The sequence below is a fragment of the Pseudophryne corroboree genome, chromosome 1, assembly GCF_028390025.1.
Source record: "Pseudophryne corroboree isolate aPseCor3 chromosome 1, aPseCor3.hap2, whole genome shotgun sequence".
NCBI classification, from domain to species: domain Eukaryota; kingdom Metazoa; phylum Chordata; class Amphibia; order Anura; family Myobatrachidae; genus Pseudophryne; species Pseudophryne corroboree.
Genome location: NC_086444.1, coordinates 1,163,337,237 through 1,163,481,415, shown reverse-complemented (window position 1 = coordinate 1,163,481,415; position 144,179 = coordinate 1,163,337,237).

The following is a 144,179-nucleotide window of genomic DNA, read 5'->3' as shown; positions in this document are numbered from 1 at the left end:
GGTTCCTACCAGAGCTCCTGTCCCTGCATGTGTTCAATGGTACATTTCTAGGACCCGATAATTAGTAAATATGCCCCTATGAATGACTATAAAGCTTTCAAAAATTGCTTTTATGTTTCCAAATCCTATTTTGTATTTCCGCAGTATAGCCGGCGCCTGATTTAGATGACTCTTGTTTACTTGTTACAGCGCTTTCTGCGCACTGAACGCTAAACTTGTCATTCCACAGACTCCGGCGTCGCCGTCAGGCCGACACAGCTGGTTATTCAGGTTCCCGTAGCACTAGGTATGTGGTAATGTAAAATATGAGGAGCATCTCGATGTTATGGTCTGTGTGGTGACAGCGTTCCAGAGCTAATATTTGCTTAGTCAAACAAGCATATTTCCTATGAAAATAGCGCTTATGGGTGGTCAGAATAAAATGGTTCTTGTCTCCTGTCAGGCATCACCAGAGGTAATAATAGAACTCTGTGGTGTTTATTTTACATTTAGTATGGCAATGTTACAGGAGGGAGAAACACTGGACGGTACCTGAGTCTCAGTATATTAACATCTCTTCTGAGTTTCAAAAAAATGACAGAACAAAATAAAAACAGGATTGTGCAAGGAACTATTTATTTACAGGATTTTTAAAAAGAATTCCATGAAAAATGCTACTTAGGTAATGGATCGTCATCCGCTCCTCCTCATCTACGGGCCCCAGCAGTCTGTGAGAATCTCACTGCCAGTGCCTTATATCCCATGTTGATGCAGGTGATGGGACAACTGGAGGATTATGGGAATACGGGGAGGATACAGGGGGGGCACCACAGTTTTGCTAGTTGACAAAAGGAAGTCCGTTTACTAAAACGTTTTTCTCTTTGTCCATCAATACTTTCGATCAATGGCAGGAAATCATTGATGGAAAATCATCGATGGACGCCCCTGGCAGGGACACGTGACAGTGGTGAGCCAATCACAGAAGAAGGGAAGATGATTAGCCTTTTAGTGTGCTGTGGAGAGCTTTGCTTGTGTCACCACCAGACCTCCCCATCGATGATGGAGAAAGATTGGGCCCGCACAATTGATGCTAAAACCATCTATCAATGGCGGCAAACCATTAATAGTTGCCAACCATCAATGGTCAATAGCCACTCTAATAGTGGGGCCAGTTTAATCTTACAGATCCAGGGAGTAGACCAGGGACTTTGGACCAGTGACAGATACTGTGGGGGAGATGTACTAAGCCTGAAAAGTGATAAATATCACTGTGATAAAGCATCAGCCAATCGGCTTCTAACTGCCATGTTACAGGCTGTGTTTGAAAAATGACAGTTAGGAGTAGAGATGAGCGGGTTCGGTTTCTCTGAATCCGAACCCGCCCGAACTTCATGTTTTTTTACACGGGTCCGAGCGACTCGGATCTTCCCGCCTTGCTCGGTTAACCCGAGCGCGCCCGAACGTCATCATCACGCTGTCGGATTCTCGCGAGGCTCGGATTCTATCGCGAGACTCGGATTCTATATAAGGAGCCGCGCGTCGCGGCCATTTTCACACATGCATTGAGATTGATAGGGAGAGGACGTGGCTGGCGTCCTCTCCGTTTAGAAATTAAAATAGATAGGAGAGTGAGAGTGAGACACTTCATTTACTTACTGGAGCTTAGGAGGAGTTATACTAGTGACTGATGACCAGTGACCTGACCCACCAGTGCAGTTTTATAATTTATTATTATTTAATAATCCGTTCTGTTCTTGTTCTCTGCCTGAAAAAAGCGATACACAGTGACTCAGTCACACTCACATACCATATCTGTGCTCAGCCCAGTGTGCTGCATCATCTATGTATAATATCTGACTGTGCTCACACAGCTTAATTGTGGGGGAGACTGGGGAGCAGTTATAGGTTATAGCAGGAGCCAGGAGTACATATTAAACAGTGCACACTTTTGCTGCCAGAGTGCCACTGCCAGTGTGACTGACCACTGACCACTGTGACCAGTGACCTGACCACACTGACCACCAGTATAGTATATTGTGATTTTCTGCCTGAAAAAGTACAGTCGTCGTGTGACTTGTGTGGTGTTTTTTTATTCTATAAAAATTAAAAAACTCATTCTGCTGACAGACAGTGTCCAGCAGGTCCCTCATTATATAATATATACCTGTCCGGCTGCAGTAGTGATATATATATATTTTTTATATCATTATTTATCATCCAGTCTATACTAGCAGCAGACACAGTACGGTAGTTCACGGCTGTAGCTACCTCTGTGTCGGCACTCGGCAGTCCATCCATAATTGTATACCACCTACCCGTGGTTTTTTTTTTCTTTCTTCTTTATACATACTACATCTCATTATCATCCAGTCTATATTAGCAGCAGACACAGTACAGTACGGTAGTCCACGGCTGTAGCTACCTCTGTGTCGGCACTCGGCAGTCCATCCATAATTGTATACCACCTACCCGTGGTTTTTTTTTCTTTCTTCTTTATACATACTACATCTCATTATCATCCAGTCTATATTAGCAGCAGACACAGTACAGTACGGTAGTCCACGGCTGTAGCTACCTCTGTGTCGGCACTCGGCAGTCCATCCATAATTGTATACCACCTACCCGTGGTTTTTTTTTCTTTCTTCTTTATACATACTACATCTCATTATCATCCAGTCTATATTAGCAGCAGACACAGTACAGTACGGTAGTCCACGGCTGTAGCTATCTCTGTGTCGGCACTCGGCAGTCCATCCATAATTGTATACCACCTACCCGTGGTTTTTTTTTCTTTCTTCTTTATACATACTACATCTCATTATCAACCAGTCTATATTAGCAGCAGACACAGTACGGTAGTTCATGGCTGTAGCTACCTCTGTGTCGGCACTCGGCAGTCCATCCATAATTGTATACCACCTACCCGTGGTTTTTTTTTCTTTCTTCTTTATACATACTACATCTCATTATCATCCAGTCTATATTAGCAGCAGACACAGTACAGTACGGTAGTCCACGGCTGTAGCTACCTCTGTGTCGGCACTCGGCAGTCCATCCATAATTGTATACCACCTACCCGTGGATTTTTTTTTCTTTCTTCTTTATACATACTACATCTCATTATCATCCAGTCTATATTAGCAGCAGACACAGTACAGTACGGTAGTCCACGGCTGTAGCTACCTCTGTGTCGGCACTCGGCAGTCCATCCATAATTGTATACCACCTACCCGTGGTTTTTTTTTCTTTCTTCTTTATACATACTACATCTCATTATCAACCAGTCTATATTAGCAGCAGACACAGTACGGTAGTTCACGGCTGTAGCTACCTCTGTGTCGGCACTCGGCAGTCCATCCATAATTGTATACCACCTACCCGTGGTTTTTTTTTTCTTTCTTCTTTATACATACTACATCTCATTATCAACCAGTCTATATTAGCAGCAGACACAGTACGGTAGTTCACGGCTGTAGCTACCTCTGTGTCGGCACTCGGCAGTCCATCCATAATTGTATACTAGTATCCATCCATCTCCATTGTTTACCTGAGGTGCCTTTTAGTTGTGCCTATTAAAATATGGAGAACAAAAATGTTGAGGTTCCAAAATTAGGGAAAGATCAAGATCCACTTCCACCTCGTGCTGAAGCTGCTGCCACTAGTCATGGCCGAGACGATGAAATGCCAGCAACGTCGTCTGCCAAGGCCGATGCCCAATGTCATAGTACAGAGCATGTCAAATCCAAAACACCAAATATCAGTAAAAAAAGGACTCCAAAACCTAAAATAAAATTGTCGGAGGAGAAGCGTAAACTTGCCAATATGCCATTTACCACACGGAGTGGCAAGGAACGGCTGAGGCCCTGGCCTATGTTCATGGCTAGTGGTTCAGCTTCACATGAGGATGGAAGCACTCAGCCTCTCGCTAGAAAACTGAAAAGACTCAAGCTGGCAAAAGCACCGCAAAGAACTGTGCGTTCTTCGAAATCCCAAATCCACAAGGAGAGTCCAATTGTGTCGGTTGCGATGCCTGACCTTCCCAACACTGGACGTGAAGAGCATGCGCCTTCCACCATTTGCACGCCCCCTGCAAGTGCTGGAAGGAGCACCCGCAGTCCAGTTCCTGATAGTCAGATTGAAGATGTCAGTGTTGAAGTACACCAGGATGAGGAGGATATGGGTGTTGCTGGCGCTGGGGAGGAAATTGACCAGGAGGATTCTGATGGTGAGGTGGTTTGTTTAAGTCAGGCACCCGGGGAGACACCTGTTGTCCGTGGGAGGAATATGGCCGTTGACATGCCTGGTGAAAATACCCAAAAAATCAGCTCTTCAGTGTGGAGGTATTTCAACAGAAAAGCGGACAACAGGTGTCAAGCCGTGTGTTGCCTTTGTCAAGCTGTAATAAGTAGGGGTAAGGACGTTAACCACCTCGGAACATCCTCCCTTATACGTCACCTGCAGCGCATTCATAATAAGTCAGTGACAAGTTCAAAAACTTTGGGCGACAGCGGAAGCAGTCCACTGACCAGTAAATCCCTTCCTCTTGTAACCAAGCTCACGCAAACCACCCCACCAACTCCCTCAGTGTCAATTTCCTCCTTCCCCAGGAATGCCAATAGTCCTGCAGGCCATGTCACTGGCAATTCTGACGAGTCCTCTCCTGCCTGGGATTCCTCCGATGCATCCTTGCGTGTAACGCCTACTGCTGCTGGCGCTGCTGTTGTTGCTGCTGGGAGTCGATGGTCATCCCAGAGGGGAAGTTGTAAGCCCACTTGTACTACTTCCAGTAAGCAATTGACTGTCCAACAGTCCTTTGCGAGGAAGATGAAATATCACAGCAGTCATCCTGCTGCAAAGCGGATAACTGAGGCCTTGACAACTATGTTGGTGTTAGACGTGCGTCCGGTATCCGCCGTTAGTTCACAGGGAACTAGACAATTTATTGAGGCAGTGTGCCCCCGTTACCAAATACCATCTAGGTTCCACTTCTCTAGGCAGGCGATACCGAGAATGTACACGGACGTCAGAAAAAGACTCACCAGTGTCCTAAAAAATGCAGTTGTACCCAATGTCCACTTAACCACGGACATGTGGACAAGTGGAGCAGGGCAGGGTCAGGACTATATGACTGTGACAGCCCACTGGGTAGATGTATGGACTCCCGCCGCAAGAACAGCAGCGGCGGCACCAGTAGCAGCATCTCGCAAACGCCAACTCTTTCCTAGGCAGGCTACGCTTTGTATCACCGCTTTCCAGAATACGCACACAGCTGAAAACCTCTTACGGCAACTGAGGAAGATCATCGCGGAATGGCTTACCCCAATTGGACTCTCCTGTGGATTTGTGGCATCGGACAACGCCAGCAATATTGTGTGTGCATTAAATATGGGCAAATTCCAGCACGTCCCATGTTTTGCACATACCTTGAATTTGGTGGTGCAGAATTTTTAAAAAAACGACAGGGGCGTGCAAGAGATGCTGTCGGTGGCCAGAAGAATTGCGGGACACTTTCGGCGTACAGGCACCACGTACAGAAGACTGGAGCACCACCAAAAACTACTGAACCTGCCCTGCCATCATCTGAAGCAAGAAGTGGTAACGAGGTGGAATTCAACCCTCTATATGCTTCAGAGGTTGGAGGAGCAGCAAAAGGCCATTCAAGCCTATACAATTGAGCACGATATAGGAGGTGGAATGCACCTGTCTCAAGTGCAGTGGAGAATGATTTCAACGTTGTGCAAGGTTCTGATGCCCTTTGAACTTGCCACACGTGAAGTCAGTTCAGACACTGCCAGCCTGAGTCAGGTCATTCCCCTCATCAGGCTTTTGCAGAAGAAGCTGGAGACATTGAAGGAGGAGCTAACACGGAGCGATTCCGCTAGGCATGTGGGACTTGTGGATGGAGCCCTTAATTCGCTTAACAAGGATTCACGGGTGGTCAATCTGTTGAAATCAGAGCACTACATTTTGGCCACCGTGCTCGATCCTAGATTTAAAGCCTACCTTGGATCTCTCTTTCCGGCAGACACAAGTCTGCTGGGGTTGAAAGACCTGCTGGTGAGAAAATTGTCAAGTCAAGCGGAACGCGACCTGTCAACATCTCCTCCTTCACATTCTCCCGCAACTGGGGGTGCGAGGAAAAGGCTCAGAATTCCGAGCCCACCCGCTGGCGGTGATGCAGGGCAGTCTGGAGCGACTGCTGATGCTGACATCTGGTCTGGACTGAAGGACCTGACAACAATTACGGACATGTCGTCTACTGTCACTGCATATGATTCTCTCACCATTGAAAGAATGGTGGAGGATTATATGAGTGACCGCATCCAAGTAGGCACGTCACACAGTCCGTACTTATACTGGCAGGAAAAAGAGGCAATTTGGAGGCCCTTGCACAAACTGGCTTTATTCTACCTAAGTTGCCCTCCCACAAGTGTGTACTCCGAAAGAGTGTTTAGTGCCGCCGCTCACCTTGTCAGCAATCGGCGTACGAGGTTACATCCAGAAAATGTGGAGAAGATGATGTTCATTAAAATGAATTATAATCAATTCCTCCGTGGAGACATTGACCAGCAGCAATTGCCTCCACAAAGTACACAGGGAGCTGAGATGGTGGATTCCAGTGGGGACAAATTGATAATCTGTGAGGAGGGGGATGTACACGGTGATATATCGGAGGATGATGATGAGGTGGACATCTTGCCTCTGTAGAGCCAGTTTGTGCAAGGAGAGATTAATTGCTTCTTTTTTGGTGGGGGTCCAAACCAACCCGTCATTTCAGTCACAGTCGTGTGGCAGACCCTGTCACTGAAATGATGGGTTGGTTAAAGTGTGCATGTCCTGTTTATACAACATAAGGGTGGGTGGGAGGGCCCAAGGACAATTCCATCTTGCACCTCTTTTTTCTTTAATTTTTCTTTGCGTCATGTGCTGTTTGGGGAGGGTTTTTTGGAAGGGACATCCTGCGTGACACTGCAGTGCCACTCCTAGATGGGCCCGGTGTTTGTGTCGGCCACTAGGGTCGCTTATCTTACTCACACAGCTACCTCATTGCGCCTCTTTTTTTCTTTGCGTCATGTGCTGTTTGGGGAGGGTTTTTTGGAAGGGACATCCTGCGTGACACTGCAGTGCCACTCCTAGATGGGCCCGGTGTTTGTGTCGGCCACTAGGGTCGCTTATCTTACTCACACAGCTACCTCATTGCGCCTCTTTTTTTCTTTGCGTCATGTGCTGTTTGGGGAGGGTTTTTTGGAAGGGACATCCTGCGTGACACTGCAGTGCCACTCCTAGATGGGCCCGGTGTTTGTGTCGGCCACTAGGGTCGCTTATCTTACTCACACAGCTACCTCATTGCGCCTCTTTTTTTCTTTGCGTCATGTGCTGTTTGGGGAGGGTTTTTTGGAAGGGACATCCTGCGTGACACTGCAGTGACACTCCTAGATGGGCCCGGTGTTTGTGTCGGCCACTAGGGTCGCTTAGCTTAGTCATCCAGCGACCTAGGTGCAAATTTTAGGACTAAAAATAATATTGTGAGGTGTGAGGTATTCAGAATAGACTGAAAATGAGTGTAAATTATGGTTTTTGAGGGTTATAATACTTTGGGATCAAAATGACCCCCAAATTCTATGATTTAAGCTGTTTTTTAGTGTTTTTTGAAAAAAACACCCGAATCCAAAACACACCCGAATCCGACAAAAAAAATTCGGTTAGGTTTTGCCAAAACGCGGTCGAACCCAAAACACGGCCGCGGAACCGAACCCAAAACCAAAACACAAAACCCGAAAAATTTCCGGCGCTCATCTCTAGTTAGGAGCCGATTGGCTGGTGCTTTATCACAGTGATATTTATCACTTTTCAGGCTTAGTACATCTGGCCCTCAGTGAGAAAACCCCACCACAACGCACCTGCCTAATACTGTGCTATGGAGCCTGGTTATGCACATACAACTCTAGTGAACGTGACATTAGAGATACAAAATATATATATAAAAAAATAATAATTCCCAGATCATTATGAAAATTGGCTGTACAAACACTTTCTCTGACATTTAATTCCAGAATTCCAGGGAATCTGACACTGCGGCTCACATTAATGTTTGTTATTGCTAACTTTATGCAAACATTTAGTTAACGTAATGCCTTGGGCTCAGAGTTACTTCTGTGGTTAATCCAAAAAGAAGTTGAGTCTAGAGCAGCCATTTGGTACCTCATAATTCTGCCTTCACTATTTAGCCTGGCTGAGTGCCCCACTATGATAAGTGTCAGGATACGTCTCCACGTCTCCTATCTCCAGAGGTTTCTTGTCATCGGCTTTGTTACAAACTGGCAATGGTTGCCTAGATAGGATAGTTAAAAGCAGCTCTCATTAGACAGCAACCTTTACATAAAGAGGCAGTGGCGTAAGTTCGTCCCAGTTGCCCGGAGGCAAGATAAATATTGGTGCCCCCCTATTTCCTAGTGTGTGTGTGTGTGTGTGTGTGTGTGTGTGTGTGTGTGTGTGCGTGTGCGTGTGCGTGTGCGTGTGTGTGTGTGTGTGTGTGGTGTTCTGAAAAAAAATTATATACTGTATTTATACATTTAATTGTCTTTTATTTTAAATCACACATTTCTTAGCAGTCATACCCAGGATTAGAACCAATGACCTGTTACACTAACAGCAGACACTTTACTGATGGAGCTATTTGCTCCTGTAGAGGAAGCATGAGAATTATAACTATATGAAGTTACGTGTAATTGTCAGAGAAGTATCTTCATATAGTTAAAATTCTCATATTTCCTATACAGGAGCAAATAGCTTAATCAGTAAGGTGTCTGCTTCCAGTGTAATAGGTGGTGGTTTCTAATCCTGGGTGTGACACTTGTAAAATGTGTATATTCAGTATAATAAAGAGGGTGTGATTTGTAAGGTGCAGGGTAGAGAATCCGCTCATCTCTAGTGCAGGGACCAGTGAGGAAGTCGGCCACTGAAAAAACAGCGGCAGCTATCAGTTAACTTAATTCAATGGTGTCACAGAATGGGAGGAGAGGTGCCCCCCTCAGAGCAGGAGCCTGGCGGCAGATGACTCCGTTGCCTCCCAGAGTTCTGCCTCTGTAAAGAGGGGAGATTTATCAAAGCTTGGTGAGAGATAACGTGTAGAGAGATAAAGTACCAGCCAATCAAGCCCTAACTGTCATGTTACAGGCTGTGTTTGACAAAATGATAAGAACTGATTGGTTGGAATGTTACCTCTCTCCAAGCTTTGATACATCTCCCTCTTAGCTTTGATAAATCTCCCCCGTAGGTACTGAGTTATTTCCTTTTGGTATATGTGCCAGCCTCGCTTCCTAGCATCATACATTCTTGTCCTATCTCATCTTTGACCTTCTTTTTGCCTCCTTTGTATTCTCTTCATACTATGAACTCCCCTCCTTCCCTGTATCATTCTGTATTGTATGCTAAATGTGTGGTCACTCCTTTCTGTGTCAGTCACTATGTTTGCTCTCCCTCCCTAACCTATTCTCTGCAGCATACAAAGATGGATGACCGCCTTGTTTGCTTGCATTGAAGCCTCTCAAACATGTCAGTGAGAGTTATTTTCTAATACACTACAGGTCTCCCTGACAAGGCAAACTAATTCCCATTATGGGATAGAATTACGCTTGCTTGTTATATATGGCATAAGGTATATACTGCTGTGAATGATAAGATATTGTAAGTCTACAAGGAGAGATACAACATTGCATAGTTTCAATATAATATAAAACTTTATCATGTTTATGATGTTCACATTAATTGTTAAATATATATCGAATGAACAGTCATAAAACTGTTCTTTCAATGCACACCTAGACACACCTGTGATACAGACAAGGGTAAGTGTGTGACACATTTACTATTGGGAATTGCAGGCATTTGTCTGCAGAGGTGTACACAGGTGATTACTGTGCACTGCCTCTATGGAGGTACTCTGGCTGTACACCTAGGACACACATTTCTTGTGGATTGTAATATCCCCATGAGAAACGCAAAGCACTTACACTTATCCAGGTAACACAGGTAGAATGTTACATGGTGGAACAAAGAGTGAAATAAATATTCAAATATATCTGCATTCAGCACAGATCCCAGCATGGCTTACACTGCAGGTTTCTGTAGGGGTAGATCCAGTATTCTTGTTTAGTTGTGAAGGTTACCATGTACAGAGGTGCCGAGAGGGGGAAGGTGTGTGTATGTGGGCGGGTGATGGGGGGGAGGATTTTATGTGGGGAGGGGGTGGGGTAAGGTACTGATTACTGGGCCTGGCATGCGGGGCGACTAGCCCTGTGCTGGGCGCCCCCCCCCACATGTCAGATATTTTGATCGTAGATGTGCGTTTCCTTCGCACATCTACGATCATGTCTGAAGAAGGCCCATAGTCGGAGACGGACGTCCACCGCTTACCTGCACCGGTGCCACATCCAAGAGACAATCACCGGCTGATGATCTGTCTGAACCTCGTTGTGCTTCAAGCTCCATTTCATGCTCTTCAACCAGTGTAACAGTGAGTAACGATGTAATATCACTTACTCAATAAACCACACTACTGGCTAAGCTAAAGTGGGCTGGTTCTTGGGTCAATTACATTCCGCTGCTGTGTACAGTACCTCTGCTAAACTACAAGCTGTACACACATTTCCACACAAGTAGAGGTAAGAGCGGACCCGATAACAAGCACAACCTGTTCCTAAGTGCATGGAGAAGCACTCGGGGTAGAAAATTAATGGCATTAAACCCCTCACATACACCCTCATCTTTGCCCTACCACCGCTCACCAACCTATTGAGCTCCACCTATGAGTATTTAATCACCACTACACCCAATTAAACCAAGAAGTCTCAGGGCCAGATGCATCATCACTAGGAAAGTGATAAAATGGAGAGTGTAAAAGTACCAGCCAATCAGCTCCTAACTGCCATTTTTCAAACACAGCATGTGACATGGTAGTTAGGACCTGATTGGCTGGTACTTTTTCACTCTCCTTTTTATCACTTTCCAAGCGATGATGCATCTAGCCCACAGTAATGTACAATTGACTGAAGGATGTGACCCAATTAGGGTTTCATCCAGAAAATAACCTCCATTACCTTGGTATTAGAAAATATCCCCTAAAACTCTGTATGTTTGGGCAGGAGAGCAGTAAGATAGCATGTGGGCGATCTGGACCCCTATACCACATTCGTTTGCCACTGAATATAAAAATTAGTTAGGGTCATTTGTGCCCCTCAGTGCTAATAATCATATAATAAAAGAAAACGGTCATATGAGGGTAAGAGAGACAGGCGAGACATGAGGGTAGAGGTGCCCTGCTCCAGAGAGCTATTGTCTATTGAAGAGTATTTCACTATCACGTTTTGTTTTCTTTGACTGAGAAGTCTTTCTGGAGCAATGTCTAACCAAACACTAACGCTTAATTCACAAAGCATGTCTTTCTGTCACTCTTATACCTTTTGCATCTGGAGCAATAATGAACGTGTGGTCTGTAAAAGAAAACCTTATAAAAATACCCTGAAAGAGACGTTTGGCCCCAAGTTTACTTGTTTTTTTGCCCAAATAAACCGACATTTAAGAAGTAACTCAGACTTATTGGGAGTCTGTCCATTTTAACGGAGTTAAAAAAGCACTTCTCATAGACTGGGTCAGGTATATACGAAACAAAGCTCTTGTAAATGTTATTTCTCAGGGCCCGTAATAAAATATGCTGTAAAAAAAAGTGTCAGAATAAACATATGACATTAAAAGGGACACATTCTTTCCCCTATTAGGAGATGCACTGTAATTACCATGATATTATTGCCGGGCTGTGTATTGTAACATGGAATTATTCTATATATATTTCTCTTACGTCCTAGAGGATGCTGGGGACTCCGTAAGGACCATGGGGTATAGACGGGCTCCGCAGGAGACATGGGCACTATAAAGAACTTTTAGTATGGGTGTGCACTGGCTCCTCCCTCTATGCCCCTCATCCAGACCTCAGTTTGATTTTGTGCCCAGAGGAGATAGGGTGCATTACAGGGGAGCTCTCCAGAGTTTCTCTGAAAAAGAATTTTGTTAGGTTTTTTATTTTCAGGGAGCACTGCTGGCAACAGGCTCCCTGCTTCGTGGGACTGAGGAGAGAGAAGCAGACCTACTAAAATGATAGGCTCTGCTTCTTAGGCTACTGGACACCATTAGCTCCAGAGGGAGTCCGAACGCAGGTCTCACCCCGCCGTATGTCCCAGAGCCGCGCTGCCGACCTCCTCGCAGAGCCGGAAGATAGAAGCTGGGTGAGTATAAGAAGAAAGAAGACTTCAAGGCAGCAGAAGACTTCCGATCTTCACTGAGGTAAGCGTGCAGCGGTAACGCTTTGCGCCATTGCTCCCACACGCTACACACACAGAACAGGCACTGATGGGTGCAGGGCGCAGGGGGGGGCGCCCTGGGCAGCAATAAACCTCCGGACTGGCATTTCAGGGCACATTAGGCTGCTGGGCAGTAAATGTAGAAATCCTCCGCCATTTTTTTTAAAATTACAGTGGGACCGAAGCCCGCCGCTGGAGGGGGCGGAGCTTGATCCCTCAACACTAACAGCGCCATTTTCTCCACAGAAGCTGCAGAGAAGCTGGCTACCCGGACTCTCCCCTGCTGAACTCGGTGACAGAGGGCTGGAAAAGAGGGGGGGGGGGCACAATTATTGGCGCAGTGAGTGTATAACATTGAGATACATATATAAAAGCGCTGTCTGGGTTTATTCCAGTGTCAGTTGGCGCTCGGTGTGTGCTGGCATACTCTCTCTCTGTCTCTCCAAAGGGCCTTGTTGTGGAATTGTCCCCCTATAGATATATCCCTGTGTGTGTAGGGGTGTCGGTACGTGTGTGTCGGCATGTCTGAAGCGGAAGGCTCATCCAAGGGAGGAGGTGGAGCAGATGAGTGGTGTGTCTCCGTCGGCAACGCCGACGCATGATTGGATGGACCTGTGGCATATGTTTAATGCTAGTGTGGCCTCATTACATAAGAGACTGGAAAAATCAGAGTCCATGGAGAAATCAGGGAGTCAATCCTCAGATTGGACTGGGTCACAGGGCCCTTCTGGGTCTCAAAAACGTCCCCTGTCCCCAATAGTAGACAACATTAAAGACGCAGTCTTATATATGAGGGACGCTCAAAGAGACATTGGGCTGCTGGGTTCCAGAGCCAATGTCATGGCGATTTCTGCGAGACGAGCTCTATGGACCCGCCAATGGACGGGTGATGCAGACTCAAAGAAGCATATGGAGGTTTTACCTTAAAAGGGTGAAGTGTTGTTTGGGGAGGGGCTCGCGGACCTGGTTGCCACAGCTACCGCGGGTAAATCTACCTTTTTAACTTTTGTCCCCCAACAGCAAAAGAAAACTCCACAGTATCAGATGCAGTCCTTTCGGTCACAAAAGTCCAGAAGAGGTCGGAGCTCCTCCTTCCTTGCCAGAGGTAAGAGTAGAGGAAAGAGAACACCTGCTTCGGCTAGTTCCCAGGAGCAGAAGTCCTCCCCGGCTTCTACAAAATGACGCTGGAGCTCCCCTAAGGGAGTCCGCACCAGTGGGGGCACGCCTACGACTTTTCAGCCAGATCTGGATGCTTTCAGACGTGGATCCTTGGGCGATGGAAATTGTCTCCCAAGGCTACAGGCTGGAATTCGAAGAGGTGCCCCCTCAACGATTTTTCAAGTCGGCGTTGCCAGCTTCACCCCCGGAGAGGGAAGTGGTGTTAGCTGCAATTCAAAAGCTGTGTCAACAGCAAGTGGTGGTCAAGGTTTCCCTGGTCCAACAGGGAAAAGGGTATTATTCCACCCTGTTTATGGTCCCGAAGCCGGATGGTTCGGTCAGACCCATTTTAAATCTAAAATCCCTAAACCTGTACTTGAAAAAGTTCAAATTCAAGATGGAATCGCTCCGTGCTGTAATATCCAGCCTGGAAGGGGGGGATTTGATGGTGTCACTAGACATAAAGGATGCATACCTTCATGTCCCCATTTACCCCCCTCATCAGGAGTACCTGAGATTCGCTGTACAGGACTGTCATTACCAGTTTCAGACGTTGCCGTTTGGGCTTTCCACGGGCCGAGGATTTTCACCAAGGTATTGGCGGAGATGATGGTGCTCCTGCGCAAGCAGGGGGTCACAATTATCCCATACTTGGACGATCTCCTGATAAATGCGAGATCGAGAGACCAATTGCTGAAGAGCGTGTCGCTCTCCCTGAAAGTGCTGCAACTGCACGGGTGGATTCTCAATCTGCCAAAGTCACAATTGGTTCCAACGACTTGGCTGTCATTCCTAGGCATGATTCTGGACACGGAACAAAAAAGGGTTTTTCTCCCATTGGAAAAAGCCCAGGATCTCCAGAACATGGTCAGAGACCTGCTAAAACCAAAAAGAGTGTCTGTTCTTCAATGCACTCGTGTGCTGGGAAAAATAGTGGCAGCCTACGAGGCCATCCCCTTCGGCAGGTTTCATGCGAGGACTATTCAGTGGGACCTTCTGGACAAGTGGTCCGGGTCCCATCTACAAATGCATCAGAAAATATCCCTGTCTCCCAGGGCCAGGGTGTCTCTCCTGTGGTGGCTGCAGAGTGCTCACCTTCTAGAGGGTCGCAGGTTCGGCATTCAGGACTGGGTTCTGGTGACCACGGACGCGAGCCTCCGAGGGTGGGGAGCAGTCACACAAGGAACAAATTTCAGGGATTATGGTCAAGCCTGGAGGCTTGTCTGCACATCAACATACTGGAATTAAGGGCCATATACAACGGCCTACGACAAGCGGAGAATCTTCTTCGCGACCTACCGGTTCTGATTCAATCAGACAACGTCACAGCCGTGGCTCATGTAAACCGCCAAGGCGGGACAAGGAGCAGAGTGGCAATGGCGGAAGCCACCAGGATTCTTCGCTGAGCGGAAAATCACGTAAGCGCTCTGTCAGCTGTCTTCATTCCGGGAGTGGACAATTGGGAAGCAGACTTCCTCAGCAGACACGATCTCCATCAGGGAGAGTGGGGACTTCATCAGGAAGTTTTTGCAGAGATAACATGTCGTTGGGGAATTCCTCACATAGACATGATGGCGTCACGCCTCAACAAGAAGCTTCGGAGGTATTGTGCCAGGTCATGGGACCCTCAGGCAGTAGCAGTAGACGCCCTAGTGACACCGTGGGTGTTTCAGTCGGTCTATGTGTTTCCTCCTCTTCCTCTTATCTCAAAAATATTGAGAATCATAAGACAAAGAAGAGTGCAGACAATACTCATTGTTCCAGATTGGCCTCGAAGGGCCTGGTACTCAGATCTTCAAGAAATGCTCACAGAAGATCCGTGGCCTCTTCCTCTCAGGGAGAACCTGTTACAGCAGGGGCCATGTGTGTTCCAAGACTTACCGCGGTTACGTTTGACGGCATGGCGGTTGAACACCGAATCCTAGCTGGGAAGGGTATTCCGGAGGAAGTCATCCCTACTCTGATGAAGGCTAGGAAGGTGACAGCAAAGCACTATCACCGTATTTGGAGGAAGTATGTATCTTGGTGTGAAGCCAAGAATGCTCCTACGGAAGAATTCCATCTGGGTCGGTTTCTCCACTTTCTACAGACAGGAGTGGATATGGGCCTTGGCATCTGTACGGCGGGTGTCAGAATTGGCGGCCTTGTCCCACAAGAGCCGCTATTTGATTTTCCATGCGGATATAGCTGAATTTAGGACACGTTCAATTTTTGCCTAAGGTGGTTTCTTCATTTCATATGAACCAACCTATTGTGGTGCCTGTGGCTACGAGGGACTGGGAGGACTCCAAGTCCCTGGATGTAGTCAGGGCCTTAAAGATTTATGTGGCCAGGACGGCTAGGGTTAGGAAAACAGAGACTCTGTTTGTCCTGTATGCGGCCAACAAGATTGCCGCTCCTGCTTCTGAGCAGACTATTGCTCGCTGGATCTGTAACACGATTCAGCAGGCTCATTCTACGGCTGTATTGCCGTTACCAAATTCAGTGAAGGCCCATTCCACTAGGAAGGTGGGCTCGTCTTGGGCGGCTGCCCGAGGCGTCTCGGCATTACAGCTTTGCCGAGCAGCTACTTGGTCGGGTTCAAACACTTTTGCAAAATTCTACAAGTTTGATACCCTGGCTGATGAGGACCTTGCGTTTGCTCAGTCGGTGCTGCCGAGTCATCCGCACTCTCCCGCCCGGTCTGGAGCTTTGGTATAATCCCCATGGTCCTTACGGAGTCCCCAGCATCCTCTAGGACGTAAGAGAAAATAAGATTTTAAACCTACCGGTAAATCTTTTTCTCCTAGTCCGTAGAGGATGCTGGGCGCCCGTCCCAGTGCGGACTAAATCTGCAAGACTTGTATATAGTTGTTGCTTACATAAGGGTTATGTTACAGTCTTGATCGGTCTTTGACTGATACTGTTGTTTGTTCATACTGTTAACTGGTTGCGTATGTTCCAGGTTATATGGTATGATTGGTGTGGGCTGGTATGTATCTTGCCCTTAGATTAACAAAATCCTTTCCTCATATTGTCCATCTCCTCTGGGCACAGTACTCTAACTGAGGTCTGGAGGAGGGGCATAGAGGGAGGAGCCAGTGCACACCCCTACTAAAAGTTCTTTATAGTGCCCATGTCTCCTGTGGAGCCCGTCTATACCCCATGGTCCTTACGGAGTCCCCAGCATCCTCTACGGACTAGGAGAAAAAGATTTACCGGTAGGTTTAAAATCTTATTTGTTTTTTTATTATTATTATTTCCATCTAGTTGTTTAACAGAAAATGTTACATATGGTGAAAGTTGTGTAAAGGCTGAGGGCCTCATTTAGAGTTGCACGCTAGGCAGGGCGATCTTAATGTATAGGCACACTGGGCAAATACCCCAAGGCCCCACCATTCCAGGGGCAGGCTGGGCCAGAGGGCATCTGCCACCAAGGCTGGTGGCTCCGGAGCTTCTTCGGAGGCAGGTAGAGAATGCTGCCCGGCCGCTCTGATTATAGATTACATTGAACAGTCAGGCAGCGCTCTTTACTTGCCTCCAGTCTGCAGGCAGAAAGTGAATGGCTGTCAGCATGCCGATTGGTGGATGGCTGAAGCTATCCACCAATCAGAGTACAGCATTCTCAACCTGCCTTCCAGTCTGCAGCCAGACAGCCGTTGTCTGTCAGCTTGCCGATTGATGGATAGTTGGAGCTATCCAGCAATCAGAGACCCTCATTCAGCGTCAGTTGCAAATGCAAATAATTGCGCAGAGTATCAGCACACTGCGCACGCATGCACAACCAAAGAGAATACAGTGCGCACGTGCCAAGTCTGGTTTCCTAGGGGGTCTATTCATGAATCAGTGAAAATGGTGGAGAAGAAAGCAAGTGGAGAAGTTGCTCATGGCAACCAATCAGCATTAAAGTAACGTTTATCATTTGCATACTTTACAATTGTACCCAGCAGCTGATTGGTTGCCATAGGCAACTTCTCCACAGGGTCACTCCACTCTTTTCACTGCTTCATGAATAGACCCCTAGGTTTTTGCGAACACAGTAGTGATCTCATTAAGGGTTCTATTCATGAAGCATTGAAAGGGTGGAGAAATAGACCAGTGGAGAAGTTGCCGAAAGCAACCAATCAGCTTTGAAGGAAGCCTTTATCAAGTACATTCTATAAAATGTAACGGAGATGCTGATTGGTTGCCATGGGCAACTTCTCCACTGGTCTGTTTATCCACTCTTTTCACTGTTTCATGAATACACCCATTAGCAACGTAAAAAAAGGAGTGGTGGAGGCGTGTCAGTGGGATGGGTACGCAATTTCAGCGATGCCGACGTGTAGTGGGTGTGTCGTGGGCGTTGCAACCGCAATATATGAGAAACGGATTGCAGAAATTGCAAACGCTTCAATCGCACAGGCTGAGTAGCTAGAGAGCGGCGCAGACTGTGTAAGTACTGATGGCAGCAGCAAAAGTTCCGATGGTCAAGCTGATAACTGTAAAATCACAGGCGGCTGATGGTGTTGCAGTGATAGAGGGAATGCTGCTTAGTGCGCTGCATGCCTAATTACACAAATTAGCTTTCATAAATCCACAAAATAACATTTTTCTTTAAGTATGTTTGTTGTCATGTGTATGCTCATTTTACCAGTGTTGTGCATAACTTATTACTACTGTATGTGACACATTTTACTTTAACATTTTACATGTATGTACATGTATGTTTTGTGTTTACACCATGACCCTTAATGCCTGCCTAACATTATTCTGACAGAATAGAACAAGAAATAAACCATCCCAGTTCTATGCTGACATTGACATATAAGAGCTGCGTTTATTATGTAAGTGTGAGTGAATATACGCAATTCTGTGTTTGCAGCGATGCGCGCAATGGGAGTGGACTAGATCTGCGATGGGGTTATATAATTGCAGATGAGATTGTGGGTTTGGCGAGAGGTATTTGCAGATTTGCCATTGCGCGATCGCAATCAGTGTGTGTTCAGTCACAAATGCAATCCGTGCTGAATGAGGGCCAGAGCGCTGACAGCCATTCACTGTATGGGAACACGTGAGGAGATAGCACAGGACCACAGGACAGGCATGTTATCATTTTTTTTTTATTATTCCCGTGAATGGGTGGGTAGGGGCGCCAGAACATTTCTTTGCCCAGGACCTCCAATGCTGTTAAAACGGCCCTGGCATCAGTGGCGGATCTTGCCACGGGCAAGCGGTACTTTTGCCCGGGGCGCCGCCTTCCGGAGGGCGCCGGCGCCATCCGGAGGGCGCCGCACCAGGGCAAGATCCGCCACTGTGCCCCCCGCAGTGCCCCGCTGTGCCCCCCCGCTTTGAAGGGAACCAGACGCGTAGCGTCTAGTCTCCCTTCATTGAGAGGACCTTAGTTGTGCGGTGCGCGATGACGTCATCGCGCACCGCACAGCAAAGGTCCTCTCCATGAAGGGAAACTAGACGCTATGGTCTAGTTTCCCTTCATGTAGAGGACCTTTGCTGTGCGGTGCGCGATGATGTCATCGCGCACCGCACAGCATAGTGGCACAGACACTAGGGGTCATAATTGACCTCTAGTGTCTATGCTGTTCTATGGGAGAGACGTAATAACGTCTCTCCCATAGATCGAGGAGAGGAGAGGAGAGGAGAGGAGAGGAGAGGAGAGGAGAGGAGAAGAGCGGCGCCGCCGGCGGAGGAGGTCTGCAGCGGTCTGGATCAGGAACGGGGATGGTATGTATACTTTTTTTTCTTTTATTTTTTCTTTCAGCGTCGCTACAGGGGGCATAAATGGGGGCGTAACTGACCACGCCCCCATTTGAAGCCACGCCCCTGTACTTTGCCCGGGGCGCCACAAGGCCAAGAACCGGCCCTGCCTGGCATCTTCACACACAGTAACTGATGCTATTAATCACCTTTGATTTAGACTTAAGGATCCATTTATTAATCATCAAGTTTTTTACACAATAATTACAATTTCTTATTGCCGCTCTTCACAGCAGTAAGAAAATATCTGTGCAGTCTGTATTAAAGAACACAGGCAGGGACAGGGGCTCCAATAGGAGCCCATGCTCCGCGTATGTACGGTCTGCTGCAAGTGCGAGTGGTGAACAACGGGGAGGGATCCTACAGATCCCTCTCCCAGTACTTTTTGTGATCTGGCTAACGTCATCTTCAGACGGCAAGCTCTGGAATGGCTTAATAAATTCTGCAAGAAGGCAGTCCTCAGGTTTCTATGGGGGCTGCTTAAATTCTGCAAGAAGGCAGTCCTCAGGTTTCTATGGGGGCTGCTTAAATTCTGCAAGAAGGCAGTCCTCAGGTTTCTATGGGGGCTGCTTAAATTCTGCAAGAAGGCAGTCCTCAGGTTTCTATGGGGGCTGCTTTTGCGGTCAAAAAGGGCATAGTAAGCCATTTTTTGGACCATACCAATTCCCATGAGAATTCAATCTACTAATTAGATAGGAACTAGCCGCAACTCTGAGGCATGAGGTAAAAACTGTGCCTCATGCCTTAATGAGTCACTAAGTCCCACTGAGATCATCGGCTGAATATTGGTTCAGCTGACAAAATGGCTGTCTCTCACTGTGTGTATTCAATGAGGAGAAGTTAAATAGTTTTTTTGAACATACACATTTCAACTTTACATTTATTTGACTTCTCTTTTCCTGTCTTTTACAATTTACAATTTCTTTTTTCTGGGGTAAAGCCCAAAACCTGGAATTCCAGCTATGGAGGATACACTTTGCGACATGTTGGTCCTGGCGTCTAGCAATGGCAGGAAAGCCAGTCTAAAGGGGAAGCGAAGGTCTGTAGAAACTGCAAGTCAGCACATACCTTCCAAACGCCAGCTATGTCTTAGTACCTGATGTGCAATTACTGCAAGGAATCTAAGAATTGTTGTTTTTAGTCTAGTATTTCTGGGCCCTCATGTTAAGCGACCCCTTGAGAAACGATGTTATTATAGAATGAAATATAGAATAAAAGAATAATACAGGGATAGATTAGGAGAGTTAGTAAAGCATTTTCCATAATGGTTGTTATATTTCATACCAGTCCTTCATATTGTATCATAATGAAAGTGACATTCCCACGTAAAACTGTTTATAAATCTTAGGGGGAGATGTATCTAAGCTTGGACAGAGAAACAGGGGATGTTTTCATGTTTTGGTTCTAAATCATTGTTTTGGCTTTGGTTTTGTAAAACCACCTTCAAGTGTTTTGGGTTTGGTTTTGGTTCTGGGTTTCTTTCAAAATCTATAAAATTGATAGAAACAGCTGATAGTCCTGTTGGAGAAAGCGCTATATAAATAAAATTATTATTATTATTGTTATAAAATCATGTAACCTGTTTATATTCCTATAGTATTATTAACATCAATACAGTGGCGTATCTATAATGGGTGTAGTGTGTGTGCGGTGCACACGGGCACACTGCACCCATTCCTCCTATACTTACCTTTCTGGTGTCCGTGTGTGGGCCCCCTCCTCTCCCGAGTCCTGTGGCTGGCGGCGCTGTTAGCACTCTGTGAGAGCACTGGAGACTCTGGCACAGTGCCAGAGTCTGCAGCGCATGCGCAGGTCTCCGAAAAAAATGGCCGTTGCGCCATTTTTTTGGAGACCTGCGCATGCGCTGTAGTCTCTGGCACTATGCCAGAGTCTCTAGTGCTCACTCAGAGTGCTAACAGCGCCGCCGCCCGCCACTGCCGGTAGAGGAGGGAGGGGGCTTACACACGGAGACTGCACACGGGTCCTCTCTAGATATGCCCGTGCATCAATAACATTAATTTCCAGCCATTTCTAGACAATTATGACAGTTTTGTAACTAGACGCTACCACGTCCTGGTTGTGTTTATGTTCCCCTCGTGGAAAGGACCAGGAAGTGACAGCACGAGGGGGCAGAAGAGAACTTCCGCCCTTACAGCACGTTAATGTTTTATCCATTCTCTGTTTGTTTTAGATTATTTTGTTTTAAGTATGCACGATTGTACCCTCGCGGGCTCGGTGTCTCGCTATGCTTTGCTCGCCACAGGTTACTATTCCAAATAGTGGGTGACATGGACCCAGGGGATTATGGGAAATGTCCTCTCCACAAAGGGTAACTAGAAGCTACCACCTCAGACCTCATCATACACTCTCCTGCGTGAAATGGCATTTGAGATCAGGAGGGAGGGACTTACATGTAATCCAAAACCCCAAATTAATTTTTTTAAATCTGAGTTCCGAACTCAAGGGAATAGCCGGCTCTGGACTCGGACCTCTCAGATCCTCAAAAGTGATTTGAACCGGGACTCTGTTCTACACGGATCCCCAAAGTTCAGGTGTGTTCATTTTGAAAAATACCAAACCGCATAAAGTAGCAACCAATCATCGGAGGCGGGGGAAGACAGATGACCCAACATATGCCGTGTCCCTTTACTATCAATACTATATCCTGCTTTATAAGACCATACGGGGTTGGAGGGGACCCTATTACCATTCTGCGTTGGAGCCCTAGAATTTCTAATCATGCACACCAGCATCATGTAAGTTTATATAGTTGTATTCATTTTGAATGAGGTTATCGAAGGATACAGATGATCCATAAGTCACCAACGGGAGGCCTCATCCCATAACTACAGAATCCAAGGAGACTGGATTGGTAATCAAAACAATTACTACAACGCTCAGCAGCTGCACAGTGAACTAGGGTACTATAGCCTGCAGTGTCTGTTTTGCTTAGGTAATCAAAGCAATTACTACAACTCCCAGCAGCTGCACAGTGAACTAGGATACTATAGCCTGCAGTGTCTGTTTTGCTTAGGTAATCTGGAGTTATTGTTATATGCAGAATTTAGGCTGTTTAATTGTTACATATTTGGGGAATTTGGGATGTTCTCCTCCCATATCATTATTTGTTTGTTTTAGCTTTTATTGCCCACCAGTGGGTGTTGGGCAATGGGTGGGGTTTTAATCAGTGAACCTATGCCTTACACATGTTAATGTTATTTCATATTAGGCTATAGTTGGCTGATTATGCCTGGCTGATTGATCCAGAGTGTAGGACTCGAAGGGAGTAGGCTCAAAGGGAGTAGATATATAATTTTAATATCAAAGCCTGGACTTAGCCTGGACTTAAACTGGACGAAAAACTGAAAGATAACCTCAAACAACACAAACAACAACAGATGAACTACTTATCAATATCAACTGTATATGCAAATGTATCACCTTCCAACTTTCACTCTGTGAACACTATGCAACCCATTTGCAGAAAGGGACATATGTAAGATCAAGTTTTCATCCATAATCAGGATCACAAAGATCTTCTGTGGGACAATTGTGAGTTCATCTTCTCATCTACAAACACTTAAAAAATCAAACAGAATTACCATTGCTTCTTAACCCTCTCACAATCCTTTCATTTCTTACAGCCCAAATACATTTCTGCACCCTCTTTATCTACGCTTTTGTCTCATTTATACTAAATCTAAACCCATTGAGCCTACACTGCTTTTCTCACCTGCATTTTTGCAATTCTTCTGCTCTGATTCCCTCACAGTCTCCTCTCCTACTTCCACTTTCCCTCAACCTATTTACCTACTTAACACTATGTCAAGGCTTCCTTATACTCCCCACATCACTCAGTGTCTACCTAATAATGTATCTTTATCCTTCCACCCTAGTCTCCTACACCTCCTCCTCTATCTCCCCTCCATCCCTCTGTTTCCTTCCCCTTCCTTTCCTGTTACCCCACTTTCATTCACAGCTGCCCCAAGGTCCTGCTACCCCACAACTCAGCCCTGCTCCCTCTCTCCCTTCCCTGTCACCTCCCTACACCCCCATCCACATCACAGTGACCTCCCTTCCTGCCCACCTCCTGCAGTTTCCCCTCCTAGCTCAGGCACCCGTACCATCACTACTCTCTTATCATCCCTGCCCTCAAAGTTAATCTCACCTCATCGCTACAGCAACCCTGATAATCTCATTCACATCTCTCCCACAAACTCATACCCCCTATCCTGTGCCCTCTGGAATGCCAGATCTGTTTGTAACAAAACTGGTCCCCACTCATGACCTTTTCATTTCCAACTCCCTACACCTACTAGCCATTATTGAAACTTGGATTAAGCCCTCTGACACTACTTCTCCTGCTGCTCTCTCTGCTGGGGGCCTCACATTCACACACACACCCCGACCTGGGGGTTGCCATGGGGGTGGTGTTGGGGTCCTTTTACCTTCTAGTTACTCCTATCAACTCATACCACCAGAACCATCCCTTACATTCTCTACATTTGAGGTCCATGCCATACGCCTCTTCCAACCAGTTCATCTTAGAGTAGCTGTCATTTACCGCCCCCCTGGCACTGCTTCCAAATTCATCGACAACTTTGCTTCCTGGCTTCCTCACTTCCTCTCTTCTGACATTCCCTCCATTATCCTAGGCGATTTCAACATCCCTATTGACATCCCCACACAATCTCCTGCCTCTAAACTCCTTAACCTCACCTCTTCACTTGGTCTCTCCCAGTGGACCTCCTCACCCTCCCATGTGAATGGGAGCTCACTGGATCTGGTTTTCACTGTTAGGGTCTCCTGTCCTGTGCTGCCACGTCGTCATGGCAACCGGGAGACAAGTGCTAGCGGAGTAACCTGATCGCAGCTGATACTCCGGTTCGGGTCTTTTGCTGTGCAGTGGTTACAGGCTCTGTGCACGGCAGGGGATCCGGTGCTGGTTTTTGTGCTCACAGTCTGTGAGGTCTGAGTGGGGCGTGGACAGCACCTGCTATATAAGGCCTCTTCTCAGGTTAAGCAGATGCTGCTGAATCTTTGTTGGTTAGTCAGTTCCTGAAAGTTAGCCAGTACTGTGTAGCTTTGTATTTGTTGTTGCTTACTGCAAATAGGCCTGGGGATTTGGTACTACACTCTGCCAATCCAGACCTAGCAGTAAGACTGGAGTCAGTCGTTTAACTTGCTGGGGTTCTTTTGCTACTCTGTGAACTTAGCAAGTTTGCGGCTGTATTCTCAGACTTGCCTGCCTGAATCCTGTCTCACTGTGCAAGGTGTTCAGGTGTCAGTTTAGTGGCAGTAAGCTGAACCTGTGCACTGCAAGTGAGGATTAGGATTCTGGAGACTCTCCTTGTGTCTATCATTCCATCTCTGACCAAGGAGTTTACTGCCACACCCGTTGGTAACCCTTTAGGGTTTTGCTGTTGCCCTTAGCAACAGCATTTCGGGTTCTCTACGTATTAAAACACAACATCTTGCTTTTTCCATCTGAGCCTTACTAATACTAGGGAGACACCCAGTTCCTTAGCCTCTGGGCTTCTCTGTTCACTTTGTGTTTATTTTGTTACCCTATCACCTTCTGTGTACGTAATGTCATATTCCCCAGTCTGTCTGTGAGTTCATTTGTTTTGCATCTCTATCCGTTCAGACACCAGTACATTCCTGCAGGCACTGGTGTGCATAACAGTTCAGACACCAGTACATTCCCGCAGGCACTGGTGTGCATAACAGTTCAGACATCAGTACATTCCTGCAGGCACTGGTGTGCATAACATTCACTCATCGCTGTGATATTTCTGATTTTTCCAACTCCCCATTTCCCCTCTCTGACCACCACCTGCTCTCCTTTAACCTATCTCTCTCGACTTCCCCATCTCTACCTCCTAAGGCTACCATCACTAAGCGTAACATTGAGGCTATTGACACCACATTCCTTTCCTCCCTGTTTGACTCACTTCTCTCTCCTATTCTCTCTCTCTCATGCCCTGAACAAGCCACTTCCACATACAATGCATCCCTTACTTCTGCTGTTGACTCTGTTGCTCCACCAACCACTATTCACCCTCGCAAATTAACACCTCAACCCTGGCACACCAAATGCACCAGATATCTGCAAAAATGCTCACGTACTGCTGAGCGACACTGGAGGAAATCACGCACTAAGGCAGACTTCCTCCATTTCAAACTTATGCTCTCATCCTTCAGTGCTGCCCTTTGTCTTGCTAAACAGTCATACTTCAAGAACCTCATCTCCTCCCAGTCTTCCAACCCCCGGCGCCTCTTTGCCACTCTCATCTCACTCCTCTGTCCACCTCCACCTCGTCTCCCTTCCTCACTCTCTGCTCTTGACTTTGCCACTTACTACACATCCAAAATTGACTCCATACAGTATGTCAGGACATCACATCACACCAGACCATCAGTAACCAGTCTTCTCCCATCCCTTACCAACCCTCCCCATCCCTCGCACCTACCCTGACATCTTTGTCCCATGCATCTGGAGAGGAAGTCATGGCCCTCATTCATTCCTGTCCCCTCACCACCTCCCCACTTGACCCTATCCCCTCCCGCCTCCTCCGCTACCTCTCTCCTTCTGCTTGTTCCCATCTTTCCCACCTTCTCAATCTCTCCCTCTCATCAGGCACTGTCCCCTCTGCCTTCAAGCATGCACTCATCTCTCCTATTCTTAAAAAACCTACCCTTGATCCAAACACTCTCTCCAACTACCGACCCATCTCTCTACTCCCTTTTGCCTCCAAACTCCTTGAGCGTATTGTCTACAACCACCTTACTCCCTTTCTTTCCTCACACTCACTGCTTGACCCATTCCAGTCTGGCTTCCGTCCTCTCCACTCCACTGAAACTGCCCTTACAAAAGTATGCAATGACCTCCATGCTGCTAAATCTAAGGGACACTACTCTCTACTTATTCTACTTGATCTCTCTGCTGCTTTTGACACTGTGGACCATCCTCTCCTACTGCAAATCCTTCACTCCATTGGTCTGTGTGACACTGCCCTCTCTTGGCTGTCCTCCTACCTTTCTGACCGTTCATTCTCTGTCTCCTCTCATGACTCCACCTCCCCCTCACTTCCACTAACTGTAGGGGTACCCCAAGGTTCTGTCCTTGGTCCTCTTCTCTTCTCTCTCTATACGTCCTCACTGGGTAAGCTCATTAGTTCTTTTGGTTTCCAATATCATCTCTATGCTGATGACACCCAAATCTATCTTTCCTCTCCAGACCTCTCCCCTGCTCTCCTCACTCGTATCTCCAACTGTCTCTCTGCTACCTCTTCCTGGATGTCCCAGCGCTTTCTTAAACTTAACATGTCTAAGACAGAGCTGATCATCTTCTCTCCCTCCCGCATAACCTCACCTCCTACAATCTCATTATCTATTGATGGCACTACTATCTCCTCTAGCCCCCAAGTGCGCTGTCTTGGAGTAATCCTTGACTCCTCCCTTTCCTTCAAACCACACATTCAGCACCTCTCACAAACCTGCCATTTTCATCTAAAAATATTTCCAGGATCAGACCCTTTCTGACCCAGGATGCTACTAAGACTCTTATCCACTCACTGGTCATCTCCAGACTGGACTACTGTAATCTCCTCCTGACTGGCATTACTGACAAATACCTCTCTCCACTCCAATCTATCCTCAATGCTGCTGCCCGTCTCATCTTCCTCACCAAACGCACTACGTCCACCTCTCCTCTCTTACTAGACCTTCACTGGCTCCCCTTCCCTTTCAGAATCCATTTCAAGCTTCTCACACTCACTTACAAAGCCCTCACCCACTCCTCTCCCATCTACATCTCTGACCTTTTCTCCCTTTACACTCCCACCCATCCTCTTCGCTCTGCTAATGCACGCCGACTCTTCTGCCTACGGATTACTTCCTCCCACTTCTACCTCCAAGATTTTTCACGTGCTGCACCACTTCTCTGGAATTCCCTACCTCTCCACCTCTCTACAAAACTTCAAACAGGCTCTCAAGACCCACTTCTTCACCAAATCTCATCCTAACCCTCTGTTCTACACCCTCTATGTACCCCATCTGTGTCACCCCTGTCTGTTTACCCCTCCCCTTTAGAATGTAAGCTCTCATGAGCAGGGCACTCTTCCCTCATGTGCTTATCCTTTCTTACTTTAATAATCTTCAACTGCCCAAATCCCGCAGTCTTCTGCCACCTGACACTTATTCCAGTGTCATTTGCTGATGTAACTATGTTTATTTACCCTGTACTTGTCCTATACGGGTGGTCTTCAGGTTGCCGAATGTCGGGATCCCGGCGCACAGTATACCGGTGCCGGAATCCCGACACCCGGTATACCGACAGATATTCTTCCTCGTGGGGGTCCAAGACCCCCCTGGAGGGAGAATAAATAGCGTGGCGCACGTAGTGCGCCACCGTGCCCGCAGCGAGCCCGCAAGGGGCTCATTTGCGCTCGCCACACTGTCAGTATGCCGGCGGTCGGGCTCCCGGCGCCGGTATGCTGGTCGCCGGGAGCCCGGCCGCCGGCATACCATACTACACCCTCCTATACTGTCATCAACTGTAAGTTGCTGTTTTCCTGTTTGATTATTTGTTTATGTACTCTGTAATTGGGCGCTGCGGAACCCTTGTGGCGCCATATAAATAAAGGATAATAATAATAATAATAATAAATGGAAAAATTGCATCTTTGTATTCAGGAAGCTCAAAGGAACAATCTCTAATGTATTTAACGTATGAGAGGTATAGAAAATGAAGGCGTAGAGAACTGGTTACATGACTTGTATCAGAGTTGTTAGACCTGGATGATAATTACACCTGAGAAGATGAATTGCGCCAGCTCTGCGGCATGAGGTCATGACCTTTCCCAGCTTATTTCCCTGTTACACAAACAGCTTCTGTTCAGGTAAATTTAGTTTAACCGGGTGCTGCCATCACCAGACAATAGAACCCTCATTTCCCCTTGTTGACGGCTCTTTGTAAAATGACAGCTCCAGAATAGATACATCCGGAGGACCTAAGTAACTTAGATTAAATAAAAGAAAAGTAATTTCAGATAATGGGTGAACTACCATAAATTAAACCCACATGGATGGGAACCTTCAATTCACTGTAGGATACAAGGAGGGCAGTTACTAGCAGGGCATGTATTGTCTTTATATGTTATAGAGCAAAATAAAGTTTGTTTTCAGGAGTTTTAAGGCTTTTAGCTTAGGGGGAGATTTATCAAATCTTGGAGAGAGATAAAGTACCAACCAATCAGCTCCTAACTACCATGTTATGGGTTGTGCTTAAAACATGACAGGAGCTGAATGGTTGGTACTTTATCGCTCTCCACTTTATCTCTCTCCAAGGTTTGATAAATCTCCCCCTCTGTTATTGGGACTGAGTGCACAAAATAATGCATTAAATAACAATAACATATTACAGGGAAGAGGTGCTGGGTTTTCGACATAGCCCTTGATTGGCAGCTTGTGGTACAGCTAGAATCCGTATTGCTGCGATAAGCAGCTGCACATGTGCACAGTAGTTTGATCCAGCAGAGATCCAGCAAAGCACCCAAAACACATACTGTAGCACTCCATACTGTAGCACTCCACAGTCCCCATAGCATCCGTGATTCTCTGCAGTAGATAACTGTGCTTTCTGCAGCGGTACCTAGTTTGTAAATAATTGCCGCTTTAAAAAGACAGACAATCTTGGCCAACATCCGGGACCTCGGCAAACTTGGACACTATTCCATTTCCCCCTATAAGTCAGGAACCATTTATTACATTTTTTCTTACCATTATTGTTAGAGATGTGCAGCGGGCATTTTTCGTGTTTTTGTTTTGGATTCGGGTCCGCAGTCGTGTTTTGGATTCGGACGCGTTTTGGATTCGGGTGATTTTAAAAAAAACCTCAAAAACAGCTAAAATCATAGAATTTGGGGGTAATTTTGATCCTATAGTATTATTAACCTCAATAACAATAATTTTCACTAATTTACAGTCTATTCTGAACACCTCACACCTCACAATATTATTTTTTGTCCTAAAATTTGCACCGAGGTCGCTGGATGACTAAGCTAAGCGACCCAAGTGGGTGGCACAAACACCTGGCCCATCTAGGAGTGGCACTGCAGTGTCAGACAGAATGGCACTTACAAAAATAGTCCCCAAACAGCACATGATGCAAAGAAAAAAAGAGGTGCACCAAGGTCGCTGAATGGCGGTCGCTGGATGGCTAAGCTAAGCGACACAAACACCTAGCCCATCTAGAATTAGACTCCAGTATCATGTGAATTATAAGGCAATATCACTGGAATTATTCGTTCTAATCAATGGAATCACTGGATCCACTGATTTGGAATCGTCCAAATCACTGGAAGAAAATGACAAAATCACTAGAATTAAAAGTCAGTATCACAGGAATTATTTGTTCTAATCAATGGTATTATTGGTCCAAATCACTGGAAGAAAATGACAAAATCACTAGAATTAAAAGCCAGTATCACGGGATTTATATCAAATGGCAGACACTGAGCAGCACGATGCAGCACAAGACACTGAGCACTGACCAGTGATACTGATCACTGATGATACTACTGAGCAGTGATACTGAGCACTGATGATACTACTGAGCACTGATACTGAGCAGCACGATGCAGCACAAGACACTGTACTAGTATTAGTAATGTATTATTAGTGAGCACCACAAGACAATGAGCAGTGATACTGAGCACTGATGATACTACTGAGCACTGATACTACTGAGAACTGACACTGAGCAGCACAATTAGCACAAGACACTGTACTAGTATTAGTAATGTATTATTAGTGAGCACCACAAGACAATGAGCAGTGATACTGAGCACTGATGATACTACTGAGCACTGATACTACTGAGAACTGACACTGAGCAGCACAATTAGCACAAGACACTGTACTAGTATTAGTAATGTATTATTAGTGAGCACCACAAGACAATGAGCAGTGATACTGAGCACTGATGATACTACTGAGCACTGATACTACTGAGAACTGACACCGAGCAGCACGATTAGCACAAGACACTGTACTAGTATTAGTAAAGTAGTATTACTGAGCACCACAAGACAATGAGCAGTGATACTGAGCACTGATGATACTACTGAGCACTGATACTGAGCAGCACGATGCAGCACAAGACACTGTACTAGTATTAGTAATGTAGTATTACTGAGCACCACAAGACAATGAGCAGTGATACTGAGCACTGATGACACTACTGGACACTGATACTGTGCAGCACGATTAGCACAAGACACTGTACTAGTATTAGTAATGTAGTATTACTTACTGAGCACCACAAGACAATGAGCAGTGATACTAAGCACTGATGATACTACTGAGCACTGATACTGAGCACTGATGATACTAAGAGAACTGACACTGAGCAGCACGATTAGCACAAGACACTGTACTAGTATTAGTAATGTAGTGTTACTGAGCACCACAAGACAATGAGCAGTGATACTGAGCACTGATGATACTACTGAGCACTGATACTGAGCACTGATGATACTAATGAGAACTGATACTGAGCAGCACGATTAGCACAAGACAGTGTACTAGCATTAGTAATGTAGTATTACTGAGCACCACAAGATAATGATCAGTGATACTGAGCACTAATGATACTACTGAGCACTGATACTGAGCAGCACGATGCAGCACAAGACACTGTACTAGTATTAGTAATGTAGTGTTACTGAGCACCACAAGATAATGAGCAGTGATTCTGAGCACTGATGATACTACTGAGCACTGATACTGAGCACTGATGATACTACTGAGAACTGATACTGAGCAGCACGATTAGCACAAGACAGTGTACTAGCATTAGTAATGTAGTATTACTGAGCACCACAAGATAATGATCAGTGATAGTGAGCACTGATGATACTACTGAGCACTGATACTGAGCAGCACGATGCAGCACAAGACACTGTACTAGTATTAGTAATGTAGTGTTACTGAGCACCACAAGACAATGAGCAGTGATACTGAGCACTGATGATACTACTGAGCAGCACTATGCAGCACAAGACACTGTACTAGTATTAGTAATGTAGTGTTACTGAGCACCACAAGACAATGAGCAGTGATACTGAGCACTGATGATACTACTGAGCACTGATACTGAGCAGCACTATGCAGCACAAGACACTGTACTAGTATTAGTAATGTAGTGTTACTGAGCACCACAAGACAATGAGCAGTGATACTGAGCACTGATGATACTACTGAGAACTGATACTGAGCAGCACTATGCAGCACAAGACACTGTACTAGTATTAGTAATGTAGTGTTACTGAGCACCACAAGACAATGAGCAGTGATACTGAGCACTGATGATACTACTGAGCACTGATACTGAGCAGCACTATGCAGCACAAGACAGTGTACTAGTATTAGTAATGTAGTATTACTGAGCAGCACAAGACAATGAGCAGTGATACTGAGCACTGATGATACTACTGAGAACTGACACTGAGCAGCACGATGCAGCACAAGACACTGTACTAGTATTAGTGAGCAGCACAAAAGCACTCTGGAATTGTCACCCCCCCAGATACCACTGTGACTGGAATGATGATGACCGATGCACAGTCACAGGACACTACTACCACAGCACCCTACTGCAGCAAGATGCAGCACAAGAGAGACACTGTACTAGTATTACCGAGCAGCAATAAGCACTGATACTGAGAACTGACACTGAGAGAACGTAGCCACGTCCTCTCTGTACTCTCTACCATGCCCGAGTGAAAATGGCGGCGACGCGTGGCTCTTTATAATGGAATCCGAATCCCGCGAGAATCCAACAGCGGGATGATGACGTTTTGCCTCGTTCGGGTTTTCCGAGTCAGGCGGGAACAACCGAGCCGGGCTCGGACCCGTGTTTGACACGTGAAGTTCGGGGGGGTTCGGTTCTCGGCGAACCGAACCCGCTCATCTCTAATTATTGTGCTGTTATCACATAAATATTGCATATTAGGCCTGATTTTGGGTCTCACACACTGCTGATGAAGTGAAGTGATGCTTTTTATCTGCGTGTGCGTCTAAGTCACACGGTACATGTCTGCGCACATTGGAGAAGATTTACAAAGCTTGGAGAGAGAAAAAGTTTTTTGGGGGACAGTGTCCCGCGGTGGGTCGGCGGTGGGGGGGGGGGGGGGGGGGCTCCTGTCACTGCTGCTCTGCGCATGCGCACAGCATCTATTCACAGGTGATAGAGGGAGAGAGGACACGGGGGAATTCGCTGTGCAGGGGTGCGATCGGATGTGCAGAGAGCTGCCCAGGACTTACTCTTCCAGTGCGATGATCGGGGCCGGAGCTAACATCAGAAACCCTCCTTCCGAACGGGTGGACACTCCCTGGAAACGGTCAGCTGCCACCCCCAAACAGCCTCTTCCTGTCAATCTTCTTGCGATCGCCGGTGCGTTCGCTTTCTTCGTTCATCCTGTCGCTGTCCGGCGATCCCCGTCACCGTGGGGATGATGAGCCTGCGCATTGCGGTGCATACGAAGTTCAGACCCGATCGCTGCTGAGCTAAAACGCATAGCAGCGATCGGGTCTGAATGACCCCCATGGTTGGGAGCACACCCAACTGATCCGAATCCTATCATTGGTTGGCCACATCAGGCACTGTATGCACTGACTGACCTGGGCCGAGCTACTAATGTCTCCTTTGTTCCTTCATAGGGAAGGAGTGGGGAAATGTCTCCTCCCCAGGGGAGAAATGCAGACATTGGGGTCATTCAGACACGATCACACGCTAGTTTTTTTTTGCAGCGGTGTGATCGGGTCTGAACTGCACGTGCGTTTGCACCGCAATGCACAAGCGTGTCGGCCACCAGCGACGGGGATCGCCGGACAGCGACGGAATCTACGAAAAAAGTGATTGCACTGGCAATCGCAAGTAGATTGACAGGAAGAGGTCGTTTGTGGGTGTCAACTGATCGTTTTAAAGGAGTGTCCGGACGAACGCAGGCGTGTCCAGCCGTTTCAAGGGAGGGCTCCTGACGTCCGCTCCTGTCCAGATCATCGCAGCGGCTGAGTAAATCCTGAGCTGTGCAGAGACTGCACAAACTTCTGATTGTGCAGCTCTCTACACAGGCGATCCCATCCCTGCAAAGCATTTACCCCCTCCCCCTGTAGGCGGCAACTACCTGATCGCAGCACTGCAAAAAAAACGCCTGTGTGTGATCAGGTCTGAATTACCCTCATCGTGTGGCTATACTCTGGTAGATACCTCACCTGGGAGATATGACACGTTTATGTACATTTAGGTCCTGATGCAGAGCTGAACGTAACACTGGAGCATGTGCTGTGCAAATAGACTCAAGATGTGCTCCATAAATGGACGCTCAAATTTATTTACTTCATCCCTTAGTCAGTGCACAAGTATGATTTAGTTGCCAAATTTAGCAGATTTACATTTTAGGGCAACATGCCAGTCAGCACTTATTGCCCTCCAGACTTTTCTTGTAGCCAGCTAACGGGATACTTTTGGCAATGTGCTGATGCAATATTTGCCACATTCCTGAGAAACCACAGCCTAACCCTAACTGCAGCCTAACCCTAATCCTAACTGTAACCTAACCCTAAACTTAACCGTAGCCTAACCCTAACCGCAACATAACCCTAATCCTAAATTCAGCATAATCCTAATCGTAGTTTAACCCTAACCATAGCCTAACCCTAACCCTAAAATAAAACCATAGACTAACCATAACCGCAGCCTAACTATGACTGCAGCCTAACCCTAAACCTAAACTAAGCCTTACCCTATCCGTAGCCTTACCTTAATCCTAAATGCAGCCTAACCATATACCTACCTATAGCCTGATCCTAACCATAGCCTAACCCTAAGTCTTACCATAACCTAACCCTAATTCTAACTGCAGTATAACACTAAATCTAACCATAGTATAACCCTAACGGCAACCTAACCCTAACTGCATCCTAAACCTAATCGCAACCTCAGCCTAACTGTAGCCTAACCCTAACCATAGCCTAACCGCAGCCTACCCCTAAATCTAACCGTAACCTAACCCTAATTCAAACTGCAGCATAACACTAAATCTAATCGTAGTCTAACCCTAATGGCAACCTAACCCTAATCCTAACTGCATCCTAAACCTAATTGCAACCTAAGCCTAACTGTAGCCTAACCCTAACCATAGCATAACCGCAGCCTATGGGTGTGTACACACAGTGAGATCCTTGCTATGCCCGATTTTCACTTGCGATTTCCCTTGAACTCCCCGGAGCCCAGCACCACCGATTTTGACTAACTTTTCTTGAGATATGGACTATGTGTGCTTACGATTTTGGTTTATGTGAGATTTTGGTTTATGTGAGATCTCATTGACATGTGAGATGAACTAGATAGTACACCGATCTAGCAAGGATTGACTTGCCTGCACAGTCTATCTTTTCTTGCGATGCCGACCTGGCGGGACCGCACATCGGGATCGAATCGGGATCGCAAGGTGACTTTCACCTTGCGATCTGCACTAACTTTTCTTGCGATTTTGACTATATAGTCAAAATCGAAAGAAAATATCTCACCCTAACCCTAAATCTAACCGTACCCTAACCCTAATTCTAACTACAGCATAACACTAAATCTAATCATAGTCTAACCCTAACGGCAACCTAACCCTATTCCTAACTGCATCCTAAACCTAATCGCAACCTAACCCTAACTGTAGCCTAACTCAAACCGCAGCGTAACCCTAATCCTAACTGCAGCCTATCTCTAACAGCAGCCTAACCCTAGACCTAACCCTAACCGCAGCCTAACCCTAACTGCAGCCTAACCCTTAACTTAACCATAGCCTAACCCTAACTGCAGCCTAACCCTAACTGTAGCCTAACCCTATCTGCAGTCTAACCCAAATCCTAACTGCAGCCTCACCCTAAATCTAACTGCAGCCTAACCCTCAACCTATCTCCAGCCTAACCCTAACTGTAGCCTAACCCTAACCGCAGCCCTAACTCTAAACCTAACCATAACCCTAATCTCAACTGCAGCCTACCCCTAACCCTAAGCTCAGCTTAACCCTAACCCTAAGCGCAGCCTAACCCTAAACCAGGGACGTGCAGTCATAATGATTAAAATAATAAAAAGAAGATATTTATAGCACAGATTCTGTGATAAATATCTTCTTTTATTATTCTAATAATTTCCCCCTGTGTATATGGCTGCGTCTGAGGGTGGGAGGCAGCGGGAGAGGTGCCTCCCGCTGCTAACACTAAAAGTCCGGGCAGCGGGGGGCGGGCAGGGGGCAGGACGAAGCAATGGGCTGTGAAAGCCCATTGAAAATGCATGGGGAAGCGGCACCAATACTGGTGCCTCAATGACAGGGGCGTGCGTTCAGCCCCGATGAATGCACACCCTTGTCAGTCCCTCAGATGTGATTGACACAGCGGATCTAGTGCTGGATCCGCTGTCCAATCACCCACAGGTGGCGCTGAAGGTGGAAGTGGTGGCGCCTGTGTGCCTGAGTTCGATGGTCGGGTAGGAATCTCCCAACCCCCCCCCCCGTTTCTCCTCTGGCGCGGCGCCTGTGTGCAGTGGCCAGGTAGGAATCTCCTTCCTCGTTCCTCCTCCAGCGCGGCACCTGTGTGCGGTGGCCGGGTAGGAATCCCCCCCCCCTCTTTCCTCCTCCGGCGCCGTCTCCGTCCTCCCAGCCAGCAGCAGCACTCTCCCCTGTCTGTGCTCCTCCCGCGTCAGTGAGTGCATAATATTCTCATTCATTCTCTCTATCCCTCTCTCTCTCTCCTTTGGATTAACGAAGTTTGTAAGTATAATTTTCATTTTTACAGGTACCCCTATTGGATTCTACATGGACAAGTGGATGTGATCAGCTTGGGATGTAGGTAAGTAATCTCTCTCTCATTTTTACAGGTGCCCCTATTGGATTCTACATGGACAAGTGGACGTGACCGGCGTGGGATGTAGGTAAGTATGTGTGAGTGTGTAAGTGTGTTTTAATACATTTTTACTTTCAAGGTGTATGTGTTGTGTTTTTATTTGGGTATTTTTTGTTGTTGTAGAACTACAGGTAGCAGCGGGCCCGTTATTTCCCCACATGCTGGTACTTGAGGTACTCCAAGTACCAGCAAGGGGGGGAGGCTTGCTGGGCCTTGTAGTTCCACAACAAAAAAACAATATTCTTTTTTTTACACACTTATGGCTATCAGCCCGGCACCCACCGCCCAGGGGTGCTGGGGACAGCCTCGGGCTTCACCCCTGGCCCTTGGATGCCTGGAGGGGGGGACCCCTTGATTTAAGGGGTCCCCACTCCTCCAGGGAACCCTGGCCAGGGGTGACTAGTTGGGGGGGTAATGCCACGGCTGCAGGTACCTACTTAAATGTGTCCCCCGGCTCTGGCATTATGTCTCTGGCTAGTGGAGCCCGGTGCTGGTTTTAAAAATATGGGGGACCACTATGTCTTTTGTTCCCCATATATTTGGAACCAGGACCGGACTAAGAGCCAGGTGCTGGGTGTCTAAATACGGGGAATCCCTGTTCAATTTTTTTTACCAGTATTTAAACAACCTGGACCGGCTCAAAGAGCCCGAGGCTGGTTATACTTAGGAGGGGGGACCTCACACTTTTTGGTTTTTTTTAACATTTTTTTTAACCCATTCAGACCCTTCTCCATTAAAATAATTGAAGCCCTGGACAACAAAATTGCATTCATGTCCTCCTCCCACTTCCTTCCCAGTCCCAAACACTAATTTTTAGTTATTTTTCTATAAAAATGTGCAATATATCACAAGTATGATGAGCAGGCAGGCAGCGGGCATTGGCAGCATCGAACTGAGATGCAAATTAGTGGCAGTGGGCTGGGTCAGTTGATGGTGGGCGAGTTTGTTCGCCATTGGTGGTAGCAGCGGGCATGGGCTCAGAGGCAGTAGCGGGCATTGGTTCGGCGGTGGTAGGGGTCATCAGCAGGATTCGGCAGACATTATGGCTGTAGTGTCTCACCAGCCACTGACCTCACCGCACGCCACTGCCCTAAACCTATATGCAGCCTAACCCTAACTGCAATCAAACCATAACCCTAACCACAGCCTAACCCTAGCCCTAACTTCAGACTAACCCTAATCCTAACTTCAGCCTAACCCTAACAGCAGCCTAACCCTAACTGCAGCATAATCCTAATCATAACTGCAGCCTAACCCTAACTGCAGCATAACCCTAATCTTAACTGCAGCCTAACACTAAATCTACGTGCAGCCGAAAGCTAACCGCAACCTAACCCTATCCACAGCATAACCCTAATCCTAACTGCAGCCTAACCCTAACCTTAATTGCAGTCTAACCCTAAATGCAGCCTAACCCTAACTGTAGCCCAACCATAGCCTAACCGTAACCACAGCCAAACCCTAAACCTAACCATAGCCTAACCCAAACCCTAACCATAGTCTAAATCTAACCCTAATCCTAACTGCAGCCTGATCCTAATCCCAGCCTAACCATAAACCTAACCATAGCCTAACCCATACCCTAACCATAGCCTAATCCTAACCCTAATCCTAACTGCAGCGTAATCCTAACCATAGCCTAAACCTAATCCTAACTACAGCGTAATCCTAACCATAGCCTAACCATAAACCTAACCATAGCCTAACCTAACCCTAACCATAGCCTAAACCTAATCCTAACTACAGTGTAATCCTAACCATAAACCTAACCATAGCCTAACCTAACCCTAACCATAGCCTAAATCTAACCCTAATCCTAACTGCAGACTAATCCTAATATGTTCCTAATATGTTGCATAAATCTTAGTGTCGATAGTGCGTTACACTAACCCCACTTAACTCTAACCCAGGGCCGAAACTAGGGGGGGGCTAGGGGGGCAGGCGACCTGGGCGCCAGATTGGAAGGGGCGCCGAGACCCCCTAACACCCGCCGCGGCACTTACTTTTAAAAACCCCCTTCTCCCGAGTGCCCAGCTCGGGGGGCGGGGTTTCGCGGAATGACGCGATTGCGTCGTGACGTCACGGCGCAAACGCGTCATTCCACGAAACCCCGCCGGAGGAGGGAGAAGGGGGAGCCCGGAGCCGCGCAGACGAGGAGGGAGAGGCGGCTGAAGAGCGGCGAGAACCGCTTCAAAATTGTAAGTCAGCCCCTCTCCCTTCCTCTCTCTCTCTCTCCCTCCACCACCTGCCGCAATGTGTAAAATGGGGACCTGTGCCTGCCGCTATGTGTAAAATGGGGACCTGTGCCTGCCGCTATGTGTAAAATGGGGACCTGTGCCTGCCGCTATGTGTAAAATGGGGACACTTGCCAGCGTACAGTGTAAAATGGGGACCTGTGCCTGCCGCTATGTGTAAAATGGGGACACTTGCCAGCGTACTGTGTAAAATGGGGACCTGTGCCTGCCGCTGTGTGTAAAATGGGGACACTTGCCAGCGTACTGTGTAAAATGGGGACCTGTGCCTGCCGCAATGTGTAAAATGGGGACACTTGCCAGCGTACTGTGTAAAATGGGGACCTGTGCCTGCCGCTATGTGTAAAATGGGGACACTTGCCAGCGTACTGTGTAAAATGGGGACCTGTGCCTGCCGCAATGTGTAAAATGGGGACACTTGCCAGCGTACTGTGTAAAATGGGGACCTGTGCCTGCCGCAATGTGTAAAATAGGGACACTTGCCAGCGTACTGTGTAAAATGGGGACCTGTGCCTGCCGCTATGTGTAAAATGGGGACACTTGCCAGCGTACTGTGTAAAATGGGGACCTGTGCCTGCCGCAATGTGTAAAATGGGGACACTTTTTCCTGCCGCAATGTGTAAAATGGGGACACTTTTTCCTGCCGCAATGTGTAAAATGGGGACACCTGTCTGCCGCAATGTGTAAAATGGGGACACTTGCCAGCGTACTGTGTAAAATGGGGACCTGTGCCTGCCGCTATGTGTAAAATGGGGACACTTGCCAGCGTACTGTGTAAAATGGGGACCTGTGCCTGCCGCAATGTGTAAAATGGGGACCTGTGCCTGCCGCAATGTGTAAAATGGGGACACTTGCCAGCGTACTGTGTAAAATGGGGACCTGTGCCTGCCGCTATGTGTAAAATGGGGACACTTGCCAGCGTACTGTGTAAAATGGGGACCTGTGCCTGCCGCAATGTGTAAAATGGGGACACTTTTTCCTGCCGCAATGTGTAAAATGGGGACACTTTTTCCTGCCGCAATGTGTAAAATGGGGACACTTGCCAGCGTACTGTGTAAAATGGGGACCTGTGCCTGCCGCAATGTGTAAAATGGGGACACTTGCCAGCGTACTGTGTAAAATGGGGACCTGTGCCTGCCGCTATGTGTAAAATGGGGACACTTGCCAGCGTACTGTGTAAAATGGGGACCTGTGCCTGCCGCAATGTGTAAAATGGGGACCTGTACCTGCCGCTATGTGTAAAATGGGGACACTTGCCAGCGTACTGTGTAAAATGGGGACCTGTGCCTGCCGCTATGTGTAAAATGGGGACACTTGCCAGCGTACTGTGTAAAATGGGGACCTGTGCCTGCCGCTATGTGTAAAATGGGGACACTTGCCAGCGTACTGTGTAAAATGGGGACCTGTGCCTGCCGCAATGTGTAAAATGGGGACCTGTGCCTGCCGCAATGTGTAAAATGGGGACACTTGCCAGCGTACTGGGTAAAATGGGGACCTGTGCCTGCCGCTATGTGTAAAATGGGGACACTTGCCAGCGTACTGTGTAAAATGGGGACCTGTGCCTGCCGCAATGTGTAAAATGGGGACACTTGCCAGCGTACTGTGTAAAATGGGGACCTGTGCCTGCCGCTATGTGTAAAATGGGGACACTTGCCAGCGTACTGTGTAAAATGGGGACCTGTGCCTGCCGCAATGTGTAAAATGGGGACCTGTGCCTGCCGCAATGTGTAAAATGGGGACCTGTGCCTGCCGCAATGTGTAAAATGGGGACACTTGCCAGCGTACTGTGTAAAATGGGGACCTGTGCCTGCCGCTATGTGTAAAATGGGGACACTTGCCAGTGTACTGTGTAAAATGGGGACCTGTGCCTGCAGCAATGTGTAAAATGGGGACACTTGCCAGCGTACTGTGTAAAATGGGGACCTGTGCCTGCCGCTATGTGTAAAATGGGGACACTTGCCAGCGTACTGTGTAAAATGGGGACCTGTGCCTGCCGCAATGTGTAAAATGGGGACCTGTGCCTGCCGCAATGTGTAAAATGGGGACACTTGCCAGCGTACTGTGTAAAATGGGGACCTGTGCCTGCCGCTATGTGTAAAATGGGGACACTTGCCAGCGTACTGTGTAAAATGGGGACCTGTGCCTGCCGCAATGTGTAAAATGGGGACACTTTTTCCTGCCGCAATGTGTAAAATGGGGACACCTGTCTGCCGCAATGTGTAAAATGGGGAATGGGGACACTTGCCTGTCGTACTGTGTAAAATGGGGACACTTTTTCCTGGATATGAAATTTATGTTAGAAAAGGCAGTTTCTCAGGTAAAAAAGTTCTGAAAGAGAGATATATATATATATATATATATATATAATATTTTTATTCATTTATTTTTTTTTTTTCTATTTTTTTTTATTATTTTTATTTATTGTAAAAAAAATTTTTTTTTTTTGCGGGGGGGGGGTGTGTCAAATGACTACCTTGCCCCGGGTGACAAAAATCCTAGTTTCGGCCCTGTCTAACCTTCCCCTACAATCTAACCCTAACCCTCCCGGCCACAGCCTAACACATTCTGAAAATGTTGACATTTCACGTGTCGAGATTATGAGAATGTCGCCACGTTTCCTGTCACCGTGTGATTAAACATTTGGGGTTAAGATTTTGTTTTCGTCTTCCAATGAAAATGTTCAGTACAGGAGCAGTGTGTATGGAAAGGATATCGCCACACAAAGCTAATGGAAGCATTCTCATTTTCCACTGGCCGTAGCTGGGGGTCTAGCAGTCATACAAATGTATGAAATCGTCTCAATCTTTCTTTACTAATCTCTTGCTAATTCGGTCTCACACATCAATCACGTGCGCCGTAAATACAGCACAAAGGAGTGACAGAAATTGTGTACAAACTGCAAACTGAACCATCGCAGCTGTCAGAGGAACACACAGATCAGGTAGCCGGCCTCTACCCATCGGATTACCATTAATGGACTCCTACATTTATTTTTCCCACTGTATTTATGTGAATAGGTGGCCCGGTTTACAACTGTGGGATTTCTAAAACACTTTACGGGGACGCGGGTCAAGAGTGCATTGCGTGTAAAACTAACAGAGTGATAACAGATTGTCTCTGTGTTAGAAGTGTCATCACCTTTGCCACCAAACAGATGTGGAGGAATTCAGTTCAGTGGCCGCTATCTTCAAGCCAGTTATCAACAATGAGTATTGTTGTGATAAAGAGATAATTCATTCCATTAACCTGCTGGATGCATTAGAGTGTTACCAGGGTAATTGTCTCTAGTAAGAAGGTAAACTGCTCCCACTGTTTGTTCCACCTGTCCTGCAGAATAAGATTGTGGTAGTTGACAGAGACCTGGAATACACTTTGGAGGTCATTCCGAGTCGTTCGCTCGGAAAATTTCTTCGCATCGCAGTTTCTTCGCATCGCAGTGTTTTTCCGCTTAGTGCGCATGCGCAATGTCCGCACTGCGACTGCGCCAAGTAAATTTGCTATGAAGTTAGGATTTTTACTCACCGCTTTTTCTTCGCTCAGGCGATCGTAGTGTGATTGACAGGAAATGGGTGTTACTGGGCGGAAACAGGCCGTTTTATGGGCGTGTGGGAAAAAACGCTACCGTTTCCGGAAAAAACGCGGGAGTGGCTGGAGAAACGGAGGAGTGTCTGGGCGAACGCTGGGTGTGTTTGTGACGTCAAACCAGGAACGATAAGCACTGAACTGATCGCAGATGCCGAGTAAGTCTGAAGCTACTCTGAAACTGCTACGAGATGTGTAATCGCAATATTGCGAATCTTTCGTTCGCAATTTTAAGAAGCTAAGATTCACTCCCAGTAGGCGGCGGCTTAGCGTGTGCAATACTGCTAAAATCGCCTTGCGAGCGAACAACTCGGAATGAGGGCCTTTGCTCATCTACACAAATTGGGACAGTTGGGAGGAAATTGTAACAAGGTTAAGACCTCTATCAGGGGACGTGGAAAGATTTAAAAGTATATATTATTATTATTATTATCATCCTTTATTTATATGGTGCCATGAGAGTTCCGCGGCGCCTAACAAAAGGCCTAATTGAGGATGCGACCACAATTTCTGAGATGCCCCCGCTGTGCGCACGCTCAGGTCCCATCCTGCGCATGCGCGAGCAGTTAATGCGGTCAGGCAGAGGCATTCAAGGGGCGGCCGGTGGTGCCGAGAGGGGGTGGGGGGATGGGGGGGGGGGGCGGATATTAATCACCCGGGTCTGGGATGCTGGAGGGACCTGGTGCCTGGTGCGTGCACTGCCAACCCCCCCCCCCCCCCCATCCCCAGCCCACGAAACAAAAAATGCTATCGCCTCTGCCGGTCAATCAGGCAGAAGCAGTCGCGGGGTGGGAGGGGGCGGCAGCAATGCTCAGTTTCCAGGGCGGAGACTGAGTGTTCTGGGGGCAGAGGCCGGCAAACGGGGGGGCGGTGCTGCACAAACGGGGGCGTGATCACGATTGGAAACATGGCAGCGGGCCATAATGTTTGTGCCTTTATTTATTATAATATGTTTAACCTTTTCCTGATCACTTATATTTATAACATTTAAATATGTTTGATACAGCCTATACTATAGATCATCTATAATGTTCCGTAGAGTGGGATATTTGCAGATTACAATTGGAAACCCCCCTCTAGAAATCCTGCATTTACCACTGGGCAGCAAATGTGTCACGAATACCTGCTGCCATGGGTAAGATGATGAGGGACATGTCTGTATTTGTTGTTGCTTTGCAGTGTTATCTCTTGCTCACACTTCCAGCCTATCCATTATTTGTACAGGTCTACGGTGCACGCATGCCACCATAACACAAGTTTATTGGCTGGTATGTACTCTCCTGTAACGTCTTTCAAATGTGTTGCTTTACAACTCTCCTGTGCTTTTTAGCCATGTGTCTGTATTTCCTCAGGTACCTGTGATAGACACAGAGCTATTCTCCAGGTACAGTATCTAATGCAAAGAACACAGAGGTGACCCCTATTAATAATATCCATACACACAGGGCCGGCTCCAGGCCTACTAGCACCCTGAGCGAGAAAATTTCAAAGAGGCCCCCCCCCACCCCCACCCCCCCCACCCCCACACACACTCCTGGAAAAGTGGGCGTGGCCTCACAACTTTATATTGTCAGACTATAAATAAATGTATTTTCACACCCCCTCTACACACACAATTAGCAGCCTTACACATAAAGACCACAGTGGGGTACTTTACACATAATGTGCAGTGCCAGATACACATACGCCCCCAAGTAGTGCCAGATACACATATGCCCCATTAGTGCCAGATACACATTATATGCTCTCACCACTGCCAGATACACTTATGCCCCCAGTAGTGCAGTGCCAGATACACATTATATGCCCCCACAGTGCCAGATACACATTATATGCCTCAACAGTTCTAGATACACATTATATGCCCCCACAGTGCCAGATACACATTATATGCCCCCACAGTGCCAGATACACATAATATGCCCCCCCACAGTGCCAGATGCACATAATATGCCACCAGCAGTGCCAGATACACATATGCCCCCAGTAGTGCAGTACCAGATACACACTATATACCCCCACAGTGCCAGATAAACATTATATGCCTCAACAGTTCTAGATACACATTATTTGCCCCCACAGTGCCAGATACACATTATATGCTCCCACAGTGGCAGATACACATTATATGCTCCCACAGTGCCAGATATACATAATATGCCCCACAGTGCCAGATATACATAATATGCCCCAGCAGTGCCAGATACACATATGTCCCCAGCAGTACAGTGCCAGATACACATTATATGCCCCCACAGTGCCAGATACACATTATATGCCCCCACAGTGCCAGATACACTTAATATGCCCCCACCATGCCAGATATACATATTATGCCCCAACAGTGCCAGATACACATATGCCCCCAGTACTGCAGTGCCAGATACACATTATATGCCCGAACAGTGACAGATAAACATATGCCCCTAGCAGTGCAGTGCCAGATACATATTATATGCGCCCACAATGCCAGATACACATTATATGCCCCTATAGTGCAAAATACACATTATATGCCACCACAGTGCCAGATACACATTATATGCCCCCACAGGGCCAGATACACATTTTCTGCACCCACAGTGCCAGATACACATAATATGACCCCAGCAGTGCAAGATACACATATGCCCCCAGTAGTGCAGTGCCAGATACACATTATATGCCCCCACAGTGCCAGATACACGTTATATGCCTCAACAGTTCTAGATACACATTATATGCCCCCACAGTGCCAGATACACATTATATGCCCCCACAGTGCCAGATACACTTAATATGCCCTCACCATGCCATATATACATAATATGCCCCCCAGCAGTGCCAGATACACATATGCCCCCAGTACTGCAGTGCCAGATACACATGATATGCCCCCACAGTGCCAGATACATATAATATGCCCCCACAGTGCCAGATACACATAATATGCCCCCACAGTGCCAGGTACACATAATATGCCACCAGCAGTGCCAGATACACACATGCCCCCAGTAGTGCAGTGCCAGATACACATGATATGCATCCACAGTGCTAGATAGACATTATATGCCCCCACAGTGCCAGATACACATTATATGCCCTCACATTGTCAGATACACATCTCCCCACAGTGCCAAATACACATAATATGCCCCCAAATTGTCAGATACACGTGTCCACACAGTGCCAGATACACGTGCCCCCACAGTGCCAGATACACATGCCCCAACAGTGCCAGATACACATGCCCCCCACAGTGCCAGATACACATGCCCCAACAGTGCCAGATGCAACCCACAGTGCCAGATACACGTGCCCCCAGAGTGCCAGATACACGTGCCCCCCAGAGTGCCAGATACACGTGCCCCCCAAAGTGCCAGATACGCATGCACCCTGTAGTGCTGCTCACCACCGCAGGCCTCTCCTGCTGCTTCTGTATGAGGGAAGGAGAGCACCCCTCAGTCCCGTATCCAGCGGCTCCCTGCCTGAAATCAGCCGCCGGTCTGTCAGCCAGTCAAAGCTCGCGGTCCGGCAGCTGATTGGGTGACAGACTGGTGGCTGATTTAAAATTGCAGCCGGCTACCGGCCGCCCTTAGGAGTCGGTGCCCTACCCGGACGCTCCTAAGGAACATGCCTGGAGCCGGCCGTGCATACACACTAAAGCAACATGGCAGGTCCCAGACAGGCATGTGTAATATAAGTTATATGTCTATTTAGAGGAAACAAAGGAAAATAAATGCTTAGTGTTATACTGTATATATCGTATGTATTTTCTATATTAATTCCCGTCATTCTCGCTGCCACCCATTATCATCAGCAATGATGTTATACATAGGTCAGCCACATACAGTGACTTCATGTACTCTGCACTACAACTGTGCAGTAATTGGCCGGCAAGGGACATGACCTCACAGACAAGGGCTCAGGGCTCTCTGTGGTAATAATTCCAGCTCTGGCCATTCGGTATTAGTCATTATTCCAGGTGCCCCTCCCTCTATCCTGTCTGCTGGTTTCATATAGCCCTGCTGTCACAGCCAGGCATGTACTAAATGCTCAATACTGTTTTCAAAGCCTACAGTACATAGAGTTGTTCAGAATCATTTTATCCAAGAGGAATGGCCACCTTCACAACAGCCCCCCAGTCATCCAATAGCCCGCTATAACTGCCCAGTAGCCCCCACAATAGATGTGTCAATAGATTCGTCACCATGTAATAGTCTGCAGGAAATCTGGTTTTGCCTTTGAAATTATTGGCAAATTAAAAAATGTAGGGAGACTGGCCGCAATCAGACCCGGCTTTCACACTGTGCATGCATGGCCTGACCATAGGCATGCGCACAGGGGGCACCTGGTGCGCACAGGCACCCCCTAATGTACGGCACCCCCCGCAGGCCTGTTGGTGCTGCCGCCGATTCCCGTCTCAGTCTGACACTGAACTTGAAGGGAGGAGAGCTCTCTACGCACATCTCCTGCCCCGCACTGTGTGTCCCCGTCTCCGGCAGTCATTTACAATGTCTCTCGGCTGTTAGCCAATCAGAACTCGCAGACCGGCTCTTGATTGGCTCACAAGCCGGCGCCATATTTCAAATGGCCGTCGGAGACAGCCAGGGACTCATTGAAGTGAGGCACAGGAGAGATGCGCGCTGCGCTCTCCTCCACTCAGCGGCAGAGACGGAAATAGGCGGCACTGGCAACAGAGGAGGGTGAGCACAAATGGGGGCATATGTATCTGGCACCGCTGGGGGCAAGTGTGTATCTGGCACCGCTGGGGATATTGAGTAAGGTGCACCGCGGAGGGGCATATGTTTATATTGCTTTGAGTGCCAATAGGCGGTGCTATACATGCCCAAAAGGCGGTGCTAGATACGCCCAGTAGGTGGTGTCAAACACACCCCTCCGACGGTGCACCCCCTAATAAAATTTTCTGCGCACGCCTATGGGCCTGACACATTTTAGCCACCGTTGCTGACATTCTGGCTGCCCATTACGGTAGAGGGCAGCCAGGTCAGGATAGAGCAGTGTGTACGAAAGTGTCGAGTCATAGGGGATGGGGCGCAGCAAGGCGAATGAGGCTGGTCTGGGGGAGTGGTTTCTGTGATTACATCATTGTGGCCATGCCCCCTATATAATACTAAAATGACCGGCATTGCACATAGCGGGGTGGCTACGATTCTGGTTGACTTGCCCAATGCCCACTCCCACTTTTCTAAGCAGCCGGAAGTGTCACCCGATTTTCGGGAGCCTCCCGGCCATTCCGGCAGAGTAGGCAAGTACGATTTTATCATGCAGAGGAGGAGCATGGAACTTGCAGAGGGTACTCAGTTGCAGCAGCTCTTCCTAGAGGGGGATGTATCAAAGCTTGGACAGAAATAAAGTGGAGAGAGATAAAGTACCAACCAACAAACCAGCTTCTAATGTCCATTTTATAGACTGAAAAATTACAAGAGCTGATTGGTTGGCACTGTATCTCTCTCCACTTTATCTCTCTTCAAGCTTTGATACATCTCCCCTAGTCTGCTGTTTGTGCAGCTCTGAGCGATGAATCGGTGTATTGGAACAGAGACACCAGAGAGCAGCTGTCAGCAAAGAGAGAAAGGCACTTTGCCATGAGGAGGGACTGAGAATGTGTGCTTAGAAATCTTTGTTCTGTCTCTTACTGGTTGTACTAGATATGTATGTCATAGAGTGGCATTTAGACGCCATTCTGAGAGGTAATAGCTAGAGATGAGTTTGGTTTTGACTTGATTACATTCATGTATGAAAACGTCATAGGCTATCTGGCTCTCATGTGGTTTGGATAGCCAATAAGATGACATTTTCAGGTCCAAAGTTGTGAAAAAGAACCGAGTCAAAACTGAGCCGCTCATCATCTCTAGTATTAACTATGGGGGTCATTCAGATCCGATTGCCGCTGTGCGTCTTCGCACAGCAGCGATCGGGTCTGAACTGCGCATGCGCCGGTGCCGCAATAAGCAGGCATGAGGCCCCGCCAGCGACGGGGAGCACTGGACTGTGACGGGATGGAAGAAGAAAGCGATCGCACGGGCGATCGCAAGAAGATTGACAGGAAGAGGCCGTTTGTGGGTGTTACCTGACCGTTTCCAGGAAGTGTCCAGCCGTCGGAAGGGAAGGTTCCTGATGTCAGCTCCGGCCCGGATGATCGCACTGGAACAGTAAGTCCTGAGCTGTGCAGAGACTGCACAAACTTCTATTTGTGCAGCTCTCTGCACATGACATCACACCCCTGCACAGCGACTAACCCCTACCCCTGTAGGCAGCGACTACCTGATTGCAGGAATGCATAGCACGCACCCTAGCGATCAGGTCTGAATTAGGCCCTATATGAGTGTGGAAACTCCTGGCATTTCACTAAACTAAGTAGCAAGTGAAATATGTAAAGGAGAAAAGAAGGATTAAGAGGATATAAACAGCAAACCTAACTGACACTGCGGAATGTTTTGATGTAATTGATGTATATGTTTTATCTGTTCTACTGTCAAACTGACTCACACCTCCCACTGCCAGACCAGCCATAGACCATATATGTTACTGTCCCAGATTTACCCATCACAGATAATCTGGCCAAATGGTATCAACATTCCCAGATAAACTGAATGTCCTGACACTTCCCATTATCTGGGGGAGAGGCAGACACATCCATCAAATCTCCATTAGTCACATGTGAGTCATTCCTGAACCGCTGTGTGACCGGCGGTGTGTGATACCGTTATGACAAGACCGTTCTGATCTGTAGCTCAGCCGGCTGCACTGGTTACGTCACTTACTGTTCATTCACCCAAAGCAAATATTGTACAGTGTGTAAATCAACATACAGTAGTTTGATTATTTTGCTGCTTTAGATATTAGAATAAAGTTTGTATGTTATGTGGGAGACCGGTGAAAGAGAGGGAAGATCAGGAATGGCGAAGAGAACTGTTAATTATGGCCGTTTCTGTTGTCACTACAATGTAGTTTGTGTCTGTCTATCTATCTATCTATCTATCTATCTATCTATCTATCTATCTATCTATCTATCTATCTATCTATCTATCTATCTATCTATCCAGGCCCGGCGCAACCCGCCCAGCAAAGGGATGCAAAGCAGATAGGCGCCAGGGTTGGAGAGGCGCTCTCCCTGCTCTGCATCCCTGTGCTGATGTCCTTGCTTCTGCCGCTGCGCCTGTTACACTGTTTGACAGGCAGCGGCGGCCGGCAGGATTCCGTGTAGAGCTGCTCATCATGCCTCCAGGTCTGCTCCTTCCCCTGCTGTGTCTGTTTCCGGATCCTGCTCCCGTCCTGCCGCCAACACCCCGGACCTTACCAGCATAGGGGCAGCCTCCTATGTTCCCCGCTGCCTGCAGTCGTCTGGCTTCCGGTGCGGAGGTTCAGTGCTGCCACTGCTGGGTCCTGGCGGCAGGCCCCCCTCCGCTGCCTGTCCCCTGCGGATTCAGCTGTATACCTGTCAGTGCCCATGCGCCTATTCTCCATAGGCTGGCAGCTGGGTCCCTGTGTTGCTGAGCACAGCTGCACCACCGGGCTGCCCTGACACTTCTACAGCAGGTCTCCCATCTGCAGTGACTACACCCTCCAGATCTGCCACTGAGATGCCAGTTCCTGCTATATTTGGGTGAGTCACTGCTTCCTCTTCCTCCTTCTGTGCAGTCACGTGCGGTGGGGTGAGGCAGAGCCTTTTCCTGTCATACTAACGTTTGTACCAGAGTTTTGATTGTATAAAGTATATGAAAAATACAAATAATATGTTAGAAATATCTTCTTTGCATTATTCTAATCATTTTTATAGCTCAAACTCTGGAGTAAAAAGTCTATGGCAGGGGAGGCAGTGCCTCCTCTTCCTGTCTTTTCCGCACATCTGTGATCAAGACTCACCAAATTTCCAGGAGTTTATACTGCTGCACCTGTGTATAATGCCCACATGTACCCTCTGGCTCATATTTTGTGTGTAAATCTGGCTCTGGTGCTAGCTAGTGCCTCCTTAACCTTTTAACTCACCGCACGTCCCTGCTTCTGTGCCTGCTTGTGGTTTTGACTTCACTATATTAAAAAGGAGACCCTCATTCTGATACCTCTCTAAAAGGTACTGCCCGCTCATTCCTGGGAATACATTAGAGGCCTAAATTGGACATCATACTGAATAAATATATTAAAATCTAAGTCCGTTTTCACAGCGGCTCATTTTTAAATATTAAATGTATTTGTGCATTTATTGCATGTGTATTTTACTGTATTACATTTACATTATCCAGTGTTATTGCGCTTCTTCCATTTGCAATTTTTTCTTTTGAATTCAAAGGGTTAGGCAGTCCCCTTTTACAGGTTGAGTATCCCATATCCAAATATTCCGAAATACGGAATATTCCGAAATACGGAATTTTTTTAGTAAGAGTGAGATAGTGAAACCTTTGTTTTCTGATGCCTCAGTGTACACAAACTTTGTTTAATACACAAATTTATTAAAAATATTGTATTATAAGACCTTCAGGCTGTGTATATAAGGTGTATATTAAACATAAATGAATTGTGTGAATGTAGACACACTTTGTTTAATGCACAAAGTTATTAAAAATAATGGCTAAAATGACCTTCAGGCTGTTTGTATAAGGTGTATATGTTACATAAATGCATTCTGTGCTTAGACTTGGGTCCCATCATCATGATATCTCATTATGGTATGCAATTATTCCAGCCCGGGAAATTTATGGAAGCAGCCCTCATAGGGGTGGGATCTGTTGAGGGGCTGGAGTCTGTCAAGTGGGCAGGATTACTGCTCAGAAGGCCTGCTTATATGCAGTTGTTGAAAGTGCGTGCCGCAGGTGAGCAGCAAAATTTTAGGGGCGTGGCTTTGTGGGGAAGGGGCGTTGCCACACAACAGTGCAAATTCACATTACACCACACAGTAATGTCGCTTATACACATTGCACCAGGTAGAACCTCCTATACACACTGCGCCAGGTAGAGCATGTTATACATGTTGCGCCAGACAGAGCACATTATACACATTGCACCAGGTAGAGCACGTTATACACATTGCACCGGGCAGAGCACATTATACATATTGCACCATTCAGAGCACGTTATACACATTGCACTAGGTAGAGCACGTTATACACTATGCACCAGGTAGAGCACGTTATACACACACACACATATATATATATATATATATATATATATATATAAATAACTGCAGCAGAGCCCGGCACTCCTTATAGACGTTACAACGGCCCCGGTACTAACGTTTTGGAGTTTAATCCTTCATCAGAGTACTCTGTGCTGGTGGTAGTACAGTGCCTTTATTTGTATGTATAAATCTGATGCGTGCCGGAACTAACAAATTGCCTATAATATCTATCTATCTATCTATCTATCTATCTATCTATCTATCTATCTATCTATCTATCTATCTATCTAGCACATCATTTTGGACACAGCCAGGCTGCTGTGGCTTTTTCTTACTTACTGGTCTTACTGATCTGAAGAATTGCCTTGCTGCTGTGGCTGGAGGGAAACTGTGGCTGGGGCGGGCTCAGTAGTGACTGACGGCTCGGCTCTACAAGGCATTATGAGGAGGAGGGGCTGCTGCGCATGCGCAGCAGCTCCGACGGAGGCCATTTTTAAAATACTTCACTGAGCTTCTGCGCATGCACAGAAGCTTCAGTTAACGCGATCGCGGCTGGTGGCGGCCTGCATAAGGGGTGACAACCAGCCAATGAGGGGACACCGGACCGGCCAAACGGAATCCGGTCTGGCATCCCGGCATACCAATCCGCCCCTGTATATGATCACCGGACAATTACCCTGCGCTATGGATCAGTGGTGTCACTGGGGTGACACCCAGTGCGCCAAACATCTTCTAGTGTGCCAAACAAAAAGGGGGCATGACATTTCTCACTCTGGGGGCCGGCCCAGCTTTCCCGCAGATGTTGAGCTGCCCCCAAATGCTCTCCATGCACTGCTTGCCCAGTTACCATAGCTGGGCGATGCAGAATAATGTAACAGTGCAGCATCTGGCTCCCATTAAATGAGGAGGAGATGGCATTTTGGTGACACGCAGAGCGGTCCGCACCCCCTAGCAATGTCAGTGCAAATGTATATTTTCCATATACTGGTCCACAATCACGTGATGGCACCCTTCTTTGAAACTCGGATACTGTGGTCATTTTATGATTAAAAAATATATATATAATATTCCTTGATGTGCTATCTTATTATTTATACACATTTTGTTATGAAACCATATACATAATCCAGGGGCGTATCCAGAACTTTGTGGGCCCCATAGAAACATTTTGAAGGGGCCCTATCCCAATGCTACTAGAGCAGGGACGTAGGGAGGGTGGAACAAGTGGAGCTTGAGCTCCAGGCGCCGCTGGGGACAGAAGACGCCGACTCACTGCGCAGCTGAGAGCCGGTATCTCGGGCAGGGGTAGGAGGAGATGACTAGAAGAGAGGGAAGGGGTGGCCACCACACTGCCTGCATGTTGCATATCACTGATTGCACAGTGCAGAGTGTCCAGTGGAGTGCAGTGTGGTGTGTTGTTATGGAAGAGGGGAGGTTTGGAGGCTTGTCAGCAGAACTTTCCTGGCTGTCAGGTATCTGCATTCAGTGATCTGGAACATGCAGGCAGTGTGGTGGCCACCCTTCCCTTTCCTCAGTCCTTTTCTTCTACCCACAGAGACCCAGCCTGTCAATCACATAGAAGCTCCGCCCCTCCAGGCTAGAATGAGGAGCTGCTCTGCTGCTGCCCTCTTGGTGAGAATTAATGTGAGAATACTGTGCGTTTATGTGTATATGTCTGTGTTTGTGTGTAAATGTGTGTGTATATGTTTGTGTGCTAATGTGTATACATGTATGTGTGTGTTTATGTGTATATATATCTTTGTATACAGTATGTGTGAGTATATATGTGTATTTATGTATGTCTGTGTGTATGTGTATGTATATCTGTGTGTGTATATTTGTGTGTTTATTAGAGATGAGCGCCTGAAATTTTTCGGGTTTTGTGTTTTGGTTTTGGGTTCGGTTCCGCGGCCGTGTTTTGGGTTCGAACGCGTTTTGGCAAAACCTCACCGAATTTTTTTTGTCGGATTCGGGTGTGTTTTGGATTCGGGTGTTTTTTTCAAAAAACACTAAAAAACAGCTTAAATCATAGAATTTGGGGGTCATTTTGATCCCAAAGTATTATTAACCTCAAAAACCATAATTTACACTCATTTTCAGTCTATTCTGAATACCTCACACCTCACAATATTATTTTTAGTCCTAAAATTTGCACCGAGGTCGCTGTGTGAGTAAGATAAGCGACCCTAGTGGCCGACACAAACACCGGGCCCATCTAGGAGTGGCACTGCAGTGTCACGCAGGATGTCCCTTCCAAAAAACCCTCCCCAAACAGCACATGACGCAAAGAAAAAAAGAGGCGCAATGAGGTAGCTGTGTGAGTAAGATTAGCGACCCTAGTGGCCGACACAAACACCGGGCCCATCTAGGAGTGGCACTGCAGTGTCACGCAGGATGGCCCTTCCAAAAAACACTCCCCAAACAGCACATGACGCAAAGAAAAAAAGAGGCGCAATGAGGTAGCTGACTGTGTGAGTAAGATTAGCGACCCTAGTGGCCGACACAAACACCGGGCCCATCTAGGAGTGGCACTGCAGTGTCACGCAGGATGTCCCTTCCAAAAAACCCTCCCCAATCAGCACATGATGCAAAGAAAAAGAAAAGAAAAAAGAGGTGCAAGATGGAATTGTCCTTGGGCCCTCCCACCCACCCTTATGTTGTATAAACAAAACAGGACATGCACACTTTAACCAACCCATCATTTCAGTGACAGGGTCTGCCACACGACTGTGACTGATATGACGGGTTGGTTTGGACCCCCCCCAAAAAAGAAGCAATTAATCTCTCCTTGCACAAACTGGCTCTACAGAGGCAAGATGTCCACCTCATCTTCACCCTCCGATATATCACCGTGTACATCCCCCTCCTCACAGATTATCAATTCGTCCCCACTGGAATCCACCATCTCAGCTCCCTGTGTACTTTGTGGAGGCAATTGCTGCTGGTCAATGTCTCCGCGGAGGAATTGATTATAATTCATTTTAATGAACATCATCTTCTCCACATTTTCTGGATGTAACCTCGTACGCCGATTGCTGACAAGGTGAGCGGCGGCACTAAACACTCTTTCGGAGTACACACTTGTGGGAGGGCAACTTAGGTAGAATAAAGCCAGTTTGTGCAAGGGCCTCCAAATTGCCTCTTTTTCCTGCAAGTATAAGTACGGACTGTGTGACGTGCCTACTTGGATGCGGTCACTCATATAATCCTCCACCATTCTATCAATGTTGAGAGAATCATATGCAGTGACAGTAGACGACATGTCCGTAATCGTTGTCAGGTCCTTCAGTCCGGACCAGATGTCAGCATCAGCAGTCGCTCCAGACTGCCCTGCATCACCGCCAGCGGGTGGGCTCGGAATTCTGAGCCTTTTCCTCGCACCCCCAGTTGCGGGAGAATGTGAAGGAGGAGATGTTGACAGGTCGCATTCCGCTTGACTTGACAATTTTGTCACCAGCAGGTCTTTCAACCCCAGCAGACCTGTGTCTGCCGGAAAGAGAGATCCAAGGTAGGCTTTAAATCTAGGATCGAGCACGGTGGCCAAAATGTAGTGCTCTGATTTCAACAGATTGACCACCCGTGAATCCTTGTTAAGCGAATTAAGGGCTGCATCCACAAGTCCCACATGCCTAGCGGAATCGCTCCCTTTTAGCTCCTTCTTCAATGCCTCCAGCTTCTTCTGCAAAAGCCTGATGAGGGGAATGACCTGACTCAGGCTGGCAGTGTCTGAACTGACTTCACGTGTGGCAAGTTCAAAGGGCATCAGAACCTTGCACAACGTTGAAATCATTCTCCACTGCACTTGAGACAGGTGCATTCCACCTACTATATCGTGCTCAATTGTATAGGCTTGAATGGCCTTTTGCTGCTCCTCCAACCTCTGAAGCATATAGAGGGTTGAATTCCACCTCGTTACCACTTCTTGCTTCAGATGATGGCAGGGCAGGTTCAGTAGTTTTTGGTGGTGCTCCAGTTTTCTGTACGTGGTGCCTGTACGCCGAAAGTGTCCCGCAATTCTTCTGGCCACCGACAGCATCTCTTGCACGCCCCTGTCGTTTTTTTAAAAATTCTGCACCACCAAATTCAAGGTATGTGCAAAACATGGGACGTGCTGGAATTGGCCCAGATTTAATGCACACACAATATTGCTGGCGTTGTCCGATGCCACAAATCCACAGGAGAGTCCAATTGGGGTAAGCCATTCCGCGATGATCTTCCTCAGTTGCCGTAAGAGGTTTTCAGCTGTGTGCGTATTCTGGAAAGCGGTGATACAAGCGTAGCCTGCCTAGGAAAGAGTTGGCGTTTGCGAGATGCTGCTACTGGTGCCGCCGCTGCTGTTCTTGCGGCGGGAGTCCATACATCTACCCAGTGGGCTGTCACAGTCATATAGTCCTGACCCTGCCCTGCTCCACTTGTCCACATGTCCGTGGTTAAGTGGACATTGGGTACAGCTGCATTTTTTAGGACACTGGTGAGTCTTTTTCTGAGGTCTGTGTACATTTTCGGTATCGCCTGCCTAGAGAAATGGAACCTAGATGGTATTTGGTACCGGGGACACAGTACCTCCAACAAGTCTCTAGTTGGCTCTGCAGTAATGATGGATACCGGAACCACGTTTCTCACCACCCAGGATGCCAAGGCCTCAGTTATCCGCTTTGCAGTAGGATGACTGCTGTGATATTTCATCTTCCTCGCAAAGGACTGTTGAACAGTCAATTGCTTACTGGAAGTAGTACAAGTGGGCTTACGACTTCCCCTCTGGGATGACCATCGACTCCCAGCGGCAACAACAGCAGCGCCAGCAGCAGTAGGCGTTACACGCAAGGATGCATCGGAGGAATCCCAGGCAGGAGAGGACTCGTCAGAATTGCCAGTGACATGGCCTGCAGGACTATTGGCATTCCTGGGGAAGGAGGAAATTGACACTGAGGGAGTTGGTGGGGTGGTTTGCGTGAGCTTGGTTACAAGAGGAAGGGATTTACTGGTCAGTGGACTGCTTCCGCTGTCACCCAAAGTTTTTGAACTTGTCACTGACTTATTATGAATGCGCTGCAGGTGACGTATAAGGGAGGATGTTCCGAGGTGGTTAACGTCCTTACCCCTACTTATTACAGCTTGACAAAGGGAACACACGGCTTGACACCTGTTGTCCGCATTTCTGGTGAAATACCTCCACACCGAAGAGCTGATTTTTTTGGTATTTTCACCTGGCATGTCAACGGCCATATTCCTCCCACGGACAACAGGTGTCTCCCCGGGTGCCTGACTTAAACAAACCACCTCACCATCAGAATCCTCCTGGTCAATTTCCTCCCCAGCGCCAGCAACACCCATATCCTCCTCATCCTGGTGTACTTCAACACTGACATCTTCAATCTGACTATCAGGAACTGGACTGCGGGTGCTCCTTCCAGCACTTGCAGGGGGCGTGCAAATGGTGGAAGGCGCATGCTCTTCACGTCCAGTGTTGGGAAGGTCAGGCATCGCAACCGACACAATTGGACTCTCCTTGTGGATTTGGGATTTCGAAGAATGCACAGTTCTTTGCTGTGCTGCTTTTGCCAGCTTGAGTCTTTTCATTTTTCTAGCGAGAGGCTGAGTGCTTCCATCCTCATGTGAAGCTGAACCACTAGCCATGAACATAGGCCAGGGCCTCCGCCGTTCCTTGCCACTCCGTGTGGTAAATGGCATATTGGCAAGTTTACGCTTCTCCTCCGACAATTTTATTTTAGGTTTTGGAGTCCTTTTTTTACTGATATTTGGTGTTTTGGATTTGACATGCTCTGTACTATGACATTGGGCATCGGCCTTGGCAGACGACGTTGCTGGCATTTCATCGTCTCGGCCATGACTAGTGGCAGCAGCTTCAGCACGAGGTGGAAGTGGATCTTGATCTTTCCCTAATTTTGGAACCTCAACATTTTTGTTCTCCATATTTTAATAGGCACAACTAAAAGGCACCTCAGGTAAACAATGGAGATGGATGGATTGGATACTAGTATACAATTATGGACGGGCTGCCGAGTGCCGACACAGAGGTAGCCACAGCCGTGAACTACCGCACTGTACTGTGTCTGCTGCTAATATATAGACTGGTTGATAAAGAGATAGTATACTCGTAACTAGTATGTATGTATAAAGAAAGAAAAAAAAACCACGGTTAGGTGGTATATACAATTATGGACGGGCTGCCGAGTGCCGACACAGAGGTAGCCACAGCCGTGAACTACCGCACTGTACTGTGTCTGCTGCTAATATATAGACTGGTTGATAAAGAGATAGTATACTCGTAACTAGTATGTATGTATAAAGAAAGAAAAAAAAACCACGGTTAGGTGGTATATACAATTATGGACGGGCTGTCGAGTGCCGACACAGAGGTAGCCACAGCCGTGAACTACCGCACTGTACTGTGTCTGCTGCTAATATATAGACTGGTTGATAAAGAGATAGTATACTCGTAACTAGTATGTATGTATAAAGAAAGAAAAAAAACCACGGTTAGGTGGTATATACAATTATGGACGGGCTGCCGAGTGCCGACACAGAGGTAGCAACAGCTGTGAACTACCGCACTGTACTGTGTCTGCTGCTAATATATAGACTGGTTGATAAAGAGATAGTATACTCGTAACTAGTATGTATGTATAAAGAAAGAAAAAAAAACCACGGTTAGGTGGTATATACAATTATGGACGGGCTGTCGAGTGCCGACACAGAGGTAGCCACAGCCGTGAACTACCGCACTGTACTGTGTCTGCTGCTAATATATAGACTGGTTGATAAAGAGATAGTATACTCGTAACTAGTATGTATGTATAAAGAAAGAAAAAAAAAACACGGTTAGGTGGTATATACAATTATGGACGGGCTGCCGAGTGCCGACACAGAGGTAGCCACAGCCGTGAACTACCGCACTGTACTGTGTCTGCTGCTAATATATAGACTGGTTGATAAAGAGATAGTATACTCGTAACTAGTATGTATGTATAAAGAAAGAAAAAAAAACCACGGTTAGGTGGTATATACAATTATGGACGGGCTGCCGAGTGCCGACACAGAGGTAGCCACAGCCGTGAACTACCGCACTGTACTGTGTCTGCTGCTAATATATAGACTGGTTGATAAAGAGATAGTATACTCGTAACTAGTATGTATGTATAAAGAAAGAAAAAAAAACCACGGTTAGGTGGTATATACAATTATGGACGGGCTGTCGAGTGCCGACACAGAGGTAGCCACAGCCGTGAACTACCGCACTGTACTGTGTCTGCTGCTAATATATAGACTGGTTGATAAAGAGATAGTATACTCGTAACTAGTATGTATGTATAAAGAAAGAAAAAAAAAACCACGGTTAGGTGGTATATACAATTATGGACGGGCTGCCGAGTGCCGACACAGAGGTAGCCACAGCCGTGAACTACCGCACTGTACTGTGTCTGCTGCTAATATATAGACTGGTTGATAAAGAGATAGTATACTCGTAACTAGTATGTATGTATGAAGAAAGAAAAAAAAACCACGGTTAGGTGGTATATACAATTATGGACGGGCTGTCGAGTGCCGACACAGAGGTAGCCACAGCCGTGAACTACCGCACTGTACTGTGTCTGCTGCTAATATATAGACTGGTTGATAAAGAGATAGTATACTCGTAACTAGTATGTATGTATAAAGAAAGAAAAAAAAACCACGGTTAGGTGGTATATACAATTATGGACGGGCTGCCGAGTGCCGACACAGAGGTAGCCACAACCGTGAACTACCGCACTGTACTGTGTCTGCTGCTAATATAGACTGGTTGATAAAGAGATAGTATACTCGTAACTAGTATGTATGTATAAAGAAAGAAAAAAAAACCACGGTTAGGTGGTATATACAATTATGGACGGGCTGCCGAGTGCCGACACAGAGGTAGCCACAGCCGTGAACTACCGCACTGTACTGTGTCTGCTGCTAATATATAGACTGGTTGATTAAGAGATAGTATACTCGTAACTAGTATGTATGTATAAAGAAAGAAAAAAAAACCACGGTTAGGTGGTATATACAATTATGGACGGGCTGCCGAGTGCCGACACAGAGGTAGCCACAGCCGTGAACTACCGCACTGTACTGTGTCTGCTGCTAATATAGACTGGTTGATAAAGAGATAGTATACTCGTAACTAGTATGTATGTATAAAGAAAGAAAAAAAAAACACGGTTAGGTTGTATATACAATTATGGACGGGCTGCCGAGTGCCGACACAGAGGTAGCCACAGCCGTGAACTACCGCACTGTACTGTGTCTGCTGCTAATATATAGACTGGTTGATAAAGAGATAGTATACTCGTAACTAGTATGTATGTATAAAGAAAGAAAAAAAAACCACGGTTAGGTGGTATATACAATTATGGACGGGCTGCCGAGTGCCGACACAGAGGTAGCCACAGCCGTGAACTACCGCACTGTACTGTGTCTGCTGCTAATATATAGACTGGTTGATAAAGAGATAGTATACTCGTAACTAGTATGTATGTATAAAGAAAGAAAAAAAAACCACGGTTAGGTGGTATATACAATTATGGACGGGCTGCCGAGTGCCGACACAGAGGTAGCCACAGCCGTGAACTACCGCACTGTACTGTGTCTGCTGCTAATATAGACTGGTTGATAAAGAGATAGTATACTCGTAACTAGTATGTATGTATAAAGAAAGAAAAAAAAACCACGGTTAGGTGGTATATACAATTATGGACGGGCTGCCGAGTGCCGACACAGAGGTAGCCACAGCCGTGAACTACCGCACTGTACTGTGTCTGCTGCTAATATATAGACTGGTTGATAAAGAGATAGTATACTCGTAACTAGTATGTATGTATAAAGAAAGAAAAAAAAACCACGGTTAGGTGGTATATACAATTATGGACGGGCTGCCGAGTGCCGACACAGAGGTAGCCACAGCCGTGAACTACCGCACTGTACTGTGTCTGCTGCTAATATAGACTGGTTGATAAAGAGATAGTATACTACTAATATTATATATACTGGTGGTCAGGTCACTGGTCACTAGTCACACTGGCAGTGGCACTCCTGCAGCAAAAGTGTGCACTGTTTAATTTTAATATAATATTATGTACTCCTGGCTCCTGCTATAACCTATAACTGGCACTGCAGTAGTGCTCCCCAGTCTCCCCCACAATTATAAGCTGTGTGAGCTGAGCAGTCAGACAGATATATATAATATTATATATAGATAATAGATGATGCAGCACACTGGCCTGAGCCTGAGCAGTGCACACAGATATGGTATGTGACTGACTGAGTCACTGTGTGTATCGCTTTTTTCAGGCAGAGAACGGATATATTAAATAAACTGCACTGTGTGTCTGGTGGTCACTCACTATATAATATATTATGTACTCCTGGCTCCTGCTATAACCTATAACTGGCACTGCAGTAGTGCTCCCCAGTCTCCCCCACAATTATAAGCTGTGTGAGCTGAGCAGTCAGACAGATATATATAATATTATATATAGATAATAGATGATGCAGCACACTGGCCTGAGCCTGAGCAGTGCACACAGATATGGTATGTGACTGAGTCACTGTGTGCTGTGTATCGCTTTTTTCAGGCAGAGAACGGATTATAAATAAAACTGGTGGTCACTATCAGCAAAACTCTGCACTGTACTGAGTACTCCTAATGCTCCCCAAAATTAGTAAATCAAGTGTCTCTCTAATCTATTCTAAACGGAGAGGACGCCAGCCACGTCCTCTCCCTATCAATCTCAATGCACGTGTGAAAATGGCGGCGACGCGCGGCTCCTTATATAGAATCCGAGTCTCGCGATAGAATCCGAGCCTCGCGAGAATCCGACAGCGTCATGATGACGCTCGGGCGCGCTCGGGTTAACCGAGCAAGGCGGGAAGATCCGAGTCGCTCGGACCCGTGAAAAAAAACATGAAGTTCTGGCGGGTTCGGATTCAGAGAAACCGAACCCGCTCATCTCTAGTGTTTATATGTGTGTTTGTGTGTTTATGTAAGTATCTGTGTATATTTGTGTGTTTATGTAAGTATGTGCCTAAATGTGTGTGAATCTATGTATGTATGTATGTATGTATGTGTGGTGGAGGGTGGGGGCGCCGTGACATGACCCTGCTCCAGGTGTCATGTCTCCACGCTACGCCTCTGTACTAGAGAGACACTTCTCTGCAGAAGTTGTTCATTTTATGCTCTATGATAGTGCCCTAGTTCATTGTCTAAACCAGTGGTTCTCAACCTCGGTCCTCAAGTACCCCCAACAGTTCGTGTTTTCCAGGTCTCATCATAGGATTGCAAGTGAAATAATTTGCTCCACCTGTAGGTCTTTTATAATGTGTCAGTGAGTAATGAATACACCTGTTCAACTGCTCAGTGACCTGGAAAACATGAACTGTTGGGGGTTCTTGAGGACTGAGGATGAGAACCACTGCTCTAATCCATAGTAGTGCCCTAGTTATTGTTATGCCCCATAGTATTGACCTAGTTTATTTTATGAATCGTAGTAGTGCTTAAGTTCATCCTATGTCACATTTCAGAGCTGCCAGTACACATTATGCCGCACAGTACCCCCAATTCACATTATGATGTGTAGTTACATAGAGTTACATAGTTACATAGTTTATGAGGTTGAAAAAGACAATCCGTCCATCGAGTACAACCTATTTGTGTTCTCCTACTCTGTATTATTTTCAGGACTTCAAGACGGCCGTTGTGATGTATTTCCTGATTTTATTATAACTATAGTACGTGATCTATCCACCATAACCCTGTATATCCTTATCCATTAGGAATTTATCTAGCCCATTCTTAAAAGTATTGACCGAGTCCGCCATTACTACTCTCTCAGGCAGGGAATTCCAAACTCGTATTGTCCTTACTGTGAAAAAACCTTTTCGTCTCTGTGTGTGGAAACTCCTCTCCTCTAACCTAAGTGGTTGTCCACGTGTCTTCTGTGTTGGTCTTACCAAAAACAGATCCCCTGCAAGCTCTGTGTATTGTCTCCTTAAATATTTATAAATGTTGATCATGTCCCCTCTTAATCTCCTCTTTTCCAGTGTGAACGAGCCAAGCGTTGCAAGTCTTTCCTGGTATTCCAGCGTCTCCATTCCCTTAATTAGTTTGGTCGCCCGCCTCTGAACCTTTTCTAGTCCCAGGATATCCTTTTTGTAGTAAGGTGCCCAAAATTGTGCGCAGTATTCCAGATGGGGCCTCACTAGGGCCTTATATAGTGGGAGTATAACACTCTCATCCCTTGCATCAATACCCCTCTTTATGCATGCTAGTACCTTGTTTGCCTTTTTTGCCGCTATCCTACATTGGGTACTGCTGCTACGTTTGTTATCTATGTGAACAACACCTAAATCTTTTTCCAGTACGGAGTACCCTAAAATCACCCCATTTAGTATGTAGGTGTTATTTTTGATCTTGCTACCAAGGTGCATTACCTTACACTTGTCTATATTGAAACTCATTCTCCATTTTGCTGCCCATGATTCCAGTTTAAATAAATCGTTCTGGAGAGACTCAGCATCCCCCTTCGACTTTATAACTTTACATAGTTTGGTATCGTCTGCAAAAATTGACACCATGCTCTCTAGACCTTCTGCTAGATCGTTATTGAAAATGTTGGACAATAGTGGTCCAAGTACAGACCCTTGTGGCACACCACTTAGTACTTCAGTCCAATTGGAAAATATAGTGCTCCCCGTTCATATTGTGCCACATTACAGTGCCCCGGTTCATATTATACAACATTATAATGCCCTCCAGTTCCTTTTATACCACACTACAATAGGCAGGTCCAGTGGCATACCTAGATATATTGCAGGCCCCAAGGAAAAAGTTTGTAAGGACCCCGATGTACCACCCAATACCGAAAAAATCATATAACACATGTAACTTTGACTGGGAAAGTGGGCGCCTCTCACCTCTGGGTCTGACAGCAACTGCACTGCCTGTACCTATAGTAGCTACGCCCTTGACATAATCCTTCACATGGAATCCCGCTTTTAGCTAATTTGGAAAGGCGGATTAATGGCAAAACAAGAACCGCAATGTCTTTGTAGAGTCTATAAAAAAAAGAAAGAAATAAATGACATTTGCTTTTAACATTCTTTAAATTTCACAGCAATGAAGGGGTTAAGAGCGAAAACGTCCAGGATTATATTACGCATCAATCTAATTAATCCCAGACCCTAAATAACCCAAAGATTCACTTTGCTAAATATGAAAAAATTGATAGCACATAGAAATGAGAATACATATTTAAGCATATTTTGGTCTTTAATTTACAACCAATAATGTTCTTTTTGAAAAGTTGCTTTTCCTGTGAGATTTGTACAACATGTTTAATCAGAAAGAAAGAATACAAGTACAGCGCAGTTTCTTCTCCTCCTTCCAGTGTTGGCTGCGGTTCCGCCGCTGCAGTCACAAACAGTAACACATAACATGCACAGGGGTAAGCCTTTATAGCCAGCCATATAATATCTAATTGGAGAATGCCATAACATCTGTTATTATTTGTTCTGCACATGTAACAGATTCCCTGTGTCTGCAGGATACACTTGTTCTCAGTCCTGGCTTTTTCCGTGCTGGCTGTATACTGCATTGGATTAAACAGGGCAGTTGCTCCAAAACTGATGTATGTTTTTGATAGAAGACTTGGATAATATTCGCTTTCTACAGTTTTCAAATTATCATGTACTATATTGTGCTTTTTTGTCAGTGATCCTAAATCAGTTCACTGTTCTCCACTTCTCCCTGTATTTTTCTGTACAAAAGAAAAAAAATAAAAGAAAGGCTTGTGTAGAAATAACGCCATCTACCAGATACAGAGCCGGCCATAGGTATAGGCAAACTAGGCAATTGCCTAGGGCATTTGATATGCCTAGGGGCATCAACAGCTTCTGCTGATTAAAATGATATGCGGCATGCCTATATTCTGTGTGTACCATTTCATATGCAGATACAGCCACAGTCTCACACAGTATATAGGCATGCTGCATATCATTTTAATCAGCAGAAGCTGCTTGTGTATCCTAGCTACATAGCAATGCAAATAAGATACATTTTCATAAAAAAAGGTGCCCGACGTTAGCATTGAGGCAAGATTTATGAGGACACATCTGAATCCAAGCTGAGGCAGAGGTCACAGTGTTAGTGGCAGTGCGAGTGCTGAGTGCATGTGAATGGGTTGGTTGTGCAGTAGTGTTCGGAATATGTGTAAGGAGCATTATGTGTGTCATGTAAAAATGCATTAATAATGTACAACATATGTGTAAGGGGCACTATGTGTGTCATTATGTATATAAGGGCATTAATAATGTGCACCGTATGTGTAACAGGGTAGTACTGCATGTGTGTCATTATGTGTATAGGGGCACTAATAATGTGCAGCAAATGTGTAGGGGGCACTATATGTGTCATTATGTGTATAAGGGCATTAATAATGTGCGGCATATGTGTAAGGGACATTATGTGTAAAAGGGCATTAATAAAGGTTGTCATAATGTGTAAGGCGCATTATGTTTATAAGGACATTAATAATGTGTCTCATATGTGTAAGGGGCATTACTGTGTGGAATTATGTGTATAAATGCATTACTAATGTGTGGCATTATATGTATAAGGTGCTCTACTATGTGGCGTTGCGTATAGAAAGGGCACTAGGGTGTGGTGTAATGTGAATAAGGAGCAATTCAGTGTGATGTAATGTGAATAAGGGGCTCTACTGTGAGGAGTAATGTAAAGTGGTACTACTGTGGGATGTAATATGAATTATGGACACTATAGCATGATCAAATGTGAATAAAGTTGCAGTACTGTGTGGCGTAATTGGAATTGGGGTTACTATTGTGTGACCATTCCCCTTGCCAGCAAAAACACACCCCTTTTTGGGCTGTGCGCCAAATGTGTGAACTGTTCCTATTTAAAATATAGGGGGTACAAACACCAAAATAAGGACTGCTATGGGTGAGGGGTGATGGTGCTGGGAAAGAGGTACAAGGTCAGAGGCGGAACCAGCGGTTGTGCTAGGGGGCACCAGCCAAAATCTTGCCTAGGGCATCATATTGGTTAGGGCCGGCTCTGACCAGATACCTCCCAACATTTAAATCAGGACAGGGCCAATCTACCTCAAAAGGGGATCTATGAGCGCTTCACATTGGTGGGCATGGCCATATGACTCCTGTGGGCATGTCTAGCATGTCTAAATACCTGGCCCAATCACAATCTCCCTCCCCTCATCGAAAAACGTCCTTGAACTTTTATGCATCACTTTCACAGGAACAGTCTCCTATTTAGTGAGTTAGGATGGACATCGAATGGTTCACCATTGATGGTCTTCATTGAAGGCACCATCAATACCTTCCATTGATGGAGGGAAACTCTTGACAGACAACACTTGATGGTTCGAACCATCGATAGACATCACTAGTGGGAATACAAAACAGCTAACCATTGATCTTTGCTAACCATCAATTGTTGATGCCCATTCCTAACATCACCTTAGTCTTATCTAGTAAAAAAAACTGGAATCATATTAAATGGACATGGCTTTGGTGAATGGGCATGGCATCATTTGTCCGCACACTCCTCGTGAGCTCAATCGCTGTCCTCTGTCCACTGTGCAGACAGTAAGAAGCCCACACTGTACTGACTCAGCCCTAGAACCTGTTGTATGGCAGCTGACTCAGTAAGGCAGCTAAAGGGTCTTGTGAGCATGCACAAGTGTTCCCACCCCGGAATATTAATGGCAGCGACCACCACTGCCTACAGCACATGCTCAGCAGAGATTTCGGTGGCCATCTTGGGATAGGGCATGAAGGCTCGATGGAGAACAAGAAGACTGAAGTCTTATCTTTCAACATTCCCAACCAAACATCATTAATTCACAATACTTATTTTCTCATAATTTAAACTACTGATGCACCAAAATAAAAGAGATAAGAAGCTCCCCATTTAGGATCTAATACTGTTTTTGCTGTTTTTCTTACTGACTATTCTTTGATTACTGACAATTTAAATTTTTACTTCCATTTCTCTCCCCTTTCAATGGAATAAAATTATCAAAAAGTGTGAACCAGGCTTTTTATCTTATGCGTTTGTGAATAACATAGAGAAGAGCAGCCATATGGTTCTGTTGCAACACTAGCTGGATAAGATGAAGCCCTGATTGTGCCAGTCTGTATATGTTACTCCACTGAGTCTATCATGGACTCTGTATTTGTCAATCCTGTGATCTTGTAAGATGTGTTAGGTGAGTTCATTCATGAGAAGAAAAAAAAGAACCTCAATTATTACATTAAACCTGAAAGTACGTTTCATGTGAGTCTGGTCTTCTGGTTTAATTCAGCTGTGATCTGACATTTAGTGGGTTTGGCATTATCTTACATGTGGGTGATGAGTAACACCAGATATTTCACAGTGAAACACAACACATCACCCTCTCCACCAGTGACTTGTTATCCCAGAATCCACCCATTCACGAAGTGAAAAAAACTTGAGTGTCAGAGTAAAATACAAAGATGGTAGCTCATAGCTGGGGTCATTTACGGACTGGAAAAATTCGCTTTAGCATTGTCATGGTATTTGTTTATACAGAGACGTCATATTCCGTTGCATATTACAACTGGGAACAAAACAGTAGTAAAACAAAACTGGGTTATTATAACAGGCAGAGAAAGAGTTAAGTGGGCCTTGTTCGCAAGCTCGCAATCTATAGTGGAGTTGAAGCGTAATATGGAGAATGTATAATGAATGTGTCTGTATATTCACCAGGAACTACACTTCTTGCCGACTCACGTGTCCCTTGTTAATTACTTTTGACATCTCAATCACTTACACACAACTGAATGAGGGCACTCTCCGTAAAAATGCAGTTACAGATGAGTCCTTTATTCACCTAGCGTCTTTGCTCTATATGGTATGAGACTCTTAGCGTGATTTTGATGCACCGCCATGGGTAGCGAGTCTTACGATTTCCTAAATTCTGCATCGTAGACACAAAGTTTCTCACCTTGTACCAGGGACAGTACATTAGGACTTCGGTCACAAAGTAATTGGAATAAAGTCACAGATGAAACACAACGCTATGCGGCATGGCGCGTCCGCTCATAATAGAAATGTTCGCCTGTTTTGCCCAGATTTGTGACTCAGTCGCACACAGAAGAACATGGAATGCCAGCCCCAGTAGTAAGTTTACCTTTGTGTTATACTTTTGTCGCATTAGTGATGTCAGTAAGACGCACATTTAAAGAAAAAATAGGATTTTGGTTACCTACCGGTAAATCCTTTTCTCGTAGTCCGTAGAGGATGCTGGGGTCCACATTAGTACCATGGGGTATGGACGGGTCCACCAGGAGCCATTGGCACTTTAAGAGTTTGAGAGTGTGGGCTGGCTCCTCACTCTATGCCCCTCCTAAAAGACTCAGTCTAGGAATTGTGCCCGAGGAGACGGACAACTTCGAGAGAAGTATTTAACACAGATAGTGGTGAGATTCACACCAGCTCACACATACAGTACAAGGCACATCAAGCTAACTTAGCTTGAAAACTCAGCAACCGCTGAAACATTACTTACCAAGTAACAATGCAGTACTCAACTAAAACGAAGTTGTACTGAACCAAATAAGGAAAGCAGGAAAACGAAGCGCTGGGCGGGCGCCCAGCATCCTCTACGGACTACGATAAAAGGATTTACCGGTAGGTAACCAAAATCCTATTTTCTCTTACGTCCTAGAGGATGCTGGGGTCCACATTAGTACCATGGGGATGTACTAAAGCTCCCAGAATGGGAGAGAAAGTGCAGAGGTTCCTGCAGAACTGATTGACTGAACTTCAGATCATCAGAGGCCAAAGTATCGAACTTGTAGAACTTTGCAAACGTGTTTGACCCAGACCAAGTTGCAGCTCAGCAAAGTTGTAACGCCGAGACACCCTGGGCAGCCACCCAGGAAGACCCCACCTTACGAGTAGAGTGGGCCTTGACAGACATAGGACATGGCAAGCCTGCCGTAGAATACGCATGCTGGATAGTGAACCTGATCCAGTGAGAGATCGTCTGCTTAGAAGCAGGACACACAATTTTTTGGGGATCATACAGGATAAACAGAGAGTCCGATTTTCTGTGACAAGCAGTCCTCTTCACATAGGTTTCAGAGCCTTTACAACATCCAAGGACTTTGATGAAATTGAGGAGTCAGTAGCCACTGGCACCACAATAGGTTGGTTGATATGAAATGCCGACACAACCTTCGGATGAAACTGCTGACATGTCCGGAGCTCAGCTCTATCTTCGTGGAAGATCAAGTATGGGCTTTTACAGGACAAAGCCCCCAACTCCGACACACGTCTAGCAGAAGCTAAGACCAACAACGTGATAGCCTTCCATGTAAGAAATTTGACCTCAACCTCCTGTAGAGGCTCAAACAAGTCCGATTGGAGGAACTGCAACACCACGTTAAGGTCCCAAGGCGCCGTAGGTGGTACAAAGGGAGGTTGGATGTGCCGAACTCCCTTCGAAAAGGTCTGAACCTCAGGGAGAGCAGCAAATTGTTTCTGGAAGAAAATGGATAGGGCCGAAATCTGGACCTTCACAAATCACAACTTCAGGCCCTTATCCACAACGGCTTGTAGGAAGAGGAGAAACCATCCCAGTTGAAACTCCACCACAGGAAATTTCTTGGACTCACACCAAGATACATATTTTTTCCAAATTCGATGGTAATGTTTAGACGTTACTCCTTTCCTAGCCTGTATCAGGGTAGGAATAACCTTGTTCGGAATGCCCTTTCGAGCTACTATCAGGCGTTCAACCTCCATGCCATCAAACATAGTCGCGGTAAGTCTTGATAGGCGAACGGCCCCTGCTGCAGCTGGTCCTCCCGAAGAGGAAGAGGCCTCGGCTCTTCTTGCAGTAGATCCAGAAGATCTGCATACCAAGCCCTTCTTGGCCAGCCTGGAGCAATGAGGATCGCTTAAACCCTTGTTCTCCTTATAAGCTTATGAGTGGAAGTGGAGGAAACACGTACACTGACTGGAACACCCACGGAGTCACTAGGGCGTCCACCACCACTGCTTGCGGGTTCCTCGACCTGGAACAATACCGCCAAAGCTTCTTGTTGAGATGAGAGGCCATCATGTCGATCTGGGGTACGGCCCAAAGATCTGTTATCTCATTGAACATCTCCGGATGGAGAACCCACTCCCCTGTATGGAGATCATGTCTGCTGAGGAAGTCTACTTCCCAGTTGTCTACTCCCGGAATGAAGATTGCTGACAGCGCCAACGCGTGTTTTTCTGCCTAGAGGATGATTCTTGTATCCTCTGCCATTGCTGCTCTGCTCTTCGTTCCGCCCTGTCAGTTTATGTAAGCCACTGTTGTCACATTGTCCGACTGCACTTGAATGGCCCGATTTCTCAGAAGATGGGCCGCTTGGAGAAGACCGTTGTAGATGGCTCTTAGTTCCAGAATGTTTATCGGCAGGCCGCTTCCAGACTTGACCACCTTCCTTGGAAGGTTACCCCTTGAGTGACTGCGCCCCAGCCCCGGAGACTTGCATCCGTGGTTAGAAGGATCCAGACCTGAGTCCTGAACCTGCGGCCCTCCAGAAGGTGAGGTAATTGCAGCCACCAGAGAAGTGAAATCCTGGCCTTTGGCAACCAACGTATTCTCTGGTGCATGTGTAGATGGGATCCCGACCACTTGTCCAGGAGATCCAGTTGGAAGGACCGAGCGTGGAACCTCCCGTACTGCAGAGCCTCGTAAGAGGCCACCATCTTCCCCAGAAGGCGAATGCACTGATGAACTGATATCCGGGCTGGCTTCAGGACATCCCGGACCATCGTTTGAATCACCAACTGAAAAAAAGATAGATACTGGCGCCGGCTGTTGATCAAATAATGAAATTACAATAAATATATATGAAAATATGACACTCAATTTATTTTAACATTCATAATAAAAAGGAGAAATGTGTTCCCATTTTTCAAAAAGATAAAATATAGCAATTTCTAAAATTCATATATTTAAAAACGCAAGGTGCCACTGCTTTTTCCTATCAAATATAGTGTCCACGGCTTCTGGCTAAGACTCTAAGCCATATTGCTCACAAGTCAATTGACAACGTAAATTATTACCAGACTTGCTTCCGGAAAGGAGTCCCCCTAGGTATCTCGTGCAATAAGATCCAAATGGCAAACAGGGAAGAAGCCGGCTCTGTGAAAAACTTGTGCTGGAATTTTATCCAGTGGATGCAAAGAGTCCATAAATCGCCAGGAAAGTAGTGGAATGAATCCAATGCCTGTGGTCCTACAAGGTGTAGCTCAACGCGTTTCCCTGGTCTAGTGGCTACCAGCTTCCTCAGGAGCATGCTTGAATCACCAACGCCTTTTCCTCTGGAAGAAACACCCTCTGCACCTCCGTATCGAGGATCATTCCCAGAAAGGACAACCTCCTGGTTGGTTCCTGAAGATTCAGGATCCATCCATGTTCCCTGAGAAGCTGGGTCGTGAGTGCTATAGACCGTAACAGCTTCTCCTTGGACGATGCCTTTATCAACAGATCGTCCAGATACGGAATTATGTTCAACCCCTGTCTGAGGAGGAGAATCATCATTTCCGCCATCACCTTGGTGAATATCCTTGGTGCTGTGGAGAGGCCGAATGGGAGCGCCTGGAACTGAAAGTGACAGTCCAACAGTGCGAATCGAAGATAAGCTTGATGCGGCAGCCAAATCGGAATGTGGAGGTACGCATCCTTGATATCCAGGGATACTAGGAATTCCCCCTCCTCCAGACCTGATATCACTGCCCTTAGAGACTCCATTTTGAACTTGAACTTACTCAGAAAGGGGTTCAGTGATTTTAAGTGCAGAATGAGCCTCACCGAACCATCCGGTTTCGGTACCACAAAAAGGTTTGAATAGTAACCTTTGTTTCTCTAACGTCCTAAGTGGATGCTGGGGACTCCGTAAGGACCATGGGGAATAGCGGCTCCGCAGGAGACTGGGCACATCTAAAGAAAGCTTTAGGACTATCTGGTGTGCACTGGCTCCTCCCCCTATGACCCTCCTCCAAGCCTCAGTTAGATCTCTGTGCCCGAACGAGAAGGGTGCACACTAGGGGCTCTCCTGAGCTTCTTAGTGAAAGTTTTAGATTAGGTTTTTTATTTTCAGTGAGACCTGCTGGCAACAGGCTCACTGCATCGAGGGACTAAGGGGAGAAGAAGCGAACTCACCTGCGTGCAGAGTGGATTGGGCTTCTTGGGCTACTGGACATTAGCTCCAGAGGGACGATCACAGGCCCAGCTTGGATGGGTCCCAGAGCCGCGCCGCCGGCCCCCTTACAGAGCCAGAAGGCAGAAGAGGTCCGGAAAATCGGCGGCAGAAGACGTCCTGTCTTCAACAAGGTAGCGCACAGCACTGCAGCTGTGCGCCATTGCTCTCAGCACACTTCACACTTCGGTCACTGAGGGTGCAGGGCGCTGGGGGGGGGGCGCCCTGAGACGCAATAAAAACACCTTGGATGGCAAAAAAAAAAATGCATCACATATAGCTCCTGGGCTATATGGATGCATTTAACCCCTGCCAGAATCCATAAAAAAGCAGGAGAAAAGTCCGCGAAAAAGGGGCGGAGCCTATCTCCTCAGCACACTGGCGCCATTTTCCCTCACAGCTCCGTTGGAGGGAAGCTCCCTGTCTCTCCCCTGCAGTCACTACACTACAGAAAGGGTTAAAAAAAGAGAGGGGGGCACTAATTAGGTGCAGTATTAACTATACAGCAGCTATAAGGGGAAAAACACTTATATAAGGTTATCCCTGTATATATATAGCGCTCTGGTGTGTGCTGGCAAACTATCCCTCTGTCTCCCCAAAGGGCTAGTGGGGTCCTGTCCTTTATCAGAGCATTCCCTGTGTGTGTGCTGTATGTCGGTACTTTTGTGTCGACATGTATGAGGAGAAAAATGATGTGGAGACGGAGCAGATTGCCTGTAATAGTGATGTCACCCCCTAGGGGGTCGACACCTAAGTGGATGAACTGTTGGAAGGAATTACGTGACAGTGTCAGCTCTGTATAAAAGACAGTGGTTGACATGAGACAGCCAGCTACTCAGCTTGTGCCTGTCCAGACGTCTCATAGGCCGTCAGGGGCTCTAAAGCGCCCGTTACCTCAGATGGCAGATATAGACGCCGACACGGATACTGACTCCAGTGTCGACGGTGAAGAGACGAATGTGACTTCCAGTAGGGCCACACGTTACATGATTGAGGCAATGAAAAATGTTTTACACATTTCTGATAATACGAGTACCACCAAAAAAGGGGTATTATGTTCGGTGAGGAAAAACTACCTGTAGTTTTCCTGAATCTGAGAAATTAAATGAGGTGTGTGATGATGCGTGGGTTTCCCCCGATAACAACGGATAATTTCTAAAATGTTATTGGCATTATATCCTTTCCCGCCAGAGGTTAGGGTGCGTTGGGAAACACCCCCTAGGGGGGATAAAGCGCTCACACGCTTGTAAGGGCTCTACCTTCGCCTGAGATGGCCGCCCTTAAGGATCCTGCTGATAGAAAGCAGGAGGGTATCCTAAAAGGTATTTACACACATACTGGTGTTATACTGCGACCAGCAATCGCCTCAGCCTGGATGTGCAGTGCTGGGTTGGCGTGGTCGGATTCCCTGACTGAAAATATTGATACCCTAGATAGGGACAGTATATTTTTGCCTATAGAGCATTTAAAAGATGCATTTTTATATATGCGTGATGCACAGCGGAATATTTGCCGACTGGCATCAAGTCTAAGCGCGTTGTCCATTTCTACCAGTAGAGGGTTATGGACACGTCAGTGGTCAGGTGATGCGTATTCCAAACGGCATTTGGAAGTATTGCTTTATTAAGGGAGGAGTTATTTGGGGTCGGTCTTTCAGACCTGGTGGCCACGGCAACAGCTGGGAATTCCACGTTTGTACCCCAGGTCGCCTCTCAACATGAGAAGACGCCGTATTATCAGGCGCAGTCTTTTCGTGGACAAGCGAGCAAAAGGTTCCTCATTTCTGCCCCGTGACAGAGGGAGAGGAAAAAGGCTGCAGAAATCAGCCAGTTCCCAGGAACAGAAACCCTCTCCCGCCTCTGCCAAGCCCTCAGTATACGCTGGGGCTTTACAAGCAGAATCAGGCACGGTGGGGGGCCCGTCTCAATGAATTTCAGCGCGCAGTGGGCTCACTCGCAAGTAGACCCCTGGATCCTTCAGGTGATATCTCAGGGGTACAAATTAGAATTCGAGACGTCTCCCCCTCGCCGTTTCCTAAAGTCGGCTTTACCGATGTCTCCTTCTGACAGGGAGACAGTTTTGGAAGCCATTCACAAGCTGTATTCCCAGCAGGTGATAATCAAGATACCCCTCCTGCAACAGGGAACGGGGTATTATTCCACACTGTTGTGGTACCGAAGCCGGACGGCTCGGTGAAACCGATTCTAAATCTAAAATCTTTGAACACTTACGTACAGAGGTTCAAATTCAAGATTGAGTCACTCAGAGCAGTGATTGCGAACCTGGAAGAAGGGGACTACATGATGTCTCGGGACATCAAGGATGCTTACCTTCATGTCAAAATTTACCCTTCTCACCAAGGGTACCTCAGGTTTATGGTACAGAACTGTCACTATCAGTTCAGACGCTGCCGTATGGATGGTACACGGCACCCCGGGTCTTTACCAAGGTAATGGCCGAAATGATGATATTCCTTCGAAGGAAGTGAATTTTAGTTATCCCTTCCTTGGACAATTCCCTGATAAGGGTAAGATTCAGTGAACAGTTGGAGGTCGGTGTAGCACTATCTCAGGTAGTGTTGCGGCAGCACGATTGGATTCTCAATATTCCAAAATCGCACCTGGTTCCGACGACGTGTCTTCTGTTCCTAGGGATGATCCTGGACACAGTCCAGAAAAAGGTGTTTCTCCCGGAGGAGAAAGCCAGGGAGTTATCCGAGCTAGTCAGGAACCTCCTAAAACCGAGCCAAGTCTCAGTGCATCAATGCACAAGGGTTCTGGGTAAAATGGTGGCTTCCTACGAAGCAATCCCATTCAGCAGATTCCACGCAAGAACTTTCCAGTGGGACCTGCGGGACAAATGGTCCGGATCGCATCTTCAGATGCATCAGCGGATAACCCTGTCACCAAGGACAAGGGTGTCCCTCCTGTGGTGGTTGCAGAGTGCTCATCTTCTAGAGGGCCGCAGATTAGGCATTCAGGACTGGGTCCTGGTGACCACTGATGCCAGCCTGCGAGGCTGGGGAGCAGTCACACAGGGAAGGAATATCCAGGGCTTATGGTCAAGCCTGGAGACATCACTTCACATAAATATCCTGAAGCTAAGGGACATTTACAATGCTCTAAGCTTAGCAAGACCTCTGCTTCAAGGTCAGCCGGTGTTGATCCAGTCGGCAGTCGTGATGGCAGTCACCCACGTAAACAGACAGGGTGGCACAAGAAGCAGGAGGGCAATGGCAGAAGCTGCAAGGATTCTTCGCTGGGCGGAAAATCATGTGATAGCACTGTCAGCAGTATTCATTCCGGGAGTGGACAACTGGGAAGCAGACTTCCTCAGCACGACCTCCACCCGGGAGAGTGGGGACTTCACCCAGAAGTCTTCCACATGATTAAAAACTCGACAGGTATTGCGCCAGGTCCAGGGACCCTCAGGCAATAAGCTGTAGACGCTCTGGTAACACTGTGGGTGTACCAGTCAGGGTATGTGTTCCCTCCTCTGCCTCTCATACCCAAGGTACTGAGATTGATAAGATGGAGAGGAGTAAGCACTATATTCGTGGTTCCGGATTTGCCAAGAAGGACTTGGTAACCGGAACTTCAAGAGATGCTCACGGAGGATCCGTGGCCTCTACCTCTAAGAAGGGACCTGCTCCAGCAAGGACCCTGTCTGTTCCAAGACTTACCGCGGCTGCGTTTGACGGCATGGCGGTTGAACGCCGGATCCTGAAGGAAAAAAGGCATTCCGGATGAAGTCATCCCTATCCTGATCAAAGCCAGGAAGGATGTAACCGCAAAAACATTATCACCGCAATTGGCGAAAATATGTTGCGTGGTGCGAGGCCAGTAAGGCCCGACGGAGGAAATTCAACTGGGTCGATTCCTACATTTCCTGCAAACAGGAGTGTCTATGGGCCTGAAATTGGGGTCCATTAAGGTTCAAATTTCGGCCCTGCCAATTTTCTTCCAAAAAGAACTAGCTTCAGTCCCTGAAGTTCAGACGTTTGTAAAAGGGGTACTGCATATACAGCATCCTTTTGTGCCTCCAGTGGCACTTTGGGATCTCAATGTAGTTTTGGGTTCCAAAAGTCACATTGGTTTGAACCACTTAAATCTGTGGAGTTAAAATATCTCACATGGAAAGTGGTCATGCTGTTGGCCCTGGCCTGGGCCAGGCGCGTGTCAGAATTGGCGGCTTTATCCTGAAAAAGCCCTTATCTGATTTTCCATTCGGACAGGGCGGAATTGAGGACTCGTCCTCAGTTTCTCCCCAAGGTGGTTTCAGCGTCTCACCTGAACCAACCTATTGGTGGTGCCTGCGGCTACTAGGGACTTGGAGGCCTCCAAGTTGCTAGACGTTGTCAGTGCCCTGAAAATATATGTTTCCAGGACGGCTGGAGTCAGGAAATCTGACTCGCTGTTTATCCTGTGTGCACCCAACAAGCTGGGTGCTCCTGCTTCCAAGCAGACTATTGCTCGTTGGATTTGTAGTACAATTCAGCTTGCACATTCTGTGGCAGGCCTGCCACAGCCAAAAATCTGTAAATGCCCACTCCACAAGGAAGGTGGGCTCATCTTGGGCGGCTGCCCGAGGGGTCTCGGCTTTACAACTTTGCCGAGCAGCTACTTGGTCAGGAGCAAATACGTTTGTAAAATTCTACAAAATTGATATCCTGGCTGAGGAGGACCTGGAGTTCTCTCATTTGGTGCTGCAGAGTCATCCGCACTCTCCCGCCCGTTTGGGAGCTTTGGTATAATCCCCATGGTCCTTACGGAGTCCCCAGCATCCACTTAGGACGTTAGAGAAAATAAGAATTTACTTACCGATAATTCTATTTCTCATAGTCCGTAGTGGATGCTGGGCGCCCATCCCAAGTGCGGATTGTCTGCAATACTTGTACATAGTTATTGTTACAAAAATCGGGTTATTATTGTTGTGAGCCATCTTTCAGAGGCTCCTCTGTTATCATGCTGTTAACTGGGTTCAGATCACAGGTTATACGGTGTGATTGGTGTGGCTGGTATGAGTCTTACCCGGGATTCAAAATCCTTCCTTATTGTGTACGCTCGTCCGGGCACAGTATCCTAACTGAGGCTTGGAGGAGGGTCATAGGGGGAGGAGCCAGTGCACACCAGATAGTCCTAAAGCTTTCTTTAGATGTGCCCAGTCTCCTGCGGAGCCGCTATTCCCCATGGTCCTTACGGAGTCCCCAGCATCCACTACGGACTATGAGAAATAGAATTATCGGTAAGTAAATTCTTATTTTTGCATGAGGCGGTAGTAGCACAATGACCTGTGCCTCCACCAACTTGTGGACGGCTTCTTGCAGGACAGTCCTGTCTGCCAGCAGAGCTGGCAAGCCTGATCTGAAAATTTGGTGAGGAGGGAGATTTTGAAATTCCAGCCTGTACCCCTGGGACACAATATCTTGCACCCAGGGGTCCTGGCCGGAGGACACCCAGACATGACTGAAATGTCTGAGTCTCGCTCCCACCGGCCCCACCTCTGGGGCGTGCAGTCCACCATCATGCAGAGGACTTTGGTTTACCTGAAGCAGGTTTCTGTTCCTGGGAACCTGCAGTCGCAGGTTTCTTGGACTTGGGCCGACCTCCCCGAAGGAAGGTGTTGGACGGCTTGGCCTTTCTGGACTTGTTAGACCGAAAGGGCTGTGATGTAACTGAAAAAAAGGGTTTCTTCGGAGCAGGTGTAGCTGAGGGAAGAAAGGGTGACTTACCAGACGTAGCCGTGGAGATCCACGCATCTAACGCTTACCCAAAGAGAGCCTGACCTGTGGTGGGTAGGGTCTCCGCACTTCTCCTGGATTCCACGTCGGCAGACCACTGGCGCAACCACAGTCCTCGACAAGCTGATACTGACATGGAAGAAATTCCTGCAGCCATGGAACCCAGGTCTTTCATGGATTCTACCAGAAATCCTGCCGAATCCTGAATGTTACGTAAAAACAATTCAACATCACATTTCTCCATAGTATCCAAGTCCTCAGGTAACGTGCCTGACCACTTTACTATAGCTTTGGCAATCCAAGCACTGGCAATAGTGGGACGTAGTATTGCCCCAGAAGCCGTGTACATGGATTTGAGCGTATTATCAATTTTACGATCAGCCGGATCTTTCAAGGCCTTTTTTGAGAATCTGGATACTGACGCGTCAACAATAGGCGGGTTATCCCATTTTTTTCTATCCTCTACTGGGAAAGGAAACGCCACCAGAACCCTTTTAGGTATCTGGAATTTTTTTTCCGGGTTTTCCCAAGCCTTTTCAAAAATAGCATTTAATTCCTTTGACGCAGGGAAGGTTAGCGAGGCTTTCTTATTTTCAGTAAAGTAAGCCTCCTCAACCTGCTCGGGTGTTGTATCAGTAATATTCAACACATCCCTAATAGCCTCTATCATCAACTGCACCCCCTTTGCAAGAGATGCTGCCCCCCACAACACATCACCGTCTGCAGTGTCAGAATCTGTATCATCCTGCATGATCTGTGCAAGAGCACGTTTATGTGAATATACAGCGGGGAGCCCTGAGGTACCAGAACTGGGCCAGACTGCCATAGAGGTCTGTAAAGCCTGAGTTGCAGATTCATTTTGTGCAACCCTATTTGAAATCTGAGAAATCATAGATTTGATAAAGGATAACCACTCAGGCTCCCTTGCTGGAATCTGTGCTAAACCAGTGCAATCCTGATTACATGGAATGGGATCATCCTGAGAGGACATATCCTCTGCAGCATATGACACAGAGTCCCTGGACATTGCTTACTGGAGACCACAGACACTCCACACACACATTAGGGAGGACAGACAGAGTTTCACCCCCAAGAATGGCAAGAGAGACACAGAGATTGGAGCCAACCCACACACAGCGCATTTAATATAAAGGGAGACCCCCTATCAGCGCTGACTGTGCACTTTAATAGGTAACACAGTCGTTTTGCAGCCTCCCCCCGCCCCCTTCTACAACCCCCTGGTACCGTGAGAGATAGCTGGAGTTGCTGTGGAGGGACTTGCACTTCCTGGACAGCGCAGTGCAGGCAGGAAAATGGCGCTGAATGCTACTGGGTCCGCTCTGAGAAGCTCTGCCCCCAAAATGGCGCTGTCCTCCCGCTCTTCATAGGATTATACTGGCCTGAGGATTTATGCTGGCTGAGATCCCGGGACCCCGACAGGCTGTGTGACCAGTGTAGGGTGTAGGCGTTGGCTCAGGGCGCCCCTCACAGCGTCGCACTATGTACCGCTGAGCCTCCGGAGCGTAGTTAATACTGCGCTCCTACCCTGATGCCGCCATCTTCACACCGCCCCCCCCCCCTGCTTGCTAGGGGGGTCGGTGACTCACTCGCCACTGATCTTCAGCTCTGTAAGGGGGTGGCGGCATGCTGCTGGGGTGAGCGATCCCCTGTTGCGGGGAACGATCTATCCCCTCAGGAGCTCAGTGTCCTGTCAGCAGAGATAGTGGCTCAGACCCCGCCGGGGCAGACACTACTCCCCCCCCACCCCCTTCGTTCCACGAAGCAGGAAGGCTGTTGCCAGCAGCCTCCCTGTTAAATAATAAACTCTAAAATAAACTGTACTAGAGAAACTCTGGAGAGCTCCCCTAGCTGTGACTGGCTCCTCCGGGCACATTTTCTAAACTGAGTCTGGTAGGAGGGGCATAGAGGGAGGAGCCAGCCCACACTCTCAAACTCTTAAAGTGCCAGTGGCTCCTGGTGGACCCGTCTATACCCCAAGGTACTAATGTGGACCCCAGCATCCTCTAGAACGTAAGAGAAAGACATTTGGCGCGGCTAAGTCACAAAGTACATGGCACGCCAAACGTGGCTTTATCATTTGCGCAAAGGTGTTCGTGGACAGACATGTAATGCTACTTTTGTGTAATTGAGAAAGACACTCACTGCAATACCTCATTCCTAAAATATAATTTTTTGCATTGGCTCAGTTAAGTTGAATTCTGCACGGAGCACTTTGATCAGCCAATATCCAGTACGGGTGTGGTTCATTAGGTCGACATGTTCATTAGGCCGACATGGTCATTAGGTCGACATGTACTAAGTCGACATGGCAAAAGGTCGACGTGGTGTTTTTTTTACTGTTTTTGGTGTCGTTTTCTTCGTAAAGTGAAGAGGAACCCCAATTAGTGCAACAGTAGTCCACGTAGATCGTTAAGTAGGAAAAAGGAAAAAAAAAAAAACTGAAAACCTCATCTCGACCTTATCCATGTCGACCTAATGACCATGTCGACCTAATGCACGACGACCATTAGTGGTCGACCCAATGGATGTCGACCTAATGACCGCCATCCCCAACAACTGCACTGCATCATATGGAGGAAAGATGTGCTTTCCTCATCATCCTAAAGAAACAGAAGCAATGGTATAAAAATAGGAGGAGGGTTCAACTTTTTGTGCCAACTCTTAGAACTTCGTAAATGACCACAAAACCTACGATCATTTAAAAAATTCCATTGAGAAGTTACTTTATTCATTTTCCTCCTAAGTGAATCCCAGATTATTTTCTTCAGGGCAGATAAGGCTTCTGTTTACTACTGTAGCTAAGTAAATATATGTTTTACTGTATGGGCATTTGCGGATGGAATATGGAATCAATACAAAAATGCATTTAGTTATTCTTCCCCTAGCTAGCTAATTTCATGAAATTAAATTAACCCTTTATTTTATGTTACTGCTTTTCATTTTTGCAGAGATGCCAAGATCTGCAATTTATTGGCCTTTAATAAAACAAAAAATGTATATCAAAAAGTATTTGTGTCAGCGCGTTTTTTATTTTATTTTTTACTTTTTTTATTTTTACCTTTTAACTTTTTTTTAGATTTGTTTTATTACTTTACGTTATTTTTTGAGGATTTGTCTGACTAAACAAAACTGCAAATAACTTTGCCTGGAGAATTGAAAATGCGGGATGTTTTTTTTTGTTGAGGTGGGATGGCTTTAGATTGTTGCGTAACATTGACATTCGGTTACTCTATTGCGCCCTACACACTGGGCGACGGCAGCTATTTGGACGATAATCGATCTCGATATCGTCCAAATTCATTTGCATTGCAAAACAATGGAAAACCAATGATGAACAGACAGCAGGGCCGCTCATCGTTGGTGCATACACACTGAGCGATGTGAACGATTTCTCGTTCATTAATAAACGAGAACGTTCATCGCCCCGCAACATCGCCCAGTGTGTAGGGCGCTTAAGAGTTTTGCTACTTTGGGAAGTAGGATAATTGCCCTTCAGCTTATAGGTGGTCATTCCGAGTTGATTGCTAGCTGCATTCATTCGCTGTGCAGCGATGAGGCAAAAAAAGGCAGTTCTGCGCATGCATATGCGGCGCAATGCGCACGCGTGACGTACTATTACAACGAACTATGTAGTTTCACACAAGGTCTAGCGAAGCATTTCAGTCGCACTGCTGGCCGCAGAGTGATTGACATGAAGTGGGCGTTTTTGGGTGTCAACTGACCGTTTTCAGGGAGTGTTTGAAAAAACGCAGGCATGCCAGGAAAAACGCAGGCATGGCTGGGCGAACGCAGGGCGTGTTTGTGACGTCAAAACACTAACTGAACAGTCTGAAGTGATCGCAAGCGCTGAGTGGGTATTGAGCTACTCTAAAACTGCACAAAAAAACTTTGTAGCCGCTCTGCGATCCTTTCGTTCGCACTTCTGCTAAGCTAAAATACACTCCCAGTGGGCAACGGCATAGCGTTTGCACGGCTGCTAAAAACTGCTAGCGAGCGATCAACTCGGAATGACCACCCTAGTTCTCATTCAAATAACTTGTTAAAAGTTGAAACTTGCTGAAAAGAATGTATAGAGATTCAAGTCTGCCCAACAGTACAGAGATTCTGCCCGGCGGTTCCTTAATGCTCCGACGTGGTCCTGTCGCTAATCTCCTCACATCTATCACTTGTTTCATGCCAGCAATTTTACATTTTCATGTTTGTAAAAAAAAAAAGAAATCTTGGAACTGGGAAACCTAGCAGTAATAATCCGCTTTCAATGTAGTCTTTATATTCTTCATCCGCCTGGACAGCGTTAAAGGAAATCTTTGTGTGTTTTGGCAGAAGTCATTATTGCCAATTACTATTCTTAAATTATTGCTCATTTTGTACCCCCATGTAACACAATAGTATCTTTTTACTTTGCCATAAATGACATCCGGTACGCAGGCAAAGTGCCAGAAATTCCTTTTATTGCACTACAATTTCCCAAATAAGCAAGCTCCTGGCTGCGAGTATTAATAAGTCAGCACACTCTTTCCATGGCTGTGAGGATTCCGCACTTCACACTTCAGTTTCTCACGCATGAAAATATGCGAAGAGCAATATTTATAATAAGAAACATTAGGCTGTCATTAACTTCGCTTCCACCCATAGATGACTCTTCACCAGCTTCAGGCCAGCTGAAAACAAGGGATACACCCGGCAATCACAGGGCCCCAAACAAAATATGGAAGGGGGCCCCACACTGCAATATATGCACCCCTAATAATGATTTACCATTCAGGAGGCCCTCACTATGCTCATCTCTGCTTCCTAAATGGTACTGCAGAAGCCGTTTGGTGCCTCACATTAATATTATCAGCATAATAGAAAAAATATATATACCTGTGGGTATTACCACGATCTTATGGCAGCATGTGATTGCAAACTGAACTAAAACTGACAATATCAAAGGTGGTGAGAAGAGAGGCAGATCTTATGGCAAACACTGAGCCTGATTCAAATGTGGTTGGAGTTGCTATCACCTCCTTCTGTATTACTGATCCGAACCGCGTCCAACGACGCAGTATTGGATCTTCCCCGGCACCATTGGCTACAAGTGCGGTCAGCGTCCTCACCATCCCAGTGAGATTTTGCGACAGTAAATAAACCCCGCACACTGAGGACCCATCCTGACTGCTGAACCAAATACTTCAAATTTTGCTTCATGGACCCATAAGACCTTCTTCCAGTCTTCAGTAGGCCACTGATCGTGCTTCTAGGCGCAGGAAGGCCTCCTTTACATTGCTGCAGAACAACTGTAACTTCTTAGCCCGGTTTAAATAACTTTGAAACATTATTTTTTGGTTTTCTCTAGCTTCAGGTTTTTTTTAACCTCTAGCAGTTTATCAGTTATCTTTGTACCATTTCAGGTTACTTACCAGACTTGAATTGCTTAAATTTCAATAAAAATTGGAAAAATGACCAGTAATGTAACAATAATCTGTTACCTACACTAAATAGAGCTGATTCTGAGTCTCACAGATCTCTCTTCATGGACACAAACGACGAGGTTTTGCACACAGAACATGCGCACAAGCGAATTTACACATTGTATGTCTGTCATGTATGTCTATCCTATTCTAAATCACACACAACTTGGCTGGATCTGTCTGTCCTTGAAACGAGGGCAGGAACTGTGCCGTGGAAAAGTGATCACATGGATGATGGAACCATCCTGACTTGTGTGTCATGGGAGTGTTATTATGGGTAGGGGCTTCAAGAGGGGGTGGTAGAGAGGCCTGGCCACTGAGCACCAGCAGTCTCCTCTGCCTTCATGATGGGAGGCCCGGCCACTGAGCACCAGCAGTCTCCTCTGCCTGCATGATGGGAGGCCAGGCCACTGAGCATCAGCAGTCTCCTCTACCTGCATGATGGGAGGCCCGGCCACTGAGCACCAGCAGTCTCCTCTGCCTGCATGATGGAAGGCCCGGCCACTGAGCATTAGCAGTCTCCTCTGCCTGCATGATGGGAGGCCCGGCCACTGAGCATCAGCAGTCTCCTCTACCTGCTTCATGGGAGGCCCGGCCAATGAGCACCAGCAGTCTCCTCTGCCTGCATAATGTACGGGAAAGGAGTGTAATCTCACTTATTATCCCCCCTTCCCCAGCCACAATCTACCATTGGCTGAGGCACGGTGCCTCCTGTGCAGTGCATGCCAGTGGCGGATTTAGCAGTTGTCGATTAGGGCAAACGCCCCCCCTACACATACCGACACCGGGAAGGAGGCCGGGTCCTGCCGCGGTGTTGGGAACGGGGTGGAGAGCGGTGCAGTGCGGCGGGGGAAGGGGAGAGAGAGCGTCCTGACGCGCATACAGCTGCCTCTGTTCTGACCACGCCCCCTCCTCCCTGTACGCGAGTCAGGAAGCTCTCTCCCTGTCCCCCGCCGCGCTGAACCGCTCTCCACCCCGTTCCCAACACCGCGGCGGGACCCGGCCTCCATCCCGACTCCTCATGCTGCTGCGGACAAAATATGAGTAGGTGTCAGTGTATGCCATGTCTCCTCCCCTCCAAGCTAAAGTGTGTGTGTGTGTGTGTGTGTGTGTGTGTGTGTGTGTGTGTGTGTGTGCCATATCTTCCACCCCCCCTTCTCCTCCTAGCTAAAGTGAGTGTATGCCATGTCTCCCCCCTCCGCTCCTAGCTAAAGTGTCTGTGTGCCATTTTTCCCCCCTCTTCTCCTAACTAAAGTGTATGATATGTCCCCCCTCCTAGCTAGAGTGTGTGTGTTCCACGTCTCCCCCCCTCCTCCTAGCTAAAGTGTGTGTGTGCCACGTCTGCCCCCCTCCCCTCCTAGCTAAATTGTATGTGTGCCACGTCCCCCCCCCTCCTAGCTAAAGTGTGTGTGTGCCATGCCTCCCCCCCTCCCCTCCTAGCTAAAGTGTCGGTGTGCCATGTCTCTCCAAGACAGGGACAGCTCGATGGCCATTTGAGTGGAGTGGCGGGACACATGACTGATCTGGCAGAGGACCTCCAGTTCAGAAGCGGACCTCAGACAGTGTGACATGGGACGAAGATCCGCAGGCCCGCAGCTTGGGGTGAGATACTGTTTAAGCCCTTACGCTGCAATACTCGGAGTAAAGAAGGGAGCAGGCTCCCCTGTGTTTTTTTTCCTCGCTGCCCCAGTGTAAGTTAATTAGGGGGTAGGATTCCCCTTGTCCCCAGTGCCTGCATTATTTTGGCTTTTTCAGTGTACTGTAATGTGAATTTCAGCTCATTCTACGTGCTGTAATGTGAATTTCGGCTCATACAGTGTGCTATAATGTGAATTTCGGCTCATTCAGTGTGTGCTATAATCTGAATTCCGGCTCATTCTGTGTGCTATAATGTGAATTTCGGCTCATACAGTGTGCTATAATGTGAATTTCGGCTCATTCAGTGTGCTGTAATGTGAATTTCGGCTCATACAGTGTGCTATACTGTGGATTTCGGCTCATTCAGTGTGCTATAATGTGAATTTCGGCTCATTCAGTGTGCTATAATGTGAATTTCGGCTCATTCAGTGTGCTATAATGTGAATTTCAGCTCACACAGTGTGCTATAATGTGAATTTCGGCTCATTCAGTGTGCTATAATGTGAATTTCAGCTCATACAGTGTGCTGTAATGTGAATTTCGGCTCATTCAGTGTGCTACAATGTGAATTTCGGCTCATTCAGTGTGCTATAATGTGAATTTCGGCTCATACAGTGTGCTATAATGTGAATTTCGGCTCATTCAGTGTGCTACAATGTGAATTTCGGCTCATTCAGTGTGCTATAATGTGAATTTCGGCTCATACAGTGTGCTACAATGTGAATTTCGGCTCATTCAGTGTGCTATAATGTGAATTTCGGCTCATTCAGTGTGCTATAATGTGAATTTCGGCTCATTCAGTGTGCTATAATGTGAATTTCGGCTCATACAGTGTGCTATAATGTGAATTTCGGCTCATTCAGTGTGCTATAATGTGAATTTCGGCTCATTCTGCGTGCTATAATGTGAATTTCAGCTCATACAGTGTGCTATAATGTGAATTTCGGCTCATTCTGTGTGCTACAATGTGAATTTCGGCTCATTCAGTGTGCTATAATGTGAATTTCAGCTCATACAGTGTGCTATAATGCGAATTTCGGCTCATTCAGTGTGCTACAATGTGAATTTCGGCTCATTCAGTGTGCTATAATGTGAATTTCGGCTCATTCAGTGTGCTATAATGTGAATTTCAGCTCATACAGTGTGCTATAATGTGAATTTCGGCTCATTCTGCGTGCTATAATGTGAATTTCGGCTCATTCTGCGTGCTATAATGTGAATTTCAGCTCATTCAGTGTGCTATAATGTGAATTTCGGCTCATTCAGTGTGCTATAATGTGAATTTCAGCTCATTCAGTGTGCTATAATGTGAATTTCAGCTCATACTGTTACGTTCCTGGTGCTCAGAACAAGAGAGATGTTGCGCAGTTAGTCCAGAGCACCAGAACGTGACGCTGAAATAAGGTAAGGTATGGAAATAGCCCCTAGCAGCCTACCTCCATTGTTTCACCCGTGTGGTCAGTTCACGCCTGCGTGACTATGGTTTCTTGGGCCCACGGCAGCCGCGTTTGAAGGGCGGATTAGGTCTGCCCAACTCCGATGCCCCCAGGTCTTAGTGTGAGACAAGGCGTGAACCGAGACAGGATAATAACAAGGGGACCTCTAATTAAAGCAAACAGAAGGCTAGGGGCTACTAACAACCCTAAAACTAAATATATGCGCGGCACGCCGCCAAAGGAAAAGAACAACAAAAGATACCACTGTCCACACCCCACACGGCACTGTCGTGTACCGGGGAGGACAGTGAGAGCGGAAACCTCTGCAAAAACACCAGTACAAAACAAACGCAAGGACTAAGCGGCCTAGGCCGCAACACGCGGCAGAAGCCGCTACTCACGAAACCGGGAGAGAACCCCAATGAGCGAGAACCCCAAGATGACTGCAACAGGTTCACTCGGACTGGAAGGATTCCCAGGACCGGCTTAAGAACTCCAGGACTCAGGACCACAGGGAGCAGGATCGACCAGATAACAGCAGACTAGGAACTAACTTTGCAAGGCAGGAACAGCATACAGGAAGCTATCACCGGCGAGGCTGCAATGTTCTGGCTCCCATAAAAAGGCCCTGCTGGCCAATGACAGGAGGGCCAGCAAGACCAGCCCCCAGACCCTAATTAATAGTTGTCGTGCAGCTGCCCTGCTGCACGAACAACTAATCAAGTTTTATCTGGCAACGGGGAATGCGGTCCGCCAATGGCGTCCCCGTTGCCATGGACCCGGCGGCTGTGGACGCCCGGCGTTCTAGCATTGCCAGGGACCCGGCGGCTACAGTACACACGGCGTCCTGGCGTTGCTAGGCGCCGGGCGGGCAGCGTGGGAGGTGCGGCGGCCGTGAGCGTCGCTCGGAAGCAGTCTGACCGCCGCACCTAACAGTACCCCCCCCTTGAGGAGGGGTTAAAGTACCCCTAAAGCCGGGTTTCTGAGGAAATTCCTGAAAGAATAATCTCTTAAGTTTAGGGGCATGTAAATTGTTATCCAGGACCCAAGACCTTTCTTCCGGGCCATAGCCTTTCCAGTGAACCAAAAAATAAAGCCGGCCCCGAGAAACTTTGGAATCTAAAACCTTCTCCACCAGGAACTCTTGTTGCCCCTGAACATCCACCGGAGGTCTACCCTGGGAAGTCTTCCGAGGAAATCTCCTGGAAGAAATATATTGCTTCAGAAGGGAACAGTGAAAAGTGTTGACAATTTTGAGTGATTTAGGCAAGCGTAGCCGAAAAGCAACTGGATTAACTTTCTTTACGATAAGAAACGGCCCAATAAATTTGGGTCCCAATCTAGCCGAGGGTTGTCGGAGCTTGATGTTGCAGGTTGACAACCACACCTTATCTCCCACCTTAAAAGTGCACGGGCGTCGGAACCTATCCGAAAAAATGTTTTCTCAGAAGGCAGCCTTCTCAAGGGCAAGGTGCACCTTTTTCCAAATCATTCTGAGACGGAAAGTTAAGGTCAACGAAGAGACTGGAAAATGAGGGTAAAAAGAATTGGCTCTAGGATGAAAGCCCAGGACCGAAAAGAATGGAGACTCCTTGGTGGAAGAATGACAAGAGTTATTATAGGCAAACTCGGCCAAAGGAAAAAATTCAGACCAATCATTCTGAAGTTTGGCCGAATAAAGCCGTAAATACTGTTTTAATGACTGATTAACACGTTCAGTTTGTCCGTTAGACTGTGGATGGTACCCAGATGTTAAAGAGAGTTTCATATTTAATGAGGCACAAAAACGTTTCCAGAAACGGGCAATGAATTGTGGTCCCCGATCAGAGACAATATCCATGGGTAAACCATGGAGCCTGAAGACATGGCGGAGAAACAAAACTGCCAACACTTGAGCGGAGGGTAATCGGGGAAGAGCAATGAAGTGGGCCATCTTACTAAAACGGTCTACTACCACCCAAATGACCCGGAATCCAGCTGAAAGAGGAAGGTCCACCACAAAATCCATGGAAATATGTGACCATGGCCTGAGAGGAATGGCTAGAGGCATGAGTTGCCCGACCGGCAACGATCGGGATACCTTGTGCTGAGCACAAACCTGACAGGAACGGACAAATTCCCTTACGTCTTTAGAAAGATTAGGCCACCACACTGAGCGAGAGATTAACTCCAAGGTTTTAGTGATACCCGGATGACCAGAAACCTTATTATTATGAAACTCAGCTAGAACAGTGCCTCTTAGAAATCAGGGACGAAGAGATGATCCGCAGGAGTGACATTGGGAGCCTGCTGCTGAAGCTGGACTAGCTGTGTAAATAAATCCTGTGTGAGGCCAGCCCGGATGACAGACGCTGGGACTATGGGGGTAGTAGCCGAGTGGTTATTGTGAACCGGAAGAAAACAACGTGACAGGGCATCGGCCTTCGTATTCTTGGAACCGGGCCTGAAGGTGATGATAAACCTGAATTGAGTAAAAAAGAAAGCCCAACGTGCCTGTCGAGCATTAAGCCGTGTAGCTGACTCAATATACTGCAGGTTCTTGTGGTCAGTGAACACAGTAATGGTATGCCTTGCTCCATCCAGCCAGTGCCTCCACTCCTCAAAAGCCCATTTAACTGCCAACAATTCTCGATTACCAACATCATAGTTGGATTCTGCGGAGGAGAATTTTCTGGACATGAAGGCACATGGGTGTAATTCCCGAGACTCCGGGTCTTCCTGAGAAAGGATAGCCCCCACTCCACCCTCTGAGGCATCTACCTCGACAATAAAGGGGAGATCCGGGTTAGGGTGTCTGAGTACTGGAGCTGAGACAAAGGCCTGTTTCAGGGCCAGGAAGGCAGACTTGGCTTGAGGCGACCAATTGGAAGGGTCCGCTCCTTTTTTAGTCAACGCCACAATAGGAGCAACCAAATCTGAGAAGGTATGAATAAAACGCCTATAATAATTTGCAAACCCTAAAAAGCGCTGGATTGCCTTTAAGTTCGTGGGTTGTGCCCAATTTAGGATTGCCTGGAGGTTTTTTGGTTCCATGAAAAACCCCTTTGGAGAAATAATATACCCCAGGAAAGACACTTCTGTGATGTGGAAATCACATTTCTCCAGTTTGGCGTACAAATGATTTTCCCGTAACCTCTGAAGGACCAATCGCACATGGGTAATATGTTGTTCAGAGGACTCTGAGTAAATCAAAGTGTTGTCTAAATAAACGACTACAAACTTTCCTAGAAAGTCGCGAAGGACATCGTTAATGAGATCCTGAAATACAGCAGGAGCATTAGACAGACCAAACGGCATTACCAGGTATTCATAATGTCCCGACTGTGTGCTGAAAGCCGTCTTCCACTCATCCCCAGATTTTATTCGGATGAGGTTGTAAGCCCCTCTAAGATCGATTTTGGAAAAGATAACGGCAGTACGGAGCTGATCAAATATTACCGAAATCAGTGGCAAGGGGTAGGTATTTTTTACAGAAATTTTATTCAACGCCCGATAATCAATACATGGTCTGAGCGATCCATCTTTTTTCTCAACAAAAAAGAATCCTGCACTCAATGGAGATTTTGAGGGCCTAATAAAGCCCTTCTTCAAGCTCTCCTGTACATAATCATCCATTGCCGTAGTTTCCGGGCCAGACAGGGCATATAGTCTCTCTTTGGGCAGAGAGGCACCGGGAACTAGGTCAATGGCGCAGTCATAGGACCGATGATGAGGCAGAATATCCGCATTACCTTTGGAAAAAACATCGGCAAAATCTCGATATTGCAAAGGAATAAGTTCTGGAATGACAGCCGCGACCCGGACTGGACGCGAAATACACTCCTCAACACAAAAGGAATCCCATCGGGAAATCTCCCCAGACCGCCAGTCTATGGTGGGATTATGAAAGGCAAGCCAGGGGTGACCTAAGACAATGGGAACAGCCGGACAATGGGTAAGATAGAACTCGATTTTCTCAGAATGTAGGGCCCCCACAGTCAGTTGTACTGGAGGTGTGCGGTGAGTAATTACCCCATTAGAAAGTGGACCACCGTCCAGGCCGTGCATGGTGATACGTTTATCTAAAGGTATGTGCGGAATGCCCAAAGCCTGAGCCCAAACAAGATCCATAAAATTTCCTGCAGCTCCGCTGTCAACGAAGGCCGACACCAACGAAGTGAGACTACCAAAGGAAATTTTTACAGGAATTAATAAGGAATTGTTAGAGGAGATTAATTGCAAACCCAAGTCAACCCCCTCACAATTCACTTGGTCAGAGCGTTTCCCTGTTTATTTGGGCAATTACGCGCAACATGTCCCTTGCCACTACAATACAGACAGAGCCCATAATTTAGCCTTCTGGCTCTTTCCTCTGGGGACAGCCGGGAGAGACCCATTTGCATGGGCTCCTCTACGTCCTCAGGGAAAGTATACACACATGGACTGGGCCTGAAATTAGCTCCCCTTTCAGCCCTCCGCTCTCGGAGACGACAATCAATTTTAATAGCAAGCTTCATGAGTTTATCTAAAGTCTCTGGAGCGGGTTACTGAAGGAGACTGTCTTTGATAACTTCGGACAAACCGAGGCGAAACTGACTGCGCAGGGCCGGATCGTTCCAGCCACAGTCGTTCGACCAACGGCGAAATTCGGTACAATACGCCTCTGCGGGATTTTTCCCCTGTTTAAGTGCACGCAGGTGGCTCTCAGCCGACGCTTCCCTATCAGGGTCGTCATACAAAAGGCCTAAGGACTTAAAAAAGGCATCTACAGATAGCAAGGCTGCGTCATCGGCTTTTAGCCCAAAAGCCCAGGTTTGCGGATCGCCTTGTAGTAAAGCCATCACAATCCCGACCCGTTGAGACTCAGTACCAGAGGATCGGGGCCTTAAACGATAATAAAGTTTACAAGCTTCCTTAAAATTAAAAAAATCCTTTCGGATACCCGAAAAACGGTCAGGAAGATGCATCTTTGGTTCAGGAATCATACTCGGGAAGGCTCGCAAAAGATCTTCCTGTGATCTCACCCGAAGAGTAAGATCCTGAACCATCTGAGTGAGTTCCTGAATCTGATTGGCCAAATGCTGGCTGGGATTCGGTCCTAATACTGCCGGATTCATGAGGCCGAATTTCAAGGCCCACCAAATACAATTTTTTTGGGCCGGTGATAATGTTACGTTCCTGGTGCTCAGAACAAGAGAGATGTTGCGTAGTGAGTCCAGAGCACCAGAACGTGACGCTGAAATAAGGTAAGGTATGGAAATAGCCCCTAGCAGCCTACCTCCATTGTTTCACCCGTGTGGTCAGTTCACGCCTGCATGACTATGGTTTCTTGGGCCCACGGCAGCCGCGTTTTAAGGGCGCGTTTGTAGGTCTGCCCAACTCCGATGCCCCCAGGTCTTAGTGTGAGACAAGGCGTGAACCGAGACAGGATAATAACAAGGGGACCACTAACTAAAGCAAACAGAAGGCTAGGGGCTACTAACTACCCTAAAACTAAACATATGTGCGGCACGTCGCCAAAGGAAAAGAACAACAAAAGATACCACTGTCCACACCCCACACGTCACCGTCGTGTACCGGGGAGGACAGTGAGAGCGGAAACCTCCGCAAAAACACCAGTACAAAACAAACGCAAGGACTAAGCGGCCTAGGCCGCAACACGCGGCAGAAGCCGCTACTCACGAAACCGTGAGAGAACCCCAATGAGCGAGAACCCCAAGATGACTGCAACAGGTTCACTCGGACTGGAAGGATTCCCAGGACCGGCTTAAGAACTCCAGGACTCAGGACCACAGGGAGCAGGATCGACCAGATAACAGCAGACTAGGAACTAACTTTGCAAGGCAGGAACAGCATACAGGAAGCTATCACCGGCGAGGCTGCAATGTGCTGGCTCCCATAAAAAGGCCCTGCTGGCCAATGACAGGAGGGCCAGCAAGACCAGCCCCCAGACCCTAATTAATAGTTGTCGTGCAGCTGCCCTGCTGCACGAACAACTAATCAAGTTTTATCTGACAACGGGGAACGCGGTCCGCCAGCCGCCGGGTTGCCAGGGACCCGGCAGCTACAGTACGCACGGCGTCCTGGCGTTGCTAGGTGCCGGGCGGGCAGCGAGGGAGGTGCGGCGGCCGTGAGCGTCGCTCGGAAGCAGTCTGAGCGGCGCCGCGGACCGCCGCACCTAACACATACAGTGTGCTATAATGTGAATTTCGGCTCATTCAGTGTGCTACAATGTGAATTTCGGCTCATTCAGTGTGCTATAATGTGAATTTCGGCTCATTCAGTGTGCTATAATGTGAATTTCGGCTCATTCTGTGTGCTGTAGAAACAGAATTTGTCGGCAGATAAGAACCACTTGACCCATCTAGTCTGCCCCTTTTTTTTTTTACATTATTTTTATCTCTAACCTTATCTGATCCTTATTTATTTGTAAGGAGATTCTTATGTCTATTCCATGCATGTTTAAATTGCCCTACTGTCTTAGCCTCTACCACCCCTGATGGAAGGAATGGCGATTCGCCAGTCTGTATCACCAGTACGCAGGGTTCTCTCCACTAACTGGCAACATTTTATTAGTAATGGCAACAATAGGAAATTTTAGAAGCGAACGGGAAGGGCATTACTAAGTGGGAGGGGCAATGATTAGGGTGAGGAGTCATAATTCTTAAACCGCCCCCCCCCCTAAAAGTTAAGTCTAGATCCGCCACTGGTGCATGCTGGGTTTTTTTATTGCATGCAACTCAATAGCAGCCACAATATTTCTCATCGAATATCACAATCTAAAACTATTAAACACTATTTTATTAGAGTGGGAACACTACTGGGGGAGACAACATAAGGTACACTACAGTTACACTGGGATTATTTACAGTTTTAAGTAAAACAGACCACCTCCATGTGCCGATTTCATGCCCCCTCCCTAACTTCTAATTTTGAATGATCAACTTTATAGAACTTGAAAGTATTAAACGATAACAATTCTTGTCCCTGCGGAGTTTAAGGTTCTGTGAACTGAAGGGTTCTCTTTATCCTTGATGCCGTCTGGAGGATTGTGCCTGTATATGGTCCGGAAATTCCTTGGCGACTTTTATTATCCTTAAAATTTACACTGTGTGTTATTTTACCCCATTTCTAATTTACGCATCTTGCGGCACACATATGTGTTGTCTGGTGAATTATCACTATCATTCTACACAGATTCCTTCTTGACATCTATATTACTGCAACAGTGCCCTAGAAACCCGAGGAAAATGTACTTAAGCGGTGCAGTGTGTATTTTCAGTAGTCGTGCTGTTTAATATTGTAGTCATGATTCTAGGCGTACATTTGTTTAACTGTTAAACAGGTCCTTAATCATGAGACGTCTGCTACTAAGTACTGCAATACAGGAAATGATAGAAATCATAGCAGCAGCCGACTCGCCCAGCAACAGTTCAAGTACAATACACAAGTCTATGGCGCTAGTGACCCGTATCACCACCACTGAGAGACCACTAAGAGCCATCCGGAGCTGCACAGAGAGAGCAAAGCAGCAACAGGCTCACAGATGTTTTTGTAACAAGAGACCAATTCACAACATTTTGCTACATTAAAGGAGCGTTTAAATAATGTACTGGCCTTCGTCAGGCCTCATGGAAAAAAACTTATGTGAGACAACAAAGGTTCAAAGAACCGCCGCTATATTTTACTCAGTGCTTACATGACAGATGTTTGTACGCGGCTCTTAGAGGTCACTGTAAATACCCGTGTTGTGCGGAGTAGTGTCACATTACTGCGACGCACTGGCAAGCGGGCGGCAATTTAATTGTAAGCTCTTGTGATCCAACTACAATTTCCTCTGGGCTTTTGTTTAGTGTGGGTGAGCTATAATGCCACCTTTCCTGGCTATCAGAGCACCTTTATTCACTTAGGGGTCTATGTACTAAGCCTTAGTACATGGGGGGTCATTCCGAGTTGATCACTAGTGAATTTTTTTTGCAGTGGAGCGATTAAGTGAAAAAAGAGCACTTCTGCGCACGCGTATGCGGCGCAGTGCGCACGCACGACGTACTTTCACAACGGCCGATGTCTTTTTACACAAGGTCTAGCGACGCTTTTCAGTCGCAATGCCAGCCGCAGAGTGATTGACAGGAAAGGGGCGTTTCTGGGAGTGTTCGAAAAAACACAGGCGTGCCAGGAAAAACGCAGGCGTGGCTGGCCGAACGCAGGGCGTGTTTGTGACGTCAAATCCGGAACTGAACAGTCTGAAGTGATCGCAAGCTAGGAGTAGGTCTGGAGCTACTCTGAAACTGCACACTTTTTTTTTGTAGCCGCTCTGCGATCCTTTCGTTCGCACTTCTGCTAAGCTAAAATACACTCCCAGAGGGCGGCGGCTTAGCGTTTGCGCGGCTGCTAAAAACTGCTAGCGAGAGCGATCAACTCGGAATGACCCCCATGGAGAGAGAGAAAATACCAGCCAATTCACTCCTAACTGCCATGTGTGTCTAACTGGCTGTGTTAGAAAAATGACAGCTAGGAGCTGATTGGCTGGTACTATTGGACTCATTTACTGACGAGTGATAAAACTCACTGTGAATGATAAAGCTTGTTGCATGTGATAAATGATGCTCCAGCCAATCAGCTCCCAATTGTCATTTTTCAAACACATGACAGTTAGGAGTTGAACACATGACAGGAGCTGATTGGCTGGAGCACCATTTATCATAAGCAACAAGTTTTATTATTCACAATGAGTTTGATCACTCATTGATAAGTAAACTCCTTCATTTCTCTCCAAGGTTTAGTAATCCCTGGCCTGCTTTCCCTGGCCTTAATCCCTGGCCTGCTTTCACTTCTGGGAGAGAACCTTCCAAAGTTCAGGTAAGTAATGTGTACAATCATGGGGGTGATTCCGAGTTGTTCGCTCGCTTAGCTGCTTTTAGCAGCATTGCACACGTTAGGCCGCCGCCCTCTGGGAGTGTATCTTAGCTCAGCAGAATAGCGAAAAGAGATTTCTTAGCAGTTTCTGAGTAGCTCCAGACCTACTCACAAATAGCGATCAGTTCAGTCAGTTTCGTTCCTGGTTTGACGTCACACACACGCCCAGCGTCCGGCCAGCCTCCCCCCCCCCCCCCCCATTTCTCCAGACACTCCCGCGTTTTTCCCTGGCACGCCTACGTTTTTCCGCACACTCCCAGAAAATGGACAGTTTCCGGCCAGAAACACCCACTTCCTGTCAATCACACTCCGATCACTTCAATGAGGAAAAATCTTCGTTCGGGCGTGAGTAAAATTTGTGTTAAAATACTAACCGCATGCGTACTGCGAACCATGCGCATGCGCATTTTTGCCTTAATCGCTCCGTTGCGAAAATCGGCAACGAGCGAACAACTCGGAATGACCCCTAAAGTGTGTAACTGCCCCCGATGCCAACTTCACTATATGGGGCATATTTGTTCAATTCATTTTGCGGGAGATCCCCAAAAAAGTCTGTTTTCAGGGGATACCTGCAAAACGTCAGCATCCCCAGAATGTATAATGGGGGTTCCGCAGCAGATATCAGAGATAGGTTACCATGGGGGCTGCTATATTGGGAGATATAATAAGCTCCAGAATGAGGAGCAATCTGGAGCTTGGCCCCGCAGCTAATGCCATCTCTAGATGTCATTATCTACTGTAGCCTATAGACTACAGATAGCACATTTTACCAGGATGGGGGTCTGTAGGATCTCTCCCTGGTAATGTCCTCTTGCACATTAATGACTGTGCATTGAGCATTACTGTGCAGAGGGTGCCGCAGCATCAGCGATCACTTTATATTACACATCACATGGTCGGGCTCCTATCAGAGCCCCTGTCCCTGGATGCAGGGCCGGTGCTATCGTTAGGCAGCTTTAGGCTTGGCACACACCAGCGATGTTGGCAAAGCGGCTAATCCAGGCAAACATATACACTTATCAATCGGCCGCTCGTTATGCCGATCTTGTCATCTAGCTGGGCAGGCATTTAAATTTGCATGTCCAGCTGTGACATCAGCCCACCGCAGCCAGTGTACCGGTGGTTGGCGGACCGCCCGTATGTACACACAGCCAGATGCTCTGATATGTCGTTCGCAGACATCATTTGTATACACCCACGCTCGAACGGCCCATATATAGCCTAGTGTGTACCCCGCATAAGGGCACCAGTACCTGAGGGGGCAGCACAGAGGCTGCTGGAATAATAATAATAATAATAATAAGTATGTCTCTCAAAGAGACGTCCTGATTTTACTATTCACTAGCGGCAGTGACGGATCCTGCAAGCCATGACTGCAGCCCCCGCACCTATCAGCTGCTGTCTGAGATTGCAGTCTGAAGCATCACAGCCAGCAGCTGCAGTACCTGATGCCCACTCCCTTCCTCTTTGCACGGTGGCTGCTCCCTCCACTGTGACCAGCCACCAATCTACTGCTGTCTTTTTGTCCCTTCTCCCGCCCCTTCTGAGGCTCCTCCCAGTTAATAGTCAGAGGAGATATGGGTGTTTTTTTTAGTCTTATATGGGGGCATACATTAATATTATCAAGGGGACAGAGTCGGACTGGCCCACAGGGGTACAGGGGAAATCCCTTGTAGGCCGTACAGTCTGAGGGCCCCATCGATACCTCTAATGTCAGGTTCTATCTGTCCCCCCGAGGCTTGTACATGTAGGACTTCTGGGACTTCTCACACGCAACACAAATGACAGCTCTTATCGGAAGAGCTGTACTTTCCTGTTTTATTTGCATTATTATTATAATTATTGTGCATATGGCGTTAATAAATGGTGATATACATGCGACAAGTAGCTAGATGAATCGCATGCAATATGCAATGCATTTTACACCCCCGCCCTGTCAATTAAATAAAAAATGCCTGCAGTTCACTTTAAAGTCATAGTTATAGTAGTTTGTATTCTCCTGTGTTTATGGTTAATATGGCAGCATACCTGGAAGAACAGTTCAATGAAGTGCAGCTCTCTGGGACTGATCAAGAGCTGAACGCAGTTTTTTCGGTGGATCTTGCGTGCTTTCAGACTGCGCATGCTCTGGATCCTAGCATACGTGACTACCGGCGACACTGGGTAGCAGTAAGCAATTCTCTCAGTGGCATCTCCACTTGCAGCTGATGGGGCGTAGCTGGGTGACAGCCGGGCGTTTGCACTTATTTCTGAGAACGCAATGCGGGTGCAGCTAATGATTTGCATTTAATGCTGGGTATACACCTGACCAACACGTCGGTGGACCTGCCATTGCGCCAACTGAGCAGCCGATCCACTTACCAAGCGGATGCTCGACGCGTCGGTCAGGAAACCCAGCTGGGCGAGCATTTGAATTTGCCCACCCAGCTGTGAGGCCGCCCGTACACACAGCCAGATGCTCTGACATATCTGACATCGTTCGTCAAAATATCGGGGGCATAACGCTGCATTGGTACTTACAGTATTCGCATTTATTTTAAACTGAACTCTTTAGCATCCACAAGAGCAGATGATTTTGTAAAACAAAGCATTCCGACCCTGCGAGATGAAAGAAGCGGAGGTGGCCGGTGATAGCTATTTGCTGACATCTGGGAATGACAGCCAGTCTGCCAGTTTGCAGATGGGGCTGATCTGGAAGCAGAGACGCCTTAGGATGTATGGAGAGATTGCCTGGTTTAGCGAGACATTTTTTAGCTGAAAGCTGTACATAAGCTCTTTCCTCCGCAAGCGGTGGTCTGCCGTAGTACCTGTACTACATGAGGGCATTGCAGTGCACTAATGCCGCTGAGTAATGGTGTAGACATAGGAGTGAGGGGGTAGCGTGCAGAGTATTATCTATACTTCCTATCACAGCGATACTATTAATCTGATATACCCTACATTTTGTCCATGGTCGGCCAGTGGGGAAAGGCCCTTATTTATTTATTTTTCCTTGGGCCTGATCTTGAGTCACACGCAGCAGTGTACATTGGCAGCTGTCCATCTGCGACTCTATGCAATTGCTGCTATAACATACTTGCCGACATCTTGGTTGCTCTCTCTGGGAAAGAGCAGCCAGGTCGGCTCAGCAAAGGGGCGGGCAGGACTATGATGGCTAGAGGGGGCGGGGTGGGGGTGGAATGGGGGTGTGATTACAGCTACCACATCATTTAAGCCACGCCCCCTGCTCTGTATTTCCAATAATACCAGCATTATACTGCAGGGGGCGTGGCTATGATGACACGATTCAGCAAGAATCGCGTCATCGACTGACCGGACTGCCCACTTTACTCACTAAGTGGGCGACCGGGTAGGCGGGGGGGGCATTACAAATTGGGAGGCTTGCCTGCTGTTCCGGGGGGGCTGGGAGGGACATCCGATTTTCTGGAGCCTCCCGGCCATTCCGGGAGAGTAGGCAAGTATTTGCTATAAGCTCCGTCCCTTGTGTATATCTGTGTGGCCAAATGTGCAAGGGCCGAGATGACCACCTGTTAGCATCTGTACCACCATCAAAACTTGGTGCAGTTTCTCCATCTGACTTTGGCCTCCTATGCCTGCGTCTGTGTATGCAGCCACTATTACTGGCAGGCCTGTGACACTCCCATAACATGCCCACTGGTATGAACGAATGCGCCAGTGGCTAAGAAATCACTCAACTACGCGAACATCGGCATTGTGGTTTGTGTATGACTCTGACCCAGGCCCAGGGAATCACAGTGCTTCAAGATCAAAAGCAATTGTACTGCTGCTGCCCGGCTCCCCAGCCACTGGTAGAGCCCATGCGGTAAGTGCTCAAGGTGTCAGATTTGGGGTTTTCAGCAGATTGCTTATGGGTTTGCAATCTACTGATTTACAAAAGCCAAATTCGATGAGAACCCGACGAGAATCCGACGAGAATCCAATGAAAGTGCAGACTTTAGTACAAAATAGAACCTCGGCACAGTATTGATTTTATTTACAGTAGTTACAATAGATTTACTATGTGGCTGACCAGTTGACGGCATGTTGCTGTTATGGTAGGGGAGATATACATATTTATTTTCTTTTGAATATTTGTATTTTTCAAGCTTCACACAGTGATAGATTAAGGTGGAGCCGTGGATATAGCTTATCTAGACTTTAGTAAGGCTTTTGACATTGTTCCACATCGTAGACGGCTAAATAAACTTGGAAGCTTGGGATTGGATACCAGGATTATTGAATGGATAAGATCTTGGTTGCAGGACAGAAAACAGAGAGTTGTAGTAAATGGAGTGCATTTACAGGAGGGAAATGTTACCAGTGGAGTACCCCAGGGATCTGTACTTGGACCAGTGCTTTTTAATATATTTATTGGTGATATTGCAAATGGCATTAAAGGGAAAGTATGCCTTTTTGCATACGACACAAAGGTATGCAACAGGGTAGACACACCAGGTGGGGTAAAACAAATGATTGAGGATCTAGGTAGACTAGAGGAATGGTCAAGAGTGTGGCAATTACAGTTTAATGCCGAAAAATGCAAAATCATGCACTTGGGTCTCAAAAATCCAAAGTCTAAATATAATATTAATGGCACTATACTGGGAACTACTGAGGAGGAAAGGGATCTAGGAGTCACTATTTTAGGTGACTTAAAGGCAGGTAAGCAATGTAACAAAGCAATGAGGAAGGCTTGTCAGATGCTTGGCTGCATTGGGAGAGGAATCAGCAGCAGAAAGAAAGAAGTAATAATGCCACTGTATAGATCATTGGTACAGCCTCATCTAGAATACTGTATTCAATTCTGGAGGCCATATCTTCAAAAGGATATTAATACATTAGAGGCTGTACCAAGAAGGGCAACTAAAATGGTGCATGGCCTACATCACAAAACATACCCAGAAAGACTAAGAAATCTCAATATGTATAGTTTGGAGCAGAGAATGGAAAGGGGGTACATGATGCAGGTTGAGTATCCCATATCCAAATATTCCGAAATATGGAATATTCCAAAATACAGAATTTTTGGAGTGAGATAGTGAAACCTTTGTTTTCTGATGGCTCAATGTACACAAACTTTGTTTAATACACAAAAGTATTAAAAATATTGTATTAAATGACCTTCAGGCTGTGTGTATCAGGTGTATATGAAACATAGATACATTCTGTGCTTAGACTTGGGTCCCATCACCATGATAATAAGAATTTACTTACCGATAATTCTATTTCTCGTAGTCCGTAGTGGATGCTGGGGACTCCGTCAGGACCATGGGGATTAGCGGCTCCGCAGGAGACAGGGCACAAAAGTAAAAGCTTTAGGATCAGGTGGTGTGCACTGGCTCCTCCCCCTATGACCCTCCTCCAAGCCTCAGTTAGGATACTGTGCCCGGACGAGCGTACACAATAAGGAAGGATTTTGAATCCCGGGTAAGACTCATACCAGCCACACCAATCACACTGTACAACCTGTGATCTGAACCCAGTTAACAGCATGATAACAGCGGAGCCTCTGAAAAGATGGCTCACAACAATAATAACCCGATTTTTGTAACAATAACTATGTACAAGTATTGCAGACAATCCGCACTTGGGATGGGCGCCCAGCATCCACTACGGACTACGAGAAATAGAATTATCGGTAAGTAAATTCTTATTTTCTCTGACGTCCTAAGTGGATGCTGGGGACTCCGTCAGGACCATGGGGATTATACCAAAGCTCCCAAACGGGCGGGAGAGTGCGGATGACTCTGCAGCACCGAATGAGAGAACTCCAGGTCCTCCTCAGTCAGGGTGTGCCCCTGACCAAGTATCAGCTCGGCAAAGTTGTAAAGCCGAGACCCCTCGGGCAGCCGCCCAAGATGAGCCCACCTTCCTTGTGGAATGGGCATTTACATACTTTGGCTGTGGCAGGCCTGCCACAGAATGTGCAAGCTGAATTGTACTACACATCCAACTAGCAATCGTCTGCTTAGAAACAAGAGCACCCAGTTTGTTGGGTGCATACAGGATAACAGCAAGTCAGTTTTCCTGACTCCAGCCGTCCTGGAAACTATATTTTCAGGGCCCTGACAACATCTAGCAACTTGGAGTCCTCCAAGTCCCTAGTAGCCGCAGGTACCACAATAAGCTGGTTCGGGTGAAACACTGACACCACCTTAGGGAGAAACTGGGGATGAGTCCGCAGCTCTGCCCTGTCCGAATGGACAATCAGATATGGGCTTTTTTGAGACAAACTCCGCCAATTCTGACACTCGCCTGGCCGAGGCCAGGGCCAACAGGATGGTCACTTTCCCTGTGAGATATTTCAAATCCACAGATTTGAGCGGTTTAAACCAATGTGATTTTAGGAATCCCAGAACTACGTTGAGATCCCACAGTGCCACTGGAGGCACAAAAGGGGGTTGTATATGCAGTACTCCCTTGACAAACTTCTGGACTTCAGGAACTGAAGCCAATTCTTTCTGGAAGAAAATCGACAGGGCCGAAATTTGAACCTTAATGGACCCCAATTTGAGGCCCATAGACACTCCTGTTTGCAGGAAATGCAGGAAACGACCGAGTTGAAATTTCTTCATGGGGCCTTCCTGGCCTCACACCACGCAACATATTTTCGCCACATGTGGTGATAATCTTGTGCGGTCACCTCCTTCCTGGCTTTGACCAGGGTAGGAATGACCTCTTCCGGAATGCCTTTTTCCCTTAGGATCCGGCGTTCAACCGCCATGCCGTCAAACGCAGCCGCGGTAAGTCTTGGAACAGACATGGTACTTGCTGAAGCAAGTCCCTTCTTAGCGGCAGAGGCCATGAGTCCTCTGTGAGCATCTCTTGAAGTTCCGGGTACCAAGTCCTTCTTGGCCAATCCGGAGCCACGAGTATAGTTCTTACTCCTCTACGTCTTATAATTCTCAATACCTTGGGTATGAGAAGCAGAGGAGGGAAGACATACACCGACTGGTACACCCACGGTGTTACCAGAACGTCCACAGCTATTGCCTGAGGGTCTTTTGACCTGGCGCAATACTTGTCCAGTTTTTTGTTCAGGCGGGACGCCATCATGTCCACCTTTGGTCTTTTCCAACGGTTCACAATCATGTGGAAGACTTCCCGATGAAGTCCCCACTCTCCCGGGTGGAGGTTGTGCCTGCTGAGGAAGTCTGCTTCCCACTTGTCCACTCCCGGAATGAACACTGCTGACAGTGCTATCACATGATTTTCCGCCCAGCGAAAAATCCTTGCAGTTTCTGCCATTGCCCTCCTGCTTCTTGTGCCGCCCTGTCTGTTTACGTGGGCGACTGCCGTGATGTTGTCCCACTGGATCAATACCGGCTGACCTTGAAGCAGAGGTCTTGCTAAGCTTAGAGCATTGTAAATTGCCCTTAGCTCCAGTATATTTATGTGGAGAAAAATCTCCAGACTTGATCACACTCCCTGGAAATTTTTTCCCTGTGTGACTGCTCCCCAGCCTCTCAGGCTGGCCTCCGTGGTCACCAGCATCCAATCCTGAATGCCGAATCTGCGGCCCTCTAGAAGATGAGCACTCTGTAACCACCACAGGAGAGACACCCTTGTCCTTGGAGATAGAGTTATCCGCTGATGCATCTGAAAATGCGATCCGGACCATTTGTCCAGCAGATCCCACTGAAAAGTTCTTGCGTGGAATCTGCCGAATGGAATCGCTTCGTAATAAGCCACCATTTTTCCCAGGACTCTTGTGCAATGATGCACTGACACTTTTCCTGGTTTTAGGAGGTTCCTGACTAGCTCGGATATCTCCCTGGCTTTCTCCTCCGGGAGAAACACCTTTTTCTGGACTGTGTCCAGAACCATCCCTAGGAACAGCAGACGTGTCGTCGGAAACGGCTGCGATTTTGGATATTTAGAATCCACCCGTGCTGTCGTAGAACTACTTGAGATAGTGCTACTCCGACTTCCAACTGTTCTCTGGACCTTGCCCTTATCAGGAGATCGTCCAAGTAAGGGATAATTAAGACGCCTTTTCTTTGAAGAAGAATCATCATTTCGGCCATTACTTTGGTAAAGACCCGGGGTGCCGTGGACAATCCAAACGGCAGCGTCTGAAACTGATAGTGACAGTTCCGTACCACGAACCAGAGGTACCCTTGGAGAGAAGGGCAATTTGGGACATGGAGGTAAGCATCCTTGATGTCCAGGGACACCATATAGTCCCCTTCTTCCTGGTTCGCTATCACTGCTCTGAGTGACTCCATCTTGATTTGAACCTTTGTATGTAAGTGTTCAAAGATTTCCCATTTAGAATAGGTCTCACCGAGCCGTCTGGCTTCAGTACCACAATATAGTGTGGAATAATACCCCTTTCCTTGTTGTAGGAGGGGTACTTTGATTATCACCTGCTGGGAATACAGCTTGTGAATTGTTTCCAATACTGCCTCCCTGTCGGAGGAAGACGTTGGTAAAGCAGACATCAGGAGCCTGCGAGGGGGAGACGTCTCGAATTTCCAGTCTGTACCCCTGGGATACTACTTGTAGGATCCAGGGGTCCACTTGCGAGTGAGCCCACTACGCGCTGAAACTCTTGAGACGACCCCCCACCGCACTTGAGTCCGCTTGTACGGCCCCAGCGTCATGCTGAGGACTTGGCAGAAGCTGTGGAGGGCTTCTGTTCCTGGGAATGGGCTGCCTGCTGCAGTCTTCTTCCCTTTCCTCTATCCCTGGGCAGATATGACTGGCCTTTTGCCCGCTTGCCCTTATGGGGACGAAAGGACTGAGGCTGAAAAGACGGTGTCTTTTTCTGCTGAGATGTGATTTGGGGTAAAAAAGGTGGATTTTCCAGCTGTTGCCGAGGCCACCAGGTCCGATGGACCGACCCCAAATAACTCCTCCCCTTTATACGGCAATACTTCCATGTGCCGTTTGGAATCTGCATCACCTGACCACTGTCGTGTCCATAAACATCTTCTGGCAGATATGGACATCGCACTTACTCTTGATGCCAGAGTGCAAATATCCCTCTGTGCATCTCGCATATATAGAAATGCATCCTTTAAATGCTCTATAGTCAATAAAATACTGTCCCTGTCAAGGGTATCAATATTTTCAGTCAGGGAATCCGACCAAGCCACCCCAGCGCTGCACATCCAGGCTGAGGCGATCGCTGGTCGCAGTATAACACCAGTATGTGTGTATATACCTTTTTAGGATATTTTTCAGCCTCTCAGCTGGCTCCTTGAGGGCGGCCCTATCTGGAGACGGTACCGCCACTTGTTTTGATAAGCGTGTGAGCGCCTTATCCACCCTAAAGGGTGTTTCCCAACGCGCCCTAACTTCTGGCGGGAAAGGGTATACCGCCAATAATTTTCTATCGGGGGAAACCCACGCATCATCACACACTTCATTTAATTTATCTGATTCAGGAAAAACTACAGGTAGTTTTTTCACACCCCACATAATACCCTTCTTGTGGTACTATGTAACACCTCCTTCATTGCCCTTAACATGTAATGTGTGGCCCTAAAGGAAAATACGTTTGTTTCTTCACCGTCGACACTGGAGTCAGTGTCCGTGTATGTGTCTGTGTCGACCGACTGAGGTAAATGAGCGTTTTACAGCCCCTGACGGTGTTTGAGACGCCTGGACAGGTACTAATTTGTTTGCCGGCCGTCTCATGTCGTCAACCGACCTTGCAGCGTGTTGACATTATCACGTAATTCCTTAAATAAGCCATCCATTCCGGTGTCGACTCCCTAGAGAGTGACATCACCATTTCAGGCAATTGCTCCGCCTCCTCACCAACATCGTCCTCATACACGTCGACACACACGTACCGACACACAGCACACACACAGGGAATGCTCTGATAGAGGACAGGACCCCACTAGCCCTTTGGGGAGACAGAGGGAGAGTTTGCCAGCACACACCAAAAACGCTATAATTATACAGGGACAACCTTTATATAAGTGTTTTTCCCTTATAGCATTTTAATATATATATACATATCGCCAAATAAGTGCCCCCCCCTCTCTGTTTTAACCCTGTTTCTGTAGTGCAGTGCAGGGGAGAGCCTGGGAGCCTTCCCACCAGCATTTCTGTGAGGGAAAATGGCGCTGTGTGCTGAGGAGAATAGGCCCCGCCCCCTTTTCGGCGGGCTTCTTCTCCCGTTTTTCTGAGACCTGGCAGGGGTTAAATACATCCATATAGCCCCCAGGGGCTATATGTGATGTATTTTTAGCCAGAATAAGGTACTATTATTGCTGCCCAGGGCGCCCCCCCCCAGCGCCCTGCACCCTCAGTGACCGCTGCTATGAAGTGTGCTGACAACAATGGCGCACAGCTGCAGTGCTGTGCGCTACCTTATGAAGACTGAAGAGTCTTCTGCCGCCGTTTCTGGACCTCTTCACTTTTCGGCATCTGCAAGGGGGGTCGGCGGCGCGGCTCCGGGACGAACCCCAGGGTGAGACCTGTGTTCCGACTCCCTCTGGAGCTAATGGTGTCCAGTAGCCTAAGAAGCCAATCCATCCTGCACGCAGGTGAGTTCACTTCTCTCCCCTAAGTCCCTCGTAGCAGTGAGCCTGTTGCCAGCAGGACTCACTGAAAATAAAAAACCTAACAAACTTTTACTCTAAGCAGCTCTTTAGGAGAGCCACCTAGATTGCACCCTTCTCGGCCGGGCACAAAAATCTAACTGAGGCTTGGAGGAGGGTCATAGGGGGAGGAGCCAGTGCACACCACCTGATCCTAAAGCTTTTACTTTTGTGCCCTGTCTCCTGCGGAGCCGCTAATCCCCATGGTCCTGACGGAGTCCCCAGCATCCACTTAGGACGTCAGAGAAATCTCATTATGGTATGCAATTATTCCAAAATACGGAAAAATCCAATATCAAAAATACTTCTGGTCCCAAGCATTTTGGATATGGGATACTCAACCTGTAGCAACTTTCACATATATCAAGGGTTTTAACAAAGTCCAGGAGGGAAACATTCTTCAAATGAAGAGAAGCAATAGGACACGAGGACATGCACTGAGACTGGAGGGGGGGAGGTTCAGGGGAAATTTGAGGAAAAATTACTTCATAGAAAGGGTAGTGGACAAGTGGAATAGCCTCCCAGCAGAGGTGGTAGACAGAAGATCAATGTAAGCATGCATGGGATAGACATAAGGATAACCTTACAAAGAAATAAGGATCAAATAAGGTTTGAGATAAATATATGGTAATAAAAGGGGGCAGACTAGATGGGCCAAGTGGTTCTTATCTTCCGTCACATTCTATGTTTCTATGTTTAAAATACGTCTGCTCTGAGCAACATATTTACCTCATTCCTCATTCTGCTGCAAAATTGTGAATTTCTGGCAAGTGTAATTTAGGCTTTAATGTTCTCAGTACTCCCCCAATTGCACTGCACAGTGGTATGTATTGCTTGTCATTGGCCCTGCTCAATTCATAAGCTATAGGTTCTGAAAAGTAAAAGCAGAACTGGCGGATTGTCCGACCAGGACCAAAGCCGGTTTGGGTGAAATTTTGCAGCAACTACACTCATCTCCTCCCCCTGGGACTAATTCAGATGTAGACGGAGTCACTAGCGCTGCTGCTTCCTTGGAATGTAAATGCAGCAGGAGGCGTCCTATTACAAGCAGATGCCTCCTGCTGCAACAATGGGCCTAATTCAGACCTGATCGCTAGGGTGCGTGTTTTGCATCCCTGCGATCAGGTAGTCGCCGCCTCCAGGAGGAGGGGGGACTCGCTGTGCAGGGGTGCGATCGCATGTGCAGGAGGACTTACTCTTCCAGTGCGATGATTGGGGCCGGAGCTGACGTCAGAAACCCTCCCTTCAAACGCCTGGTCCCTCCTGCGTTTTTCCAGACACTCCCTGAAAACAGTCAGTTGCCACCCACAAACGCCCTCTTCCTGTCAGTCACCTTGCGATCGCCCATGCGATCGCTTTTCTCGCAGCATCCCGTCGCTGCCCGGCGCTCCCTGTTGCTGCGGACCAATGCGCAATTTAGCCCTGATCGCAGGCTGTACAAAAACGCAGCCTAGCGATCAGGTCTGAATTAGGCCCAATGACCCGAGCTGCGTTCTAGGACGAAGGCACAGGGTCACTGCGACACCATCGTCAGCTTGCGGCGTCCATGGGGATGCATAAGCCGCCCGTCGCAGAAGCCAAGAAATCTGTAACAACAGAGACCCCTGGACTCTTCCCTTCCCCTAAATGACGGCAACGTGCCTCCGTTTTCACCGCACCCAAAAGTCAGTGACAGTCTGATGCCGTTACAGCTGCAGTACACAAATGCACCGTCACAGCCCAGTCACGTCTCTACAGTGGCCAGTGAGGATGCGATTGGTCTGCGTGCGACTCTATATCACCTGGAGTTGCGCACTTTTGGTTCTGTTCTAAGCTCCGAAAATGGACTCGCATTCATTTCTGCATCATAACCACAGTGGGCAAATATTAGAGGAATGTTCAACTTTTCCCTTTGCCATGAATCATCCCTGAGCATCCTGTAAGACGGCGGCGTTAATGTTCTGTGCGAGCTGCGTGTGGGACAATCAGCATCGCTCTGGGTACAGCCACATTCCATGCTGATGGGCCGTTACGGCCGTTATGCTCTTTTGTACAACTTCCTTTGCTACGGGTTTTTCTTCTAGAACACAAAGCATAAAAGACTTCCTGTAATAACCCCTGAGATATTGTGTCTGTGTTACATTTCATCCATGCGGGCGCTGTCTCCTAAACACACAGCTATGGAATAAGCGCTGCTGTTTATTCGCTTATATCACTTTGTTAGAGCCCAAGAAACAGGGATATTTGTACACTTAGACTGTGAGGAAATGTAACGTCATACACAGGGCTGGTGCTAGGGTGTTCGGCGCCCTCCTGCAAACTATCAATTTTGCGCCTTTCTACAAATACAAATGTGACCGATCTCATCCTTAGAGCTGTAACTAGATATTTTGGTGCCCCCCTCCCCCTCAAGATCCACAACATGGACAGTGCGTGCCAAAGGCACGCAGCAAAAATATAGGGGCATAAAAAAATTACGTAAAGTATAGCGGCGTAAAATAATTACGATGCACAGTAGTCTCCATTATTCAAACTTACGCCACACAGTAGTACCATTTATGTACGTTACGCCAGGTAGAGTCTCTTATATACATTACGCCAGATAGAGCCCCCTTTTACATATTGCACCAGGTAGAGCCAGTCACACATTATTCCAGGTAGAGCACCCTTTTACACATTGTGCAAGGTATAGTCTCCTTTTACAATGCCAGGTAGAACCAGTCGCACATTATTCCAGATAGAGCACCCTTTTACACAATGCGCCAGGTAGAGTCCTCTTTTACACACTGAGCCAGGTAGATTTCCCTTTTACACTTTGCGCCAGGTAGGGCACCCTTTTACACATGCCGATTCCCCCAGCACACATTACTATGAACCCCCCTTCATCAGCAAATATTAATATGACCCCGCCTCCCCAGCACAGTAGTGTTCGCTAGTCACATTACACCGCATAGTAGTGTCTGTTATTCACATTACACTGCACAGTAGTGTCCGTTACTCACATTACACGCATAGTAGTGTCCGTTAGTCACATTACACCGCATAGTAGTGTCCGTTAGTCACATTACACCGCATAGTAGTGTCCATTAGTCACATTACACCACACAGTAGTGTCCGTTAGTCACATTACACTGCATAGTAGTGTCCATTAGTCACATTACACCGCACAGTAGTACCCTTATACACGTTACACCTCACAGCACAGCCGCTTATACATGTTACGCCAGAGTAGAGCACCTTATACATGTTATGCCAGGTAGAGCTGCTTATACACATTATGCCAGGTAGAGCCCATTATACACATTATGCCAGGTACAGCCCATTATACCATGTACAGCCCATTATACACATTATGGGGGTACATGGTATAATGGGCACATTAGTGGCCCGCAGTGCAGTTTGCCAGTGGCAGCAAACTGAGCATGTGCAGTGGGCATATACATTGCGGTCGCATCCCGATGGATACAACCCCAATGTGATTGACAGGCAACAGCGCAGCAGGGTTAAGGCGATGTGGGGGTGGCGCCGGAAAAACGGGGGTGGGCTGGGACCATTTTCGGGGCGACTGCATGATGTCACACACAGCCGCTTCGAAAAAAAGGCTGCTTACAGCGCTGCCAGGGGTCAACCTTAGATCAGATGCATCGGGGAGGTGCCGCTACACATGCTGGATAGCCTTGCTTTTTGCTGGGCGGCCCTCAGGGTGTACAGAGATGAACGCAGAACTGGCTGCATATGCAGCACTCTGCGTTCATCTCTGAATGACCCCCTATGCCAGGTACAGTTTTCATTCCCTCCACAATGCGGCCCGGTACCTGCAGGAGGTCCCGGCTCGGGTGCTGCTCCTCTTCTTCCTTCTCCTCCGGTTTCTTGCTGGCTCCGTTACTCCAGTGGCTCTGTAGGATGTTATCAGTGACCCAGAGAGGGGGGAGGGAGCGGGTACTAAGTACCCGGGCCTGGGACTGATGGTGGGGCGTGGCGGGGGCCCTGGTCCGCTACACTCCCACCCCCCCTCCTACCTTACTGGGCAGCAGCAGCAGCTCTCATCTTGGCAGCACATGCAGTGTGCTGTGCTGCAGTGGGGCAGAGAGGCTGCTGCTGAGCCTCTGTCTGTTCCTGTATGGGTGGGGGCCGGGGGGGAGTGATCACACTGATCACACTCCCCCCTCGAATTGACCCTGGCTGAGGGCTCAGGTATCAGGCACTGCAGACTGCACCCACCCTGCTCGGCACTGGAAATATTTTTTTGATTACTTTTTTCCATAAAGGGGCGTGGCCACGGCTTCCTCAATTAGGCCACGCCCCCAGACCTCTAGGCAGCACGGGATGTGACAGCGACGCTGTGTGTGGGCTGAGGCCGCACACTGCTTGCTCTCTCTGCGGAGGGGGAGGGAGCCGCGCTGTAAGCTCTCAGCGCCGCTACCTGTCAGCCACTGTCACAGGCGCAGCAGCAGCCGGCAGCAGCAGGGATGTAGAGCAGGGACAGCGCCTCTTCAGCTGTGCGCCTCCCTGCACTGCATCCCTTTGCTGAGCGGCTAGCGTCGGCTCTGGTTATACAGTTGGAGCCTCACTCATCTAGCCTTCTCTGCTGCGCCTAGGTGCACCAGGGCTTATTAGCATAAACCTTTCATCTGTTGTTCTCAGCTGCAATACAATACAGAGAGAACAATACAGCAGGGGAGGTAATTCAGAGTTGATCGCAGCAGAAAATTTCTTAGCAGTTGGGGAAAACCATGGTGGTCATTCCGAGTTGATCGCTAGCTGCATTTGTTCGCTGTGCAGCGATGAGGCTAAAAAATGGCAGTTCTGCGCATGCGTATGCGGCGCAATGCGCACGCACGTCGTACAGACACAACGAACAATGTCGTTTTTCACAGGGTCTAGCGATGCATTTCAGTCGCACTGGTTGCCGCAGAGTGATTGACATGAAGTGGGCGTTTCTGGGTGTCAACTGACCATTTTAAGGGAGTGTTTGGAAAAACTCTGGCGTGCCAGGAAAAACGCAGGCGTGGTTGGGCGAACGCAGGGCATGTTTGTGACGTCAAAACAGGAACTGAACAGTCTGAAGTGATCGCAAGCGCTGAGTAGGTCTAGAGCTACTCTGAAACTACCCAAAAAAACTTTGTAGCCGCTCTGCGATTCTTTCGTTCGCACTTCTGCTAAGCTAAAATACACTCCCAGTGGGAGGCGGCATAGCGTTTGCACTGCTGCTAAAAACTGCTAGCGAGCGATCAACTCGGAATGACCCCCCATGTGCACTGCAGGTGTGGCAGATATAACGTGCAGAGAGAGTTAGATTAGGGTGGGTTATATTGTTTCTGTGCAGGGTAAATACTGGCTGCTTTATTTTTACACTGCAATTTAGATTTCAGTTTGAACACACCCCACCCAAATCTAACTCTCTGCACATGTTACCTCTGCCCCCCCCTGCAGTGCACACGGTTTTACCCAACTGCTAAGAAATTTGCTGCTACGATCAGGTCTGAATTACCCGCTAACTCATTACAGCAGGGGATTTAGTCTGACTGCCTTGGCTCAGTTAAATCCTATTAAAGGGATAGATGAGCATGGCTCCATCTGTACTTTTATTTCCGCGTTGATAAAATACATAAGGGTCTATTTAGTAAGGAGAGAGAAAGTACCAGCCAATCATCCGCTAATTGCCATGTTACAGGCTGTGTTTGAAAAATGACAATTAGGAGCTGGTGGGCTGGTACTTTATCTCCAACTACTTTATCTCTCTCCAAGGCTTAGTAAATAGATCCCTATGTACTTTATCAACGCGGAACACTTTTGTTCCATTGGTTCAAAATTCCACTGTGCATAATCTCCAGTCTAACAAGCGCCAAACAACGCCTTTAACTAAAAAGAGCTTTAAATGGGATTTGCGCAGAAAGATAAGCTGCTACGTGCAATTTGGCGAATTGAAAGCGGCAGTGTGACCGTGACAGAGGAACAAATGCGTGAAGGGACAGGATGTCTGGTGGGCATCAGGAAGAGGACACATGAGGAAAAATACCAACAGGGTTTCTGAAGAGACGCATCCCAGAATAAAAGGAGCTTATTGTATCAGGATGTAATGGCCGGCATTAGTATTCAAACATTCCTACATATTGTCTGCAGAGTGGACGCTTCAATTGTGCAAAAATAATGTATTTAACTTTGAATGAAAGATCCATCAATTCAAAGCGTTCAACTTAGAAGCAGGGCAGCGTATCACATGCCGGCCATCCCTCTGTGTCTGGTCTCCTCTGTTAGGTGTCTATTGTCTGCCTGTAACAAAGTTAGTTTTGTCCCCTCTGTTGGGGAGCGCAGGATCTCGGAATGGGTCAGGACACGGCGCTCTAGAAAGGCGATGCTCCGCTTCTGTTAAGCGCTATTATGTTCCTCTGACCTGTTTTTTTTTTTAAATAGAAGGGCGGCTGGTGGCCTGGATCCAAGACAATGAGATTTGCCATTAATATATGACTAGGAAAATGCCATCCCAGCTACTAGTGACTTCTTCATTGAGCTGATTCTCCTATTTGTCAGATAATAAAGCGCAAACCAAATGTGCTGGTGCCATATAAATATATCTTACACAAAGGGCTACATTTACAAGAGCTTCTAAAACAGAGCATTGGTAATGTTGCCCATAGCAACCAATCACATGCTGTCTACCATGTCTCTATTGCCTTTTAGAAAATGATAGCATCTGATTGGTTGCTATGGGGAACATCACCAATTCTCAGTTTTAGAAGCTTTAGTAAATTTACCCCAAAGTCTGTATTGGTAGCTAAAAATCAAAATAAATCACAGCAAATGCTAATCTATACTTGCCTACCCTTCCGGAATGGCCGGGAGGCTCCATAAAATCGGGAGTCCCTCCCGCCCCCCCGGAAAGGTAGGCAAGTATCCCACTTTACCTGCAGCCCCTCCGCAACCCCCCCCCCCCCCTCGGCCATCCACAGGAGAGAACAAGTGGGCGGTCCAAGGGGATCCTATGACACAACTTGTGCTGAATCGCGTCATCGTAGCTCCGCCCCCGCTATACAGTGCCTATTTTCTCTGCACTGTATAGCGAGTGCGGGGCCACGATGACGCAACCGTGATGCCACGCCCCCAGACTGCCCACTTTCCCATTGACCACGCCCCTGGACAGCCAACATTGCCTCCTGGTCACGCCCCCGGACAGCCCATCTTGTCGCCGGCCACGACCCCAGCTGCCTACAATGCTGCCTCCTCCCGTTGGAAGGGACAGCAAAGTAGGCAAGTATGTGCTAATCTAATATTATTATTATTATTATTATTATTATTATACTAAGTGATATAGAAGTTCTGTATACTATATTACTGTAAAGCGCAACGGAATTTGCGGCGCTATATAAGAAACTGTTAATAAATTAATATATGTGCATTTTCCTTAAGAGACAACTATTGCATAATTTAAATATTACTTTTTTTTATTTAAAATAATATATTTTTTCAACTTATCTCAAAATACCAAAAATGTCTAATTCCGACTCTATAAACTTCTATGCTCATGATTATATCTAGTAGTCAGTGGCGCTGGAGTAATAGAGTGGTCAGAATTCTAAGCGAACATTTATTGTGAGTATATACTTTGTATACTCTATAGCAGTGGTTCCCAAACTTGGCCTCAGGGCATACTAACACAGTCCAGGTTTTAAGGCTATCCATGCTTGAGCACAGATTGTTAAATCAAATTAGATGATGTACTACTAATTAAGCAACCTCTGCTCAAGCATGAATATCCTTAAAACCTGGACTGCTAGGTTGCCTTGAGGGTCACACTGGTATTTCCCAATTGTAGATATTATGTAATAACCACATGATTAGTTTTAGAATTGATTAAATATTTCTCCTGTGCACCTAAATTTAATACAGACGCAACAAGCGCCAGTGTGTCCCACACACACTACAATGCAAGTAATAAAAGCTCATGTAGTGTTCTGGCTGGCGGCAGTGGCATATGCACCTGATTTACACCAGTCACACGTTCAGGGTCGGACTGGCCCACAGGGAAACAGGGGGAAACACCGGTGGGCCCCACTGCCTGTGGGCCCTCCTCCTCCTCTAGGGATCAGGTTCCAGACTCTATCCTAGTGCACTTGAATTATGCATTATACTTATGTTACATTATACTTCACAAGAATATGGTTTATTATACAGATGGGTCCACATTTATCTTGACCTTTAATAGGATTAATTGAGACTGGCCAGTCGAACTTAATCCCCTGCTGTATTGTTCTCTGTATTGTATTGCAGTTGAGAACAATAGATGAAGGGTTTATGCTAATAAATCATGTTTTGACTAGGCGCAGAAAACTAGTCAAGATAACCGTGGACCCATCTGTATATTTACCAAAGGGAACAGAACATGTACGGTTAGCCAAACCTCTGTGGTGGCTGGCCACGCCCCAGTGGAGACTGGCCACACCCTCAAGCATGGGCCCCTACAACAGCATCCCCCCCGGTGGGCCCTTCATGACCCAGTGCGACACGTTGCGGACGCTTGCTGTACGTCCCACAGTCACTTATGTTGCACTCTACAACAAATTCATTTGCTGTTCTGGACACGCAAAGTGTGAAAACATGCAGGATACACAGCGACATCTGGTTTGCACTAGAGATGAGCGGGTTCGGTTCCTCTGAATCCGAACCCGCCCGAACTTCAGGTTTTTTACACGGGTCCGAGCAGGCTCGGATCTTCCCGCCTTGCTCGGCTAACCCGAGCGCGCCCGAACGTCATCATCACGCTGTCGGATTCTCGCGAGGCTCGGATTCTATCGCGAGACTCGGATTCTATATAAGGAGCCGCGCGTCGCCGCCATTTTCACACGTGCATTGAGAGTCATAGGGAGAGGACGTGGCTGGCGTCCTCTCCGTTTAGAGAAGAGAGAGACACAGTATTTTGGGGAGCATTATTAGGAGGAGTACTACTATACTGTATACTACTATACTACTTGCTGAAGTGATATTTATACTAGATTAGATAATAGATAGTGTGACTGTAAGTGTATTATCTGACTTGTGGGGGAGACACTGACAGTGGGGAGCAGTTAGAGTCTGAGAGCAGGACTCAGGAGTACATATAACGTACAGTGCACACTTTTGCTGCCAGAGTCAGTGCCACACTGCCATTGTTGTGACCACACTGACCACCAGTATAATAATATATTTTGTAATTGTCTGCTTAGGCCTCGGAGTACTAGTTGCAAGTTGCAACGTGACCTGAAGTGACCACCAGTTTAATAATCAATCACCACCAGTTTAATATATATATATATATATATATAATTGTATATAATATATATATATATATAATATTGTATACCACCTACCCGTGGTTTTTTTTTTTTTCATTCTTCTTTATACATACTACTATAGTAGCTTACTGTAGCAGTCTGCGGTGCTGTGCTGACCTGACAGTGTCCAGCAGGTCCGTCATCAGTCATTACATAATAAATATATATAGTACCTGTCCGGCTGCAGTACTAGTGATATTATATTGATTTCATCTCATTATCAATAATTTATCATCCAGTCTAGACTCTATATTAGCAGCAGACACAGTACGTTAGTCCACGGCTGTAGCTACCTCTGTGTCGGCACTCGGCAGTCCATCCATAATTGTATACCACCTACCCGTGTTTTTTTTTTTTCTTTCTTCTTTGTACATACTACTATAGAGTATAGTAGCTTACTGTAGCAGTCTGCGGTGCTGCTGAGCTGACAGTGTCCAGCAGGTCCGTCATCAGTCATCATTACCTAATAAATATATTATCTACCTGTCCGGCTGCAGTACTAGTGATATTATATATACATACATATATATATTGATTTCATCTCATTATCAATCATCCAGTCTATATTAGCAGCAGACACAGTACGTTAGTCCACGGCTGTAGCTACCTCTGTGTCGGCACTCGGCAGTCCATCCATAATTGTATACCACCTACCCGTGTTTTTTTTTTTTTCTTTCTTCTTTGTACATACTACTATAGTATAGTAGCTTACTGTAGCAGTCTGCGGTGCTGCTGAGCTGACAGTGTCCAGCAGGTCCGTCATCAGTCATCATTACCTAATAATAAGAATTTACTCACCGGTAATTCTATTTCTCGTAGTCCGTAGTGGATGCTGGGAACTCCGTAAGGACCATGGGGAATAGCGGGCTCCGAAGGAGGCTGGGCACTCTAGAAAGATCTTAGACTACCTGGTGTGCACTGGCTCCTCCCACTATGACCCTCCTCCAAGCCTCAGTTAGGTACTGTGCCCGGACGAGCGTACACAATAAGGAAGGATTTTGAATCCCGGGTAAGACTCATACCAGCCACACCAATCACACCGTACAACTCGTGATATGAAACACAGTTAACAGTATGAAACAATAGAGCCTCTCAACAGATGGCTCAACAATAACCCGATTTAGTTAACAATAACTATGTACAAGTATTGCAGATAAACCGCACTTGGGATGGGCGCCCAGCATCCACTACGGACTACGAGAAATAGAATTACCGGTGAGTAAATTCTTATTTTCTCTAACGTCCTAGTGGATGCTGGGAACTCCGTAAGGACCATGGGGATTATACCAAAGCTCCCAAACGGGCGGGAGAGTGCGGATGACTCTGCAGCACTGAATGAGAGAACTCCAGGTCCTCCTCAGCCAGGGTATCAAATTTGTAGAATTTTGCAAACGTGTTTGCCCCTGACCAAGTAGCTGCTCGGCAAAGTTGTAAAGCCGAGAGCCCTCGGGCAGCCGCCCAAGATGAGCCCACCTTCCTTGTGGAATGGGCATTGACAGATTTTGGCTGTGGCAGGCCTGCCACAGTATGTGCAAGCTGAATTGTACTACAAATCCAACGAGCAATAGTCTGCTTAGAAGCAGGAGCACCCAGCTTGTTAGGTGCATATAGGATAAACAGCGAGTCAGATTTTCTGACTCTAGCCGTTCTGGAAACATATATTTTCAGTGCCCTGACAACGTCTAGCAACTTGGAGTCCTCCAAGTCCCTAGTAGCCTAGGCACCACAATAGGCTGGTTCAGGTGAAACGCTGACACCACCTTTGGGAGAAACTGGGGACGAGTCCTCAATTCTGCCCTATCCATATGGAAAATCAAATAAGGGCTTTTACAAGACAAAGCCGCCAACTTTGATACTCGCCTGGCAGAAGCCAAGGCCAATAACATAACCACCTTCCACGTGAGATATTTCAGATCCACGGTTTTTAGTGGTTCAAACCAATGTGATTTTAAGAAACTCAACACCACGTTGAGATCCCAAGGTGCCACAGGAGGCACAAACGGGGGCTGACTCTGCAGCACTCCTTTTATAAATGTCTGAACTTCAGGTACTGAAGCTAGTTCTTTTTGAAAGAAAATCGACAGAGCCGAGATCTGTACCTTAATGGAACCCAATTTAAGGCCCATAGTCACTCCTGCTTGCAGGAAATGCAGAAATCGACCTAGTTGAAATTCCTCTGTTGGGGCCCTTTCGGCCTCACACCATGCAACATATTTTCGCCATATGCGGTGATAATGAGTTGCTGTAACCTCTTTCCTGGCTTTAGTAAGCGTAGGAATGACTTCCTCCGGAATGCCCTTTTCCTTCAGGATCCGGCGTTCAACCGCCATGCCGACAAACGCAGCCGCGGTAAGTCTTGGAACAGACAGGGCCCCTGCTGCCGCAGGTCCTGTCTGAGTGGCAGAGGCCATGGGTCCTCTGATATAAATTCTTGAAGTTCTGGGTACCAAGCTCTTCTTGGCCATCCACGAGTATCGTTCTTACTCCTCGCCTTCTTATTATTCTCAGTACCTTTGGTATGAGAGGCAGAGGGGAGAACACATAAACCGACTGGTACACCCACGGTGTTACCAGAGCGTCCATAGCTATCGCCTGAGGGTCCCTTGACCCGGTGCAATATCTTTTATAGCTTTTTGTTGAGGCGGGACGCCATCATGTCCACCTGTGGCCTTTCCCAATGGTGTACAATCCTATTGGAAGACTTCTGGAGGAAGTCCCCATTCTCCCGGGTGGAGGTCGTGTCTGTTGAGAAGATCTGCTTCCCAGTTGTCCACTCCGGGAATGAACACTGCTGACAGTGCTAACACATGATTTTCCGCCTATCGGAGAATCCTTGTGGCTTCTGCCATCGCCATCCTGCTTCTTGTGCCGCCCTGTTGGTTTACATGGCGACTGCCGTGATGTTGTCTGATTGGATCAGTACCGGCTGGTTTTGAAGCAGAGGCCTTGCCGGCCTCAGGGCATTGTAAATGGCCCTCAGGTCCAGAATATTTATGTGTAGGGAAATAACCTGACTTGACCAAAGTCCCTGGAAATTTCTTCCCTGTGTGACTGCCTCCCAGCCTCAAAGGCTGGAATCCATGGTCACTAGGTCCTAGTCCTGTATGCCGAACCTGCGGCCCTCTTGAAGATGGGCACTCTGCAGCCACCACAGTAGAGATACCCTGGTCCTTGGAGACAGGGTTATCAGCCTATGCATCGGAAGATGCGATCCGGACCACTTGTCCAACAGGTCCCTCTGAAAAGTTCTTGTATGGAACCTGCCTAATGGGATTGCTTCGTAGGAAGCTACCATTTTTCCCAGGACTCGCGTGCAATGATGCACCTCTACCTATTTTGGCTTCAGGAGGTCTCTGACTAGAGATGACAACTCCTTGGCTTTCTCCTCCGGGAGAAACACTATTTCTGGTTTATGTCCAGAACCATCCCCAGGAACAGTAGACGTGTCATAGGAACCAGCTGTGACTTTGGACTGTTTAGAATCCAACCATGCTGTTGTAGCACTTTCCAAAATAGTGCTACCCCGACTACCAACTGCTCCTTGGACCTCGCCCTTATAACGAGATTGTCCAAGTACGGGATAATTACAACTCCCTTTTTTTGAAGGAGTATCAACATTTCGGCCATTACCTTGATAAAACACCCTCGGTGCCATGTACAGTCCAAACGGCAGTGTCTGGACTTGGTAATGGTAATCCTGTACCACAAATCTGAGGTACTCCTGGCGAGGATGGTAAATGGGGACATGCAGGTAAGCATCCTTGATGTCCCAGGATACCATGTAATCTCCCTCGTCCAGGCTTGGAATAACCGCCCTGAGCGATTCCATCTTGAACTTGAATTTTTGTGTTCAAGGATTTTAAATATAAAATGGGTCACACCGAACCATGCGGTTTCGGTACCCCAACCCGTGTGGAATAGTAACCCCGTCCTTGTTGAAGTAGGGGCACCTTGAGTATTACCTGCTGGGAATACCGCTTATTAATTGCCTCTAGCACAGCCTCCCTGCCTGAGGGAGTTGTCAGCAAGGCATATTTTAGGAAACGGCTGGGGGGAGACATCTCGAATTCCAGCTTGTACCCCTGAAATACTACTTGAAAGAAACAGGGATCCACCTGTGAGCGAGCCCACTAATTGCTGAAATTTTTGAGACGGCCCCCCACCGTACCTGGCTACACCTGTGGAGCACCCGCGTCATGGTGTGGCCTCACAGGAGGCGGGGGAAGAATCTTGATTCTGGGAACAGGCTGACTGGTGCAGCTTTTTTCCCTCTACCCTTGTCTCTGTACAGAAAGGAAGCGCCATTTGACCCGCTTGCTTTTCTGAAGCCGAAAGGACTGTACCTTTGTCTGTGAGGAAACCTGAGGTAAAATTATTTCTTCCCAGCAGTTGCTGTGGATACGAGGTCCCAGAGACCATCCCCAAATAATTCCTCACCCTTATAAGGCTCTCTATGCGCTTTTTAAGTCAGCATCACCTGTCCAGTGACAGGTCTCTAATACCCTCCTGACAGAATGGACATTACATTTATTTTGGATGCCAGCCGGCAAAATATCCCTCTGTGCATCCCCCATATATAAGACGACGTCTTTAATATGTTTTTATGTTTGCCAACTAGTATCCCTGTTTGACAGGGTCACCGACCACGCTGCAGCAGCACTATCTGCAGGTCTCAGTCTAGTACCCGAGTGTGTAAATACAGACTTCAGGATAGCCTCCTGTTTTTTATCAACAGGTACCTATTAAAGTGGCCGTATCCTAAGACGGCAGTGCCACCTTTTTTGACAAACGTGTGAGCGCCTTATCCACCCTAGGGGATATCTCCCAGCGTAACTTATCCACCTGGCGGGAAAGGGTACGCCATCAGTAACTTTTTATAAATTACCAGTTTCTTAACGGGGGAACCCACGCTTTCACACACTTCATTTATTCATCTGATGGGGGAACAAAACACTGCCTGTTTTTTCTCCCCAAACCTAAAACCCATTTTTAGAGGTGCTTGGGTTAAAGTCGGAAATGTATAACACATTTTTTATTGCCGGGATCACGTCACGGATGTTCCTAGTGGATTGTGTATGTCTCCACCTTGTCGACACTGGAGTCAGACTCCGTGTCGACATCTGTGTCTGCCATCTGAGAGAGCGGGCGTTTTTGAGCCCCTGATGGCCTTTGAGACGCCTGGGCAGGCGCGGGCTGTGAAGCCGGCTGTCCCACAGCTGTTACGTCATCCACCCTTTTATGTAAGGAGTTGACACTGTCGGTTAATACCTTTCACCTATCCATCCACTCTGGTGTCGGCCCCACAGGGGGCGACATCACATATATCGGCCTCTGTTCTGTCACCATATAAGCCTCCTCATTCAACATGTCGACACAGCCGTACCGACACACCGCAGACACACAGGGAATGCTCTAAACGAGGACAGGACCCACAAAAGCCCTTTGGGGGGACAGAGTAAGAGTATGCCAGCACACACCAGAGCGCTATATATATACAGGGACTAACTGAGTTATGTCCCTAATAGCTGCTTTTTATATAATATACTGTATACAGTGCCAATTTTAATGCCCCCCCTCTCTTTTCCCTCTTACTGTACTGTAGAATTGCAGGGAAGAGCCAGGGAGCTTCCTTCCAGCCGAGCTGTGAGGGAAAAATGGCGCCAGTGTGCTGAGGAGATAGGCTCCGCCCCTTTTTCGCGGCCTATTCTCCCGTTTTTTATGGAATTCTGGCAGGGGTATTTACCTCATATATAGCCCCTGGGGCCATATATTGAGGTATTTTAGCCAGCCAAGGTGTTTTTATTGCTGCCTCAGGGCGCCCCCCCCAGCGCCCTGCACCCTCAGTGACCGGAGTGTGAAGTGTGTGAGAGGAGCAATGGCGCACAGCTGCAGTGCTGTGCGCTACCTTGGTGAAGACAGAGTCTTCATGCCGCCGATTTTCCGGACCATCTTCTTGCTTCTGGCTCTGTAAGGGGGACGGCGGCGCGGCTCCGGGACCGAACATCAAGGCTGGGCCTGCGGTCGATCCCTCTGGAGCTAATGGTGTCCAGTAGCCTAAGAAGCCCAATCCGGCTGCAAGCAGGCGAGTTCGCTTCTTCTCCCCTTAGTCCCTCGCTGCAGTGAGCCTGTTGCCAGCAGGTCTCACTGAAAATAACAAATTCTAAGACTATAACTTTCTAAGAGCTCAGGAGAGCCCCTAGTGTGCATCCAACCTCGGCCGGGCACGAAATCTAACTGAGGCTTGGAGGAGGGTCATAGTGGGAGGAGCCAGTGCACACCAGGTAGTCTAAGATCTTTCTAGAGTGCCCAGCCTCCTTCGGAGCCCGCTATTCCCCATGGTCCTTACGGAGTTCCCAGCATCCACTAGGACGTTAGAGAAAAATATATTATCTACCTGTCCGGCTGCAGTACTAGTGATATTATATATACATACATATATATATATTGATTTCATCTCATTATCAATCATCCAGTCTATATTAGCAGCAGACACAGTACGTTAGTCCACGGCTGTAGCTACCTCTGTGTCGGCATTCGGCAGTCCATCCATAATTGTATACCACCTACTCGTGGTTTTTTTTTTTCTTTCTTCTTTGTACATACTACTATAGTATAGTAGCTTACTGTAGCAGTCTGTGGTGCTGCTGAGCTGACAGTGTCCAGCAGGTCCGTCATCAGTCATCATTACCTAATAAATATATTATCTACCTGTCCGGCTGCAGTACTAGTGATATTATATATACATACATATATATATATTGATTTCATCTCATTATCATCCAGTCTATATTAGCAGCAGACACAGTACGGTAGTCCACGGCTGCAGCTACCTCTGTGTCGGCACTCGGCAGTCCATCCATAATTGTATACCACCTACCCGTGGTTTTTTTTTTTCTTTCTTCTTTGTACATACTACTATAGAGTATAGTAGCTTACTGTAGCAGTCTGCGGTGCTGCTGAGCTGACAGTGTCCAGCAGGTCCGTCATCAGTCATCATTACCTAATAAATATATTATCTACCTGTCCGGCTGCAGTACTAGTGATATTATATATACATACATATATATATTGATTTCATCTCATTATCAATCATCCAGTCTATATTAGCAGCAGACACAGTACGGTAGTCCACGGCTGTAGCTACCTCTGTGTCGGCACTCGGCAGTCCATCCATAAGTATACTAGTATCCATCCATCTCCATTGTTTACCTGAGGTGCCTTTTAGTTGTGCCTATTAAAATATGGAGAACAAAAATGTTGAGGTTCCAAAATTAGGGAAAGATCAAGATCCACTTCCACCTCGTGCTGAAGCTGCTGCCACTAGTCATGGCCGAGACGATGAAATGCCAGCAACGTCGTCTGCCAAGGCCGATGCCCAATGTCATAGTACAGAGCATGTCAAATCCAAAACACCAAATATCAGTAAAAAAAGGACTCCAAAACCTAAAATAAAATTGTCGGAGGAGAAGCGTAAACTTGCCAATATGCCATTTACCACACGGAGTGGCAAGGAACGGCTGAGGCCCTGGCCTATGTTCATGGCTAGTGGTTCAGCTTCACATGAGGATGGAAGCACTCAGCCTCTCGCTAGAAAACTGAAAAGACTCAAGCTGGCAAAAGCACCGCAAAGAACTGTGCGTTCTTCGAAATACCAAATCCACAAGGAGAGTCCAATTGTGTCGGTTGCGATGCCTGACCTTCCCAACACTGGACGTGAAGAGCATGCGCCTTCCACCATTTGCACGCCCCCTGCAAGTGCTGGAAGGAGCACCCGCAGTCCAGTTCCTGATAGTCAGATTGAAGATGTCAGTGTTGAAGTACACCAGGATGAGGAGGATATGGGTGTTGCTGGCGCTGGGGAGGAAATTGACCAGGAGGATTCTGATGGTGAGGTGGTTTGTTTAAGTCAGGCACCCGGGGAGACACCTGTTGTCCGTGGGAGGAATAGGGCCATTGACATGCCTGGTCAAAATACAAAAAAAATCAGCTCTTCGGTGTGGAAGTATTTCACCAGAAATGCGGACAACATTTGTCAAGCCGTGTGTTGCCTTTGTCAAGCTGTAATAAGTAGGGGTAAGGACGTTAACCACCTCGGAACATCCTCCCTTATACGTCACCTGCAGCGCATTCATAATAAGTCAGTGACAAGTTCAAAAACTTTGGGTGACAGCGGAAGCAGTCCACTGACCAGTAAATCCCTTCCTCTTGTAACCAAGCTCACGCAAACCACCCCACCAACTCCCTCAGTGTCAATTTCCTCCTTACCCAGGAATGCCAATAGTCCTGCAGGCCATGTCACTGGCAATTCTGACGAGTCCTCTCCTGCCTGGGATTCCTCCGATGCATCCTTGAGTGTAATGCCTACTGCTGCTGGCGCTGCTGTTGTTGCTGCTGGGAGTCGATCGTCATCCCAGAGGGGAAGTCGTAAGCCCACTTGTACTACTTCCAGTAAGCAATTGACTGTCCAACAGTCCTTTGCGAGGAAGATGAAATATCACAGCAGTCATCCTGCTGCAAAGCGGATAACTGAGGCCTTGACAACTATGTTGGTGTTAGACGTGCGTCCGGTATCCGCCGTTAGTTCACAGGGAACTAGACAATTTATTGAGGCAGTGTGCCCCCGTTACCAAATACCATCTAGGTTCCACTTCTCTAGGCAGGCGATACCGAGAATGTACACGGACGTCAGAAAAAGACTCACCAGTGTCCTAAAAAATGCAGTTGTACCCAATGTCCACTTAACCACGGACATGTGGACAAGTGGAGCAGGGCAGGGTCAGGACTATATGACTGTGACAGCCCACTGGGTAGATGTATGGACTCCCGCCGCAAGAACAGCAGCGGCGGCACCAGTAGCAGCATCTCGCAAACGCCAACTCTTTCCTAGGCAGGCTACGCTTTGTATCACCGCTTTCCAGAATACGCACACAGCTGAAAACCTCTTACGGCAACTGAGGAAGATCATCGCGGAATGGCTTACCCCAATTGGACTCTCCTGTGGATTTGTGGCATCGGACAACGCCAGCAATATTGTGTGTGCATTAAATATGGGCAAATTCCAGCACGTCCCATGTTTTGCACATACCTTGAATTTGGTGGTGCAGAATTTTTAAAAAAACGACAGGGGCGTGCAAGAGATGCTGTCGGTGGCCAGAAGAATTGCGGGACACTTTCGGCGTACAGGCACCACGTACAGAAGACTGGAGCACCACCAAAAACTACTGAACCTGCCCTGCCATCATCTGAAGCAAGAAGTGGTAACGAGGTGGAATTCAACCCTCTATATGCTTCAGAGGTTGGAGGAGCAGCAAAAGGCCATTCAAGCCTATACAATTGAGCACGATATAGGAGGTGGAATGCACCCGTCTCAAGCGCAGTGGAGAATGATTTCAACGTTGTGCAAGGTTCTGATGCCCTTTGAACTTACCACACGTGAAGTCAGTTCAGACACTGCCAGCCTGAGTCAGGTCATTCCCCTCATCAGGCTTTTGCAGAAGAAGCTGGAGACATTGAAGGAGGAGCTAACACGGAGCGATTCCGCTAGGCATGTGGGACTTGTGGATGGAGCCCTTAATTCGCTTAACAAGGATTCACGGGTGGTCAATCTGTTGAAATCAGAGCACTACATTTTGGCCACCGTGCTCGATCCTAGATTTAAAGCCTACCTTGGATCTCTCTTTCCGGCAGACACAAGTCTGCTGGGGTTCAAAGACCTGCTGGTGACAAAATTGTCAAGTCAAGCGGAACGCGACCTGTCAACATCTCCTCCACATTCTCCTGCAACTGAGGGTGCGAGGAAAAGGCTCAGAATTCCGAGCCCACCCGCTGGCGGTGATGCAGGGTAGTCTGGAGCGACTGCTGATGCTGACATCTGGTCCGGACTGAAGGACCTGACAACGATTACGGACATGTCGTCTACTGTCACTGCATATGATTCTCTCACCATTGAAAGAATGGTGGAGGATTATATGAGTGACCGCATCCAAGTAGGCACGTCACACAGTCCGTACTTATACTGGCAGGAAAAAGAGGCAATTTGGAGGCCCTTGCACAAACTGGCTTTATTCTACCTAAGTTGCCCTCCCACAAGTGTGTACTCCGAAAGAGTGTTTAGTGCCGCCGCTCACCTTGTCAGCAATCGGCGTACGAGGTTACATCCAGAAAATGTGGAGAAGATGATGTTCATTAAAATGAATTATAATCAATTCCTCCGTGGAGACATTGACCAGCAGCAATTGCCTCCACAAAGTACACAGGGAGCTGAGATGGTGGATTCCAGTGGGGACGAATTGATAATCTGTGAGGAGGGGGATGTACACGGTGATATATCGGAGGATGATGATGAGGTGGACATCTTGCCTCTGTAGAGCCAGTTTGTGCAAGGAGAGATTAATTGCTTCTTTTTTGGTGGGGGTCCAAACCAACCCGTCATTTCAGTCACAGTCGTGTGGCAGACCCTGTCACTGAAATGATGGGTTGGTTAAAGTGTGCATGTCCTGTTTATACAACATAAGGGTGGGTGGGAGGGCCCAAGGACAATTCCATCTTGCACCTCTTTTTTCTTTAATTTTTCTTTGCGTCATGTGCTGTTTGTGGAATGTTTTTTTGGAAGGGCCATCCTGCGTGACACTGCAGTGCCACTCCTAGATGGGCCCGGTGTTTGTGTCGGCCACTAGGGTCGCTTATCTTACTCACACAGCTACCTCATTGCGCCTCTTTTTTTCTTTGCGTCATGTGCTGTTTGGGGAGGGTTTTTTGGAAGGGCCATCCTGCGTGACACTGCAGTGCCACTCCTAGATGGGCACGGTGTTTGTGTCGGCCACTAGGGTCGCTTATCTTACTCACACAGCTACCTCATTGCGCCTCTTTTTTTCTTTGCGTCATGTGCTGTTTGGGGAGGGTTTTTTGGAAGGGCCATCCTGCGTGACACTGCAGTGCCACTCCTAGATGGGCCCGGTGTTTGTGTCGGCCACTAGGGTCGCTTATCTTACTCACACAGCTACCTCATTGCGCCTCTTTTTTTCTTTGCGTCATGTGCTGTTTGGGGAGGGTTTTTTGGAAGGGCCATCCTGCGTGACACTGCAGTGCCACTCCTAGATGGGCCCGGTGTTTGTGTCGGCCACTAGGGTCGCTTATCTTACTCACACAGCTACCTCATTGCGCCTCTTTTTTTCTTTGCATCATGTGCTGTTTGGGGAGGGTTTTTTGGAAGGGCCACCCTGCGTGACACTGCAGTGCCACTCCTAGATGGGCACGGTGTTTGTGTCGGCCACTAGGGTCGCTTATCTTACTCACACAGCTACCTCATTGCGCCTCTTTTTTTCTTTGCGTCATGTGCTGTTTGGGGAGTGTTTTTTGGAAGGGCCATCCTGCGTGACACTGCAGTGCCACTCCTAGATGGGCCCGGTGTTTGTGTCGGCCACTAGGGTCGCTTATCTTACTCACACAGCTACCTCATTGCGCCTCTTTTTTTCTTTGCGTCATGTGCTGTTTGGGGAGGGTTTTTTGGAAGGGCCATCCTGCGTGACACTGCAGTGCCACTCCTAGATGGGCCCGGTGTTTGTGTCGGCCACTAGGGTCGCTTATCTTACTCACACAGCTACCTCATTGCGCCTCTTTTTTTCTTTGCGTCATGTGCTGTTTGGGGAGTGTTTTTTGGAAGGGCCATCCTGCGTGACACTGCAGTGCCACTCCTAGATGGGCACGGTGTTTGTGTCGGCCACTAGGGTCGCTTAGCTTAGTCATCCAGCGACCTAGGTGCAAATTTTAGGACTAAAAACAATATTGTGAGGTGTGAGGTATTCAGAATAGACTGAAAATGAGTGGAAATTATGGTTTTTGAGGTTAATAATACTTTGGGATCAAAATGACCCCCAAATTCTACGATTTAAGCTGTTTTTTAGTGTTTTTAAAAAAAAACACCCGAATCCAAAGCACACCCGAATCCGACAAAAAAAATTCGGTGAGGTTTTGCCAAAACGCGGTCGAACCCAAAACACGACCGCGGAACCGAACCCAAAACCAAAACACAAAACCCGAAAAATTTCAAGTGCACATCTCTAGTTTGCACCCACTATGCATCTGTCACTTTCTGCTAAAGTAAATTATATTATTTTTCTGAATTTTCCATGTATTTTCCATTTGTAATATAACCTATATAACAACTAATTGACGTTACTATTAAAGCAAAATCAATACAGGCGCTATAATAAAATAAAATAAAATAAATGTGTTCACACTAATATATTAGTACATAAACTGCAGCTCCCATATAAGGTGTCTGTAACACCTAAAAACACAGTATATTTTTTTTTGATATAATTATAATTATAACTATATAAGAGAGCGCAAGGTGCTGAATTGATAAATACAATTTATTAAAATGTTTAAAAAATATTAAATACAATCAATAAACAAGAAATTAACTGATTAAGGAGCATAAGATCGACTGACCATCCTAGTAATTAATAGGAATGTCCCATTTTTTGTGAAGCATGGAGTATCCAATTAGTATTAGTGGAACTAATACAGAGTATTAATGAAGAGACGTCTCACTTCAAGCTCTGTTTAGAATACAAAGTCCACCGTGGATTAAAATGCCTCCGTATAAGTTATACTGGAAAAGGTATGTACTATAAGGGAATTTAGACGCCACCCTTGATGAGATTGATATTGATATCTCCAAGCCAACGTACTGCTTCACTTTTCAACCCCCACACATAACACTGGAAGCTCACCACAGAAAAGATGAACAGAAGCCGTGTCCTGTAGCAGTCAGGAGGCCAGATAATGCGGGAGCAGCGGTGTGGAGACGATGGCAGGTCTCAGATATCGATAACACCGCAAGAGTGGAGACGATGGCAGGTCTCAGGTGTCTGCAGCACCGCAGGTGTAATGATGGAAACAAGCCGTATCCTGTAGCACTCTGGAGGCCAGGCAATGCGGGAGTAGCAGTGTGGAGACGATGGCAGGTCTCAGATATCGATAACACCGCAAGAGTGGAGACGATGGCAGGTCTCAGGTGTCTGCAGCACCGCAGGTGTGATGATGGAAACAAGCCATATCCTGTAGCACTCTGGAGGCCAGGCAATGCGGGAGTAGCAGTGTGGAGACGATGGCAGGTCTCTAGTGTGGTAGTGAGCAGACGTTGGCAGGTCCCGGGGGGGGAAGCAGACGCGGCTGTTGGTGGCGGAGATGGTCGACAGTCAGCCCAGCAACAATTGTAGAGATGGTCAGGACCATAAAGTTGTAGCTCCAGCCCTAATTAACGCGTTTCTCTGACTTAGGGGCAGTCGGTTTCATCAGAATGAGTTCCTGTGCTTTAGAAGTAGCTGATATTTAAAGGGATCATCATCCAATGAGAGACGCCTCCTAAGCACTTACTTTGGATTAAAAGCACCTGAATCAATTAATACCAGTGTGAACCTAGTTATACATATAATTCAAAATACAGACCATAACCATTGTGCTTTCAAATTTATAGCAAGACCATTACCATTCATTAGATAACATCTTACACTTTCTAACTAAACAAATATAACTATCTAATAATTAATAAATAATTAGTTAAGTAAATAAAATAAAATAAAATAAAATACAATCTAGCAGGCAGCACAGAGAGATAAATAACTTACATAATTCTTATATATTAGTGAAATATACCTATTGTTAGCATTGGTCGGTAAAAGTCCCTGTGGCTCACCACACTAATACCACAAGCCCCCAACTGCACAGACCCGGGTTCAAATACCACCACAGAGACACTTACAATTAGTCATTATTATTTTGTTCTATAATTCCATTATTACTATTATGAACAAAAAATAAATAAAAATATAGAACCCAAGTTCAATTAAATTAATTAAATTAACCCCCTTACAGAGTCATAATCCATTGTCCATTACAATTCAGAAAGGACATATGAAAAAAATATATTTTATAAGAATGATGATGCATAGCACCTGTAAATGGATATATATACATACAGAATATTTACTTAGTATAATGTCCACCACATTGATACAGCTCGCAATGTAGATGTATTTGAAACCTTGAAAGTTGACTGGTATTCACTCATCAGTTGATGGAAATCATTAGTATAGATACGTCCAATGACAACCACTTTATCAAGTTTATATATTGAATCCCCTAAATCAGATGTTATTCATTTCGATACAGTCATTTAGACCATCTGGAAAGAGAGTACCAAGCGTATGTATCCAAAAGGCCTCTCGCTTACATAGGCGATTATATCTATCGCCACCCCTAGTAGTAGGTTCAATATGTTCAATACCCTGTATACTTATACATTTGACATCTCCATCATGGTTATCTAAAATATGCCTAACTAGACTGTGTTGACTAGTACCTCTTTTAATATTATTCTTATGTTCCAAAAACCTAATGTGTAACAAACGTATCGTCCGACCCACATATTGTACCCCACAGATACAGCTTATAGCATAAACAACATAATCCGTTCTACAATCAATGCTGCCCCGTATCTCAAATTGTGTGCCATAAGTATGTGAATGGACTTTAGTAGTCTTATCCATAATGAATAAGCAAGTATCACACCTCAGTTTCTTACATTTATAGCACCCATGAGGCCTTTTCGGTCTCTGTAGCCACATATTCTTACTAGCTATTGAATTAGTGTCCAAGGTTTTGAAATGACTAGGGGCAAGATACGTTTGTAAATTTGCAGCTCTTTTGAATGTTATACACGGTTTCTCATCTAATATAGTGGATAAAATTCTATCTGTTTTCAACACAGAGTAATTTTTATTTATAATGGTTTGAAGTTCTTTTGACCCTGTATTGAATTTTGTAATAAATCTGGGCTGTTGTAAATCAACCTTAGGGAGGTGATCATCCCCCAATTTTGGTACTAATAAGGAATCTCTATCCCTCAAACGTGTCTCCAATAAGGCATCCTCCATTAATTTATCCGGATATCCCCGGTCTTTAAATGCAGAAGTAAGTGCTGAGGCTTGACTCTCAAACTGTACTAACTGGGAACAATTACGGCGAATTCTGAGATATTGGCTTTTAGGGATGTTATTGAGCCAAGGGCGAAAATGGCAGCTTCCATAATTAAAAAAATTATTAGTATCTACCTCCTTACAGAAAGTAGAAGTGACAATTGTATCCTCGTTGATAGATAGATCAATATCCAAGAACGTAATATGTGAATCGTGAACAGTGCTCGTGAACTGTAAACCATAATCATTAGAATTAAGAAATGTGAGAAAAGATATAGTGGATTGTAAGTCCCCATCCCAGATAAAGAACAGGTCATCGATGTAGCGACCATATAGTACCAAGTTCGCCCCGAATGGGCCTCCCCAAATAAGGGACTCCTCCAAACGACCCATATATAAATTAGCAAAACTCGGGGCGAACCTGGCACCCATCGCCACACCGAGGACCTGTAAATAAAACAAACCATCAAAAGTGAAATAATTATGAGATAATATAAATTTAATAGCGTCAATGATGAATTGACGCAGTGAGTCATCCATAGAATTATCTGTTTTTAAATAATATTCAACAGCCAATACTCCTAAACCATGCGGTATGTTACTATATAGGGACTCCACATCGCAAGTAAGAAACATATAATTACTTTTCCATTTTACGTTCTTAATCATGTTTAAAAATTGGGTGGAGTCCCTAATATATGATTTAAGAGTAGTGACATGGGGTTGAAGAAATGAATCAATGAAGGCAGACAAATTAGAAGTGAGGGACCCAACACCAGAAATAATAGGACGCCCAGGAGGTGATAGGAGTGATTTGTGAATTTTAGGAAGGTGGTAATATGTGGGGATAATTGGAAATTTATTAAATAAAAAAGCATATTCGGTCTTGGATATTGTCCCATCCCTCATCGCAGAGTCCAAAAGAATCTTAATTTCACACTGAAATTTCATAGTAGGATTCTCGCTCAATGTTGTATAGAATCGGTTATTATTTAATTGTCTAAGTGCTTCAATGACATAATCGCTGCGATCTTGTATTACTGTACCCCCTCCCTTATCTGCTGCCTTAATGATAATACTATCATCCTTCATAAGATTCTTTAAGGCAGTTCTTTCCCGTGGATGTAGATTATCTCGCTTCTTTGAGACCAATTTTGGAGCATTACAGAGTGTTTGAATATCTTTTAACATAAGATCATAAAAGGCTTGAATATTACCACTCATGTGTTGGAGGGGATAAAATTCCGATTTATTCCGGAACTTTACCTCCCTCTCGTTTACTCTATCAACATTATAGATTTTAATTAAGGGACCCATGTTGGAGCTTTCTTTTTCCAATTCTATAAGCATATTCAGCCCCACCTCATCACTTGAATCCAATACAATGGGTGCACCTATTTCTTTACGCTTTTTTAGATCCTTCTGAATAAAGTATCTTTTCCTGCACAGATCCCTGGTGTAACGGTTTAATTCAATAAATAATCCAAACATGTCTGGTTTCTGTGCAGGAGCGAATTTAAGGCCTTTTGCTATAATAGCTTTTTCACTCTCTGTGAGTACCCGCGAAGATAGATTAAACAGGCCTCTTTGTCTCAAGAATTTCTTGCGTTCTTGGACACGTTTTCTTCTGCCGCCTCTTCTTCCTCTAATTCTAACTCTTTTCTCTTTGGGGAGTCCTGTTGTAATGCACTGAATCTGTTTTTTTGTTTCCATATGGGATAAACATCTTGATCTAAAAAATGATTGGAATTGCCTCTCTTAGTATTCATTTGTACCTTAGATCTTGCTCCCTGTGTATTACTTTGAAACTGTTTAGTGGGGCTCAACCTCTGTTCTACAGGAGTTTTCCTCACTGGGGAACTCCTTTTGGAGATGTTCTGATTCTTATTTTTAGAGGATTGTTGCCATTGTGAATCCATATTTGATTTATTCACAAGGTTAAAATCCTCCCCATACCGTGGTTGTCTTTTTTGATCCTGATACCTATTATTGGATCTAGGTCTATGAATAGACCGAGATCCATAAGAATGATCCCTAGATCTCAATCTCTCCCTCCTAAAGGATCTATTATAGGTCCTTACTTGACCCTGTTTGTAATCAAACTGATCCCTCTGAAATTTCTTATTTTTAGTCGCAATCAAGGTCTGTTCAAATTCTTCAATATTACTGTTAATAATATAATCATGATTCCTAAAATCCGATCTCACCTCGAAAGGTTCAAGCAGCTTTTGAATGTTACCTACTTCCACAGCTGTGGATTTAACTTTTTCCTCTCGGTGTGTGATCAGCAAATCAATCAAAGCAAAAGAGCACTCATCTAAGGTATCGTTCCATTTTTGCGTAAGAACATCATCATCCTTAAAAGAGCATGATTTAAAAATTCTTAAACCTCTTGGTATCATCCTCTCATTTTTATATTTACTTAATAACATTTTATCCAACCAATGTCTAGTCTCAGTTTTTAGCAAAATCTCTAATTTACCAAACAGCTGGTGCATATCCAAAGGATTAGCATCAGCTGCCACACTCATAGTTTTTCTGAAAATTAAATTGCGTCTTGTATTCCTATCGCTAATATCTCTCCGTGATGCCATGCTAAAGCTGCCTGAGTATATACAGAAACCAACAATATAACAACTAATTGACGTTACTATTAAAGCAAAATCAATACAGGCGCTATAATAAAATAAAATAAAATAAATGTGTTCACACTAATATATTAGTACATAAACTGCAGCTCCCATATAAGGTGTCTGTAACACCTAAAAACACAGTATATTTTTTTTGATATAATTATAATTATAACTATATAAGAGAGCGCAAGGTGCTGAATTGATAAATACAATTTATTAAAATGTTTAAAAAATATTAAATACAATCAATAAACAAGAAATTAACTGATTAAGGAGCATAAGATCGACTGACCATCCTAGTAATTAATAGGAATGTCCCATTTTTTGTGAAGCATGGAGTATCCAATTAGTATTAGTGGAACTAATACAGAGTATTAATGAAGAGACGTCTCACTTCAAGCTCTGTTTAGAATACAAAGTCCACCGTGGATTAAAATGCCTCCGTATAAGTTATACTGGAAAAGGTATGTACTATAAGGGAATTTAGACGCCACCCTTGATGAGATTGATATTGATATCTCCAAGCCAACGTACTGCTTCACTTTTCAACCCCCACACATAACACTGGAAGCTCACCACAGAAAAGATGAACAGAAGCCGTGTCCTGTAGCAGTCAGGAGGCCAGATAATGCGGGAGCAGCGGTGTGGAGACGATGGCAGGTCTCAGATATCGATAACACCGCAAGAGTGGAGACGATGGCAGGTCTCAGGTGTCTGCAGCACCGCAGGTGTAATGATGGAAACAAGCCGTATCCTGTAGCACTCTGGAGGCCAGGCAATGCGGGAGTAGCAGTGTGGAGACGATGGCAGGTCTCAGATATCGATAACACCGCAAGAGTGGAGACGATGGCAGGTCTCAGGTGTCTGCAGCACCGCAGGTGTGATGATGGAAACAAGCCATATCCTGTAGCACTCTGGAGGCCAGGCAATGCGGGAGTAGCAGTGTGGAGACGATGGCAGGTCTCTAGTGTGGTAGTGAGCGGACGTTGGCAGGTCCCGGGGGGGGAAGCAGACGCGGCTGTTGGTGGCGGAGATGGTCGACAGTCAGCCCAGCAACAATTGTAGAGATGGTCAGGACCATAAAGTTGTAGCTCATATGAATTATGTAAGTTATTTATCTCTCTGTGCTGCCTGCTAGATTGTATTTTATTTTATTTTATTTACTTAACTAATTATTTATTAATTATTAGATAGTTATATTTGTTTAGTTAGAAAGTGTAAGATGTTATCTAATGAATGGTAATGGTCTTGCTATAAATTTGAAAGCACAATGGTTATGGTCTGTATTTTGAATTATATGTATAACTAGGTTCACACTGGTATTAATTGATTCAGGTGCTTTTAATCCAAAGTAAGTGCTTAGGAGGCGTCTCTCATTGGATGATGATCCCTTTAAATATAAGCTACTTCTAAAGCACAGGAACTCATTCTGATGAAACCGACTGCCCCTAAGTCGGAGAAACGCGTTAATTAGGGCTGGAGCTACAACTTTATGGTCCTGACCATCTCTACAATTGTTGCTGGGCTGACTGTCGACCATCTCCGCCACCAACAGCCGCGTCTGCTTCCCCCCCCGGGACCTGCCAACGTCCGCTCACTACCACACTAGAGACCTGCCATCGTCTCCACACTGCTACTCCCGCATTGCCTGGCCTCCAGAGTGCTACAGGATACGGCTTGTTTCCATCATCACACCTGCGGTGCTGCAGACACCTGAGACCTGCCATCGTCTCCACTCTTGCGGTGTTATCGATATCTGAGACCTGCCATCGTCTCCACACCGCTGCTCCCGCATTATCTGGCCTCCTGACTGCTACAGGACACGGCTTCTGTTCATCTTTTCTGTGGTGAGCTTCCAGTGTTATGTGTGGGGGTTGAAAAGTGAAGCAGTACGTTGGCTTGGAGATATCAATATCAATCTCATCAAGGGTGGCGTCTAAATTCCCTTATAGTACATACCTTTTCCAGTATAACTTATACGGAGGCATTTTAATCCACAGTGGACTTTGTATTCTAAACAGAGCTTGAAGTGAGACGTCTCTTCATTAATACTCTGTATTAGTTCCACTAATACTAATTGGATACTCCATGCTTCACAAAAAATGGGACATTCCTATTAATTACTAGGATGGTCAGTCGATCTTATGCTCCTTAATCAGTTAATTTCTTGTTTATTGATTGTATTTAATATTTTTTAAACATTTTAATAAATTGTATTTATCAATTCAGCACCTTGCGCTCTCTTATATAGTTATAATTATAATTATATCAAAAAAAAATATACTGTGTTTTTAGGTGTTACAGACACCTTATATGGGAGCTGCAGTTTATGTACTAATATATTAGTGTGAACACATTTATTTTATTTTATTTTATTATAGCGCCTGTATTGATTTTGCTTTAATAGTAACGTCAATTAGTTGTTATATTGTTGGTTTCTGTATATACTCAGGCAGCTTTAGCATGGCATCACGGAGAGATATTAGCGATAGGAATACAAGACGCAATTTAATTTTCAGAAAAACTATGAGTGTGGCAGCTGATGCTAATCCTTTGGATATGCACCAGCTGTTTGGTAAATTAGAGATTTTGCTAAAAACTGAGACTAGACATTGGTTGGATAAAATGTTATTAAGTAAATATAAAAATGAGAGGATGATACCAAGAGGTTTAAGAATTTTTAAATCATGCTCTTTTAAGGATGATGATGTTCTTACGCAAAAATGGAACGATACCTTAGATGAGTGCTCTTTTGCTTTGATTGATTTGCTGATCACACACCGAGAGGAAAAAGTTAAATCCACAGCTGTGGAAGTAGGTAACATTCAAAAGCTGCTTGAACCTTTCGAGGTGAGATCGGATTTTAGGAATCATGATTATATTATTAACAGTAATATTGAAGAATTTGAACAGACCTTGATTGCGACTAAAAATAAGAAATTTCAGAGGGATCAGTTTGATTACAAACAGGGTCAAGTAAGGACCTATAATAGATCCTTTAGGAGGGAGAGATTGAGATCTAGGGATCATTCTTATGGATCTCGGTCTATTCATAGACCTAGATCCAATAATAGGTATCAGGATCAAAAAAGACAACCACGGTATGGGGAGGATTTTAACCTTGTGAATAAATCAAATATGGATTCACAATGGCAACAATCCTCTAAAAATAAGAATCAGAACATCTCCAAAAGGAGTTCCCCAGTGAGGAAAACTCCTGTAGAACAGAGGTTGAGCCCCACTAAACAGTTTCAAAGTAATACACAGGGAGCAAGATCTAAGGTACAAATGAATACTAAGAGAGGCAATTCCAATCATTTTTTAGATCAAGATGTTTATCCCATATGGAAACAAAAAAACAGATTCAGTGCATTACAACAGGACTCCCCAAAGAGAAAAGAGTTAGAATTAGAGGAAGAAGAGGCGGCAGAAGAAAACGTGTCCAAGAACGCAAGAAATTCTTGAGACAAAGAGGCCTGTTTAATCTATCTTCGCGGGTACTCACAGAGAGTGAAAAAGCTATTATAGCAAAAGGCCTTAAATTCGCTCCTGCACAGAAACCAGACATGTTTGGATTATTTATTGAATTAAACCGTTACACCAGGGATCTGTGCAGGAAAAGATACTTTATTCAGAAGGATCTAAAAAAGCGTAAAGAAATAGGTGCACCCATTGTATTGGATTCAAGTGATGAGGTGGGGCTGAATATGCTTATAGAATTGGAAAAAGAAAGCTCCAACATGGGTCCCTTAATTAAAATCTATAATGTTGATAGAGTAAACGAGAGGGAGGTAAAGTTCCGGAATAAATCGGAATTTTATCCCCTCCAACACATGAGTGGTAATATTCAAGCCTTTTATGATCTTATGTTAAAAGATATTCAAACACTCTGTAATGCTCCAAAATTGGTCTCAAAGAAGCGAGATAATCTACATCCACGGGAAAGAACTGCCTTAAAGAATCTTATGAAGGATGATAGTATTATCATTAAGGCAGCAGATAAGGGAGGGGGTACAGTAATACAAGATCGCAGCGATTATGTCATTGAAGCACTTAGACAATTAAATAATAACCGATTCTATACAACATTGAGCGAGAATCCTACTATGAAATTTCAGTGTGAAATTAAGATTCTTTTGGACTCTGCGATGAGGGATGGGACAATATCCAAGACCGAATATGCTTTTTTATTTAATAAATTTCCAATTATCCCCACATATTACCACCTTCCTAAAATTCACAAATCACTCCTATCACCTCCTGGGCGTCCTATTATTTCTGGTGTTGGGTCCCTCACTTCTAATTTGTCTGCCTTCATTGATTCATTTCTTCAACCCCATGTCACTACTCTTAAATCATATATTAGGGACTCCACCCAATTTTTAAACATGATTAAGAACGTAAAATGGAAAAGTAATTATATGTTTCTTACTTGCGATGTGGAGTCCCTATATAGTAACATACCGCATGGTTTAGGAGTATTGGCTGTCGAATATTATTTAAAAACAGATAATTCTATGGATGACTCACTGCGTCAATTCATCATTGACGCTATTAAATTTATATTATCTCATAATTATTTCACTTTTGATGGTTTGTTTTATTTACAGGTCCTCGGTGTGGCGATAGGTGCCAGGTTCGCCCCGAGTTTTGCTAATTTATATATGGGTCGTTTGGAGGAGTCCCTTATTTGGGGAGGCCCATTCGGGGCGAACTTGGTACTATATGGTCGCTACATCGATGACCTGTTCTTTATCTGGGATGGGGACTTACAATCCACTATATCTTTTCTCACATTTCTTAATTCTAATGATTATGGTTTACAGTTCACGAGCACTGTTCACGATTCACATATTACGTTCTTGGATATTGATCTATCTATCAACGAGGATACAATTGTCACTTCTACTTTCCGTAAGGAGGTAGATACTAATAATTTTTTGAATTATGGAAGCTGCCATTTTCGCCCTTGGCTCAATAACATCCCTAAAAGCCAATATCTCAGAATTCGCCGTAATTGTTCCCAGTTAGTACAGTTTGAGAGTCAAGCCTCAGCACTTACTTCTGCATTTAAAGACCGGGGATATCCGGATAAATTAATGGAGGATGCCTTATTGGAGACACGTTTGAGGGATAGAGATTCCTTATTAGTACCAAAATTGGGGGATGATCACCTCCCTAAGGTTGATTTACAACAGCCCAGATTTATTACAAAATTCAATACAGGGTCAAAAGAACTTCAAACCATTATAAATAAAAATTACTCTGTGTTGAAAACAGATAGAATTTTATCCACTATATTAGATGAGAAACCGTGTATAACATTCAAAAGAGCTGCAAATTTACAAACGTATCTTGCCCCTAGTCATTTCAAAACCTTGGACACTAATTCAATAGCTAGTAAGAATATGTGGCTACAGAGACCGAAAAGGCCTCATGGGTGCTATAAATGTAAGAAACTGAGGTGTGATACTTGCTTATTCATTATGGATAAGACTACTAAAGTCCATTCACATACTTATGGCACACAATTTGAGATACGGGGCAGCATTGATTGTAGAACGGATTATGTTGTTTATGCTATAAGCTGTATCTGTGGGGTACAATATGTGGGTCGGACGATACGTTTGTTACACATTAGGTTTTTGGAACATAAGAATAATATTAAAAGAGGTACTAGTCAACACAGTCTAGTTAGGCATATTTTAGATAACCATGATGGAGATGTCAAATGTATAAGTATACAGGGTATTGAACATATTGAACCTACTACTAGGGGTGGCGATAGATATAATCGCCTATGTAAGCGAGAGGCCTTTTGGATACATACGCTTGGTACTCTCTTTCCAGATGGTCTAAATGACTGTATCGAAATGAATAACATCTGATTTAGGGGATTCAATATATAAACTTGATAAAGTGGTTGTCATTGGACGTATCTATACTAATGATTTCCATCAACTGATGAGTGAATACCAGTCAACTTTCAAGGTTTCAAATACATCTACATTGCGAGCTGTATCAATGTGGTGGACATTATACTAAGTAAATATTCTGTATGTATATATATCCATTTACAGGTGCTATGCATCATCATTCTTATAAAATATATTTTTTTCATATGTCCTTTCTGAATTGTAATGGACAATGGATTATGACTCTGTAAGGGGGTTAATTTAATTAATTTAATTGAACTTGGGTTCTATATTTTTATTTATTTTTTGTTCATAATAGTAATAATGGAATTATAGAACAAAATAATAATGACTAATTGTAAGTGTCTCTGTGGTGGTATTTGAACCCGGGTCTGTGCAGTTGGGGGCTTGTGGTATTAGTGTGGTGAGCCACAGGGACTTTTACCAACCAATGCTAACAATAGGTATATTTCACTAATATATAAGAATTATGTAAGTTATTTATCTCTCTGTGCTGCCTGCTAGATTGTATTTTATTTTATTTTATTTACTTAACTAATTATTTATTAATTATTAGATAGTTATATTTGTTTAGTTAGAAAGTGTAAGATGTTATCTAATGAATGGTAATGGTCTTGCTATAAATTTGAAAGCACAATGGTTATGGTCTGTATTTTGAATTATATGTATAACTAGGTTCACACTGGTATTAATTGATTCAGGTGCTTTTAATCCAAAGTAAGTGCTTAGGAGGCGTCTCTCATTGGATGATGATCCCTTTAAATATCAGCTACTTCTAAAGCACAGGAACTCATTCTGATGAAACCGACTGCCCCTAAGTCGGAGAAACGCGTTAATTAGGGCTGGAGCTACAACTTTATGGTCCTGACCATCTCTACAATTGTTGCTGGGCTGACTGTCGACCATCTCTGCCACCAACAGCCGCGTCTGCTTCCCCCCCCGGGACCTGCCAACGTCCGCTCACTACCACACTAGAGACCTGCCATCGTCTCCACACTGCTACTCCCGCATTGCCTGGCCTCCAGAGTGCTACAGGATACGGCTTGTTTCCATCATCACACCTGCGGTGCTGCAGACACCTGAGACCTGCCATCGTCTCCACTCTTGCGGTGTTATCGATATCTGAGACCTGCCATCGTCTCCACACCGCTGCTCCCGCATTATCTGGCCTCCTGACTGCTACAGGACACGGCTTCTGTTCATCTTTTCTGTGGTGAGCTTCCAGTGTTATGTGTGGGGGTTGAAAAGTGAAGCAGTACGTTGGCTTGGAGATATCAATATCAATCTCATCAAGGGTGGCGTCTAAATTCCCTTATAGTACATACCTTTTCCAGTATAACTTATACGGAGGCATTTTAATCCACGGTGGACTTTGTATTCTAAACAGAGCTTGAAGTGAGACGTCTCTTCATTAATACTCTGTATTAGTTCCACTAATACTTATTGGATACTCCATGCTTCACAAAAAATGGGACATTCCTATTAATTACTAGGATGGTCAGTCGATCTTATGCTCCTTAATCAGTTAATTTCTTGTTTATTGATTGTATTTAATATTTTTTAAACATTTTAATAAATTGTATTTATCAATTCAGCACCTTGCGCTCTCTTATATAGTTATAATTATAATTATATAAAAAAAAATGTAATATAACCTAGGCTAAATGAAATACTTGATGTGAAAACAACTTTAGCATTAATTATATACTTTAGCATTAATTATATAATATAGCCTAGGTTACATAGAGAACATAAACAGAAAACAGGGGCGTAATAATTGCACTAAGTGGCTCAGATTGGAAAGTATGAAAGTGCAAGGCAGCAACTGAAAGAGAGCACTTAGCAAAATGGAATTAAAGGTTAGCTCAACTCAAACATAAATTTATCTCGTTAAAATCATTTTCTTGGGTGCTACAAATCACTGGAATAAAGGCTGATACTTAAAATAGCATTTCTGCATGAAATTGTCTTTTGAAAACTCAGAAACACAGTGTTGCTGCTATTTGACAGAAGGATGGGAATAAAGAACTTCCTTAGCAACATCTGTAACCATGAAAATTAACTGTAAACTACACTGATTGCTTCCAGGGCAACAGATGTTAAGAAAGGGCAGGGATTTATCTAATTTATCTGTCAAATAGCAGCAGTCCGTTTCCAGCAGGCAATTTTAATCCAATTGTGTTAAATAGGCTTTCCTGTATAACAAGATTTGCAGCAGTACATTCTTCATGCCACAATCCTCCTTTTTGAGGATGCGAAAGCACAGGATAATAAGAGGAAAAATACTTTATATAAATATTTTTTTTCTATTGAAAGAACACCAAGTTACAGTTTTTTTATACATACTGTATTTTGAAACATTTTATTTTATTATTTTAATTTTTTAAGTAATATTTTTTTTAACTGATGCATTACTGTTTTCCGGTGACCATCATGCTGTGATAATGAAGGGTCCTTTGTTGGAGGTCTGGAGCTGTTGTCCCATCCACCTCACTGTTAATCTGGCCCTGCTTATGGTAAAGTAAGATGCCTCTAGAATAGTGCAGTATAAGGAGAAATAAAATAAAACAGTAAGCAACAAAGACAAGTGTGTGAGTAGGGATAGGCCAACCTATCTACATTTGCAGTCTGTGTCTTGCGGTCCATTATTCGGTGTCAGGTAGAGAATGCTGTGGATGATGACACAACAGAGGGAGAGAGCAATTCCCCTAGATGACCTAAGGAACATTGGAATTTCTCTGCAGCGATCTTTCCACTATGCTTCAAGGTAGCCACTAGAGGGTGCAGCTGAGCACTAATATCCTATGAAATTGGCTGTGATAAATATGAATCAAATGTTTTGACAAAGATGCAGATTTAATTAACTATACTTCAAATGCTGATAAATATTCTTGCTTACAAAATATAAATACAATTCTGTGACCAAATTAGCGTAAAAATTAGAGCAGCAGTATAAGCAATACAGTAACACCCAGTTCATGCAGCTACTCAGAGAACATGTTTTGTTCGTGAATAACACTTTACTGCCTGAGTAGAATGATCAGTTCCTCTTAAATTATTTAATTTTCATTTTTTTTATTTTTTTTTATTTTCTTGTTTTAAGAATTCAAATAAGCTCCAGAATCATCTTCTCCCCGGTGCCCTCTCGTTGCTGGAAGCTTGCTTGAGCAGCAGGTCTCCAGTCCTTGCAGGAGCGGCAGGTCTGTTCAGCCACAGAGGATCTCTTATAGGGGCCTACAGACTATTTATCAATACCAAAAAATATATATTGTGCTAATTAAGTTTAGAACTCGCATCCAGTTCAGCCTCAATATCGTATGCATTCATTATGCCTCCTATACATAAGGGCCCTCATTCCGAGTTGTTCGCTCGCAAGCTGCTTTTAGCAGCTTTGCACACGCTAAGCCGCCGCCTACTGGGAGTGAATCTTAGCTTAGCAAAATTGCGAACGAAAGATTTGCAATATTGCGAAAAGACTTCTCTGTGCAGTTTCTGAGTAGCTCGAGACTTTCTCTTCCAGTGCGATCGTTCCTGGTTTGACATCACAAACACACCCAGTGTTCGCCCAGACACTCCTCCGTTTCTCCAGCCACTCCCGCGTTTTTCCCAGAAACGGTAGCGTTTCTTCAAACACACCCATAAAACTGCCTGTTTCCGCCCAGAAACACCCACTTCCTGTCAATCACATTACGATCACCAGAACGAAGAAAAAACCTCGTAATGCCGTGAGTAAAATACCTAACTGCATAGCAAATTTACTTGGCGCAGTCGCAGTGCGAACATTGCGCATGCGCAGTTAGCGGAAAATCGCTGCGATGCGAAGAAAATTACCGAGCGAACAACTCGGAATGACCACCAAGGTTCTCTTTCTGCAGAGTTAGCTTTTCTGAATTGTGATACTTTTTCCCTTTTCTGTGCTGTCCCTGCTTGGCAAACTTGCCTATTTTGCTGCCCCAGGTCGGCGCATATTTAGTTGCTGCAAAGGTCGCCTGTGTGGGGTGCTTGGTGGCATGATCACATCAGGGACGTGCGGTGAGCTAAAAGGCTAAGGAGGCACTGGCTAGCACCAGAGCCAGATTTACACACAATATATGAGCCAAACGGTACATCTGGGCATTATACACAGGTGCAGCAGTATAAACTCCTGGAAATTTGGTGAGTTTTGATCAGAGAAAAGATACACAGGTGAGGCACTGCGTCACTTGCCATAGACTTTTTATTCCAGAGTTTTGGCTATAAAAATTATTAAAATAATGCAAAGAAGATATTTCAAACATATTCTTTGTATTTTTCATGTACTTTATACAGTCAAAACTCTGGTACACACGTCAGTATGACAGGAAAGGCTCTGCCTCACCCCACCGCACGTCACTGGATCACATCATCGCAGCTCAGCCGCCCTGCTATCACGTCATCAGGCTCTTCCGACTGCCTACCTGGGCTTTGTAAGTTGGCAGCCACGGGAGATGGGAGCAGTTGGCGGGGGATACGAGCGGTTGGATGAATTTCATGTTTGAATAGTCTAGGTATGATTCGTTGAACTACACATCCCAGCAAGTTGTACTGCATTTGCTGATTATGCCAAATGAATTTCATGTTTGAATAGTCTAGGTATATTGAATACGGGTTTTTTTTGTTTTTTTTCTTGTATGTTTTTCTCTTTGTAGAGATATAGTTGGCTGCCTTATTGGCATGTAATGTCTGTTTTTCTAAGCTAATTTATGGCCTTAGTTTAAAGGGGGATGGTCTTGGGTGGAGTTTGCAATCATTGCATTCACATGGATATTGTTCCTATTTGAAGTCTAGTATACGGCTGGATAGATGTCGGCTGGCAGTGATTTCATAGAAGTGCTGACATAAAAGTGTTATTATAAAAATAGCGTTATACCTGCGTTAAACCGAAGGAAACCAGAAGGAAAACATCAACACACCAACACTACCACAAAAGGACTGCCTTAATGCTCAAAAGTATGTAATTCATCTTATGCATATCATCCGTTTTTACAAAACCTAGGAAAAGGCATCCCCAATCTGCTCACTACAGTTCTCTCTTATGCAAACTTATGTATGTTTCTTTATGTAATGATTTCTTGAAAATGTCATTGCATGTGTGGGGAAGTTGCTCAGTGAAACAGTTTAGTATTGCATACTAACTGGTGATTACCTCTTTTGAACATTAACCCATTGTGGTCAGGTGTACTATGTCTTTATATTTAGTAAGGTATAGTCGTGGTGTAAAGGACAGAGTATGATTACTGATTAGTAAAAGAAAACAAATACTGAGCAACATCCCCAAACAGGTAATTTCAACTTTAAACTTGTCATTTATTTTGTACGCTCTGGACATGGCTACTACTAACAAATGCACAGAAACATTTTTTAAAGCTATGTCTGCAAATGCTAGGAGCTTAGGAGACAAAATTCCAGAGCTAATTGCGATAATGACAAGGGATAACCTGGATTTTGTGGCTATTACAGAGTCTTGGTGCAATGAGAATCATGACTGGGACTTAACTATACCAGGATACAATTTATTTAGGAAAGATAGAATAGGAAGAATAGGAGGAGGGGTAGCAATGTATGTGAAAAAAAGCATAAATGCCACTTTAATACAAAATATTGAAGCCAAAACTGAGGCCCTTTGGGTCACCATAGAAACTGGGAAGAAAGACATTATTCGCATTGGGGTGATCTATAGACCACCAGGCCAGGGGCAGGATTTGGACAGGAACCTATTGTTGGACATCTCTAAAATGGCTTTTAAGGGAGAAGTCATAATCATGGGAGACTTTAATTTACCTGATGTAAATTGGGAGGGGTCTTTTGCAAGTTCAGCTACAAGTGGCAAATTTCTACATTCCTTACAGGGAGCATCTCTCAAGCAATTGGTGAGGGAGCCCACTCGCAAAGACTCAATATTAGATCTAATTCTTACAAATGGTGATAGAATATCTGATATATATGTGGGTGAGCACCTGGGATCCAGTGATCATCAAGCATTATGGTTTAGTATAAAGACAGGATCCAACTCCTCTCACACAAAAACAAAGGTGTTGGATTTTAGAAATGCAGACTTTGCAAAAATGGGGAGATGTTTAAGTGATTCATTGGCAGACTGGAGGAACTTGGAAGGGGTGCAGGAGAGGT